Genomic DNA, 120,345 nt, shown 5'->3' on the forward strand with positions numbered 1-120,345 from the left:
GCTGCTTTGATATCTATCCAGGAGTCATTTCAGCAAATAAGCCGAGTAATCACAGATAAAACAGAACAGAGAAGGCGCATTAATTACACTAGGTCTCAAAGCTTGTCTGTTCTATCCCTTGTAGCCTACGTCGCTTTGGCCAAAGGCGTCTGCTAAATGACTAAATGTAAATGTACACGAACACTGCAAATGTAAGTGAATGAATAAATAAATAAGCACCCAATCGCGTTAAAATAGCCATAGTGGAATAGAATGGACACATATACATCCTGCAGTAGGTACCTCCACGTCTGCACCGTTAAGTTCAATTTCACACACTTTTGCGTCACCGTCTGCATGCAGATTTCCACCCAAAGACTCTCGTCTAAACGCAAAATAAAAAGTGGGAACGCAACGCCACTTTTGCGGTTTGCGTTCAGATCGTTGTCGTGTAAAGCTAGCCTGATACGGCGTATTCAGACACTGAAAACGGAGATTTTCGAATACGCTCCCTCCCCTGGCCGGAGACATCTGAAAACACCGCGTTCATGTAGTAGTGGGGACGGGATCCACGGAGCTTTTCAGATACGATGACGTTCGGTTGCCATGGCACTAGGGGTAGCTTGTAGCCTGGATACCAGCCCAAACCCCGCCCACAACATTTTTGGTCAGGGAGATTTGGTCTGGCTCTGGGCTAATTGGGAGAGAGTTTCATCGGTCGGATAAAACCGGACCAATCAAATTGTCAGGGCGGGCTTTATACGTTGATGGACAGATACCAACGCTTGAGTTGAATTAACCGGTAGATTCGAACTCCGACCAAGATGGCCGCGTCTCGGGTGCTTAGTGGGGAATATTTTATGTGAATTAAGCTATCTATACGACTTTTTAATGTCTACATTGACTCGGTTAGTTGTGCATGTGCAACACGAATGTTGCAGAGTATTGTTTGTCTTAACTAAAGCTCTCTAGACCATTATTGTTAGATCATTGCTAACGCGTACACAAAAAACCCATTGAAACAAAGTGTAGCTTGTAGCCTTAATGCTAATTAATTAACGTGAGCAGGCATATCTCAACAGACATTGACTGCGCATTCATTTTGAAAGAGGAACAGAGAAACGCGATCAAGGCATTTGTCGATTGAAAAGATGTTTTTGCCGTCCTTCCTACGGGATCAGGTAAAAGTTGAATCTATCAGATGGTAATACTACGTTGCTCTGATTGGTTCTAGGTATCCAATTCAGCGAATAGGCATTTTCTTTCCTGGTTTGTTGAAACACGCCCCATAATCACAGCCCAAAGGTTCGGTATCAGACTCATATTCTGACTAGAATCATGAGTATGACATCGTCAGGCTAGGTAGCTTGCGCTTGAGAGGCTAGAACTTTAAAATAAACATTGGAGGTGAATTGATTATGCTGCTGTCACTACAATTTCCTTAGTGTAGTTAGTGAATGTTGTTATGGATACCCATATGTAGTGGCAATGAAACGTTTAAGGCTGGTGAAATTACTCTTTTTATTTTCTTCCTTTTCTAACAGTATCTATCTATAAATCCAGAAATCTCTGTGTGTGTGTCAGTGTGTCTGTCTAGGGCGTATCTCCCTGACGGTAGTTACGTTAGTTATGAGATTTCGCATGTAGCTTACGCATGTCATGAACCTGTGCATCCTTGATTTTGAAGATTTCTGAATTCATTGTAATGTTTATGATTTATAACATGTGGTGTTATGTTAGGTTATAGGTTTTCCACATGTCAATGTTTCATTCAATCCAGAAGGGGGCGCTTTCAGTATTGGTTCGTAACGTTAATATTAGAGAAGAAGCAAGGGATTCAGAAAGCAAATGGAGTACATGAACGGAACATGTAAATGATTGCAACAAGTTTATAAAGAGTCCAAAATTACTTTATTGTGTCAGACATTCATTCAAGAACTTTACACTGGCGACGAGGATTTAACTGTATTTCCCCCCCCCCCCCTCTTCGAACATGGCAACTGATGCACTACCGTCTTTCCCGGCTTTTGATGTCGGTGAGGATCAAAACTCATCCATCCGCTGGAAGAAGTGGTTAAAGCGCTTTGAAAATGTCATAGTTGGTCTGGATATAAAGGATGAAACAAGGCAACGGGCAATGCTTTTGCATTATGCTGGGGATGGTGTACAAGACTAGCCTGGCCATTACCAGCCTGTGACTCCATTTCATTCCGTCTTTCAGTCTGGGCCAACCTAATGCATTTTGGTTTCCGAGATGGGCGGGTGCTTATCTTGAGGTTTAAAATCATTGGAGTTCCCTTAACCAATCAGCAACGTTTAGTAAGCATTCGGTAGATTAAACTCTTCCCAAAGCCAGTTGGGAGAAGAGCTACGACGTCCTTTCCAATCATAAAACTTACAAGGAAATACTCTTGTTCTCCTTTTAATTTTCTGATGTTCTCGAGAGTTGAGACAACTTTTCTGATAGCTTTTCGTGTCTTTTCCTCCAAGGCGAGTTTTGCGTCACAGCTCTGAACTGTTCGCTGATTGGTCCTACAAAATTTTGAGTCCTGGAGACGATTGTCAACGGGGTTAGGCCAGACTGAGTATGAGCTTGAAATCAATTCAGGCGGAAATACGTAGGCTGGTGTCACCAGGCTAGTACAAGACATCTTTGACACACTTACTGACACCGGAGAAGCAAAGGATTATAAACGTGCAAAGGACAAACTAAGTGAGTACTTGAGTACAATATCGCCTATGAGACTTTCAAATTCAGACAAGCTAACCAACTAGCCGGGGAAACACTTGACTCCTATCACTAAGACTACGGCACTTAGCAGCTACTTGTGATTTTCCAGATGTTGAAAGAGAGATTAAAACCATGATCATCCAAACATGCAAGTGCAATAAATTGCGGCGTCAAGCACTACAGAAACCGGAGTTAACGTTGACGGAACTCCTGTCACTCGGTAGAGCCATAGCACTCGCTGAGATTCAAGCGTCAGGAACAGAACGAACACAACAACGTCCAGCACAAGAACATTCGCGTGAAGACGTTATGGCTGTAGAGATGGCAAGAGGGGAGGGAAAGAAAAAATGCTACAACTGCTCTGGTACTTTTCCCCACCGTGAGGGAATGGTATGTCCAGCACGAGAGAAAACATGCAACGCATGTGGAAAACAAGGACATTTTGCTAAATGTTGTCGCTCCAAACGGCCACAACACAGCATCAGAGGCAGACATGACGTTCACCATGTACACACTGGTGGAAGTAGCAGCACTACACCTCAAGCAGCAGGTACTGTAGACACAGAGTCTTCTGAGGAATATGTGTACACAGTTACCCAACGAAATGCAAATCTCCCACATGCAAAAATAAAGGTCAGTGACTGTAATATACAAGTGATGCTTGATTCTGGGTCAACTGTGAACATCATTGATGAAGCAACCTATCAGAGACTGAGACATAGGCCCTGTACAGTTCCCATTTTTCCATATGGTTCAAACACCCCACTGCCCACCCTGGGAAAATTCACCTCACTGGTGGAATCCAAATCACGATTCACAAATGCAACTTTCCAAGTGCTTCAAGGCAGTAACGGCAGTTTACTTGGCTATGACACTGCCAGTCAATTAGGACTAATCAAAGTTGCTAATACACTCCACACAGCTCTGGAGCAGCCAGTGCAGCATACAACCTCAAACCAGACGGAGATTAATGCAATAGGTGATCTCCTCACTGAGTATGCTGACCTTTTTCATGGGATGGGAAAATTAAAAGACCTTCAAGTCAAGCTGCACATAAGAAAAGACGTTTCTCCAGTCACGCAACCTCACAGAAGAGTACCGTTTCACATCAGGAAGCGAATTGAAGCTGAATTACAACGTTTAGAGACACTTGACATCATTGAGAAGGTGGATTGGCCCACTCCATGGGTTTCTCCAATTGTCCCTGTTCCAAAGCCAAAAGACCCAGAAGCAGTGCGCATTTGTGTAGATATGAGGGTACCAAACCAAGCTATTGAACGAGAAAGACACCTCACACCTACAGTAGATGACGTAATACAAGCGCTCAATGGAGCCAGATTCTTCTCAAAACTAGATTTAAACAGTGGGTATCATCAGCTGGAACTGGAGCCATCATCACGATACATCACAACATTCTCCACTCATGTTGGACTGCGACGCTACAAAAGACTGAGTTTTGGAGTTTCCTCGGCAGCAGAGGTATTTCAAAACGCCATTCAGCAAGCCCTGGATGGTATCCCAGGAGTCATCAACCTGAGTGATGACATTCTTGTGTTTGGCAAAACGAAAGCTGGCCATGATCAAGCTCTAAGGGCAACATTTCAGCGACTCAAAGAGAAAAACCTGACTCTTAATAAGGCTAAATGCTCCTACGCACAAACCACTCTGGATTTCTTCGGCTACACATTTTCAGATGGTGGTTTCTCTCCTGATCCCAAGAAGGTCCAAGCGCTACATGATTCTGCTGCCCCAACCAATTCTAGCGAAGTCCGCAGTCTTCTCGGCATGGCAAATTACAGTGCCCGCTTTATCAAAGATTTTGCCACTATAACCCAACCTTTGAGAGAACTTACAAAAAAAATGTATATCACTAGCACACGAAGGCCATCAGGGGCTGGTCAAAACAAAGAAATTGATCAGGGAGAAAGTCTGGTTCCCTGGCATTGATAGACAGGTAGAATCCATGATAGCTGGCTGCATCCCATGTCAGGCTGTTGTGCCCAATCACACACAAGAACCTCTCTGCATGTCTGAGCTGCCGTCATCACCTTGGGAAAAGGTTGGCGTAGATTTCTGTGGCCCATTCCCCTCGGGTGACTACCTTTTAGTGGTGATGGATGAATACTCAAGATATCCAGAGGTAGAGATTCTCCAATCTACATCAGCCAGAGCCACCATTCCGAAACTTGACAATATATTCTCAACACTGGGAATTCCGCTGGTGGTAAAAACAGATAATGGCCCACCATTCCAAAGCTCAGAGTTTGCAAACTTCGCAACATATCTGGGTTTCAAACATAGAAAGATTACTCCACTCTGGCCTCAGGCCAATGCAGAGGCTGAACGTTTTATGCGTACCCTTGAAAAGGCTATACGTGCTGCACATGTGGAAGGCCTCCCATGGAAACAGACACTGTACGCGTTCCTCCGCAATTACCGTGCCACGCCTCACTGCTCGACTGGAATGGCTCCTGCTGATGTGCTGTTTGGGAGGCCGCTTCGAATCAAACTACCTGGATCTCCTCTTTCCTTCCAGTCTCCGACTGATGCTCCACTGCGACTGGCAGATGCCCTAGCAAAGACCAAGATGAAACAACATGCTGACCGGATGCATCGGGTTGCTCCTTTGGCTCTGAGAGTGGGCGACATGGTCCTGTGTCGTCAAAAGAAGGAAGGGAAGCTATGTCCTCCCTACAACCCCCACCCATACAAGGTTATCGCTGTCAAAGGTTCCATGATAACAGCCAAATGCAACAACCATGTCATCACCAGAAACTCATCCCTCTTCAAGATTCTACCAGCATATGCAAATCACCCTTCTCAGTCATGTGGTTTGAAAGTCATGAGTGGTGGACAAGATGTCATGGACTGGACTAAAACTCTTCCTGAACAAACCCCAGAACCCCTAGCCCCTGACCCCCTTGGGCCACAGTCGCCTGTTCGCAGATACCCAGTCAGGATGAATAGAGGACCCCCATCACACCTCACTGACTTTGAATAGACAGTTATTAAAAGAAAAAAAAGTCTAAGGAAAGGAGGGTTGTAATGTTTATGATTTATAACATGTGGTGTTATGTTAGGTTATAGGTTTTCCACATGTCAATGTTTCATTCAATCCAGAAGGGGGCGCTTTCAGTATTGGTTCGTAACGTTAATATTAGAGAAGAAGCAAGGGATTCAGAAAGCAAATGGAGTACATGAACGGAACATGTAAATGATTGCAACAAGTTTATAGAGAGTCCAAAATTACTTTATTGTGTCAGACATTCATTCAAGAACTTTACAATAGTTCGCGAGATATTTGTATTTTACCGTTTGCCGTACAGTGCAAACCCATGTCACCGTTATGAGCCACGGATTTCTAAAACCAATGCATTTCAATGGGAGCCAATCCATTGTGACGTAGACCAGCGATTTGGGCGTAAAATTGCCTATAGTGTATAGGCTATTCATGAGGAACACACACTTCGATGAACACACACTTCGACATCTGGAGTAGGCCTGCTCATCTGTAAGTAAATTTAACCTGTTTACGTTAATTGCTGTGAAATTAGCTAGCCTATTGACGTGCATCAAACTGATTAATTTTGAAAGTTGCATAGGGACGTATTCTTTGAAAGTTAGGGACCTATGTTTTATGGGATGGAATGACCCCCATTCACCCCTCCCCCCTAAAACCCCTCCCCCCTAAAAATGTGCGATACCCTTATCCTTATCAAAGAAAAAGTCCAATGTATCTATAAGAAAGAATCCTCTATAATTCCTTAAATAATGAATGATAATTTAGGCACGTTTTAAATTAGGCACAAAACTAACCTAAATAATAATCCTTCTTTGGGGTTACTTACAATGTACTTAGGTAAGCGCGAACTTCGCAAGCCAGGAGAAGAGGCCGCGAAAGAACAGACAGTTCACGTAAGACAAACAGAGTAAATGATAACCAGTTTCTTTATTTGACAATACTTTTAAACATAATCAGAGTCATCATTATTTTAGGGAATGAATGTGGTGTGGACGTGGTTGATGCATAAAACATATTAGCAAGATAAAATAAATTCACCTCCAATGTTTATTTTAAAGTTCTAGCCTCTCCAGCGCAAGCTACCGCTAGTGCCATAGCAACCGAACGTCATCGTATCTGAAAAGCTCCGTGGACCCCGTCCCCACTACTACTCGAACGCGGCGTTTTCAGATGTCTCCGGCCAGGGGAGCGTATTCGAAAACCTCCGTTTTCAGTCTCCGAATACGCCGTATTAGTGTGGACGGTCAATGCAAACGCAGACATATTTATGCGTTTCTACATTTACCCGGGCTAGTGTGGACGCACTCTAAGACACCTTCCATACTCTACTTTTTTCTCTCTCCATCTTTCTCTCTATCCCTCTCACTCTACTTTCTCTCACACTCCATCTCTCTGCTTCACTCCATTTTCTCTCCTTCTTAAAGTAGTTTTCCCTCTTCACTCTCTCTTTACTGTCTTTATCCAGAGCCATTCTTGTTCACTCTTCTTTCCTTCTTCCACTCTTCTTTCCTTTCTTCACTCTTCTTTATTTTCTTCTTTCCTTCTTCCACTCTTCTTTCCTTTCTTCACTCTTCTTTATTTTCTTTTTTCCTTCTTCCACTATTCTTTCCTTCTTCCACTCTTCTTTCCTTTCTTCTTTCTTTTCTTCTTTCCTTCTTTCACTCTTCTTTCTTTTCTTCTTCCTTTCTTTTGCAACTTTTGCATTTCATGCACTGGTATTCCCTTCAGGAAATGCATTTTCTAGTTTCACTTTGTTATTGAAACAACTCAATGATATTGACATCCATAATCTTAAAATGTTCCATCTTCCTGTTGGAAACATATGGTGAGATATTAAATGCTAATGAAAGAGTAAATGATTAAGAAAATAAATTGGATTGGTTATTGTAAGACGAATCTACATGTTAGAGACAGCCATTTGGCTTTCGTGACTGTCAAAAGATATGCAATAAGATTCTGAGACAGAAATACAGTTTGTAACTAAGGGGAGCAGGCTATATTAACAATCCTGTTGTTATTGCTTCACTTCACGCTGAAGTTTTTCATTCAACCCAGTTAATTAAAAAAAAAAAATCAATACCGCTAATAACAATGGGCCTCATTCTCGACAGCAGTCGAGAAAACTGAGAAGGACTTTCTTCTGATCTCCACTTCGGTGGATTTAGGAATACATTTGCCATTCTCCATAGTTTTCTCATCTGGGATTTCTTCTGAACTTCAGAAGACTTTCAGAATGCGAAATAGCAGTCGTAACTCTGCCGGAATCTTCTCAAATGCGATTTCTCAAATAACCACAAGATGGCCGACGTGGCCTTGTGGTTATTTGAGGAATCGCATTTTTAAAAACTGGGTTAATGGCTGAATTTGTGAGAAACCGTTGATGATTGCGTTCACGTCAACTACAGACATCCTTAAAAATAATTATAATAATAATAAATACGAGAATATTTGTATCATTAACAATTACGTTTCACATTTATAGTCATGATTCTACCGAAGCATCGTGATGTCATTAAATAGCCTAAATAAAAGGACTACACCAGAATGCTAATCCAGACTATTCTCATTTGTAGATCCACGTTGGTGGAATGAACTGCGTCGTTTTTCTATTTCTTATGTAAAGTAGCCTAGTATTTATTGTTACACTAGGTCTCTATTGCTCGTAGCTTGACTGTTCTCTCCCTTGTACGTCACTTTGGACAAAGGCGTCTGCTAAATGACTGAATGTGAATGTAAATGTACACGAACACTGCAGATGTAAGTGAATAAATAAATAGGCCTACACACTAAACCCAATCGCGTTTAAATAGCCATAGTGGAATAGAATGGACACATCCTGCAGTACCTCCATGTCTGCACCGGTGTAAGATTCTCTCTATATTAGGCTACTACACTTAATCACAAAAGGTGGTCTAGTTGGTTGTAGAATGGAGTCTCAATCAAGGAGGCTTGAAGCAGTTCGGATCAGAGCCAGATATTTATTGCAAGAGCCACAGAATATCACTAGAGTACGTTTCTGAGTCTAAGTATTCTAAGCGTCTCAATGGAACAGTCTTTCGGGCGCACGCAGCCGCATGGATGGGTCCCGAGATGGTCTTCAGAGAGGAGATGATGCTTCCTGGCTCCGCGGGTTGCTCTGATCACAGAAGTGCGGGTTGCACTCCAATTTAACCGGTGGCATTACCTAAACCAAATACAATGCATAACATCTCTGTAGTTAACACACACACACATATATGACCATGACAGTTCATCAATGTCCTTCAGCTTGAGAACCAGGCGCCAGGAGGTATGCTGCACAGCACACACACATCCTAGAGAGGAGCCTAAGCAGGCAGAGTGGAGATGTCTCCCAGTGGATCGGCATATGTCACGAATACATTGAAATTAACCTGTTAACCTTACTGGATTTTGGGCCTACAGGTTCCCTAGGGAAAGGCCTGGTAGCGATGGAGGGACATACACAAGAGATCTGTACATGAGGAATACACCGGAATCTAACACCGGTTAAGTTAAATCTGCGCTTTGTGCTCACCTTCCCCGCTTAGACATGACAACATTTACAGTTCACAATTGGGTACATGGAAATCAACAGAGAGCAATGAGTGCAAAACCATGTCTGACCAGACAGCCATGTAGACTTTAAAAAAGGACTACCAATTACAGTCTTTCGGGCGCACGCAGCCGCATGGATGGGTCCCGAGATGGTCTTCAGAGAGGAGATGATGGTTTACGTTACCAGAACAAATTTCAGGTAGGCGCATACCTACGTGACAATAAATCTGTTTCTGATTCTGATTCTGATTCAATTGAAAGTAAAAGACAAAAAACAAAACACTAAATTACATTATTATTTATGTTCATTTACAAAATATCTCAAACAAATAAGAATCCTGTGTAAGTCAGAAAGGTTACACTGCACAACAAAACAGTACGAAAATAACAGTAGAATCCAACATTAATAATATCCTAGCACTAATATAAGCATAACTGCGGCATTCAACAGAGATTAGAGTACAAGCAAAGACTGAAAGAAGAAACTACCGGTATTTCGATTTTAGAAGCTGCCCTCTACTGGTGAACCCAGTTATATGAAAAATATTACTACTTCAGTTATTCAAAGCTCACATATGTATGCGATATGAACAGTAATCTTGATCCTAAAAGACAAGTACACACTATGTGTTTAGTACCCAGAGCATAACTGTACTCAATCAATGTATTGCTTATCATAACTAATATTATATGACGCATACAAACAGCTTAATTGCTCAGTATGATATCATAAGGATATGTTGCATTATTGTATTGTGCTATTACCAGTATCAAAGTTAGCAAGCTCATATATTTTCTAATAATGACACACACATTTCAACATACTCATTCTTTCTACAGTTGAATGAAGTGCTACATAATGGGCACCCCATAACCCCATGCAAATGCTTTAACATGTTGAAAACAAAAGACCAGTGGCAAAGCAGCACACCACTTTATGGTCTAAATATCAGAGCCGAACACCTCCGGCAAAAACCTCATTGTATCTATCACAGTATTACAGCTCAATTTTGGTGACAGCTCACAGACATGCTGAATGGGCTACTAAATATTGGTTATCAGAACATTAAAAGACGTCTTAATGCTCCTGTGCATTCTGTACTTTGTGTCTCAGTTTCAGGCACAGCATTGCATACGTTAACATTTTAAACCCCATCAAAAGTAAGATTATTTGAATAAGAATTAGATTATTAGAATATTACCAAACATAATCTTTTTACTGCTCTTTGGGAATAACATCTCACCTCATAAAAGTAATTCTAGGGCCATTTTCATTGTCTGAAAACAAAATTACATATTGCAACTTTAAATTTCTAGATGTTTTAGATTACAAGAGTACTGATTTCACAACGATAAAGAACAACAGGAACGGGACTCAAGATAAAATAGCCCCTATTTCAATTACTACAGAGCAACCTAAACATGATATTGACAAAACAACTTATAAACAACATTATAATTTGCACATTGTGATGAGATTTCTACTACAGGCTGCGCTATGGTCATGGATATTGGTTTCTTAGTATATTTTGTAGTAGTACATATAATGAATCTTGAGGCTCATGGCTGCATACAGACAATTGCAAACTGAAGTAATGTTGCACTTGTAGCAAACCAGGAGAAAGTAGGAGGGCATTGTCCTACACCTATTATTTTAATATGTTTACAAAATCAAACTGCTATATGCAAAGGTATCAGATGCCAAAACAAAACATTTTCACAGCACATTGTTTCACTGCGATAAATTACAGGAAATAAGCGAAATTTCTATGTTAAAAATATGAAACAAATCAAAATAGTTCCATCTTGAAAGTTGACACGATTGTTTTTAAAGTAGAATTACTATGATAATAAAATATTCAAGGGGAGGTACAAGACTTAGAACACTGCAGTCAGATTACCTGAAGTTGTGAACTAGTGTATCACATAAGATAAGTTTAGTGAAGTTCCAGAACTGTTTCAAAATGTCAGCCCATTCTATATAAGTAAGTCAAGAAGTAGCAGGACCCAGGTGAAACTCAAGGCTCTCAATTTTAGTGCCGAGTAGAGCAGCGTGTAGGGACTACTTGACTATTCTAACTTTTACCTAAATTATGATAATGATATACTAATGAAGGTTTAAGACAAATTTTTTATTTTATAAATGATATTTTTTGTATTTATTTTTTTGTATTGGATTTAGACTGTCATAAGCAGGTACACAGCACATTTTTATTTGGTTGACTGATCTACCACAACATGACATTATACTATGAACATTTATGATTTCACTTTTTTAGATTAACTAAGATTAATACATCTTAATTTCACACCAAGTTTGCCTCACACAAATTCACAATATAATATCTGGTGCACCAATATACCTCAGATCCTACTCCTGGGACCAGCCAAACTCTTGACTAGCTACTCATACAAAACAATCTAGGGCGATTCAGGCTTAAATGAGGAATAGATATAAGGATTGCAGAGCAGGGGTTGCTGCCCGAAAGCAGGAGTGAGAACTATTAATCGATCACAACACAATCACAGCTATTCTAATAACTTCATATCATCATTGAAGACATGACCTCAAGGCTATATGCCCATTTTGGAAACATGGACTTTTAGGCCTTTTCTTGGTGTTTTGTTCACATCATTCTGGCTAAATCAACTCCACCATATCACAATGTAAGCAGGAAGTCCTTGTCAAGGTATCTACGCCATAGTGCAATTATAAGACATGCTCCATAGATGGCAGTGAAAGATCAAAGTCAAATCCTTTTGTTGTTGTTAAAACTAAGGCTATGTAGACTAGTAAAACTGTAAATGCAGGGTTCCCTATATTCCTGTGGGTGTTAAACTTCTTCATGTTTGTTACAGGGCCTATGTTACATGCTAAAAGATCAGTTAACATACATTTGTAAGCATGCTTAAAAACACAAGTACACTTTTTCGTAGGTCCTTAATATCTGTAATAAAACCTGATAGCCAGAGAGTGATAATAAAATAAGCATGCATTTTTGGCTCACAACTCAGGAACCTTAAGGGGCCTTATTAAATTTGACGGCCAATAAACAAAGTCTGTCAGGCAAAAACTAAATAGATCATGTGGCGTGTGGGAGTATTGCGCTGATCCACCCATGTTTGCGCCTAGGATCTTCCTCATGGTATTAAATCAGCTTTAGTTTATGTATGGCCAACTTTGCTCATTGCCAGTTGCCCGTCATGGAATTTGGAAAATTTCAATTTCTGAGTTTATAAAATCTTCAACATGCTTGCATCACTCACAAGCACACATAAAGAAGAATGCAAACCCCCAACAAACACACGTTTATGTACAGTATTCACTGTGCCAAATTGTGAAAAAGTATTTAGCAGCTCATTTTATTCGATAAATATTGAAAACAAAAGGGATAACAGGCATGTACACAGATGCAAGGGCTTTGTCTACATTACATTCTATCCAGAAACTCCCAAATTGGGTGCTATTCCACATTTTACAGTGACGTGTAATGATAAGAATTGATTCTAACTACAGCATTCTCTTTGACAGAAATCAAAGGGCCAACCTATGGCATGGCAACCATTTCACTAAGGAAGTAGTTTTTTAATTTGGTGTACTCTTTTCTTGTTATATTGTAAAATGTAATTTTGTCAAACCAACACATATATTCATCTAAAGCTAAAATACATTTTAAAGAACATTAATGATGTCTTGCCTCGGTTCCCCACCCCCTCAAGTCTCCATTGTATATTGGCTACATACAACTTTCTACAGGGTCTCCAAACAGTTTCACCTCATCCTACTCGTCCTCAAGTCCAACAAAGTTTGGTGTGCTACGCATCGACAAATCAGCGACAAATCTCTTACACCAAAATTATGATGTTTCATGAAATGATTTCTATTAAAAAGGTACCACATTGAAATTCTTCACATTTCTAAGCCGACTGACCAACAGCTCCAGTGCACTGCTTGATTCACATTAAATGATTTTCCTAAATTAGGTTTTTGAGCCAAGTAACAAACTGCCTGAAAAGAATCAAGTTAAGTAACACTTGTACAAACACGTGGCAACCTCAAACAATCCACACTACACCTGTAATGAAACTTTAACTGTACTAAAAATAAAATGTGAAAAATCAACCCCATCTTACTAAAACATTAACCACATCTTTAAAATGCTGATGGAACTCTCTATTTTTTTATTACAAAGATATTATTTTCTCCTAACCAGGAATAGTTCTGGCAGGCAACCCCTTCCAACACAGCAGAAATGCTGACCATTCTCCAGCTTTAAACAAAGTTAACCTGCAGTGCCTCTTTAACACTTCTGACATGGTGGAACCATATGACCATGCTCTAGTGCTCCAGTGCTCAGAAAGAGTTAATATATTAATATAAGAGACTTAATATTTGGGAAATGACCAATGTTCTTCTGATAGGATATATGAAGATATATGAAGGTCAGGCTTTCCAAAACTTCAAACCTGAGCCACAGCTTAAAAAAGAGAAAAAACGGGAATGCGTAAGGGGCCGAGACGAAGAACTCATAGTCGGTAAACATATTCTCTTCCATTGTGCAAACTGCATTGTTTTGTACAAAACCATTACAGGGGCGTGTGCCTAGGAGTGAGAAGAGTTCATTTGGCAGCAGGTCTGTCTCGTCAGGCTGGCAGAAGGGAAGGACAGGAGACAGATGGGGAGGAATGGGGAGTACGAGTGTTTTAATTCTGGAGCAAGACTGGGTCCTCCAGCTCATGAAGTGGGGCACTGCTGCTCTGGCTGTCCCCAGAGTCTGAGTCGTATGGCATGTCTGGCAGCTCCGTAAAGCCAAGTGCTAACTGGTCGTCCTCCACGTCTGACCGGATTTCCACAACCCCTTCAAGCTCTTCCTGCTCTGGGCTATGGAAGTCCTGAGGGATGTAGAGCATCTCGGGGTAATTGCAACTCACCAGGTCACTGGTGGTCGTCAGAGACACCTTGCGGAAGGCCATGAGGTGCATGTGGGATGACTTGGCGTACTTGTAGCGGCAGAAGCCCAGTGATTCCACGGCGATACGCCAGCTGCGCATCATGGGGGCGTGGCGGTTCTGGTGGGAGGAGTCTGGTGTGATGATTAGTAGAAGGCCATTTAGGTTGAGCAGCTCATGGGCCTTCTTGCAGCAGATCCAGCGCTGGTATGGAGAGGGGAAGTAGGACAGGAGCAGAGAGAAGACCACCACCTGAAAGAGCTGAGCTGGCAGCGCCTCGATGGGGCCCTGGAGCTGCTGTAAAAAGGCCTCCACGGCGTCAGGGGCCAACTGCAGGGGCTGCTGCAGCTGCAGGTTCAGGAAGTCACACTTGTACACACTCTGAAAATCAAGGATGTGTTGGAGGTTGCAAAGGTTACAGCGAAAGTTGAAAAGGTTACGTTTAAAGAGAATAACGTAATGATAATAATGATGATAATAATTAAAATGATAGTAGTCCCTACTGGAAAAAGTGACCAGGGGAAATGTAGTCACTATGTCTTACATGTATGTAGTCTTACATTTTCATGAATAATGTAGAAACCAAGACAGAAGGTAAAATACACTCCACCACAGCTTCTCCAAAAAGCCTCAATTATGATCCACCTTACAGTTCAACTTTACAGATGGAATGTATTGATAGTGAGCACATTTTTAAGGGAAAGCACCAGTTATCACCGATAACTAAAGTGGTTTGTTAAGAGAGGTTTCCTCAACTGAAGGAATCAGTAGAACGTACCTCAACTGCAGGCACTATGTCGATACCAACTGTGAGAAATTCATCAAATTTCAGAAATGGGTTAAAACAGCTCCCCACATCTAACAGACGAATCTTCCCTGAATGGAGAGCTGACCTATAGTAAAAATAAGTGTATTAAGGTGTGTTAATGGCAGGTGTAAACAAGGCAGTTCTAGAATCAACAAACTCAAATTTGCAGTGTTAGATCAAGATTTGGGATTTAATTAAAACAAAAGACAATCCTCTTGAAATAGCACACATTGAAATGGGAATGTTAGATATTCCAACCTAAACATTTACAGTTTAGGTCATACAATCAATAATCAATGTGAGAGTAAGAATAAGACAGTACCTGGAAGAGCAGCAAGTCTGGGCATTTACAGCAGACCCACAAAAGGCATACTTTGTACTTTTCTCATCTTTCTCCAGCATTCTCTTCATTCCAGCATCAAGAAAATAGTCTTGACAAATACTAAACAGAAAACACACATAACTTCATAGGTGAGAAGTTGAACAATATCCAAATAGAATCTTAGTTCACTAAACATTTGTTGCCTTAAGGCCGAAATGTACTTCTACGACTCCGTGGTCACTCAGCTGCTTTGACAGACTTGTTTACATTTATGGTTCTCCAACGGTTGTGGGTGTTGCAAAGCAATACAAAACATTTAAAAAGATGGCGGACCAAACTCTGTAGATGGACGTATTTGTAGCAAAAAGTTGTTTGTCTGACTTTTTTTTGCTTTGATTTTAAATAATTACAGAGAAATAGACTGTACAATGTAAAAACACGTTATTGTCACTAAAAAATATGTCTGAGGTAGGGGTGGGCGATATGGGCAAAAAAGAACATCTCGATATTTTTTTTAACTTTTACGATAACGATAATTAGACGATATTTAAAAAAAATGTGATTGGAATTCTCAGAGTTATACCTTCTTGGAGATTACAATAATGGGCACAATGTTTAAGGAAAACACTTCTTTAATGTCTTTAAACAAAAATAACTTAAAAGGCACAATATGCAACAATTATGCTTCAGGATTAGGGTTAGGATAAGCGGTTTAACCTTAAAATAACAGCTTAAAAAAAATTGGGGCGCTACAATGACTTTTAATATGGAGAATTGCGTCCGTGCCAATGGCATAGCAGGGTCGATAGGCATATAACTGCCTTCTGTAGTTTTGCCTGCCGATGCCCGCCGACCTGACTTTGATTACCTTCTGCCGATCTAGTAAGTAGCTTATTTGCCGTCTTGCTTAGTCTTGTGTTGCACATGATTGATGTTTGACTGTGTAAGGACAGTCGTTGAGTAATTAGTTTGTCATAATGTCAAAGTCAGCACATTTCAAGAGATTTCGTTAGTTTTAGCTGCTAGCATACCTTTAGCGAATAGCTATTAATCCTTAATGCACCTTTAATTGAACTGCAATGCAGAAATATTGAACTCTTGTAATAAAGTGCTCCATGAATCCATGAGAATTATTGGACATCAACAGCAGTTCTTTTGGCCTTATTAAACTTAAAATTCTGTCCAGGATTGTACAAAAATACAAATACATGAGCATTAGAGCATGGATTGGGACGAATTTTCTGTCCGAGCCCGGCCCTGTCCGTCAGAATAGTAACCGAGCCCGGACAGAGTCCTACAGCCATTAAAATATTTCTCAACTGTTCAAAGTACTAATGCCACATTGACGCACGTTTTTTATGAATAGCCTGGCTTTATTAAACTGGGGCATCAACAGTTAAATGCTCTCTCACACAATCAAGCGCTGTTAAACGCACAAGCGTACAGAATAAGGCCAATAAGCATATTTAAATTAAATTATTCACATTGCAAGAACGTTTAGTTAAATGGTGCGGCTCCTTTAAGAGGAGCACGTACAGGGAGGGACAACGGTGACTCGTAGTTTGGATGTAGCAACAAACATTTATGTGCTGTGAAAGTGTTAACCAGTATGTGAGTAACGTGAGTTTTATTAAAGCATAGCGTGTGTAATGTGTAGCTATTTCATTCCGTTTGCTAACCTTTCCTGCTGTCTGTATTTACTAACCAGCAGCAGACGTAAAGGAAAGGATAAACCCCGAAGTTAAAAACATGCAATCTACTTCGGCCGGGGAGCATTTTACTCCTCTGCAATCTCCAACTACGTTCAGAGACAGACAGCAGGAAAGGTTAACAAACGGAATGAAATAGCTACACATTACACACGCTGGGCCCTATTTAGGAGATCAGAAACGCAAGTAGGACGGCGCCAAACGCAAGTAGCTGTGTGGGCGGCTCTATAGCGCATTTGCTATTATAACGGCGGAAAAAACACATTTGCCTCCGGCGCAAATGTCAAATGGGTTGGTCCAAAGGAGGTTACTCAGCCATAGGTGTGGTTTGGGCGTAATATGCAATAAACCAATCAGAGCGTCATCTCACATTCCCTTTAAGAGCGAGGAGCGCATATTCCATAGCGGCTTGTTATTGTAATGGCGGAATTACCGGGAGGAAGACAGGAAAGGTTCACAGCCGAGGAGACCGACGTGCTCGTCAGGGCCGTAAAAAGCTGGGAGAGAAATATATATGGGGATGCGAGAAACCCTCCAAAAGTGAGCCAAGTCAAGCAAGCATGGGAAGATATTGCCGTGATTGTTTCTGCTACGGGGCACCCGAAAACGGCTACACAATGCCGAAAACGGTATAATGACGTCCGGAAACGTGGGAAATCCAAGCTGGCAGGTAACACACGTTCTCGTGGCCTCACGGGAGGTGGATCTGCCTCGACCCAGGACCTGACGGCAGCAGAGGACATCGCCACGTCTACCCTCACGCCTGAGAGCGTGCAGGGATTTGGGGGCATGGAAATCGGCATGGGGGTACGTGAAGGTAGTCCAGGGGGGTACGTGAGATTTTTAAAAGATATATTTCAAATAAGCCTCCATTCAAAAATCATTTAAAAATAGTTATTATACTGCTCTTCAGAATGTTCCAAAATGTACGTTGATTTGTATGGGCCATATGTGGGTTAAATGCCTGCGTTCGCAGGTTTGTAATTCCTTGATATTCACTGCTTCGGAAAGTTTATCACCGCTGTCATTGGCAACGGGTTTTTTTGCTTCTAATTCACATCTTTCATATCATTCCGCAAGTAGTCCGGTTAGTTAACGTAACGGAAGGTCATTGAAACTTGAAGTCAGAAGGTGGATTGCTCAGCATTTGCGTGCAGAACAATTTTTTTCTTAGCGGAAATCACGAAATGGAAACAAACTCATTCAAAAGAGGGAGGAATGTCTTCTATCGTTTTGGCAAGTAACTAATAAGCGCAATTTTTTTCGCGAAAACATGGGAGCTGAACACAGAAGTGCGTTGGCTCTCTCGAGGGAAAATACTCAAACGGCTGTTGGATTTACGATCTGAAGTACAGACCTTTCTGATTGAGCACAGACCCCCAATGCCACACAGATTGGCTTGCAAATATGTGCTATCTGGCAGATATATATCAGCAAACTGAACGAACTGAATATGTCTGCAGGGAAAGGACACCAGCAATTTAAACCTGTATGACAAGGTGGGAGGTTTCCCGAAGAAAGCAGAGCTGTGGAGAAGAGCCTCTGCACAGGGGGATTTCACCTGCTTTCCTCAGATAGATGATTTTCTCTCTAGTGAGGATGTTGACAGAGCTCCAGTCCAGTTGGTCATCGTGGGACATTAGACCAATTTGATTCAACATTTTAATTTTCAATTTCCTACTTTCCTGACATGGAGGAGAAATCTACACAGCTGGATTGGGTGAAAAACCCATTTCTCTTGTCCGAAGGATGTGGAAGCTCTGTCACTAATCAGGAAACACTCATGGAAGTGTCATCTGACCGTGGGCTCCAGATGAAGTTTGCCACATCCACACTCACACAGTTTTGGATTTGTGTGAAGCAGGAGCACCCTGACCTGGGAGAGAAAGCTTTGGAGCAGTTACTATGCCTCGACATATTTATGTGAGGCCTCCTTCTCTGCAATGACTGTGATCAAAACAAAGCAGAGAAACAGACTGTGCCTGGAGAAGAGCTTGATCACAGCAAGCACAAGTTTCTTACTAAAATGTAATTGCAAACGCACTCAGTTCAATGCAACAATATTCAATGTTCAATCTTCAGTGCTTACAGTTTAACAAATCAGACAATGATGGCATAGCGCTGTGTATAACATATTTTTTTCAATCAAAAATGCTTTGCGCTGGTTAGGGGGTACTTGGCTGAAAAAATATTTCACAGGGGGTACAATACTGAAAAAAGGTTGAGAACCACTGCACTAGGTTATGTATGCATGGTAATAATATTGCAATTTGCTCAAGCAATACTGGAGATGGCAATGGTTTGCTTACCTCATTATAGAGGAAGTAGCGCTTTTGTCAGGTGAGCTCTCCTCTCTCGTGCTGCTGCTGGGGCATTTCGGTTTAATGGCATCGGCACATGCAGTTCAACCTCACGTCTTCTAAAGTCCTCTAATCTATCCTTATTTATGTCATTGACACATCCATTATTCATGGCAATGTTGTGTAAAACACAACATGCCACAAAGAATGCTGCGACTTTTTGAGGACTGTACTGTAAAGTCCCACCTGACCTGTCCAAACACCTGAAGCGCATTTTTATAATGCCAAATGTTCGCTCTATTATACTGCGTGTGTGTGTGTGTGTTTTCTGTTGAAATGAGTTTCGCGCACTGTTGCAGGGTTGATAAAAGGCCTCATTAGCCAGGTTTTTAAATGGATAGCCGTTGTCCCCCAACAGCCACCCATCCAATGGAGGATTCTCCTCGAAAAGGGCAGGAATTGATGAGTTTGCCACTTTGAACGAGTCGTGGCTTGAGCCAGGATAGTTGGCAAAAACGTGACAGACAGGTGAAGTGGCATCGCAAATGGTTTGGATGTTTATGGAATGTGTTCCCTTGCGGTTTACATAAATCAGTGCGTTTACTGGGGGGGCATGTATTTGAATATGGGTGCAGTCTATAGCGCCAAGGACGCCAGGGAACCCATACTTCTCCCAGAACGCCTGCTTAGCCCTCTCCTGGCTGTCGGGAAATTTTATGAATTCCCCAGCATGTCGGACTAGACCTGACGTAACTGCATGTATAGCCGAACTTATTGCAGACTGTGAAATGCCTCCAATAGAGCTGAGGGGGTGCTGGAACGACCCAGACGCATAAAAATGCAGTGCCGCTGTAACTTTCACCGCAACAGGGAGGGCATAGGGAGAGTGTGCGTCTGTCCCCAGCTCATCTGCCAGGAGATGGCAGACATCAGTCACAGCCTGACGGGTCAGGCGTAGCTTTCGCCTGCATTCCTCCTCACTCAAAGAAAGGTAGGTCTGCCTGGGCCGGTAGACCCTCTCCCTCCGGCGTCCGATCCTCTGCTAGGGTTGGGTACCGAGAACCGGTACCAATACGGCACCGGTTCCATACAACCGATACCTACCCGGACCGAAATGCAACGCAGATTTCGGTGCTTCCTTTCGGTGCCTGATCAGATTTTTTTTTTTTTTTTTTTTTTAATTTTTATAATTTAACAAAACTAGCGATAGCTAACGAGATGTAACGTTAGTGGCGTAGATCTTTCTGAGTACGATCTGTATACTTTTTTGTGTTGCTAACAGATTTCGTGGGGCACATATAAAACTGCTCCATCTCCCAATGTAGACTCTCGCCTGTGTCGCTCACGCTGCATTCCGTATGGGACTAGTGGAAACGAGATTTGTGTTGAGTAGTTGGCATGGTAATGGGTTGACTTGCGTGTGGTTTCGGTTTCAAGATAAGTGTGGTTGTTCTAAGCAGAAGTTGGATACGCTTTATTAAACGGAGAGCTACCGTCTCATCCAAAGATATTCCTTCTCAATGTGAGTTCTTAAGAGAGCACTCGGACGCTACAATAACATTGCAACAGTCTGACAGCGAAGAGCAGGCAGCCTTGCACAGAGCAAGCACAAACAGAGCTAGCCATCAATATAGAAAATGTCAAAAGGTAAACGATCAAAAGTGTGGCTGTATTTCGCACAAAAAGATTCAAACAACGCGACGTGCAGCATATGCAACAACAAAATTGCGTGTTTGGGGGAGAGAACTCAAGAGGCTCTGAAGCTAAACTCTTAAAGGGGCAGTACACATTCACGAAACCAGTGGGTTTAAATAAATGCAAACTAATTAATATTTTTTTTACTCTGAAGGCAAACATACTCATATTTCTGCAAAAGTATTACTGAAGTGTGAAGTGTGTGTACAGAGTGTGTTATGTATTTATTTATATTTATTTAAGTATACTGTAAACAGTTGTTATAAGTTAATATATTGTTCATAGTTGAAGTTAAAAGGTTTGAAGCCAAGTGTTTTGTATTTTTATTTATAGTATACCTTAAACAGTTAATATATTGTTAAATTTGAAGAAAACTATTTGCCTTGGCAATAAATAAGCCTAATGTCTTTAATTAAAAAAAAAAAAAAAGTATCGGTTCTGGCACCGTTTAGGCACCGGTATCGTTTTAAAAGTATCGGTTATGTACCGGTATCGGAAAAAACCCAAACGATACCCATCCCTATCCTCTGCCCCAAGACGTATTCCATTTCACTGAGCAATGGACAAAAATTACGATTAACCGCAACTTAACTGGTACGTCGGCGAGTAAGGTTCTTAATGGACTTACATGACGGTATGACAGTCTTCAGAATATCGGAATTGTTCTTCAGCTCTGTTTCCGGGCTCTTGACGGAGAACCCATTTAGACAGGTGTCTTTATATACCTATGTGTCATGCCGCTATTGGCCAACCAGTCTGGTTTGAACCGCCATTACAATTAACCTGAATCATTTGGGTCAATGTGTACGCTAGATGTATGCCTATTTTTTAAATATCTTGGATATGGATATCACAATGATTTCCTCATGTGGTAAATACTTTATTTTCCTTGTAATTATACAGCCGCGGAAAAAATTAAGAGACCACTTCAAAATTATCAGTTTCTCTGGTTTTACTATTTATTGGTATGTGTTAAAGTAAAAATGTACATTTTTGTTTTATTCTATAACCTACTGGCAACATTCCTACCAAATTTCAAATACAAATATTGTCATTTAGATCATTTATTTGCAGAAAAATGACAATTGGTCAAAATAGCAAAAAATATGCAGTGTCTTCAGATCTCGAATAATGCAAAGAAAACAACCTCATATTCATTTTTAAACTACACAATACTAATGCTTTAACTTAGGAAGAGTTCAGAAATCAATATTTGGTGGAATAACCTTGATTTAAAATCACAACTTTCATGTGTCTTGGCATGCTCTCCACCAGTCTTTCACATTGCCGTTGGGTGACTTTATGCTACTCCTGGCGCAAGAATTCAAGCAGCTCGGCTTCTTTTCATGGCTTGTGACCATCCATTTTCCTCTTGATCACATTTCAGAGTTTTTTTTATGGGATTCAGGTCTCGAAATTGGGCTGGCCATGACAGGGTCCTGATCTGGTGGTACTCCATCCACACCTTTACTGGCCTGGCTGTGTGGCATGGAGCATTGCCCTGCTGGAAAAAACACTTCTCAGAGTTGGGGAACATTGTCAGAGCAAAAGGAAGCAAGTTTTTCTTCCGGGACAACGTTGTACTTTGCCTGGCTGAGGTTTGTAAAAGACCATAAGGATTGAACCAAAGCGGACTGGAGGGTCTTCTAAGTTCGTCTTCTCTGATGAGTCCAATTTCACAGTAGGTGCAAGACTCTGTGGCTTGTAGGCCTCTCCAGGTCTCCGTCTAACCATCAGACGACCATGTGTTGGGCAAAGCTGAAAATTGGACTCAGAGAAGATGAACTTAGAAGATGACCTCCAGCACAGCGGGCATCCAGTCCGTGGCTCTTCATGTCCTGGAGAAGCTCCAACCCTGAGCAGTAGTTGTCCTTCAAAATGGACAGATTTGACCGACAGTAGGGTCTGACTAGATCCATGATGACATGGTGAGCTAGACCCTTCTCCTGTGTCCCCTCACACCCTGTGTACACTTGGACGTTTGTAACATAGCAAGTGGAGCTCTCTGCCATGACCCACACCTTGAAACCCCATTGTGTTGTTTTGAGGGGGAGGTACTGACGGAAGGCAAGTCTTCTTTTGAATTTCAACAAGCTCTCATCTATTGTCGGAAAGCCCTTCACCTCGTAGAGTGAATGAAAATGAAACTGTCTGAGCAGTCCATGTCTAGTGCTTGGTTATCTTGTAAGTGGAGATGCCTAAAATCCTTGTAGGTGTTCACACAGGTAAGTATGTAAGTTGCTTGAATGATACATATGACACATTTGTGCTATTATTATTACCACCAGATCATTGTGAATTTGTCCCATGACATGGCTTTGAGAAGAGTTGTCTGAGAAAGCCATTTATTTTATCGCCGATAGTCTGTCCTCGCTGGCAACTGAAGAATGCCCATGGTGACACACAGCCCAATCAATGAAATAGTAGCAGATGTTCACTTACTGCTGGGGTTTCGCTTCTGCTTTGGTCCACATAAGAATTTGTCTGCGTCACACATGGGCAGATACATTTGGACCTGTAGTGGTGTTGCATTGTCAGGCAGGTCAATCTTGACCCCTGGCTTGCGGTGATACTCGCTCTTATGGTGTGGGTGATAGAGACTGTTTAATTGGTTTCATAAGCTACAGACCTAGATCCAGGTGGCATGTGTTTCCTATGTGTGTAGTTGTAAGCTAATGTGTGACAGTAAAAGTTAGGATATTCGGTCATGGCTTCCAGGGAGGGACGATTGTTAAGTGAATCAGTCAAAAGTCTGTACCTTAATAAATACAGGTAACTGACCTAAAACATCTAAAACATGGTTTTAATGGAATTAAAATTCAACAAAGTGCTCAGCTCAGTGCAGTGGAGTGGAGTGCTTGACAGTAACCTGCTTAAATTCCACCAGCAAAATCCCCCCTCTCCCACAAACACCCTAAATCTAATGATGAATCTGCAAAGTAGGAAACATCTGAGTTTCGACAGCTAGAGGACCATGAGGAGCAATTCACTGTATCTGACAAAAGTGTATGAGATTAGAATCCTGGGCTGTACCTTAAAGCACAGAAAGACTTAAGTAAAGTTACAGTTATTTCTGGCAACCTTGCATACTACAAACTATAGGCCAATTAGAAGTCAATAAAAAATAGCTCCTCTTTTATGGAATCAGATCAATGCCATAAATATTTTGTAATCTGTAATATAGATTTTGTATCTGTAATATAGATGTAGTATCTGTGAAACCATCTACACTTTCAAAACCTACGTATCTACAGATACGGATTTCAAATACGAGATGTATCTTCACTTTCAAAATGTATTTACAGATACAGATTTCAAATACGAAATGTATCTGCACTTTCAAAAACTATCTTCACTTTCAAAATCTATCTGCAGATACGGATTTCAGTTACGCATTACGGATTTCTGTTACGAATTACAAAATCTTTTTGGCACTGTTTTTACAGCCTTTCAAAAGAGCCAATCAGCGCTTTTGGCAGATTTTCTAAAGCGCCAATCAACACATTGTATCCTGTACAGACTAGCCAATCAGCGCAAGCTTGCTGGCAACTGCTGGCCCGCGCATTATTCAACAGCTATAACCTAAATCTGCCACCGCTCTGCCTAGGGAGAGATCTGGGGTCTCCCCCTCACGGTTTGAATACAATTCGGTGTACGAACGCCGTGGGGGACGTTAAACAAGCATGCCTTATGTCTGGCCCGAAGGGCTGATGAACACCTGTACTATTAAGTTAATCTTAGGCTCTGGCGATTCAGAGATCGCTTGGCTGCAGAACGCATTGTGACTAAGACTCCAGCTTGCTGCCTCATATATCTCTTCCACTGAGACGCTAGAAAACTCGCTTCCACAAAAAATACACAATAAAGCGTTTTCAAGGACTTCAGAAAATGGTTACAAATAGCCTACCCCAAAGTGCCATGAAAAGAAACGAAAATGACATTGCAAAGTGGTTTTGAAATCAGGCTGGTCTTTATCCAGTTGTTGAGGATGCATATGCACTTAACGGTACACCCCCACCATTACTTTGCATGTGTCTGGAGAACAAGACAAAAGCAGTCTGTCTGCTAAATGTTGTCATCGTGATAATGGGTCATATGAATACTGTTCATGGTTAACTTAATTAAATGTGAATAGGAGATCGGTCACGAAAATGCTAACGTTAGCTTTGGACAGGTGGAACGAAGTGTGGAGTGAAAACCACTGACTATGATTGTGCGTTTTACAATGACTTTATTAACAACTCCAAATATAGGACTTCTTACTTGTGCCAGTTCTCGGTCTCTGATCCATGACTGCTGCATACCGTTTCACTCAACTTTCCCAGCAAGCTAGCGCTGATCAGTACAGGATACAATGTGTTGATTGGCGCTTTAGAAAATCTGCTAAAAGCGCTGATTGGCTCTTTAGAAAGGAAGTAAAGACAGTGCCAAAAAGATTTTGTAATTCGTAACAGAAATCCGTAACTCGTACTTGAAATCCGTATCCGTAATGCGTAATTGAAATCCGTAACTGAAATCCATATCTGCAGATAGATTTTGAAAGTGAAGATAGTTTTTGAAAGTGTATTTCGTATTTGAAATCCGTATCTGTAGATAGGTTTTGAAAGTGTAGATGGTTTCACAGATACAAAATCTATATTACAGATACAAAATCTATATTACAGATTACAAAATATTTATGGCATTGATCTGATTCCATACTCTTTTGCTCTGAATATGAAATGTCACTTTGGGGCTACAACCATTGTATCTGAGACTTATTGGGGAATGATCACACAAAGACTGCAGCTGTGATCAATGTGGCCTTCTCACCTACCAACATTCCACACATGTCTTATGCATGCCTCAATCATGTGCTCATTTTCTTTTCCATGTCAAGTCTATTCTATTACATTACATTCGCTATAGGGATATGACACAGCCAAGAATGGTTCACAACAGTCGTATATTTAGAGAGGAAAGAATTCAGTCCATCTATTGAAAGAGAAAGTGAAATAGTGTCTTACCTGCGACACCATTCAATGCGAACTTCTCCTTCACAATTTTTAGTCCAGCAGTTATCAGCAAGGTTCTTCATGGCCACAGCGTACTCACTGAGTGTTAGCTCATCTTCACAGTGCTCGCGCCAAATCTTCTCAAAGTCTCCCACTGCAAAGCATTACATAGGGAAAAACCTTGGTAATCTTGACCAGACGTGCAGCAATTCATTTTGTAAATGCTGTTATAGTCAATTAGTGGGCCAAATCATTAAGCACGTTGTTGCACGCATTAACAGGCTGAGACATAGAAAACAAATTAGTTTCTAGGTCTATGGATTGTCACTTAGTTGTAACAAGTGAAAAAAATCTGTCAACACCAGAACAACCAAAAACATTAAAAAAAAATATGAGCAACTAAGAGGGTCATCAACTGCAGCTAACCTCGCCTAGCAGGGAGCACATCAGCTACACGTCTACACAGGATTGGGCTCTGTGGGAGGAGAGTTCATTTGAGTTCAAAACCAGATTGAGTAGCCTATGATTCGCATTTGCAACAACACGAGCCGCCTGCATGACATTCTAAAATAAAGAAATGTAACTAACTAAATTAAGAGACTGTTTAATTGGTTTCATAAGCTACAGACCTAGATCCAGGTGGCATGTGATTCCTATGTGTGTAGTTGTAAGCTAATGTGTGATAAAAGTTAGGATATTCTGTCATGGCTTCCAGGGAGGGACGATTGTTAAGTGAATCAGTCAAAAGTCTGTACCTTAATAAATACAGGTAACTGACCTAAAACATCTAAAACATGGTTTTAATGGAATTAAAATTCAACAAAGTGCTCAGCTCAGTGCAGTGGAGTGCTTGACAGTAACCTGCTTAAATTCCACCAGCAAAATCCCCCCTCTCCCACAAACACCCTAAATCTAATGATGAATCTGCTAAGTAGGAAACATTGGACCCTCCCATGTACACGGTGAAGTAAAGGCCTCTTGTCGTGCACGTGTATAAGAGTACAAGATACATTGGAAAATAACATGTTTTTTCATCAAATTTACCGCTTTAAAAATGTAATTGAACCATAATGATATTACCCTGACTGAGCAATATAATGCCCGGCTGGAGATAGGCTTAACAGATCATGCCTTTCTGATTATCCAGGTATGAGGTCGAAGAATGGACCATGTGCATTCTCCTTCTCACACAGGAATCAACCCTTGCAACACCAGGAGAGGACACTCGTACTGAACCACTACTTTCTTTGCACGTCTCTATACTAAATATAATACACTAAAAGTCCAACATATAATAATGTGGCATTACAGATTTTGAAATGCATCGATTCATGCTTTTCAGACAGCCTCCAACGAATAGGCTAACGCAATTTGGCCCAGATAGGGCTGGTTCCTCTACTAGGTATGTGGTAGACAAAACAACATGTTAGCACACGTTATTCTAACGCAATATCAGACCTTACATTTCTAAATTTAAGTTTTTAGCTCTCAGTATCTAGTCTAGTATTGGATGGGTCAAAAAAAAAACCTGACCAGACATTGCTGGAACTACCTTTTTTGCAATTATGGCACGGTGTAACGTTAACGTAGCTTCGCCGGTGACTAAGGTTACATTAAGACATGGAAAGAAGTGCAGTTTGACTGCCAAACACTCAGTTCACAATGAAGTAGACGGCAAAAAGAAGGAAAGCTCTATCCATCTTTGAAAGATTTAATCTGGTTGACAAATGTAGCCATTTAAATTAGCGTTAGCTGTGTAAACGCCGGCCCCAATTGACTAACGTTAGCTAGCCATGTCCCTACCGGATTATTGCATAAAAGAGCTGTGTTGAAACTAGAAAACTACTCTTAATAAACAATAACATCTTGCTATGGCATGTAGGCGACGTTAAGCGACACCTGTCATACATTATCTATAACCACATCGTCAGTCCAACAGACAGAGCTAACTTACAAGTAATGTTAGCTAAGTTCCGTTGTAGCTATGGCGTAGCAATAAGCATTACCTTCAACATATTTCCTCCGAAGTTTTCGGTGGACATTCTTCACTACACCGGATAATTTCTCCTGTTCTATTTTCTCAGTCCTAATAGATTTAGTGTTAGAATAGGGAATACGGTGAAACTGTTCCAGGTCCATTCCACTGTCGACGTTGTTGAAAAAAGCCATTATTACATTAGCTCGATGGACATCCAGTGCTCTACCGGCACGCTGCCATACCCCACTTGACTAAAGTTCGGTGCTCCGTTCCAATGAGTCTTCAACTGATCAATCATGACAGCGTCTAAAAATTAAGGATTCAAGAGCAGTGAATACAGCAGGGCAGATATTTAACAGCAGCCCACATGTGACTGACTGCCCGATCCAGCCGAATTGATGACTTTGGCTAATAGTCTGTCTGTCGCAACGATATCTGGTCTGTTTTAGCTTAATAACAATTGATTTCAGGAAGTTGCCGTCAAGAAGTGCACCTGGCACTGCAGGCTACATAGGTAAGGTCTTCGCAAACCCACAACACATTTATTGCAGGCTGTGAAGTTTGCACGTTAGGGAACAACACGCAGCGGCAGATCTGAATCATAAACCCTGCAAATCGCCATGACTAGTATGGAGTTAAAGTAGTATGAAGTGACTAGTATGAAGGAAATATATGAGCTACAATATATAGCATGGAAATCTAAAATAAAAAGTAAAAGTTAGTGAAAAAAAAAATATTCATGACAAAATGTGTGACAGCTGCACAGCACAGACTCAGAGCACTGGAACTTTATTAAATGCATTGTTTTAATAATAATAATAATTCATTTTATTTTTTACGCACTAGCAATAAAGCGTTGTACAAGTAGATAGTGTCGCAGAGCTCAGATACAACCTTCATCCCTCTGAAATGTGTAGACAAAGCCCCCCAGGCTTTTCTGTTCCTGTGAATTGTTGCATTGTAGACTTCTTTAAGGCTGTGTGTATTTCGTCATTTCACAGGCTGCAGCTTGAATGAGTTGGCATTGCTCCAGTGGCACAAGCAGTCACAAACCCACAAACACAATTAATAGTATATAATTTACTGTCATGCTTACCCCTCATACAGATATGATTTTCATACCAAATATAGCCTTTGCATGCTTGGTCCCCAACACAGGGCGCGGACAACAGAATGGCATGGTTGTCATGGAGATGTCAAACCCAGTTTCCATTAACACTAGTTAACTAGCATAATGTAGCATAGCATAACTTGCATGTTGAAAGTAAGATTGCATCAATGCAAATGGAGCTCACCAGAGAGAGCTGTTGTTGCAGTAATGTCTTCATGTGAGTTATCATTGGCTTACTCTATGAAATATGTTGTTAAGACCGCTGAAGACAATTACACATAGGTCTAGTAGTCTATGTTGTCACAGACAGCATAGTTTTAGCTACTGCGAGCGGAAGTTAGCGACAGCTTACTGACTATCCTTCGCAAGCTTATCATAGGATAGCAGGGATACATTAGAAACGTTATCAGGTTACTGGTGTAGTCGTAAAGAGATATTATACACTGTTACACACTGACATTTAAGCTGTAAATTAAATCATATGGTTGTGCCTTGATGAAACACATTAAGACTGGTGTTAACATTGACAACATTATATATATATATATGTATATATATATATATACAGCCGCGGAAAAAATTAAGAGACCACTTCAAAATTATCAGTTTCTCTGGTTTTACTATGTATTGGTATGTGTTAAAGTAAAATGTACATTTTTGTTTTATTCTATAACCTACTGGCAACATTCCTACCAAATTTCAAATAAAAATATTGTCATTTAGATCATTTATTTGCAGAAAAATGACAATTGGTCAAAATAGCAAAAAATGCAGTGTCTTCAGATCTCGAATAATGCAAAGAAAACAAGCTCATATTCATTTTTAAACTACACAATACTAATGCTTTAACTTAGGAAGAGTTCAGAAATCAATATTTGGTGGAATAACCTTGATTTAAAATCACAACTTTCAGGTGTCTTGGCATGCTCTCCACCAGTCTTTCACATTGCCGTTGGGTGACTTTATGCTACTCCTGGCGCAAGAATTCAAGCAGCTCGGCTTCTTTTCATGGCTTGTGACCATCTATCTTCCTCTTGATCACATTTCAGAGTTTTTTTTATGGGATTCAGGTCTCGAAATTGGGCTGGCCATGACAGGGTCCTGATCTGGTGATACTCCATCCACACCTTTACTGGCCTGGCTGTGTGGCATGGAGCATTGCCCTGCTGGAAAAAACACTTCTCAGAGTTGGGGAACATTGTCAGAGCAAAAGGAAGCAAGTTTTTCTTCCGGGACAACGTTGTACTTTGCCTGGCTGAGGTTTGTAAAAGACCATAAAGATTGAACCAAAGCGGACTGGAGGGTCTCCTAGTTCATCTTCTCTGATGAGTCCAATTTCACAGTAGGTGCAAGACTCTGTGGCTTGTAGGCCTCTCCAGGTCTCCGTCTAACCATCAGACGACCATGTGTTGGGCAAAGCTGAAAATTGGACTCATCAGAGAAGACGAACTAGGAGACCCTCCAGTCCGCTTTGGTTCAATCCTTATGGTCTTTTACAAACCTCAGCCAGGCAAAGTACAACGTTGTCCCGGAAGAAAAACTTGCTTCCTTTTGCTCTGACAATGTTCCCCAACTCTGAGAAGTGTTTTTTCCAGCAGGGCAATGCTCCATGCCACACAGCCAGGCCAGTAAAGGTGTGGATGGAGTATCACCAGATCAGGACCCTGTCATGGCCAGCCCAATTTCGAGACCTGAATCCCATAAAAAACCTCTGAAATGTGATCAAGAGGAAGATGGATGGTCACAAGCCATGAAAAGAAGCCGAGCTGCTTGAATTCTTGCGCCAGGAGTAGCATAAAGTCACCCAACGGCAATGTGAAAGACTGGTGGAGAGCATGCCAAGACACCTGAAAGTTGTGATTTTAAATCAAGGTTATTCCACCAAATATTGATTTCTGAACTCTTCCTAAGTTAAAGCATTAGTATTGTGTAGTTTTAAAATGAATATGAGCTTGTTTTCTTTGCATTATTCGAGATCTGAAGACACTGCATCTTTTTTGCTATTTTGACCAATTGTCATTTTTCTGCAAATAAATGATCTAAATGACAATATTTTTATTTGAAATTTGGTAGGAATGTTGCCAGTAGGTTATAGAATAAAACAAAAATGTACATTTTACTTTAACACATACCAATAAATAGTAAAACCAGAGAAACTGATAATTTTGAAGTGGTCTCTTAATTTTTTCCGCGGCTGTATATATATATGGTAGAGAGAGAGAGAGCGAGAGAGAGAAAATCTGCATTGTATGGGTTGAAAATGGCTAAACACGCCATCTACAGTTTAAAATCATCCTGAAGGCTGATATAAGTCAACTGTCACCTTTGATGCTGTAACATTCCCATATGCCTGGGTTTTAATCCAACCTTACTCAGCTACAGTAACGTCTGGTAATTCTTAGAGACTGAGGAGGATTCACATGAAAAATGCACTTTCTACATGCACTTTTCAGGCAGAGCAAAAGATGAAGACAAGATGAAGTGTGAAAATGATGTCAATTGCCACAGTTCTGTTAGTTCCTCAACATCGGAAGAGGAGGATGAGTTTGAGGACGAAGATGAGGCAATTCAAGAACAGGCAGAAGAATACAAAGAGCCAGGGGATGTGAACAAGTATGAAGGTAATGCCCTGTACACCCTTATATGGGAGGATATCTTCATGGAAAATAAATATCTTTCCTGAAGTCAAGCTAAACTACCACTGCCATCCCAGATAAAAGGAAGACTGTGTCAGACGTTTGCTCTAAAATAACATCAGGGGGCAGATCTGTCCAATATCCATCCATAGTTCAAATATGGTATGGAGCCGCAAAACTCAACTCTTGGTCCTGTTCAGCAATTTAATACTTTTTTGATTACATTTTTTAGTGACAATGACCAAACTATTATTATTATGTTTTTTTAAACTTTTTGTATACAGTTGTGCTATTTTGTTGGCCTTTTAAAGAGTAGAATAAATTATGCTGATGACAACAATGTGTAAACCGATTTTGTAACACTTGATTGTTTTTTCTGGCCCTAGTGCAGGATATTCACCCATAACTCACTCATGTCTCACACGCACATTCCATTTTTAGCTCTTACACTTGAATCCTGCTGCTTCAACAATAATGTTGAATTTCAGGGTGTTTGATCATATAAAAAAAGATCAAGATACACCATGAATATGATAGTCACACTTTATGAATTAACTAGATGTGCCTACGACCTAGGAAATTAAAACCAGGGGCGGACTGGCCATCGGGAATACCGGGGAAATACCTGGTGGGCCGATGGCCCAAAACACCGGCCCACCATCATCATCAACTGGCACACCACCATCAGGCCCACTACCAGCGTATAATGGTGCAAACTACTTTTCGCCTTTGAAGACAACACAAATCCACTTTTCTCTGGGAATCGTAATTTTACAGAAGCACTGACTGAACTTTATACTCCTACCTGCCATTTGTCTTCACACTTATGGTGACTATTTTTCGATTTTTTTTTTTGCAAGTAACTTCTAAAATGTGTTTTACGGACTTCGGAAGTTCAACGTCAGAAAATATCTCCACGTTATTAATGGACACCTGAAAATTGGTTCTTACACAGCCGAAGTATTCTCAGCGCTGCCGATTGAGGTAGAGGATTCATACATTTGGATTTGCATACATACACGCAACACACCCCGCTAGGGCACGCAACCGTAGTGACGTGTGCAGTCAGCCCTTCTAACAGGGATGAGGCACAGCTCGCCGCTGCCTCTGTCAATCTCTTCCGTCAGTCTAATTTTTGTTTTAGGTGTTATTAAATGTCAATTACTCTAGCCTACATTTTATTTGGAAAACCACCAAATGGTGACAGTGATAAGGTAAGATGTGGCGTTGACCTTGCCAAATGTAAGCTTGCTATTCACAGATGAGGTAACGTTCCCTACACCTAGCCTAGCTAACGGTATGTCTTATATTGAGACCGTCTGGTAAAATAAGCAAGCTGGTGCTGTTGTCAACATCGAGATTATCTATTTTAACATGTTAGCCGTAGTCACTTGCTTACAATCAATGAGCAAGCTATCCATGGTGGTAGTTGTAAATAGGGCAATTTTATAATTTCTATTAACTAGTGTCAAATAAGTTAACCAGCTAGTTTGTTATGCTAAAATCACTGTGTTACACACAACACTTACATTATAAACAATGTTAATATGTTATCTAGATTGTTAATATGTTATCTAGAGGTGTTGACTTGGCCAAGTAGCCTATAGCTTGCGTTTCACAACACTTACATTATAAACAATGTTAATATGTTATCTAGATTGATGATTTTGCTGCTGGAATAAAAAATGGATAACAAATAAATGAAGGGACATTTATAATAAACAAAAAATTGCGATTAATTGTGTTTAAATATCTATTGTTTGACAGCACTAATTTCAAGTATATTTATCTAATACGCTTTGAGTGTTCTAACCAGAAGGCTTTGTAGTTAAACGTATAACCATCTGATCTGATAACCATCTGATCTGATCTGATACTATTCATCTAGCAAACTATACCTACCTTGGAGTGTTACAATAGCCAGTATCATTTTATTCCATGTGTCCATCCAGGCAAATTGGTGGATCCAAATGTTATTAAAAAACAAGCATATATGATGTAATTTCTTTGTAATCATCCAAAATAAGGTTAAGTGGGTATTTTTCCCAGGAGGCCACTGACTGGTCGATACGTGTGATCCATTGAGTGGGCAATGCGGCGTGTACTGAGTGGGCAGCGCGCCGTGTACTTAGTGGGCCGTGCACCGTGTATTGAGTGGGCCGGTCTGACAGGAACTCCCGGGCCACTTTTTCCCCCCAGTCCGCCCCTGATTAAAACCATATGGAAAAAAATATTTAAAAATGTGTATTTATATAGGTCTTATTTAATCCTGTTAAGGCACAGCAAATGTTTTTAAGTGTTTATTGAACCTTTTAAAAAAAACAAAGAGACTATTGCTACGGAATCCTTTAATTTGTCACCCAGCTGTACATGACACAGGAAAGCATAGACATTGAAGAAGTCCTCCTATGTCTGTCGCTGCCAAATGTGAGTCCCTGCCTGATGTGAGTCCGCATGCGCAAACACAAACGGTTCACGGATAATGTGGGTTTATTTACTGGTATATTTAATTGTGTTGTAAACGGTGACCAGCTCACCAGCTCACCAGCTCACCAAGGCTCACCATCAACATATGGGGCTGGTTTTAACTCATAATACCGTTACATTTAATGTTATATTTAATTGTGTTGTAAACGGTTAACAGCATAAGGCGCAACGTCAACATATGGGGCTATGTTGTATTACTGTTACTAGTAATGAATGCACTGCTTAACTAATAATTCAATAAACTTGAAGCGTAACATCATAAACCTTGGTGGATTTCAAACGTAAACAAATGCGCTTGTCACCGTTAACAACACAATGAAATATACCAGTAAATAAACCCACATTATGCGTGAACCGTTTGTGTTTGCGCATGCGGACTCACATCAGGCAGGGACTCACATTTGGCAGCGACAATGTCTATGCAGGACAGAGACAAACCCTTGTCACTGGTCACTTATGGGCAATCCTGGCTTGGGGTTACCAGGGTACAGAACTTAAATAAATAGCTACACCAGTGTTTCTCAACTTTTGGGTCTCGGGATCATTCTGAATAGGGTGTTGGATACTGGAGCTTCACTGGAGGTCCAATTCAATTCATTTCAGTTCAATTTTAAAAATATAGCGGCAAAACAGTCAAATTGTCTCTAGGCGCAGTTTACAGAGCCAAGGGCCTGAACCTAAACACATATAAATTTGAGTGACATTTATCATCTGTTACAGATGCCACTGGTGCCGCACAGTTGCCAAAAACCACACAGGTCGTTTTTGAGATCCAATCTGGGCGGCCTGTGCCTCGTCTCTGTGAGCCACGTCACCTCTATGGTGTCTCTGGACACGTGTCGCAGACCCACTCTCGCTGGCCAAAGGAATGTGTGGTCATACAAGAAGAAATTCATCATATTGGTGAGAGAACTCAAATGTCTCATAATGTCAGATATCTATAAATATATAAATGTCTTCCTTTTACTTACAGATAGAAGACATGCAGTGTTCTGTTTAAGTCATAATAAGAATATACAAACAAAATGTGGACCCATAAAAAGGTTTTATTTCACAGAATGGACACCTCCTTCTCCTGAGCCTTTTTGTATCCCAAAACCTGATGAATATCCCCTGTACCAGAATGTGGAGGGGGGCACTCTTGTTTATGATGCACAAGCAGGTCATTGCATAATTTACATTATAAAGTCTTTTATAGCTTATGAAAAATATAATTTTATTATATAGTAATACATTCTTAAGTAACCACTAGGGCTGCACAATAAAGCTGTGTTCAGCAGTTTTCATGCAGAAAATGTTTGCCTATATTCCTATAGATGTTTTTATGTATGATCCTTTACAGGTAAGGAGTACTACTTTTCAGGCTCTCGTGCAGGGGGAAACCGTTCACCTCTTTCACAAGCCTGTATATCGCTCCCTGGACCTGATGACACCACACTTCTTTTTGAGGGACGCTTTGAAAGTGGCAACTTGATGTCTGCACACAGAATGTGAGTTGGTTTTTAATCTGAATGAAAATATAGCAATTGATCGTTTTTTTTTTTTTATTCTGTTAAGGTGAACATTGTTCTGATTCAAGAAACATTTGCTGATTAAAGCGAAACATGCTTGCAGATGTTTTTGGTTGTATAGTTAATGGCAACCAACAAGTTTGGAAGAGGTGGGCCTCAAAATAATTCTTGAAAATACCAAGGCTTTTGCTAGAACAAACAGAATTGGGTACTGCCATCAAGATACCATTGATTGTGCTCTCTTGCTTCTGGGAGAGGGCAGACATCTGTAAGAAACTGAATTAAATTGAATTAAATGAAGTAGGTGGCGATCCTGTGGCTGCCCTGTAGGCAAGAGTGAAAGATTGAAAAGCATTTCTAGGAGGGTAGTCAGCAGAGGGGTGATGAATCTGATCAGAGACCTTACGTACTGCTGCATTCTAGATCATCCCCACTCAAAGACCCAGGCCTGCTAGGAGGAGATTTGGAATAGTCTTGTCTAGAAATGATCAGGGCCTGCACAAGGACTTGTGTAGCATATTGGGTGAGATAGGCTCTGATCTTTCAAAAATTATAGAGTAAGGCCACAAGACCTTTAGACAGAAGAAAAGCATGCTCAGAGAAACTAAGTTTCCATTTTAGTGGGTCCAATTTATCCAGCACTAACAGTTTATTATTATAATTTGCAAATACACTTTTTATGAAGGAGGTAAATTGCTTCTGTTTGGTCTACATTGGGTTGTCACTGTATGCCTCAAAATCAGTTATCCTTGGAGAATACTCTTATACCAAAAGAATATTGTATACGAACATGGCCCTCAAATGTAAAAAGCCTATTCTGGTGATAAATGTAGTGTGTCTAGTAGTCTAGTATAAATTATAATATGGTACCCCAGAAAATATTCTACACAACCATGAACAGTTTGCATGGATGATTAATCATTGTGTTCCCTTTTCATTTCAGTGGGCAGTTTGACTATGAGCTCATGCTCAGGACTGACCTCTACACCAAAAAGCACACCCAGTGGTTTTACTTCAGAGTGAGGAACATGCGGGCAGGCATACCTTACCGCTTCACCATCACCAACCTGCTGAAGTCCACCAGTCTTTATGAGAAGGGTCAGAAACCCCTGCTGTACTCGGAGGAGAAAGCCAGAGCTTCTGGTGTGGGTTGGCACCGTGTGGGTCATGATGTGTCCTACTATCGTAACGGGCGCTTCCACTTAGACCTGCCCTGTTTCTCCCTCTCTTGGAGCTTCTGCTTCCCCTATGACCAAGACACCTGCTACCTGGCACACTGCTACCCCTACACTTACACCAAACTGTGGGAACACCTCTCAGAGATAGAGCGCAACCCCAGGCTCTCCTCTTTCTGCAAAATCCGGACACTCTGTCGTTCACTGGCAGGTAACTTGGTGCCAGTGCTGACAGTGACCAGTCCCTCACGCAAGCGTGGTGAATGGGAGGAAGCACATAAGCCAGCCATAGTGGTAACGGGACGCGTCCATCCTGGTGAGACCAACAGCTCCTGGGTCATGAAAGGTATCATGGACTTCCTATTGAGTGACACACCTGATGCAAAACTGCTCCGAGACGCTTTCATCTTCAAGCTGGTCCCTATGCTGAACCCGGATGGTGTGATCGTAGGAAACTACCGCTGCTCTCTTAGTGGCCGTGACCTTAACCGCAGCTACCGCTCCGATCTGAAGACTTCTTTTCCCACTGTACATGCGATGCGGACTATGGTCCATAGGTAAACATGTTGAGACTGTTCCTTTCTGTATACACACTGGTCTGTCATAATACATGTTCTTTTGGAAGGCCAGCATTAACATGTTTAGGAGTATTCAATGTGAACATATAAGTGACTATTAAAACAAAGCTTGGTGCTTGAGCACCCCATTGTACCAGAGAAATGCCAAAGTATTTGTTAACACTCATGACATCATCAAACTACATGCCTGAGATCTCTCTTAGGTTGTGTGAGGAGCGTGAGGTGCGGCTGTACTGTGATCTCCATGGACACAGCCGTAAACAGAATGTCTTCACCTATGGCTGTGCAAGGGCAGCTGACCAACAGCTGCATGAGCGAGTCTTTCCCTTTATGCTGAGTAAGAATTGTCCTGACATGGTAAGCAGTTACAATGAACCATATGAGCCATTTACTACTGAATGATGTCCATTTAAGATAATGAAGGAACTCCTATATTTATTTGCATGCATTAATGGAGAGTACTTATAATTATCTCAGCATGATTATTCTTTTGTGACAGCTAAATTACCTATATTTCATACAAGTATATAGTTCTTAAAGCATATGGTTCTTGTTTACACAATCTGTTCAAAAAGCAATCGAGCTGTGATGTAAAAAAGTATCTGAGCATTCAAGTCGTTGAATCATACAAAACTTGGGATCATACAAAACCCCCACCCTGTCAAGCCAAACTGCTTGTTTTCTTGGAAATATCCTGACTTGTTAAAACAGCTGTGCTGTACTATAACTTCCATAGCAGATAACAGGGCTCAGGAGAGCAAGCTTTTAACTTGTTAATTCAGAAGGGTATTTTGGACAATTTCCGCCTATATTGCACTGTTTCATTTAAAACTTGAATATCTATGGTTCTACACATTGCAGAATAACCATTTATGGCTTAAATTAAAGAACACACTTGGCCCATCAACTTCAAACAGTTAAAGTGTTTTATTATGTAATTTTAGTTTACATGTCAGAGCAACCAAACTAAAATATTTGTCAGAAAAACATAAAAACGCCTACTGTTTTTTATATGTTACAGTGTAGAAATGGGTTTGGAATGTCATGGGAAACAAATATTTACATTTCCTGATGCAACAACATGTTGACAGTGTGTGAAAAAAAATTGAAGCAGATAGACAAAAGTTAACAAATGTTACACATCAGTTTCCATATGGTGTCTTTAGACGTCTCCAAGTGTCTCTCAACCTCTCCAACATCACCAAATATACCAAATACAAAAGCAAGTACTTTTCAATGAATATCAAGCAGTCATACTGTTTTCTTGCATTGTGTACTACAACAAACCATTCTGATCTCATTTCAGTGTAATATTTTGTAATTTATTGTGAAAACACATATGGTGGTCTCCAAAACATACCCAAAAACCTATCCAAAGTGTGTGGAGATGGTTTTGGGGGGTGAAGGTGGTGTGTGGACGTGGTTTGGGGGGTGTGTAGATGCTGTGGAGGGGGTGTAGAGGTGGTTTGGGGGGTGTGGAGATGGTGTAGATGCTGTGGAGGGGGTGGAGATGGTGTAGAGGGTTGTGGAGATGTGTAGGTGATGTGTGTAGGTGGTTATGGGGGTGGTGGAGAGGTTGGAGATGGTGTAGAGGGTTGTGGAGGTTGTTTTGGGAGGTGTGGAGATGGTGTTGATGCTGTGGAGGGGGTTGGAGATGGTGTAGAGGGTTGTGGAGATGGTTTGGGGGGTGGTGGAGATGGTGTAGATGCTGTGGAGGGGGTGGAGATGGGTAGGTGGTGTGTGGAGGTGGATTGGGGGGTGGTGGAGAGGTTGTAGATGGTGTAGAGGGGAGATGGAGATGGTGTAGATGCTGTGGAGGGGGTGGAGATGGTTTGGGGGGTGATGGAGATGCTGTGGAGGGGGTGGAGATGGGTAGGTGGTGTGTGGAGTCGGTTTGGGGGGTGGTGGAGAGGTTGGAGATGGTGTAGAGGGTTGTGGAGATGGTTTGGGGGGTGGTGGAGATGGTGAAAATGGCCCTTGTCTTCCTTGGTGCTGAAGGAGGGCTTGAAGGACCTGGCAGGTCAGAAGAGCTGAGGGGTGCTGGCGGAGGGGAGCTGACAGATTTATTTCCCGCAGGGTCATCTCTGGAAAAAATAAACCAATTGGCAAATGTTACACAAACAACCGTGCAAACAAAAATACTGAGCAAGCATAACTGTAAAATATAATTGTAAAATAACAAATCACAATATGCAACTCAAAATAAGAAACATGCAGACATAGAGAGTTTCCAACAGGAGAATAACAATATTCAGTTATATTAGTATATCAGCATTTATATTCTCACACAAGAAATACTATGTAAACAGCAAACAGATTAGTACAGGAAAACATCTACGTGTGAGGAAGACTGCATCCTGGCTGGATAGCCAGCTAGCATGCTTGCTAAAATTCTTGCTAGCTTATTAGACAGACTATGAATATATAATAACTTCTCAAATATCATGATTGATAATCAAACTCAAACAGCATATGGTACATATTAAAATATAGATAGCTGGATACTTTATTAATCCCGAGGGAAATTTAGGAAAAATACAGTTTGACCAAGTGAAAAAACATTGCATCGTAGAAGCATCCACATGGCTGGTTAGCCAGCTTGCTAAAATTCTTCCTAGCTTATTCGGCAGACTATGAATATATAACAACTTATCAAATATCATGATTGATAATCGAACTCAAACAGCATATGGTACATATTAAAATAAAGATAGCTGGATACTTTATTAATTCTGAGGGAAATTTAGGAAAAATACTGTTTGACCAAGTGAAAAGGCACTGCATCGTGGCTGCATCCACATTGCTGTTTACCTAGCTAGCATGCATGCTAAAATTCTTGCTAGCCAGAATATGAATATAAACTCTTATCAAATATCATGATTGATATTCGACCTCAAACATCATATGGTACATATTAAAATATAAAATATAGATAGCTGGATACTTCATTAATCCCGAGGGAAATTTAGGAAATATGTACATCTTGACCAAGTGAAAAAGCACTGGTGCTGAACAGTATGCATAGCCTAAACCTACACGTATCTGACGTTAGCAGATTAGCAGGAGGCTTGGTTGCATTCTTGCTTTTTAGCAAGATAATACTTGGTAATAATATTGGGGAAACATACCGAAATACATGCTAATAGTATAAGTATAATACACAGCCATAAATGCAGAAATGTACTTACATGTCAAGGACAGGATCCAGTCTTTCATCCAAATTTATCTCCTCCTCAGAATCCAAGCTTGCACCATCTGAGCATTCATCCAAATCAAGGTATAAATCCTCGTCATCGCTGTTAAAAAACATCTCTAAGACTTGTTGCCGTGTATATCTCTCCATTTTTACAGATGGATTTAATAGTATAACAAACGAAAGACTCAAAACTCGTGCGTTATCAGATGGGACTGAAAAGCGCTGAGTTGCGCGCGTGACGCACGCTGAGATATATTGAGAGGTGGCAGTTACGCTCAATCCAATCAGGCCTCTGCATTATTCAAACACAGACAATATGCACATCGTTTTAAACCTGACAATGAGTACTATTGGTTGAAATAGGTGTCAATCAGTTTCCAACGAGTTGATACGAATAACAACCATTTTCGTGAAACCGGAAGTCGTGCATTAGCTCACCGATGATCGGTAGTAAACATGAAAATGAACGTAGAACAAGGAATAAAACTTTACTCTGGCCCAAAAAAACGACACAGTTTTGTAAAAGAGATATATGGCTTTGATTATAAAGGTATATTTAGGTAAAAAAAGACGTATCATAGCCTCAAGGAGTTCGAGAAGATTGAGATCATATTATATTGAAAATGACAATGCGTTTTGTGCTGTGATGTGAGTACATAAATAAACTACAATAATATCCTCAGTTAAACTATTCAGTGTCATAATTTAGTTGTTTGGATAGATAACGATTGTTTCATGGCAGAAAATACGACATTTTGGCAAAGATAGTATGTTTTAATGGACAATTAGTTTGACAAGACGTCAGGAGGGGGGGAAACTGCAGGGGGCACATCACGTTTTTCTGATTTTTTTTTTTCAATGAACTGTCGGACACAGGCATTTGATATTACGTGTGCTTGTGGCAGTATTAGTGCTTTCTCAGAAAAGACATCTGTTTATAGTGAAATGTTTTTTATTTTTGTGGCTACATACACTAATTAAATTGTTATCAGCTCCGGGGCGCCGCCGCTTCCACCAGGGGGCGCTTTTGTAATTGAAAACAAATATCATTCTCTTATTGCTGAACACAAAATGAATACATTTGTCAAATAAAAAGAGAACTTTCCCAGGTTGGTTTCTGCTAATTCAGAGGGTTTTTATTAAATTGTTTGGTGCAGGTCAACAGAAGGGAACCCATTTCAGCATGAAGGACCTTGAGAATTTGGGAGCTCACTTCTGTGATACACTGCTTGACTACTGCGATCCTGACAGGACCAAGGTATGTATGCCTGTATCTGTGTGTCTAACGAAACATGAGCATATACAGTTGTAACCTGTTCTTGTTGTTGCTATGCCTGCTTTAGCAGGGGAGCATGGCTTGTGCACAGACCGATGTCAATCATTTGTCATTCAGTCATATTGTGGAAGTAGATAAGAACATTATTTAACCCACTCTCTATCGCCAGATGCAATCAAATCAAAGCCTACAGGTGTGGGTGATGAATCTATTTTGAGCATGTCTCTCCCTGCCTCTGTGTAAACTCCTGCTCTATCCCCTGTGAGATGCTTCGGGATCCTGTCCACAAAACATTGAAAAGATGCTTTTTAGTTAGACTTAACCCTTCATAAATTATGATTAGAATCAATTACTATGGTTTTAACCAAAATTCCTGAAAAGAAAATGAAGAAAAGGTTGCAAAAATGCAAAGAAAAGCAATCAGGCTTTGTTCTAATGTTCATGAAGTGTAGACTGATGCCATATGTATTTGTAATAACTTAAGATGTTTTGTGTTTAAGCCTACTATTCTTCCTGTTGCAATTTAGAGCAAAGTGCTCTGAAATGTCTATTTATTAATGAATGAAGAAGTGTCAAATTTCTCCGATATCCTTCTGTTGCTTGCATTGTTTTGCCAGACAAGTCATTTCAGAGGTCTGGCTAAAAATAGGAGTTAATCCAAATGAATTTCTCATTACAAAATTGTGTGCGAATTTCATGCATTTACGAGTATTATCTGCACAATAGAAAACTGCATGGCCAAGTATCATTGGTTTTTATTGCAGGAGTATCTCCGATATTTGGTGCACACACATGCACAAATAATAGACACAGTTTGAATTTCTAAAATGAAAGCTGTTGACTGAGCAGCAGGCTGAAGCGTAGGTATTGTAACATCTTGTTAGGCAGGCCTGTGCCATGTTGTGATGTGAGTTGAATTGATCTGTCTTGTGTTGTTTGTGAGATTTAAGGAAACAGATCTTTGTGAAATTCTTTTTTAGTACAATATGTGTATAAGAGAGTTGCAGGATGCCCTCAGACAAGAAACCATCCTCACTCTTGCCTCTTCTCAAGCAGAAGCACCACACAGTGAAGACGGCAGGTGTGTTTTGCCATCTCTAAACGCCAATTTGTAGTCCAGACGACTATGTGTGTCGCTCAACAAAAATTGACGTCAGACACAACATTTGTGTCTGCTAGGGTGTCGCAGAGCTTGTCTTGTACATCAAAAAATTTGAATGAGTGCGGTCCTTGTCACACACTCTGATTGGATAACGACTCAAAGTTCTACGTTGTGGTGTGTTGCCGTGGTCATGGTGTGTGGCTGTGTTTTGCAATTAAATGTAACGTAAGAAGATTAAAACCATTTTGTCTTTGAGAAGGACTATAAAAGCCTACAGCGTCTGTTGACCATTTGTCGAGAGACACTTGTCGCCTGGACTATGAATTGCCCCTAAGGTTCTCCAAACGAATTAGCCTGTACAAATAATACCTGAATGCATTTGCTTTCCACATTGTGTTTTCTTGTGTTTCTATTATATTTAAGGGAAAAGACTTCTATAAAGATTCTATGTTTGTGCTTTTGTTTCAGCACCAGTGGATCTAACAGCTCTGACTCTGACGGGCCTCCAGCCCACCTGGAAGCATTACAGGTGCACCTCTCCACATTTACCACTCATTGCAAACATAGCCTAGGCACCTTCTGTAAAGATCCTTCTTTTTTATCTTCACTTTGACCTTTGCCTAGATGATGAATCGTAAAAGGTCAATCAGGTCCAAGAAGCTGAGAGACTCTTCTTGTCTAGTGAGGCAAAGAGAGGAAACCCCTGAAGAGAACAAGGTGATGACTTTAATGATATGATGATACACAGAACCTAGTTTGGATTAACCAAAACAGCACTTTCATTGAATTTTCAAAACCATAGGTCTTGTAGTGGGACATAATATGAACAAAGGTTTTGTAGTGGGACATAATATGAACAAAGGTTTTGTAGTGGGACATAATATGAACATAGGTCTTGTAGTGGGACATAATATGAACATAGGTTTTGTAGTGGGACATCATATGAACATAGGTTTTGTAGTGGGACATAATATGAACAAAGGTTTTGTAGTGGGACATCATATGAACATAGGTCTTGTAGTGGGACATAATATGAACATAGGTTTTGTAGTGGGACATAATATGAACAAAGGTTTTGTAGTGGGACATCATATGAACATAGGTTTTGTAGTGGGACATAATATGAACATAGGTTTTGTAGTGGGACATAATATGAACATAGGTTTTGTAGTGGGACATAATTGAAGAACAGCTACGTGGCGTCTGGGATACCCCATGACACCCTGATGAAAAGTCCAGCATATCTGAATTTTTTTTTATTTCCCTGCCTAGTTTGACAACTCCCATGTGTTCCTTTGTGTTGACCAATAGGATAGCAGAGTGCTCTCTGACATCCATATGTAAATTAGTGAAGACAAAGAGGGAACAGAGGAAAGATTTGTTAGGTTCTCTTTGAAGGAAAGTCATCCCAAACTGTCATCTGCGTGACACCCAGGAACGGGTCCACAATCTTTTTATCTTCATTTTCTTTCTCTTTTTTGGAACACACAAGACCGGCAGCATCACACATAGCACTTCTGTAGCCATGATTGACAATTTCTTGACCCTCCTCCCTAACGACACACAAAAACATGAATGATAATTGGTCGTGGTCAAACTTGTAGTGTTGCCAGTCCCCCGACCAAGGCACAGTAAGAATGTATGGCACTATGATAATCCGACATAGTGACCATCATGAAATACAAGAATATCATGTAGTCTGATCCCGGCATGAGGGGGCATTTTTGTTAGCTAGCATGCCAATTTTCAGATTTGTCTTAACAGCTCATCATTATTCCAACAGGATGGTGTTGTCAAAGAATCTCAAGGGGAGGGCGAATATACCTTAAAGCCTGTGAGTTATTCCTCATAACAGCATACTTCATACAGGTCACAATTCAGAATCGCTACAGTTAGCATTATAACATGCTCCTCTTCTTTTGTGAAGATGGAAAGCTTGTCAAAAAAATAGGTGCCGGAAAACTGATGGGAGGTGATTAACGTGTCATTTTTGTGTTTGTGTGTGTGTGCATGTGCATGACAGCTACGAGTTCCTCGGCATATGCTCCGGAGAGGAAAACAGGATGCTCCACGGGAGCCCACTGATGCCAACACAAAGGTGTCGACCAGCTTACGTACTTGACCACAGCTGCAAAAAAGTGACAGTATGACCACAAAACCATTGTAGTAATTCCTTTAGTTATAAACAGGAAAATAAGCAAAGTACCATCACTTCGTAAGCATTTCACTGTGGAGGTCAAGTGGGCACCTTCCTTCACCAGTGTTTTGTTGAATTAGGCCAACAACACCTCCAGGAGGCTCAACAATGGTGTCTGACGTCCCAGACCCACCCCCTCCATACACACATACACCTCATGATACACCCCAAGCATTACTGAGAGACTTCCCCACAACAACCATGACCGAATGCAAGTCCAACCGAGTTCCTCAGCTATACTTAGGCCAATTTGCTGATGGCTGTAAGTGTGCTATATTCAGCCATACCTGTGCTCTTTAGCTTAAGGTGGCTCTAGGAATATCATCAGCTATATGCCTCGCTGATGTAGGCTCTAGATATGCCAAAACCCAGAAGATCTGGCTAAGTACTGTATGTCAAAGAATGCCAGCATGCAAGCTTCCAAAACATCTTGCAACAACAGGCTTACTCACATAAAGCTCTTTTGAGTGACTGTCCTCGAAAAACCAAAATCCAACAAAAGTGATGTGGTTCATTTAGCTACAAAGTTGGTCTGGTGTGTGCTTGCCAACCCCGTTCCTGCAAGCAGTTCTGTATACTTTAACTTCTTCCTTTGAAAGGCTTCCTCAATCATATCTTCAAAGAGAATCGTTAACTTCAGAAAGTAAACAAGGTGCTTAAACTCTGAATACAACACCATGTCTGGTCTCATAGCAGTCACAGCAATACATTGCGAAACTTGAAGTTGTCGTCTGACATCAGCCAACTATCACAGATTCCACGCTTTGCCCAATTTGCCAGTACTGCTTGTACGTGGTGTCAGCTTTTCTGCCCCTCTCACACAAAAGAAATTCTATTGTCCTTGTTATGAAGCGGCCAACACCTGTACATAACTACATTTCCATCGTCCTCCACCTACTGACAGGTTCTGCTGAGTTAGGATGACATCATCAGTGAAACCAGAAATTAGTATGATGTGGTTAACATCCCTAACCCACAACGCTCACCCAGTTGATCTTCCTCTTCTCAGCATCATGCCAGTTCATCCACTGCCCCTACTGTTCTTGAGAAGCCGCTGCTCCTCCAGTTTCCTCCTCTTGCTCGTCAACAAAGCTGGTTACCATTTGCCTTCTCTCTGGCAATGTAGCCTTACCCCATGCTTTCAAACTGTCACATAACCCAAACCCTGCTCTTCCACTCTGTCAAGTCGTACCCCTATGCTGTAATGCACCGTGTACATGTTGAACCGATTCCTCTTCTTCCCTGTGTTCACCATTGGAGCAGTGACTGCAGGAAATAAAGTAATCTACTGGCTTGTCTTAGCACCTCCTCAACCAAGCTGGTTATTGGGAACTCCAAAGTTCCTTTCCCATACAGTGCTACAGTGTTTAGACAGTGTGGCACCCCAAGCCATGTCCTTACTGCCTTATTCATGACTCTCTCAGGTTTCTCCACCTCTAAGGTGGCAAGATGCTCTTATCAATGGTATTGATAGCCTTAAACTATTCATTCTCTAAGCTCTGCAGTTTGTTCAATGTGAATTCTGTATTTGCCAAGGTAGACTGTTTTCACTCTTTTCTGAGGTATGTATTAATTTTTTGCACTTTCTAGAGTGTCTGGCATGTAGTGCCGTGAAGATTGTGAATATATTCATGCCATTCATGTGAGTCTGTTGTGTCTTCTCTCCTCAGATGTCTGTACTATATATGGTCTTTGATAAAGATAAGGGGTCACTGAAATCAAAGGTATTAAAAGCCTTGCACCTGAACTTCAATCTTTCATTTCACCCCAAATGTTTTCACCCCATTTAGTCAAACCAAACATAATGTTTGATGTTTTTGTCTGTATGCCTTTCAGTCAGACTACTTGCATCATCTGATGGCAGGCTACATTAGAAGCAGGATACAGCTGGGGCTGGAAAACAGTCTGAGTGGTGATTACTTTAACGCAAAATAACATTAAGCTTGTTTGTTTGTTTTGCAGCCTGTCCTTCCTTTTGTTCATTCATTTTTGTGTGTGTGTTTGCATGTGTGTGTGTCCGATGTGCGTGTGTGTGTGTGAGTATGAGTGTGTGTGTGTGTGTGTGCATGCGCATGTGTGTGTGGGTGTGTGGGTGTGTGTGCGCGTGTGTGTGTTTGCGTCCGCATGTGTGCGCGTGTGTGTGTGTGTGTGTGTGTGTGTGTGTGCGTGTTTGCGTCCCCGTGTGTTTGTGTGTGCGTGTGCATGTGTGTGTCTGTGTGTGTATGTGTGTGTGCGTGCGTGCGTGCGCACGTGTGTGTGTGTGTGTGTGTGTGTGTGTGTGTGTGTGTGTGCCAACATGTGTTTGTGACAGGTTTGGATTTAGGTCCGGTTCAAGTGTATGTCCAGCAGAAACGGAGTCAAACAAACCATTTGTCTGGCCTTGCCCACCTGGTAGGTGGAGACAAACGCAGTGGCCGGCTGTCACCAGTCCAGTGTGAGCATATCTTGTATTTATTTGAATATTGAATAGAATATTTGAGTATATAAACATCATGAATATTTGATATGAACACAGCAAGAATTGTAAAGGTGTAGCTATATTATTGAAAATTGACATGACTTGAACCCTGCATTATTGAGCCCAAGTGATAAGAGACACTCGACAAAAAAGAAATGGGTCTGGTGAGGGTGCATCACCTGTGGGCTTTTATTCCAAATCGCCGATGACACACTGGCTCAGAATAGAATGTGTGATTTTTATGGCAACTCAGCTATCTTGCTAGTTTACATTAGACTAGTTTCTGTCATATTGGCCAAAGAAGACGGGCAGAACAATCCTGGACGACACAGTTTTTTTCTTTAAAATTTTAATCCTAGCAATAAATGTAAATTATATCTCGATTTAAGTCAACATTGAATCAAATATGAAATTTACAGTTGGAAGTTACCGAGGATGCTACTACCCAGGTAGCCATATCTATGTAATCATAGCAAAACATTGAATCTCTTGTCATCCAATCAGAGTGGGCGACAATCTGTGGTGCGCACCCTTTCCAAAGATTTTTGTTCAAGCGACACTTCTCGACTGGACTATAAATTGGTTGTATGACTAACATCTCAATCAAACATTTAATGTCATAACCTGCTAGAAGAAGTTACAAGAGTCAGAGTCCTGTGATTGGGACAGTCTACAGTGTCCCACAGATCTGGTATATACCGTACCTGTAGAGGTAGCCAGTGGAAAGGGCTGAGGGGTGCAGGGTATTCATCATTGCTACTTCTAAGTGCTGGTCGCCGTTACGTTCGGGGGGGTGGGGGGAGAAGGCTGGAAAACCAGACATTTAGAAAGTATTCAGATCTCGTCACTTAATAAAATTTTGTTATGTTGCAGCCTTTTGCTTAAACCATTGAAATTCATCAATCTACATTCAATATCCCATAATGACAAAGTGGAAACAGAATTTTAGATTTTTTTGTATATTTATTATCAAGGAAAAAAATAAATATCACCTTGACATAATTCATGTGTTGTTATGTGTGCAGAATCAAATCAAATCAAATCAAACTTTATTTGTACGGCACATTTCATACACAAAGGTCACACAATGCGCCTCACAGTAGGAAAGAAAAAAAAAAGGGGGGGGGGGGGCTACAAATACCTGTAAAGAGACATAGATAGATAAATAAGTAAACGTTCCATACATGTAAAATAGATACATTTTACATGATAACAGGGCATCACATGACAACAGGGCATCACATAACGCATGGCAACAGGGCATCACATGACAACAGGGTATCACATTACGCATGTCAACAGGGCATCACATAACTCATGACAACAGGGTATCACATAACGCATGACAACAGGGCATCACATAACGCATGGCAACAGGGCATCACATGACAACAGGGTATCACATTACGCATGTCAACAGGGCAACACATAACTCATGACAACAGGGCATCACATAACGCATGACAACAAGGCACTACATGACAAAAAGGGCACCACAAGACAGCAGGGCACCACATGACAACAGGGCACCACATGACAGATGACAGCAGGGCAAGACATGACAACAGGGCGACACATGACCGATGACAACAGGGAGTCACAAGAAAGCAGGGCACCACATGACAGCAGGGCACCACGTGACAGCAATGCAGCACATGACAACATGACCCTAGGGAATCACATAACGCATGACAACATAAGTGTTAAAGAATTACATTTTACAGGTTACAAAACACTTTTAAAGAGACACAGATTTTGCCAGAGATAAATCATCAGCAAATGATGTACTAACAGCAAATGATGTACTAACAGCACTGGCACCTTAAAGGACTGCTCAGCACGGTTATACTCATACTAAAAGACAGCTGCTTGGGCTGGGGGTTACAAACACTTGTAAAGAGACACGGATTAGTAAATAAATAAATAAATGTTTCATGTTATGTTAAATTAATACATTTTACAGTGAGTGATAAGCCAGATCAAAGAGGTATGTCTTGAGTGTATGTTAAAATGTATCAACCGTTTCAGCCAAAGGCTGGGGCATAGAAGCTAAAAGCTGCTCTCCCATGTCTCTTAGTCCTGGCTTTTGGTACTATTATGAGATCTGTGCCGGAGGACCTCAGGGTTCTACTGGGTGTGTACCTTGAGAGCATGTCTGTTATATAGAATACACTCTTTAGTCTTGTAGCTACCAAAGCAGCATATGTGCTGCTTTATTTCATAGAATTCAAAGCCACTACTAAAGTCAGAGAACAATATCACACAATAGAGATAAAAGGAGTTGCTTTACCTTGCCCGTGCTTAGAATATCCACCATATTTGCACCTTCTAACGTAATATAATATGTCTCCATCCCTCTGTCGATTGTCAATAGACCCTTGTCATGATAGCAGGATTAACAGGTACAGCAGGGGTAGTGAGAGGGGAGATTGCCAACTAGTTAATCTGTCAAGGTTGGCATCTTTATGTTGGAAAGATATAAAATAGAAGATAAAATGGGTCACCAAATATACAACTGTTAACATGCCTGTGCGGCTCACCCAAGTAAAGTCTATTTGTGGAAACCCTGTGCAATAGGAACAGGTTAACCTGTGAACTGAGATGAGACTAATTGCTTTCTATATTTCCCCCTGTTTTATGTTCTCTGCACAGGGAGGGGGTCCAAGTCACACGCCGCACCCTCCACTCTACCTGTAATGACCAGCAGGTAGGATCATCACCTGTCATGCTGTTAGCTCTGTTGTGAAAAGATCTTCTGAACTATACAGAAAGTGTCTTGGTAAACACAGGAAATGTTTGACATATTGTTCATTGGCTTTGCAAGAAATGTATGGAGGCTTGCAGGTTAATAAGGACATTTGAGGCTATTGGAAATTACTTGACTTTTGCTCGCTCAGTTAATGAACAACACCCATTTCCAAGAAACTGTTCTCTACATTTGAACAACTAATCAGCTTTATATTTCTGCTAGATATTGCCAGCTGTATATTTATAAGATTAAGCTAACCTGTAGGCAGTTTGTGTTGGCTGCCATCTTTATTTCATAGAATTGTTTTTACCCAAGCGATGTCATATGTAAGGACATGCTTTGTAGTCCCTAATCAGTACTGCAGTGATTGTCATTGGTTTTCTGTGCATATACTACAGACAGGGGGAGTGCACAGCCCAGTGTAAGTGTGAACTGTGGCATGCTGTGGTTAAGGACCAGGGGTCAGCATCAGACAGGAAGTCAACACATATGACTGGAAGACCATAACATAAACCACCAGCCAATAACAACTAAAATGTCTAAATGTCTCTATCTATCTATTGAATACATCAATTACTTCCTTGACACTGTATGACTTGTAGCCTGGCAAATAGTGGCCTGTTTAAGATATAATAAAGTTTGTATGGTAAGCTTACCTTAAACATAGTTTGTACCATGTCTTCACACGATAGGGAACTTACTGCATTACAGTATTTCAAATTGATTAAGTCTGGAGATCTAGCCTCAGTTGGCGTGTTGGCTAACCACACTATACTATGAACAAAGTCCATGGGCAAAGGAATACGTTGACTCTTTGACCACCAAGTTTTTTGTTTTTATTAAGCAAAACTAACTACAAGCAGCACATACAGTGTCTATTGAGTGATTAGTTTCACTGGATATGTCATGCTGTTAACCTTACCCTCCACCCTATTACACAGGGTGTGTAACAATATTAACAGAGCATGCATATATAGTAAATCATAAAGATACCTTTGCAGTGACAGTACAGTAAGAAGACAGCTAAATCTTAAATCAGTTATTTGTTTGAATGCATTGATGGCTGTAAAAGTGTAATTGGATCGGAATTTCATATGATGTAAGATACCGTGTTATTTTAGTAAAAGTTATCTTGACAGCATATCCCTGATATAGAAGTCTGGAGGTCATCAGTCAATTATCAATTGGCTCATGTGAACTGGAATGATTTGCTTACTATAATCAGACTGTCACAGTTGATACCAAGGTGTTAAACCGTATGAAAGCTGCTTGGCAGTTGACTGAGCTGATATCTATCAGCACTTGTATGTATCATATATCCTTTTTCAGTACTCGTAATTAATCTTTCTCACAATCCCAGAAGCACACATGTGTGCTCTTGTTTCTGTGAAAATCACAAAAGTGCTGTCAATATGACTGTAGGTAAAATCCACTGCAAAAAAAACAATGTCATAGACGGTCCATGGCACATTGGCATCACTGTAGTTGTACTAACATGAAGTAGCCAGTTTAAGAAAGTAGATGGAACTGGCATGTAAACTGTGGTAAGTTTTTTTTTTAAACAAACTAGAATTGGCTCACCACAGACATCTATGGTATGGCACACCAGACTCTTTGACATGGCTCAACACAGACGTCTATTATATGGCTCACCACAGATGTCTATGATATGGCTCACCAGACGTCTATGGTATGGCACTTTAATATGTGTTATGCCCCTGTTGCTTTGTGAGTACAATTATCTGTATATTTCTCATATCTGTGATTACAATTTCTTTTCATCATGAATGGTAAATGAAAGTTACTATTTTTATAAATCAGCAATCAGCAGCAGCTCTGAGCTTAAACTCAAATGTAGCTGTAAGTAGCACCTCAAGGTACTAGCCGTGGAGTTTGGAATATTTGATGTGGTTTTTTTACCAAAGAAATGTTATGCCATACCCAGACTGTCATACATATGGAACACAAATATATTGCAGATATTGAATGTTGATTACATTGATTATTTCTTTGAAATTTTAAATCCATCAGCTTTGTACAATGGATGCATGGGTAGGACCGCATTCATAAAATGAAATACACTTCAGCACTTTTTACATTTACTTGAGTGAATGAGTGCATGTTTCTATGCTTGGAATCCACAGATTTTAAAATAGACATTCCCATCCTAAGCATAACATCCTTTAATTAAAGCTGTCAGTCACACTTATAACATGAGGATGGACCCTGTTCTTGTTGCAGTTGAGTAGCCACACTGCCCTCCCATGGCGGTAGCGCTTAGACAGCAGCACGTACAGCACTGGGTTAACACACGGGTGCAGATACTGTAGCACAGTGCAGGTGAAGTAGAACATCTCCCAAGACTGTCCGTGGCGGTACAGGCCCAGGTAAACACAAAGCTCCAGTATGTAGCCTGGCAACCAGCACACTGAGAATGTCCCTGCAGCCAGGAAGACCATGAGCGAGGCCCGCCGAGTGTTCCGAGCACTAGCCACTGACATCACAGGGCTCTTGTGTAGAAATAGTGTCAGACGTACATAATTGACTGCAATGACTAGCATTGGCACAAAGTAGTAGAGGACAAATTGACTGAGCACCACCTGGTAATGATGCTCATGGATGGTGGGTAAGCAAAAGCTCACATTGTTCATACTTGGACCGAGGCTTACCTTGGTGGCAAAGAGTCGTAGTGGTAGGCTGATGAAGAAGCTCAGAGCCCAGACCAGGATGAACATTAGGGATACCAAGTCCATGGTGGGTGGCTGGTACGGGTTAGTGATGATCATGGCTCTGGCCATAGACACGGCACACAGCGAGTAAGTGCTGGCAGCGAGCAGGAACGCCAGCAGGAACTGATAGACTTTGCAGGAGGTGTCCCCCAGTGGCCAGGAGAAGCTCATGGCAGAGTGCAGGGTGAAGGGAATGAGCAGCAGGGTGAGGAAGTCAGCGAGGGCCATACTGAGCAGCAGGATGTCCAGACGGTTCTTTCTCAGTGTGTTGTACTTGGCAAAGAGGGAGAAAACCAGTAGGTTGGCAAAGAAACCAATCCCTAATATCACACCACAGGTGCAGGCAAAGATCAGGGAATATGTATTGAGTGCCTGTAGTCAGTAGCAGAGGGAATAGAACAAAAACATGGAAGGGCAAGAAAGGCTTTAATAAAATGATTCATACAATTGCTAATGTTAAATGTTATGACTTACATTTAATTAAAACCATTATTCTACACATTTTTTGTTTTGTAATTTCCTGTCAAAGCTAAAAAGCAAACATGTACTTACCGCCATTTTTATGAAATGATATCTTTAAGTTACCCAAAGTATATATTTGGAGGCCATTGGTGGAATCAAATAATACTCTCTTGACATTATAAATACTGCAAAATCTGACAATTGTAACAAAGCCTTTCCAGGAGCTTCTCTGTTTTAGGTTTAGTAGCTCTGATATCTTGACATCAGTGGGATGGCAAACACCAGTTGAGTCTGAATTCATTCTGGTTGACTGAACTTCACTTAAAGTGAAAGAGAGCCTTCCACGTTGTCAATGCTTAAAGTTTTGCTTTATCAGCTACCAGTAATAATTGCATAAAACTGATTCCTGTATATGTTGTCACATTGGATTTTCAGTGACTTATGAATAAGCATTAGTATTTGATTTCATATTTACATAGACTGAAAGATAGTTAGGATGTGTGGATTGCTAATGCATTACATTATTTTATATGGAAGTACTGTGCCACACACCATTGGTTTTGGTTTTCACTTAAATTCATTATATGAAAACACTGTCAAATACAATGTGGAATAAGTCAAATAGGATTTGATATGTTTGATATTTACATTCAGGATAATCCTGAAGCTCTGTAGGTTTTGTTTTTAGCTGATTTTAGTTCTACTTAAGTCTTAATGCTTGTTCTCTTACATTCTAGAAACCATTCTTGTGGCTACTTTTCTTATATAAGTTTGCCCAGGTTGATCCTGTGTCACTGGTTATTATTCTAAGGTTAGTATGTGTTAGCTGGTGTAAAGAGTGAGGTCCTTATCAGCAGTGTTTATGATAATGTTCCCTCTAATGGGTCATAAAGATGCTCTTAAAGTAGGAAGTTTCACATTGATGTGTTTGCTTTGCCTCCATTAGGTCCAGACTATTCTACCTAAGTACATGAAAGCACAACCAGCCTCATTAAAACACATTTGAGATAAAATTATCAAAGCTATAAATGCGTTGTTGTGCTTTCCTAAACAAATAATGATTTATTAGTTAAAACTATAATTTATAGTCTACATCAATTTTACATCATTCCTCTGTGACACACCTATTTTTTTTTTCATAATTACTCCTCCACTTTGACGAGCTGAACGATCACTTAGGAACCTGTACTTGTCTGCAGCCAGAGTTGGGAACATAAAGCATGGAACAAAAAGGGTTATGTTTTTAAGTATGTATGTTTAATAACACTAAATGATATACTTTGTCAGTGCAAGGGTGTTACATTTCTTACCAGTAAGGACAATATTAGCATCATACTGACCATACAAAACATGTTTGTTGACCAGACAGTTAGAGAAAAACAAATTAAGATTACAGTAATACTCAGAGATCCACAAAACTTAAGGTTACAAGAATAGAACATGATCATCCCCACCCACAAAAAGGGACAAAATAAATAAGTCAGCAGTACACAAATACATTCATAAAATAAATATTTCTCAAAATAAATAAAAGTTAATCTTATAATCTTTCCAACGAGAAAGTCAAATTCAAGACTACTACTAATGAATGTTGTGATATCGACAATTAATACTGTGCAATGTTGTTCTGTAAACACACTGAACATTTTACATTTTACATTTTACATTCTAAAGTGTTATTTCAAACCACTTTGTGGATGTGATTAATCACTGTATGTAGCAAAAGGCATTTTATACATATACGGTGTGTTACAAAATCATTACAAGTTAATCATCAGAACTATTGATTACACACATTGCCACTGTTTGACAAACCTTTGTTATAATGTAGGTAGATAACCAATGTGGGATGTTAATCATTGGCTGGATTGCCTTTCATCAACTTTCTTGTTAGTGTTGACTTCCCTGCATCTGCACTGAATGCGTCTGATGTCTCTTCTTCTCTTTCTGACTCCATTTATCAAACCACGTCCTCTTCCTCCTCTGGCCTGCCGCCTTCATTGACTGGCCTCTGAAGCGGAGAGCCTTTTCAGTCTCCTGTGGTAAGCTGATGTGGGCTCCAGCTCCAGCTCCAGCTCCAGCTTCAGCTCCCTCCAAGTGAAATGCTAGAGGATGTATCTTTGACACACTTGCAGGTTTTGCGTGTTGGCTTGTCCTTCTTGTCATGGGGTGACCAAGTAGTCCTGATCTCAGTGAGTCCTGAAAGACAGCAGTGTGGACCTCCTGAAGGAGCTCCTGCAGCCACAGGCGACGCTTCAAATCTTGCAGTGCCTGGCCTTTGTCATGCATCAGCTGGGCATGTGTCACTGACCTTTTTCTGTCAAAATCAAAAGAGTAGCAGTTTCATTTGATTCTGCTGTGCGTATATTACCGTGCCCTTGTAACATTGTATTTTTTACCATTAAGTATAGTATAACACTAATATGTCATAGTTAGATCTAATTCGATCCAGATTCCAACCCTAACCTTAGTATGTGTAAGTACTGGGTTAGTGTTCACTTTGTTACTCATTGTGTCATATGTTGCACTATATTCCATTGTACTTAGTTGTGTAGTTATAATATTAGACGGCGAACAGTAATGACCTAGATTATACTCCACAGTATCTCACCACTCACTCACGATCAACTACACAATCATAGTTAGTTGCAATATCCTGTTTGGTCAGTAGATAGCAGCATAAACAATTAGATATGTGGTAATAAAGGAATTGGTGCCAGTATACGCTTGAAGCAATATTTTGTTGAGATGTAGGGCCTAGTGATGAAAACCAGCAGATTTGTGAGAATAAGGTTATCCTGATGAATACCGAGAAATATTCAGAAACATGAAACATCTCAAGAGGATAACAATTCCAATTCATTTTTGTTCAGTAATGTTTCTTGTAGTCGACGAATATTTCCTATTATATTTCCATACACACACGGGCAACGTTCAGACTGCAAGCAAAAGTGGCCCAAATCTAGTTTTTGCTTAGATGTGACTTGTGTGTGTTTTTGTGTGAAATGTTTTTTTTTAATAACAGTGTGAGCATGGAATGGAATCTGATCTTTTCAAATCCGATTTGGGTCACTTCCATATGGGCCATGTATGCGACTTCTACGTCTCTCTCGACATTCATCACAATTCTGCCCTGGCAGGATTCACTTGGTGAATACAAACAAGGAAGACACTTGCGATGCAGCTAGTCAGTTGAGGTACAGTAAGGTGTTAGACTTCATCCATTTGTGTCTTTCTCCTCATTCCCTGCTAATGCTTCAATCACAAAAGGAAAGGGAGCTATTGGAAAGAGGGCCTTTTCCCAATTTGCTCCAACATCCTCTCCCTATCCACTTCCACTCCGTTTGCGCGTTCACGTGGAGGGTCCGCCACACGTGCCATCCCAAACCGGGGAGTGGACGCGGGTTATAAAAGCCTTCAACAGCGAGTATGCGTCTATGCAGACTTCGCTAACCTGTGAAACATTTTTTTCGTGTCTGTGCAGCACCTTTACTCTTACCTGTCCGTTATTTTTGTTCTGATCGCATGGCCGTATTTGTTATAAAGATTAATTTTCAACATATCAGTCACTAATATTAGCAGCAAACGCAGATCGAAAAGAAAGATACCTACATTGAATAGGCTACAACGTATGTGGATCTACCGCGTATGGAAAAGAAGATGTAAAAGGAGTAAAGAAGAGAGAAATACTATATTTTCTAGGGTCTCCTAAACGTATAGGACTATTTTATGGTGTTAATCATATTTATTATGTTCGTTAACTACATAAAAACTACTCTGACGTCAATTTACTTTTCCTGTCGAAAGCATCCAAAAGTTTACCGCTGTTTTACAGTAGGCTACTTCTTCATTAAGAGGTCCCTCCGCCGCCGCGAGACTAGAGCGTTTACTCGATGACGGAGTAGGAGTAGTGAAGGTCCGGCTTGGGAAAGTCCTGCGTGAGCGGCAGATGCGAAGTCTAGGCTACTGTAGGCTACGAGTCCGAATCATTGGAGTCAGGGGCGGCCCTAGCACATTTGGCGCTCTAGGCGAGCTTCACTCCTAGCGCCCCCCCCCCCCCCCCCCCCCCCACGAAAACGGAAAACTTTCAAACGCTATTTTGCCTTGTAAGACTGCAATTATTTCACATAAACACAACAACGATCGCAGCAAATAGACTGTGTTACCGTCACGCACCTGTATAAACTACATGCAATAAGAACAGTAAGGAACAGGTACATCGTTAGTTCATCATCACACATAGAAAATGATGCGCCCGCCGCAAGGCATTATGGGGCGACTATGCCGGCACGTTACAGTATGTATTCTCATTATTTGTTAAATTTAGCTTTGTGGCGAAATTTACTTTTTCGCTTCAATGTCGTTAAAAGAATAAGTTAATTTGCGCTTAAGCCTACGTGACATTGTTGGAGGAAGTTTGTTTTGTAATTAGTTGCAGCAGACGAGGCGCTGTTGAGCGGCTGTTCCCATAAATCCATGTTAATGTTCGTCATTCACAATAATGTTTGATAACCCCCTGAAGAAGTTGTATTATTTTTTTCCCACGTGTTGTCTATCTGCTCATTATACACTGTTTCTCCAAAATGAGTTTGATCTCTGAAATACTGTGTTCATTAGTGTTTTCATGATAACATATTGTAGCAACCCTTAATGTGTATTGTACATCATAAGTACATATGCCTGCACCTCGCGAGGTAACATCATTCATTTCACCTGTCTTTACAACGGGAGAGAGAGCAATTTGGTGTGTTCTGTAATCCGGCCCGTTTAATCATGCACGCCGTTCTGTCAATACCAATGAAGAACATACCCCTCCGTTTTTGATTGTTGGCTCATATACCCTACTGTTAGATTTAGTTCTTAATGTCAAAATATTGATTGGAGATATAGAAGGGGCGCCAATGTATGCGTCCGGGGGAAAAAAAGAAAATTATTATTGTTTTTTTTTCTTCTTTCGGGCGCATTATTTGGCGCTCCCCCTCTAGATGGCGCTCTAGGCGGCTGCCTAACCCGCCTGTAGGAAAGGCCGCCCCTGATTGGAGTGGTGCTGTAACGTGAGCAGGGAGAGCTTCAACTTAGGCTACTAGTTGTTTATATGTCACAGGTGGAAAGTTTAATGTTTGTGTTCATAATTCTGTCAGAAAAGGAAAACGTTTAGCTAATTACTGTAGTTATATATGCTGGTAACGTACACTATTTTCTTGTCATTTGCGGTTAGCTGATGATTAGCTGTTGTATGTAGTTTTGTGTTCGGCAAAGAAGTCAACATGTATTTTTGAATAATGGGCTAATTTGGTCAAAAGGTGAAGAAAATAGTCCCAGATAATAAAACAATTCAATTAAAATCTGTTTGATGTCAGACAGGCAAATCTGCTATGAAGGCAGTAATAAAAGTAGCTAAACTATGCTTATATTTATTTTTTATTTTATGGTTTGAATTCTATAACATTTTGGTCACAACTTAATGACCATGGGGAAGTGTGGGTTCCAAGGTCAGACCAGTTGTGAAACACATGTAGGAGGTGTAACTATGTAGGAGGTACATGTTTTTCACAACTGAAAAAAACTAAAATGTTGATTATAGCTGTTGATATTGCACATGATGGAAATGGATACCCAAACACCTGTTAACAAACCAAAACTTACACTCTGTTACTAAGTCCAGTGATTGGCCCCCCATGAAGAGTTACAGGAAAGCACAGAAGTAATACTGCAAAACTCCACTGCCTCAACATCCTGCATCCTGTAACATTCAAAGAGTATTTTGGAACGACAGAAAATTGTACATCTATTCATATGGCCTTAAGGGAATATGGACTTGAATGCTTTTTTGAAATCATCCTTATTAACAAACAGCTGAATTGAAAAAACTGAAAGGACTTACTGCACATGACCATCCCAAAAGGTGTCCTCCAAAAAAATCAATAATGAATGAAAAATAAAAAATATATTAAACTGATTTTCAAATCTGTTGGTGATCCTACCGAACTGGACAGCAGATTTTGACTGACATTAAGGTTCTGTTGATGAGCATTCCTCAGCATGGAAAAAAAAATCCCAAATATATCCAAAAAAGGTTCATCTTCTCATATCCTCCATGCACTAAAAAAAGACAATACAGGCTAAAACGAATTAAGGCATTTTATTATATTTAGACTAAGGTGCATCCACCTTGCCTGTGCTGTAGTCCCCCTAATAGCTGAGTAAAGGTACTGTTAGGGTCTTACTTGGCTGCCTGAAGCTGCTGTGAACTAAAGAGGTGAGAGTGTAGCACGCTGCCCAACCTGTGTGTGGTGAGGGTGTGAATGAGCGAGAGAAACAGAGAGGGCTGGGGGTGTGTGTGTGTGGGGGGGGTGTTCTCTCTATTTTTTTATGTGGAAAATAGGCAAGCAGGCATGCAGGTACAACTCCACAAAGATCCGTCTTTCTTTGAAAGTCTTTTATTATCCCACTGAATGCTGCATGTAAAAAAATGAATGAGTGCTTCAGAGTTCATGATGAATTGTAGTAGTGGCCTGATGTGCTCCATCTGTCTTGGAGGCAGAACAGAAGGAAGAGAGGTTCTTATCTTGAGCTTTCTCTAGTGGACCTGTACCTGCAGATTGTGAAATACAATCAAATGTGCTTTAGGTATTAACACGATATTGTTTCTGATAGATACCTTTCACCAGGTGTCAATTTAATAAACATTGTCCGGGCTCAAAGGAGAAAGGGCCCATCACCCTGAGGTTCCCCTCTACCTGCTCACCACACCCACCATACCTCTAAAGCAAACAGCTCATGGCTGACCACTCTCCCCAGAGTACACAACCATAACCTCAGCAAACTCAAACAGATGGAGAGGTATTAACCTCTTCACGGAGCCCCACTGCCACATGATGGTCATTGTGGTCTCTTTAAAATCAAGTGTTGGGAAAAGCAGGTTGTCTGGCACAAAATGGGCTCAATGCATACGCTTTTTTTTCTTCTTTTTTTTCATGAAAGATATTGCATGAAATGATAATTAACACAGAACACATCAAGGAAAAGCACCATGGGGGCTTTGGATGCTAACTTATATTTGGTCCCATGTAATAGGCATGATTGCAGAGCATGCATGTGCATGAGTTAAGACATCTTAAGAGTCTCAGTTTTTCCTACTGACAGCCTTCGTGTGTGTGTACTGATATAAATATAGATAGAGAGAAAGAAATATATATACATAAAGATATATCACATGAATGTTGATTAATGCAACTTATGATAATGACCTAGTACTTAACAAGTTTTTGTCTAAAACTATCAAGTTAAGTTGCTAACAACCAACAGAAATGCTACACTATTGATACTGATAAAAGTGAGCTTGCTCGCTACCTGATGTATTTTAGCAATATATTTGGCCATATGCTGTAAAAACTGTTCTTAAAACTGTCCAGGATTCTATGGGTTCAAAAGGAACTGTTACTCAAATTGATTTTAATGTCACATAGAAGTACATACTATGCTGTTTTTGGTCTGTTAGTTCAAGCTTTTTGATGGTCAGCTAGTTCGTTTTTTATAATTCAATCGTGCACAGCACTCTGATGTGTGCATCAAAAGTAAATCGAAGACATGAATATTTTGTATGTTGATAGCCTATCCATATGGAGGACATTGACATTAAAATGCCATGTCTTGCATGATAACAAATAAAACACACATACAGTATATTAGTTTCTTCTTGGTATCGAAAAGGGAAAGGGAGAGCAAATAAAGAGATTTGTGGCTTTTCTAGGCTTTTCGGAGAGATGACCCCATCGGAAACCTCTTCAGCCTATGGCCAAGCCTTAATCACTGGTAGCGGAATAGTAACCTACATCTAATCCTACATTTTGTAAATACAATCACTGGCAAAAATGGTTAAGTACCGAAACAGTAGGCAATACAATAATGACGGTTCAGGATTGAACACAGTAGGCTATACAATAATGACTGGTAAGTATTGAACACAGTAGGCAATTCAATAATGATTGTTAAGTAGTGAACACAGTAGGCAATACAATAATGATGGTTAAGTATTGAACAGAGCAGAATTCAGGGCACTGAAAGTACCCGGATGGTGGGTAAAATAAAATGTTTTTGAAGCTATTAAGATAATGCAAAACATTTGTCCATCAATTTTTATATTGTCCATCAATTTTTATATTTAAATGACAAATTTAATATGAAGCTGTTGTATAAAATAGGAATTGCATCTTCAAGAGAACCCCAAGTGACACCAAGTCCATGGCTGAGTGACGAGGTTTGTAGATCCCTCTCAGATTTGAATGAGATGTTCTTATTTATACTCTTAAGCTGGTACACTTTCCATGTTAGGTGGTACAACCAATAGTAAACCATAAACATTATATTCATTATGAAACTATTTATTGTTTTTTAAATTGTTTGTAAGAAATTGATATCAAGGACACAAGTTAGTGTAGGTGTAGTGTAGATGCCTAATAAGTTTGAAATTAGTTCCAAATGTCAGGTGGCATAACTGCAAATCATTTCTGTAATTGGAATAAACCATACCTTGGCTCATCAATTTCAGACACTGCACCTGACGCCATGCTTATTTTGGGGCATGAGGCCAGTGTCAATGGGATTTCATGGCAGTCATTTCTCTACCATTCTCTCTCAAGTTCGTCGTCAGGAGGCAGACTGCCTTCAGTGGCTTAATCTAAAGTTAAAGTTGCATTCCACAAGTGGCTGATGCCAATGTTTTGAGAGTCACAATATCATATCCAGGTTATTACACACTGTATGTGAATATCATATCCAGGTTATTACAGGGCTTGATCGCAAAGCCATTCATTCCTGTCCAGCTTTGCAGAATGGCTCATCATAGCAATGTGGGGTGACTAGTGCCAAAGACTCCTGGTTTTGGCTTTATCCGTGCCATCTGGATCCTAACCTCCATGTATCCAGCTGAACTACAAAATTTGACACTCTTTAAACAGCAGGACCCTTTAGCCTGACAACCACCACTTTGTTTTATATTTCGGCATATTTTGAATGCATGAAAGTTTATAGTCAGCAACCCTAAATATTATTTGTATCCACCTTTATCCTTCCTTTACCCCTGTGCTTTTTGTTCTCTGTGGGATTTAACATACACATGGTGGTAGCCTGCAAAAATTACCCACAACAATATAGCGTAAGGGTTCCATTCATCATTCAGTCTGTTTGAGAGGCCTTGAAGTCATCAGGTACAGGGAGTTGTACATTATGTATGGGCCATTTACCGAATTCGTGTAATATGCAGTCCCTCAACAATAAAAACTATTTACAAAACAATTAGGTATTTAGGCATAGATATTTACTAAGAAAATGTTATGGTCTATAAACCCAATGCATTAAATGAGATAGTGATAAGCTAAATATATACAAAATCACCATTTATAGGGTACTTTCTATTGGGAAGTAGCTGTCCCCAACCCTGACATCTAAATTTCAATGCCTTTAAATAACACTTTTCAATTTTTTTAGATTTTTTTCAATGATCTTTATGATTGGGTTGAAACAGAACTTGGAATATTTAGATTTATTGTGGGTGAAACACAAGAGTTTTAGTCCATTGGCTGAGCCTGTGTTTTAGCCACGACACTGTATATTTGACCATGCAGTGACACTGCATCCCTGTCCCTCATGGTTGAATGGTAAGTAGCTAAATCCCATAGTTTTTATATAAATGTGTTCCAAAGTCTGAAAATCGACGTGTAACCTTAAGAATTGTCACTACCGAAACCCATGTTTTCTTCAATTAAGTAAACCTTTTGCGGTTTCATGCAAAATCTTATGTTTGTATGTGTGTACACCTCTTCAAAGATTTGTTTGCAAGCCGTGTGCTTTCTAGAATTCTTTATTTATGCTTAAAGTTAGCTAGAATTGTCACTACCGAAACAGTCACTACCGAAACATATGGTAGTGACCAGATGATTTCGGTAGTGACAAAATGAAATGGTAATTTTTAAATAAATGTGTTGTGTGGACTAAAGGGCGGGCCAGAGCACCTTTTGGAAGATTTTGGGAGAGAAATGAACATCCATCCAACAGCGCAGTCACTACCAAAACAGATAAATTGAACTTGAAAATTTGGTAAAAATTTCATTTTTATGGATTTCATTGTGAAAACCTTCAAGAAATATTTGTAAAAATACTCTTCAGAGAAGGGATGGAAACACAATCTGAACAGGTCAATAATAATACTTTTTTACTATAGTAAATGTGATGTTTCGGTAGTGACAATTTTTGGAAGAGGAAAACATTCCAACACATTCTGAAAATACAATATAAAAATTGACTGTTCTTTTACTAGATATGTGTACTTTAGATATGGTACAATATACATACGGACAAAGTTTTGGGAATAAAACATAAAAAAAAATCAAAATATTTCCGACGTGACTTTGCACCAATTCGGTAGAATGGCCCGTATACGTTTGGGCACATGCCAACAATTGGGCAACTCTGAGCACATGCCAACAATGGTTTCCATCTTTTCCTATGTTCATGGCATGAAGATATATTTTATTACTATTTGAAGAGTGTTTTTTTTCCATGCTTGTTGCAAGGGTTGTATTTATTCCTTGTCACTTAAACATCCAAATAACAAAATGTCATGATGTAATTTGCCCAGGGCTACCCAAACCCTTCTATATAACTGTATGTATGAATCATGAAAAACACCTTAATGGTGATTATTAACGGAAAATCAATGGTGCAATTATTTTGTCAAAGGTCTGATTCAAACCAACAGCTCTCTTTATTCAGAACCCATTCCAATAATTTCATATACTATTTCAATGACTACTTCCAATTTGTGTACAGTGCAGACTAGTACACATGGTAATTTCACAGTGCAGACTGGTACACATGAGGTCATTTTTGCCATATTTGGAAGAAGGCTAAACCATGAAATTGACTGCAATTATTGGAAAGCATTCATCTTATTTACAGCTATTTCCACAACTTGCTTCATATGGACATCATTAGTTGAAATGTCTGTTTCAGATATTTCCTTCCAGGGTAAGCAACTTTAGCATATTAGAGATTCGGAAATATAACTTAACTTAACAGACAAAAATATATATTCAGTGGTAACATATCACTTATCAACCAGGTGGCTGCTGCAACAATCCAAGTGGGATTTTATTTCAGCTTGTCTCAAATACCTCGCTAGGTTGGGCCAAAATAACCAGTTTTAGTTCAAATGCCTTTGAGCTTGCCTTAAAATTTTAAAAGATAGGATGAAATAGCTCTTGATCAAGTGTAAATTCATTTTAGGTAATAATGTGACTGCTATCAAATAGATAAGTAGTAATAATGAGCAATAATACATTGAAATTTAGCAATTATTGAAAACACAAAAACATCCCTGCAGCATATCTGCACCACTCTAGAGTGTGCTTCTACCAGAGATGCTAAGTCACTGATAACACAGAACATGCTCCCTGTTATTACAGGCTTCTTGATAGAGACCATGGTCTGTTGGAATCAGAAGAGGAAACACTGTGTGACAACAGTTTGTGCAATGCCCAATGCTCTGAGTGCTTAATACTCTGCCATCGTCCTCCTCTGAACCTCTTTTTCAAAGGAAACTAAAACAACTTCTTAAGAATGAGGAGGGTTTTTAATTTGTTGCTAAATATAGAGCCTGTCCAGTGGGAGGCAGTGGGCTGCTGGGCCATTTTCAACAAAGATGAGCCCCAGGCCAAGGCCCTGCCCTGCCCAGGGCCCAACGGGTGGTGGCTGCCGGTGGTCTGTCCTTCTCTTTTGCACCGGCTCTTAAGTAAACATTGCAATTCTGTGGTCACCCAAGCGGCATGGCAGTGAGCAAAAGACTTCACTGTACTGCAGCACACAGCTCTGGTGTGCCGTCCGCCCTCCTTCATTTACTTGCCCCCATCACAGGCCCGGCAGACTGGGTTCCAGGGCCAGGAGGACCCTTGATATATGATCCTGTAAAGCAGCTGAGAGCTCCTGCCAAGGCTGGGTTTGGATATCAACATGTCTACCCCCCATATCGACAGCCTTCACGTCTGGGTCACTCTCCCTCAGTGTTGTCCAAACCGTCTGCTACAAACAATAGAGATGAGAAGCATGCTCAAACATATTGAAATACCCAGTAAACATTATGTAGCATCCAAATAAATATCCAGCTTACTGGAAGATGTGTTTTTTCTCCAGACGATTACATAAATTCAAAAAATGTTTGTATAAAGGTTTGCTTATATTGGTAATCCTGGTTTCCTCAGCGGTTTCTACTAGCTTGGGTGATTACACTTTGTTTAAGTTTGGGTCTTGGGTCCAAATATTTTTAGAAATAGCAATTCAAGCTTGTTTGATATGTATTTGACAGTGTTGTGGTATGTGTAATTGGAAAGTATCATATTACCATGCTTGTTTCTCAATGCCTGCGATTTGAGATTTGCCAAACGATCTTTTTCGATGAATGGCAAGAGTTTCTACTAATGTTTATCAATCAATAAACTAAATACTCACTAACTTAGTAAGTTTATGGTTTAATAAAGCAAGTGTTAAAACGGTATTAATTAGAAAGATTGATTTACTTTGAATTACATGACATTCATCCATAATATTTTGAATACCATTAAATGGGTCAGGCTACCAAAAGCCATTTAGCTTTCTTGTAATGAAATGGACAATTAGTGCCAAGGTTGCTCCATCTCTTTTCAAACTCTCTTCCTAATGTTTCAACCACAACTTCTGTATACCATAGCAGTCATGAACCCGGTTCACGTAATGCAATAAAAATAGAATGTCTGTTTACCTAAAAATGCTAACTAAAAATCATCGCCATATACTATCATTGCAATAAAAGCAAACACTTGCACACCATAGCCGTCTCAGATGTTATCTGTATAAAGGAATTGGGGTTTGGGTGCAGTCCTGCGGCTTCTCTAAGCTTCTTAGCCTTGCACACCGAAGGTTTTACTGTAACTCAGACAAGCATTCTCAGCTTATGCTAGGAGCAGGCTCTTGGCAAGGCTCTGTTGTTCCTGGCCTAGTCCCCAACCCACGGACTTAGGTCCAAAAGTACCTACAGAAATCTGTAGGGTATTTAGATGAAAAGTTGCCAACATTTAGTGGTAGAACAAAACATACTGGCGTTGCTGGGAACATCATTTTTAATAAACTCACAGCAAGATATTTTTCTGGGTGGTTTGACTAAACCTTACACCATTTATCCATGGAAAAATGGTCATTGTAGGCATACACGTGTTCCTACTTTAAAGTGGTGTTCTCCATAGTCAAGAAATGAGAAAAGCATTTTTTTGTAATCATATTACTGACAATAAAATACACAGTAGCATTCCGTAGCTCTATTCATAGGCACATTTTTAGTTGATCACTGCCAAATAGAGAGAAGGCCAAAGACCCAAGGCAGCAGACTACTGTAAGCTATTCCAACCAACACAAAAAAATACAACCATTTATGGGGTATTGACTTGTGGGTTCAGTTGATATTAGATGAAGCAGTGCTACACCAGCAAATGTGAGAAAAAAACATCTTTTTATGGAAAAACATTTCCTATTAACTTCAGTGTAGACAGAAACATATGTATCTACAGAGGTTATAGCCATTGTTATGCCATTCATGACAGTAAAACCCCACTTATTAACACTATTACCTCACACCTAAACATGATCACCTCCAACTAAATTTGTATTTTATTTTAGCTTAGCTTCCAGTCAATTTACGCCCCTCCCTTCCATGATACTAAGCAATGGGTTGATTGACTGGCATGTTTCCCATTTACAGAAAAATGACACAAATACCGGAGTATTGAGTGCACACATAGCTAGCGGATTGTGAGGAGAAGTTTGCTGAATTTGACAAAAATGTCTATTGTAGTATTGTAATGCTGACCCAACCTTTATGTGGACACTTTAACATTTGTCAACTGTGTAAAACAGCACCACCCTCAGATTATTGCAAGAACTACAATGACACGGATGTACTTCAATAATAGAACTGAATGGATTAACTTTAGACATTCCACATTGTATGCCTGTTACCTCCATTCACCTTAATATCTCTATGTTGGTGGGTAGTCAATGAGCAGATATGGCCATCCCTGGAAAGAAAGAAGGAAATGAAACATTGCAATATGTGCAGTTAATGTAAAAACAATTGTATGTTTAAAATAATTTAAATGTAGTGTATGGAAATATCCAGCACATACGCACACACACATATAGAGAGTTGTTCCAGTTTACACAAACTTAAGCACACTTTCATTTGAGTTTAGCTAAAGGCATTTGATAGGTAGGTCATGGCTTGCATTGAGCCTTCCCAATAAACACCACATCCTGTTCTGAAGCCAGGTCTCTTGGAAAGACAGGTAGGATATGTTGTCCTCTGTGCACATAGAACTGGTTTACTTTGTCTGGTAGGAAGGGAATCCTTATTAGCGCAGAAGAGACAGCTTGACGCTTGACAATCTCATGGCTTGTGGACCACACACCATGATGCCAAACTGCATTGGGAGTTCAATGCTCTGAGGTACAGTGGATGAAAGTTTTGTGAGTTGTGAAGTTGGAAAATGAAGTGCTTTACAACAGGTAAAATAACCATAAATGGAGTGGTTCTCCAAACTGTATTGAGAATTAATTCCGCTTTATTTGTATAGTAACATTGTGATTAACAATGCACATATTGAAATGATACATTATCTACATTTTTAATTAGCAATTATGCCTGTAAACCTGTACATGGTAGGATTGCATGCGCTGCAGCTAATCTGTTTTTCATCAATGTATCAACTGATACATTTAAGATAAATGTATATCTTTCATCCATCTTCATGTGCAGAAATATTTTGTTCCCATGCAATTGAAATCTACCAACGCTGTACAATTATGGATGTCTAGATCAATCATTATGAAGTGAGAATTAACAGCTTCTTACTTTTAATTGAAATATTCTCTTTGAAGACACGATAGATGTTTGAGCTACACTGGACGGTTTGGTTCTATGGTATTAACTGACTTCATTGTGAGGGTATTTACTTATGATGGTGGCTGTTGTAAGCTTGTCTCTGTGGTCATGTCTGCATTTAGGGACACAGGATTTCTGCATAAGCAGTGTGGGCAACTGCTTTGCATAGCTTGTTGGCACAAAGTGTGCTTAGCTCTGCACATGATCTCAGATCCCTGTGCTGACATGTATAGGTCGTTGAGAGTCAATGTGCCCCTCCTGAGGTGCCTTCATCCATGTATCAGGTGACAGGAAAAAGTCTGACTTTCTTGCAGTAGGTGGGCCATTTTTTCTAACTTTCCCAAAGTAGGTAGACTGACAAAGTTCACATAGCACTTGAATGGAACCCAGCACCGCCATGAAGTGAGCTTTCTGTCCTTGAATGCCAAACCAAACAACCAAAGCTCAAGTAATAATTATACAAACACATGGAGTCGCTGGTTGACACTGTACCCTTTTAAGGATGGCAACTGCCAAAAGAGAATCAACACATGCCAAAGAGGGAGTCTCGATTTACCTGCAGGGGGAGATGTTGACATCAAGGTGTGTGTCCTATAAGTGCAGACTGGATTGTCAACAGAGGAAAGTATACTCTGTGAGCACTGTTGGAAGAGTGTTTCCATGCCAGGACACACAAATCTCTGCTTTTTTTGTGAAATATGGAGCACCTTCCTTTCACTGCAGGTCACCACAAGGGACGTGATCCCAATCAACTGGGCAGATATTTGTGGAGGGTGTGAATTTCTTGTTTGTGGTTTGTCGTGGAATGAAGCAAAAAAATGTAAGCTGTATCACAATGGTGGAATTACAGTAGCACAATTTAACTCAAACTGTGGTCATACTTGGGTGGCCTTGGCTAGGATATTGGGTGCCAATATTCCCAGAAGACACCAAGGAACCTTGGCATAGTTCAGTCTTAGAGGAAGACATGCTGGAGGAACCATGGCATAGTTCAGTCTTAGAGGAACAAAGGCTGGAGGAACCATGGCATAGTTCAGTCTTGGAGGAACACATGCTGGAGGAACCATGGCAAAGTTCAATCTTAGAGGAAGACATGCTGGAGGAACTGATGATGAACCCTAGAGCATAGTATGAGCAAATGATTATAAAAATGCATGTCTGAAATCTCTTGTGTGATCCAACCTTTTAATGAAATATACTCAATTTGCATTACGGTGTTTTGTCTAAAACAAGAAAACACAAATAACAGCACAGCGGCCACTAATGAAGGCTAGCTAGCTTGGTAACTGATGTACTCTGGTAACATACTCTGTGACTTTGGGCTGTAAATGCCGTTTTTTAATTTTTACAGTTTTCGGACCCGGGGCACAATCCTGACTACATCTTCCATATGAAGTGAATTCATTTGAGTTCAATGGAATGGAAAGTAGGTATTCTAAAAGGATTTGCATTGACTGGATCCACTTGAAGGTTGTTAACCAAGGTTATTGTGCTCTATCTTCACTTCATTTGTCTCCAAATACAGAAATTATGGGTAATGGGTCAAGAGTGTCAATATTTCTACAGGACAAAGGGCTTTTAAGACAAATGTCACAATAGTAGTGGCAGTCTTTCCTTCCATCCATCCCTTTTAAATTTCAATTTTGTCACTGGTTCAGGATAGCCCTCTAGTGGTGTACACACTGTGCTCTCCTTTAAATGGATAGTTACCGTTAATAACCCTACATAAATGGTCATGGATTGAACTTAAGGACTCTGTTGGGCCATATGTTGCACAATGAAATACACACAGCTTTAAAATGACTTAATTATTTAATGTCAATTAACTTTTAGAACTCCCCTGGAGATACACACCCCTAAGGGAGCCAGAAAGCATGCTGAACTGTATGACATGGGAAATTAAAAATAAAATAAAAATAAAAAAAAGATCTTAATGATAGTATCAACAGGCCAGGCATTCTTTAAATGATGAACAAGGAGTGCAAATGCAGAGCTTGAGGGGATGAAGTATCACTGTGCAGGTGTCCTTGACTCAAAACACAAGCACAGTGATGATACATAGTTTGATACAGTTACAATGATACATATTTTTCCTAAGCTGTAGGCTAATTCACAAAAAGGTTAATGCAACAAATACAATGAATCCTATGTGTTAGTTTCTGAAACAATTGTCATGATTTAGAGGTCCTTATGACGTAGGGTCAATGTAAACCGTTTTATCAAACAACTATCCAAGGTGACTTACAGTATAGTACAGATAGTGCATGTGCTCTGTGAAAATCAAACCCATGACCTTGGGGTTGTTTTCACCTTGCTCTACTAGTTGAGCTACACAAACTAGTAATGTGTGATTACGCAGTTGAGGTTAGAAGACAGGTATTTAATTCAAGAAGAGGACGCTATGGTAGACATATGAGTGTAAAGATTAAAACATGGGGCAAGGTTTTTACACAAGTTAAATCAATCCAAACGTTTGATAAGGTAACCGAATACAGAGGAGCTCTGGCTATTAATAGGAGAACAATTAGAAACGCAATAAGAGATTAATGAAAATTTGTACAGTGGCTCAGGCGTGCAGAGCTTACTATCTTTGTATTGTGTTTTATTGTCGTTGACTTATAAGTACTTTTATCCACAAGGTCTACATAGATCTCAGTAGATGGCGGTATTGCACTGATCTAGCTTGCCTTCCGCCATTAAAACCACCAGAAGACTTTGTTGGATCCCTTCAACTGCGTTGAACAAGCTTTTTGTATCTACTGGTACTTCAATTATGTTTTTGCAAGACACTGAGTCTCCCCCTTTTCTATTAAACTTTGATAATTCCTGTCTTGACCACTGCCATGAAAATATTTGCTCTATATGGTTGTAACATAATTGGCATTGCTCATTAACACCAATGGGAATAGAGCTTCTTTATTTTGCGGTCCAATCACAGTCGACTTTATTAAAATGTAAACATTTGAGGCGCGCAATGATCGGATCGGATTGCGATATAGTTTATAGCTTCTTATGAAGACAAATAACCTCAGTGCATACAAATAGTATTTGTATCACAAATAGCATCAGCCCCGAGACATATGTGCAGCTCTTAGGTGAGTGCATTTAGGAAAAAGTTAGCTACAGTCGAGATTTTAGCGTACCAGTTTGCTTTTTTGCTAATCGTATTCGCACATTGTTGTTAGCTGTCTGCTCGCTAGCTAACATTAACTAGCTAGCTAGCGACAATAATGTTAAATAACTAAGTCTTCGTTTCCAGGTTGATTGGGTTCCTCGAGCAATTTTAAATAGTACATCGTCATTTGAGTCACTTAACTAGCTAGCTATCTAGTTGGCTAACGTTCGGAAATTCTATAGGTGATAGATACGGTGGCACGGGAAGTTAAGAGTTTAACGTTAAGCTACCGGGTATGGCGAAATTCCTTGAAGACCCATCAGTTCTCACTAAAGAGAAACTCAAAGGTGAGTTGCTAGCCAACGATGTACCGCTCCCAAGTGGAGACCAGAAGAAGGAGGTGTACGTTCAATTATATTTGAAGAAACTGACTGTGTTAAATAACGTGACTTATCAAGACACCTTTTCGAGTGATGATGAACTGCCGACTCCCGTGGTCTCCAATCGGACTCGGTCCTCAGGAAGGGTAAGTCCTTGTAGCTTGTTAACTAGCGGTGTTAGCCACTTTCTTTTAATGACACGTAGATAGCAGGCTAATTTTTCACGTTGCAGAACTTTTGGAACTGTAAATACCGTAGTAATCGTAGTAAATACCACGGTCATGTAGAGCAAGCATTCGCTCATAGTTCGCGCAAATGCCTCACGTTATAACCGAGGGAACTCATCTGGTATTATTTGAGCCCTTGTTTTACCTTCTATCTTGAGTGCATTTAGCTAATCTAGCTAAGATACATCTGCGAGATGCGAGCAGAATGTTGGAGAAATTGAAGTACATCGATGTGCAATGTAAAATAGCACACTAAAGTCTGCGATCACGTTATTGTTTCATGAATAAAATCGCAGGTGCGCCTAAGTAGGAGAACAACAAAGATGAACTCACTTGAGTAGAACTCGAGTCGCCTTTGAGTAGCGGAGAGCACTGGTAATGACAAAATATTACCACGTTGTCCGTTGAGTCCCAGATCCAGATGCGTTTTGTAGCCTAGTGGTTGTTTTTTCTTCCTTCTGAATGTCCGGATTCGCTAATCCAAAGCGCACAAAAATGGACTGCGCACAAAAACAAAAGACTAGACAAGATATCACTCAGTGCAAACATTTAAATCAGAATTAGACTTACTGTGTTATCAGGATTGCTCATTTGTGTTTTTAAAGCTGTAACATTATATCCCCCCCCCCCCAGAAAGCTTCACGGAAGACGGATAAACCTCGATCAGATGAGGTTGACATGACAGGCCTCTCCGATGAAGATCTGAAGGACCAGTTGCTTAAACATGGAATTGATGCTGGTCCTATCGTAGGTGAGGGTCACCCACATTCATCCACCTCCACACATAAAATGTTCAGTTGAGTATTGCTTACAATGATGAGTTTAAAGTAGTAACAAACTGTGAGTATTAGTTGTAGTAGTAGCAGCAGTAGTTGTAGTAGTGCTTCACTTTTTGTTTAAAGAAAATATAGTTGAGGAAAATTCTATTATCTAGGAGTGTCATGGCTAACAGCAGAAGAAGAATTACTTACTCATAAAAAATAAAAATAAAAGACAAGAGTCCCTTGAGTAGTTACGTGTCCTTGCGTGCGTCTCCCAATTTTTTTAACTATCCAACAAAGCTGCGCAAGCCACAAGGCTGAGATTGGTATAAACCCATCGCTGTTTACCTTGTGTGAGGTAACATGCTTACATTTGAAAGCTGGCTCAGACACCTCATGAATCCCCTCTATGTCTATTTGTCTGTTACTATTATAGGTATAAAAAGCCCTTAAGGCTTTTGCAAATTATTTTCCTCAGCAAAAAAAAAACTTTAGACATCCTTGACCACCATGGTTGACAGTATTTACACCTTCACACATTCTCCGCCCGGTAACAACCGCAAGTCTTATAAAAGCTGAATTTTAATTATTAATAAGTACTCCACTCACGCTCGTTCCCTCTAATATATCGATTGCAATTTTTCCACTCCAGCCTCAACACGCAGACTCTATGAGAAGCAGCTAGTGAAGGTTCTAGATGGAGCTGCCACCATCATATCAAGTCCTCCAGAGCCTACCACCTTGAAGGCGGATGGCGGTCAGAATGGAAACACAAACTCTGTGCAAGATCACTACAGTGATAAGGAAGATGGTGAGAAGTTACATTGCCTTTTTCTTTGTGAGACCTCAGGAATTTCAGTACTGGTAGTGCATTTTGCTCTTGTCATTGTATTTTCTGAGACTGATTTTCCCTGTATAGAATCGCATAACTCAGATCTATTTGTTGAATCTGTCACCCACCCTTCCTTTCTCCTGGGATTGAGGCTTCTGGCTTCTGCATCTCATCATCTTGAGTAGAATAGAGAATAGTTCATTGAATGAATTTAATTGAATAGAATAGCCTGTGGCAAGCCACATTTCAGTGTGACCACTGAGTTTGGTAGTGTTAAGTCATCTTTGGGTATGAGGACAAGAAGGAAATGTAGAGTACCATGGTCTTTGTAAAGGATGTGGTACTGTCATCTCATTTTTTGTGATTTTTATTATTATTATTATTGTAATTAAATATTTGCTGCGCTTTGCTTTCCAGAGGAATCAGCCCCAGCAGTGCCAGTTCTGGAGCCAGAGCCAGAGCCAGCCCCTGCCCCTGTTGTCAGCAAGCCAGTCAGGAGCCGGAGCAAGACTCCAGTTACACTCCGCACCAGCAGTAGACGCCAAAATAAGGCAAGTCCCCTGTTCCCAAATCTAACATTGTGGGATTCTATAATAGACCGCAATTCAGGATGTGCCCTTAATAATGATAAGAAGTGACCAGATATGTGGGTACAGTGAAGTCATATTTTATAGTATCCTGTGCACTTAGACCTTAATAATGGAGGTCACAGACAGAGGCAAGTGGAATTAAGAATGACAAGCATTTGCCATATTTTCCATCATAGACATTTTATTTACCAGATTAGATTTGAAAATATGCAACATACTATGTTATATCATCCGGCATCCATACATTACAACTAAACATTTTGTATTAATCTTCCAGGTGGAGGAAAAGGTATCAGCTGCATATGAGACTGCAGTGACTGAGGAGGAGGATGTTTTGAAGGAGATGTTTCCCAATCAGACAGCCACTCCCACAGGAATCAGGTAAAAAGACTAGTGGGCCGTGTTTTCCATTAAACTCCGGTCTTCAGTTCTCTCGCAAGTAGCTGATCCTTACTAACGCATCCACTGAATTTTGTTTGTTATCGCCCACGTCAGTGCCACATGTCGAAAGCCTATTCACGGGGCAGCTGGCCGTCCTGTGAAGCCCTTGAACCTCTGGAGAGAAGAAACCCTCCAGCATCAGAGTATCTACACAGAGACCAGCTCCATCCTACAGGGCCACTCCCCCTTAGCAGCTCCCCCCTCTCAGGGCTCCCGTGTGGGCCGCTGCCTCCCACTGCTCTTGAGGCTGATGGTTCTCCTCACTGTGATTGCAGCTGTCTTCTACACCTACCAGAATGTGGACAGTGAGCACATCACTTACATCCGAGGCCTGGTGGAGAGCACCGGCATCCCCGCCCTGATCACTGGAGGTGAAAGCACAGCAGACAAGAGCAGCGAATGAGCAAGAGACACTGCTGCCCATACCTCATCCAGCCATCGCCTGTGTAGCTCCACCTCAAACTGCCCCTCATGATATGAATAATGGGTTATCCCTCTTCAGCAGTCTGCTGTCCCCAGCTCACCTGGATGGTAACAGTCTCAGTGAAGTCTAGAAAAAGTAGTTTTTAAACCATCATGGGGCAGGCTTTCATTTAGCTTGGTTTGAATTGTTTTCTTAGCTTTCCTAGCTTCTTTTTTAATATAGGTAGTTTTGCATGGTTGGTCTGTGTATTTGTGACTGTCAGTCATGTCTGTAGCACTTCAGAGTGATCTTCAAAACAAAGCTATTGAAGATGACCTGTTTTGCATGAATTTTAAGTAAGTAAGGGCTTAAACATAAACTGGCTTTTAAGTATTGTGCTTTCAGTGTAGTATTTTTAAGTGTTAATAATTGATCAATTTGACCCAACATGCACAGGTTTGTTTAAGATAATCTGACGCGTCTGACATGATTACACTTACTTCAGGTTTTTCAGTCACAGCCAAATCCATTGTCAACAACTGAACATGATAATTATGACATCTGACAACATTAGATTGATTCCTCTGGAGGTTACAGTCTATTATTTTATACATCAGTTTCATTTGTAGACCTGTGCTTTGATGAGGGTATGAAAATTAAAAAAACTTCCAATAAAGGCAGAATCTCCATTAACAGCCAACTATTCAGTTTGTTCACACCTTTCTCCATTAACAGGAATGACGGGGGAAACAAATAATTTTTTTATTAAAGTTGTAAGATTTTCCACACCGTTGTCATGACTGTTTACGGAGTAGCTACATCACCATGGTAATGACATTGGAATTGTTACTACCAAAAACATTTTGGCTGTCCCTACATTAGAAAAATATATGTATTGACGTTTCTCGAATAGTACCAGATGTGTTCAGTCATTTAAGCCAATACTGCACTGACTGTTATTGTACGTTTTTAAAGTACTGTCTACTTTTTCCGCGTAGTCTGAAACTGAACAAGTCTAATTTTTTGAAAGTTATGTCCGTATTGAAATTACATGACCCCTTGACCAAATGGCTGTTCAAAAATCTTACTTTACTTACTGATAGCACATCTAATATTTTACTTTCACAATTGTATTGAATGCACCAACTCGATAGTGCAATCATTCACAACTGTCTTTCACAATAGCACATTTCTGTGACGGTGCATCAGTAAAGCACATTTGAGGAGTGTGCTAGCTGGCAATGTTTCTTCTAGAATGCTTTGAATGAGCTGTACCATATCAGATACTGTTCAGTGGAGGTGTGGTTCTTGGTCGTGCTTTCATACGTTCAGACATCTATAACCTGTTAACCTTGGCGTTAAATTTAGATTCTACTAGTGAGGCAGGCCAAAGCGTGACCGTCTTACCACATTGCCCTGTTTGGATCCCTTTCTGCTGATTAAAAAAAATGTCTGCCTAGGAGAATGTATTGTAAAGAGTTTTTTTTTTTTTTTTTTTTTATGTGAAGTAAATTTATGTTAGAATGAACTGTAAACTTGAAGCTTAAGGGAGTTGCATAAGATTTATTTTTAGATAATCCCCCCTTCAGGCTGAAGCTTGAAAATGTAAATTAGGAATAAGTTGTTCTGCTGTGTTGGGTCAAATGTATTTATTTACCTGATTGAGAAAGGCTTTTTCTTTAGCCCCATGTATCTTGAGAGATCTCTTCATACCATAGAATAGCATAGCATTTCTGTAGTTTCCTCAATATTCCAATACAGTCAATCAAGTGCCAGTTAAGAACACAGTCCATCAGGATCATGTTAGCCACCTAGACATTTGACAAGCAGACAAAGATCATATGTAAGCATATTTGTAGGTAACTCATTATGGGTTTGGGCAGTAACAGGGATGGTGGTCATACAGTTGTTAGGCGACAGACTGCACTGATCATGTCTTGTGTGAGTGTTTTACTGTTTGTGATGTAGCATTTCTATTTGTGTGAACCAAACTAGACTACTGTAAATACATTTACCTGTAGACCAGTTGACCGCTCTGGCCAAATCATTTCTCTTCTTGCTTTTTCTACTGACCATCTGATCATGGACTTAACCCCCTGAATCCAAATCACAAGGACTTAACCAGAAGAATCTAGTTTAATACAGACGGCATGCTTGTACTGTTTCAGTAGCTGTGAATCATCTTTGGTTTTATATTTTTGTAAGGGGCTTGAGCAAAACTACTGACTTTTTAAAACAAATGTATCCATTATTGTGAAATTATACAAGCAGTGTCTGAATGGAGTCTTCATAGTTTACATTTTTGGAATTTACTGTTTGAGGTTTTTATTTTTTTAATTCTGTGCGTGTGTGTGTGCACATGTAAATGGCTCTGCCTAATAAAAACTAAACTCTCTAGTGTCCTCACACATTTTTGTCCCCCCCCCCCCCACACTGACCAGACTGGATGCTCATCGTAATATGCAGCTAAAATGTCTAATTTAATTCAGGTTGAATACTCACCTCATCCACATGCAGAGACACCACCGATGTCCCCTTCGTATAGAGGTTTGACCAGGGTAAACCCCACGTTAAGGGGCTCCCACCAAGGAGCCATTTAATGGAACTTGACTGACTTCCTTAACAATTGCAGTCATCATCTGGACCATAATTGTATTACCATGCATTTTGACCTACCCACATAGTTCAAGGTGTAAGTATACCGGAAAGCACTTTAAATTACAGCCTTCAGGTTATTTCCAACTATTAAAATCATCACACATAACCTTTGCTGTTTTAATGACTTACTACACTTAAACTGAGCATTATCAATGAATAAACATAAAAGAATCTCAAATATTTTTACACTGTTAAACATTTCTAGAGATCATGGCACAAGCTATGTTTTCTCAACCCAATTTGTTTTCCTGTGTTTTGCTGATAAGTCTTCACTCCTATACTTAAGATACATGAATCATATGTGAAACATTTTAAACTCTTGGTGCACTATTATTTGCAGTATTATATTACTGCTTCACCTAATGCTTAGGCTGTGCTGAGCATGGCATGCACCTTGCATGTTGTTTGTAATGCCTTCATGTACATTTTTTACCTCCATTCTTGTTCCAGATTCAGATGGAGGGTATATAGGTTTAGTTTTGACCTATCTGGATATTTTATAAAGTGGATCCAAATGCAGCATCTTGCATAACATTGACAGTGGCCATATTGATGTTGCCTTTCAAATGAAAATGCACCCCTTTGTTGTCATCTAAGCCACCCTCCCCCGCTCCACTTCACTGATTAGTAGCCAAGTGAAACAAACTTTAGACCCTTTAGATTGCTCATTCTTTGACAATATAATCCAAGCAAAATCTGATTTAATAATCACTACAGATTTGCATTGTTACCCCCACCCAAGTCAAACATCTTCACCTGCAACTCTTACTCTACCATTGATGGAAGATGGAGGAAAACAGAGTCTGGCCACCAAAGACGGATGATTTAAAACTATGACAGAAACTGTGTTAAATGTGTGGACCTACACAAAATGGCCTTCATGTCATTTCACCACATTGTAGCTTTTTTCACTAGCCCTTATAAACCTCTGGTTTACATTTATTTACCATGTCATGGAGCAGCAAAAACTATTTCCCAATAGGAGGGCGAGGTTGTCTGGGAATTCCCCGCCCCTTCACTGCATTTCATTTGCTCAGTTGGTCTGGCAAACTACTCAACAGCGGTCCACTTCAGTCACGTAATTGGACACGCCTTTAACCAATCAGACCAACGATACTATACAACGATACAACGATCGGTAATAAAGCAAACACATATTTTTCCTGTATGAATTGTTCCAGGGCAAGTTTCTGTTCTGTTTCCAAAGAAAACTTGCCTTATCGAAGTTTTGCGGTGCTTCGGCGGCCACCATGTCCAATGTTTAAAAACTCTCCGTGCAGTAGATTTTGTTACGTAGCCGTGGTTAGTTTAAATCCGCCAATGGCGAGCCAGTTAGCCAAAAGCCAGTTTGTGATTGGCTCAAAGGATCCTGGAAATCTTGAAATTAACTGCTATTCAAAGTTTGCCAGACCCACTTCAGAGGCAAAATCAAATTGGCCGGAAAAAGAGGGGCGGGACTTCCCAGACTAAGGGTGAGGTAGACTCATCTTTTGAATCTGTGGTCCTATTATGCACCCTTAATATAATTTAATGTAATGGCGTGCTGTGTCATATAAAGTGTAAAACTGTGATCCAACTCTTTATTTTTTGCTTTGTCATATATTCAAACAACTGCTTTGAAGATCAGCAAGGTCCAGGCCATGGTCAATAGGGAAATCCAGCTATGTGGAACAGCAACCTAGGCTGCACTTTCGTGATGTAAATATAAAGGAGTAAAGGTCCATATAATTTTTTATTGACACCACACATTACAATACATTGACATAAATTACAACCATCAAGACAGGACTCAAGGGAGCCCAAGGAGCCTCCATTCAAAATGACAATGAAAAAGAACGGTTCAGAGACAAGCATGTTTATATTTTTATTTTGTATAGAAAGAAAGAGATTTTTTTTTTGCTATTTTTGAAGCTTTCACCATGACCTTACTACCTGCCCTTTTCTCTTCAATTGCATATGGCCAATACTATAGACTACCTGTAGCAACAAAGGAATGCAAGTAGGCCCTCTCATGCTCTTTTTGTTAAGCCTTAACCCTAAATAATATGCGCGGCCAACATTTAATGCGACATCTTACCGTGTATTGCAGTGTTCTTCTGTTATTGCACAGCATGCATGAAGCAGAAGACAAATTCGTTCCTTGGCTAAATGAATCAATAACCTACCCTTCGTTGCATATTGCTACTAGAAGTCAAACCTGCCACTGTAGAAGGTCTAGCTCCCATATTTGCCTAGGCCTCAGAGATGATTGCGTAACCACCAACAAGCTTTACTGTGAGTGGCCAGAATGTGCTCTGACGTGAACATTTCCTTTACGAGACATCTCGTCCACGCAGACTGCGACAGGATTCGTTCTCTACGAGCCGGCGGTTGGGAAGGTCGGATACACCAATTTTCAAGCAACTCTCCTAAGGTGAGGAACAAAACTAAACTTTGTGAATGTTCATGTTTGTGTGTTTCTTTACAGTGAACGATGTATGCGAGGTCATCGGGGTCGTTTATAAATGTTCATTAATGTAGTCTATGGAACAGTAACCTAAATATTCACACATGTATGTGTAATTGAAATGTAGCTATGCTAACAGCTAGCTAAGTTACTTAGCATTAGCAAACTAGCTGGTGTGAAATTACTGGGAAGTTAACTGTAGATGGTCAGCAAATCACCAGGTTTAAGGTGAAAAGTTAGCTACTCTGTTTGTATAGGAACGGTGTGATTTTATTGTTCGGTTGCGTGCTAATTCGTAATCGTGGTGAAATAACGTTTACTTTAACGAGGGTACCTAACCATTTCAAACTCTCAATATCATTCTCCTTCAACACAGCAGCCTGACCACGATGTACCCGACCACCTTGACACAATTGGCCCGGGCGAATCCCTTCAGTGCCCCGCTGTTCTCACTGCAGAAAACTGAGGAGCCCAAACAGACAACCAATGTCAATGGACAAAACCGAAGGTTTGCGGCCGCAGCAGTGGCGGACGGTAAGAATTGTATGCTATGTGCTAACGACCCTTTTGAAGGGGAGCTGTTCGAAGAAGCCAAATGTGTCAATACACTGTTAACATTACTCGTGTTAGTTAATTAGCAGGCCAAAATATATTGAGAAGATGGCGTTTAAGCTGGTTAGGTAACATTAATGGTAGAGGCTGTTAACTAAAAGAAAGAGCTGTTTGCTGTAACTTAGTGTCACGTTACCGGTGACTTTAACTTAACGTTATATCTAACTCATCTGCGTTGGGTGGTTATCTTAGCTTGGTGAATTAACTTGAATAGAAACTTACAGAGTTAAGTTGGTCACCTGGTTGGTATCATGTTTTATACTTTGATTTATTAGCTGATTAAAATAGCAGACGTTTTGGGGTCAGGGGCTTATGTTTGAAGCAGAGCCTAAGTTCGCCACTATAGCTAGCAAACGATAGGTAGTCATTTAGCTAGCTAGCAAAATAGCTACCCTGAGCTAACTTCTTGCTAACGGTATCTTCTTGCTAGCATTTAGCGCTGTTGCTTTACATTTTAAACATCTGTCAATTATGAAATGCTGGTGTTAATGCGATCTATTCGAATGTCTGTCCAAATTGCGATCAGGTTCAGACGAAGCCTCAAGGCCTAGCCGGGCTGTCAATGGAAATGGAGGGCAGTGAAGGACAAAGTTGATTCTGCAGGAACAGTTTAGGATAAGATGAAGGGAAGTCTCAAGACTTTGTTATACCACATCAGTGGATTCATGCTACAATTTACATTAAGGTTATCTCGTGTGAAGTAATATCTGGCTATCGGGAATGCAATATATTTCAATGCGTCCTCAACACATGACCGCTGGTTGCATTGAGGTACGTGCTAACAAGGTCGATTGTCATTGGCTCAGGCAAAGACCATGTTGTACAGTTGTGCTATATCAGTGGTTTAGTTGTATTGCAAATGCACATGCGTTTTATTTGCATGCTATTTCAAGGTGTTGTCTTGTAGGTTTGTTTATACATAAATATATATATATATTTTTCATAATGACTAGACCCTTTTTTTTGTAACTTTCAGGGTCACTGCAAAACAAACCAACTACTTACTGGAAGTGATTTCTCTGCACTATAAGCCTAAAAAATAAATGACCAGATTAGTTGAGGCAGTGCAGAAGATCAGCCAAGGTGCCCTTCAGGCATGTTTGTCACACCACTATGTTTCGCCTCATATGATTGCGCATTCTCTCCTCAGAGGGAGACAGCTGTGAGTTTGGCTCACAGAAGTATTTCCTCCTATGTGGCTTTGGCGGAATTGTGAGCTGTGGAATCACACACACAGCTGTGGTTCCTCTTGATTTGATCAAGTGTCGACTCCAGGTCTGTCTCCAGTCGGTGTGGGATAACCGCATGAGCATGTATGTACTGTGGATTTGGAGCATGAGCATGTCTGTGTTGTGGTGTTTCGTATTGTTCTACAGACGCGGAAGTGAGCTGCGAGTTTGGCTCCTCAAAGTACTATGCTCTGTGTGGATTTGGGGGTATCCTGAGCTGTGGCATCACTCACACAGCAGTTGTGCCCCTTGATCTGGTCAAGTGCCGCCTACAGGTCGGTATTTAAGCACTCTCCTCCAAATAAGAGCTGCTAGAGAAACACACTGGTATGGGTTAAGCTGTTGATGTTTGTCATTGTTCCTTTTGTATTTACCCACCTCACCTTTTAAAAGGTCATGCATGTTGATGTTGTGCTGTGCTAGTGTACCTGGTCTTCCAGACTAACATGTGAAATTAATCCTTCATGGTATACAGAATAACTATTGATGTTTTTGCTTTTTAATACATTATAAATTCTGTCAACAATTATTACAAATTGTAATATGATATTACAATGACATGTCACTCCAACCTAGGTGGATCCAGAGAAGTACAAATCCATATTCAAAGGCTTTTCAGTCACAATGAAGGAGGATGGTATGAGGGGTCTTGGTAAAGGCTGGGCACCTACCTTCATTGGCTACTCCATGCAGGGGCTCTGCAAGTTTGGTTTCTATGAGGTGTTCAAGATCTTCTACAGCGATCTGCTTGGTGAGGTGAGTGCAAGGTTTAAATGCTGATTAGCTCTGGGTCCGTTCAATTGAGATGTTGGATTGTTTGAAGTAATAGCGTTTCAATCTGGAGAAAAATGTCACTTGTCTGATACTCATTCCCATCACCTTGTTCCTTCCCAATCAGGAAAATACTTACTTGTGGAGGACATCCCTCTACCTGGCAGCTTCTGCTAGTGCAGAGTTCTTCGCCGACATTGCTCTGGCTCCCATGGAGGCATGCAAAGTGCGTATCCAGACTAAGCCAGGCTACGCCAACACCCTGAGAGAGTGTCTCCCCAAGATGTATGCCGAGGAGGGCATGTGGGTGTAAGTACATGCCAAGCTGAGACTCATGGGTGTACATTGATGCTGGTCAGATTGTAAATAGATGATCAAGGGGCAGACAAAAATCCTCATGTTGAGTCTAGTCCATGGTTGTGGATCAACAGCTTTGTGCATAACCAGCGGATTCCAGGATCTGCCATTACTTGTCAGTTACATTGTTTTACAATGGCATTGTGTTAACACGTTCCTTAGATCCACCTCTGGGAAGCTCTCCTCCTCAGGGCTGCTTACTCTGTGTGGGTACTGCAGTGTCTGCGGGGAGACTTCCAGCAGCTTTTCGGCTGTACAGTTGGAGGTGCTTGAGTCATTGGCGTGTGAGCAGTCTACCTACACCTCTGTTCTAAGAGCTGCACTGACCCCTTGTTGGAATCCATCAGTGCAGCAAGACTGGAGGGCGGACAACTCTTCAACAAAGGCAATGGCCATGTTGATATAGTTGTATTGGTCTAAGGTTTTGTGTTTCCTGAACTCTTGCAGGTTTTATAAGGGAGTGGTGCCTCTGTGGATGAGACAGATTCCATACACCATGATGAAGTTCGCCTGTTTTGAGCGCACCGTGGAGCTGCTCTACAAGTACGCCGTGCCCAAGCCCCGCAGCGAGTGCACCAAGGGCGAGCAGCTGATCGTCACCTTTGTTGCTGGATACATTGGTGAGTTTGAGCTATTGTGTGGTCAGATAACATATGACCTATACAAGCAGCTGTTCAATTTAGTTTCTGGTATTTTCTGACCGTTTCATCTTAAGCACTCAATCAGCTTTGAATACTTAAAACACATGTATGTGAACACTTGAGTTGTTGTTAACTAACTGTCTTGCCTTGTACAGCTGGTGTGTTCTGCGCTATTGTGTCCCATCCTGCTGACTCTGTGGTCTCCGTGCTGAACAAGGAGAGCGGCAGCACCGCTGTGGGGGTTCTGAAAAAACTTGGGCCAAAAGGTGAGTATCTTGGCCCTTTTATTCCCTCAGTCTTTTCAGTTTCTTAGTAGTATTTTGATAAATGTATGCTCACAACTGCAGAAATCCTGTTGGACAGAAATGGTAAATCATACACATTGGTAACCAAGTAATTTAAGTAACAACTAGGGTACTAAAGTGACTCATGTGCTATGGGCATGTGTTAAACACGTTCCTTAGATCCACCTCTGGGAAGCTCTCCTCCTCAGGGCTGCTTACTCTGTGTGGGTACTGCAGTGTCTGCGGGGAGACTTCCAGCAGCTTTTCGGCTGTACAGTTGGAGGTGCTTGAGTCATTGGCGTGTGAGAGCAGTCTACCTGCACCTCTAGTCTAAGAGCTGCACTGACCCCTTGTTGGAATCCATCAGTGCAGCAAGACTGGATGGCGGACAACCATTTTGTTATTTTGAAGTATAAACTGCGCATAGTTTGCATTTGTGTGACTACTTTCTTGCTGGTTTGTCCTTTTCTACCAGGCGTGTGGAACGGTCTTGGGCCCCGTATCATCATGATCGGTACCCTGACTGCTCTGCAGTGGTTCATCTATGACTCCGTGAAGGTCTACTTCCGTCTGCCCCGCCCCCCTCCCCCCGAGATGCCCGAGTCCCTGAAGAAGAAGCTGGGCCTCACTGAGTAGAGCACCAGACACACTTCCCCAACACCCCATGTGCTTATGGCTTTCTTTTCTATATTTAAAACCCCAACTCTCACCGCTCCCCACCTCTACGGCTGCTGTACACACAAACCAAGACCAGGCGACAAAGAATGAACATATTTGTTTAAGAAACAAAGGAAAAAGCAAAGTCAATGCAGTCATTTCGGGCCCAAACCCAATGTTTTGTCAATTTAAGATTAAAGTGTACCTGGACGAAATGTTTGTTTACTTCCATTGTTTGAATGCCATGTTTTTTTTTCTGAACAAAGTAGGGTCAGAATTGACCGACTAGTCCAGTATGCCAGCCAGAAATTGTGTGAACACTGCACGTGCTAAATCTAGACTTGAACTATTTCTGCATCATTTATTCTGTAAGGGCAATTACACAGTTCATGTTCAGTGATGAGGTATTCAAAGATATCTTTGCTAGAAATGACTTTTTTGAGGGCTTGCACCTTGGATATTTCAGTTTGCAAATTTTACTTTTGAGAATTCTGTTTAACTGTTCCCAAACTGGAAATTGCCCTTGTTGTCTACGTAACACTAATTAATCAGACATTTTGGCCAACTTTTTACCAAACATAGTGGAGGAAAAGTGAGCGACTACTTGCAGACAGCTTTTGAGCAGCATATACTCTTAGCGTAATTGTTTTGGTTCATCTATTAAGGTTCTTGGCCTAAAGGCTTGTTCGCTTGGTTCCTGAAGCTACGATTTCGTAATTGAGGACAACATTTATAGTGAGACCACACCAAGAAGAAAGGAGTCATGCTCAACACCGCCATTCCCATGGCTTACAGCAGTGGGGCAGCCTAGTCACTTTAACGACCATTTCTGCTCTACCTAATAAGATTATTACAAATCTCACTGTGGTGGCCGGCTATTTCTGGTCTAGTCACCGCCCTACTCATTTTGACACGAAAGATAACATGGATTTAACCCCGGTTGAAGCGAGATACCTGGCCTAAATGAGACGTCCGCAGTTTTTGACAGGGACATTTGGGTGCACTTTTGAGAACCCAGAATAACCAGAGTAATAATAAACTTTATTTAGCCTTAATAAAAAACCTTTCATGCAAAAGAATGCAGCTCAAAGTGCTCAAAGTATTGGGAAGCTCGGATCTGCCGACACGACTCCCTCACAATTAGGCATATCGTTATATAACGTATTGCTATCTCCAGGCGCAGGGAAATCCACATTTCATTCACCCAGCCCACCCTCCAAAGCTGGTTATAAAGTTTTCACAGAAAGATGCATTGATTTGAATAGTGACGCTATGTTAAAGTAGCCTGAACAACGCATGGATTCATTATGCCGTGTTTTTAATTTCAAGTTGCTTTCAGCGTTCAAACCTCATCATCGATAGGCTCAATGGTTCATAAACAGCCAGTTAAGGCGATTTAGTTATTCACTTACTCACATGTATGCTGCTTGAACTTCAGCTTTGTTTTTCTATGTTTGACATTATAGTGCCCCCTGCAGCAATAACTGTCTCCCAAACACTGGAGGTTATGTTCTGGTAAATCTGAGAGAATAATACTTGCTGTAGTGAACTGATGGCAGGACACTCGCAATATCCATCTATAACTTCCGACCTGAAATAATAATCAAATGCAAGCTAAATGAATATAGCATTCCATCACAAACAAATTCATGAAAACACCTTACCTTTCTGCAACAGACGGGATTTTGGATGAGCGAAACTGCACTTTTGAAATCTAGTCTTCTGAACAAGCAATAGAGCTGCACCACTGAAGCCTCTGCATGTTCCAAATCCTAATTAACAACTACAGTAAGATGTCAATGTCATCTAGGGATCTAAAGACGATTACACAGTAGAATTAATCTGCTTTGTCGTAAAACTCCAGGGCCAGATATAATTAGACTGTTTGAGTTGGTACATGTTGTATATGAGCATGGTGAATACCATACATCCTTATCAACCAAAGGTTGACTCTTTCATAATTAAAATTAACATTGGTTTTTACTTTGGTCTTAAAGGGGTATAACAACAAAATCTGATATACTCATTCATGCTACTCATTAATACACTATTGTGCGTAACAAAAAGGAGCCTTGCTTACTGGCTTTTATAGTAAAGCTTTACTTTCCCTGCCCTTGACACATGCCCTACCTTTTGGGTATTAAAAAGGGGAATAGCTCCAAAATTAGATTACCTTGAGATCATCACTGGATTTAAGTGCAGTCTATGCTTGTTTTTCTCTATGCAGAGTGGTAACAGTTATGTTGTTCACTCTCAGTCCAAGACACATAAGTATAAAATAACTGTAACATCTGATCCACTGGAGTTATTAACACTTGTGTGATTTCTGTGAAGGCCACTTTTCAACAATAAACACATAGGCATAGCAGAGACATTAAAATGTCCTGTTTCATGCTTTTTTATATAATTATATTTAAAGAGCATACTTAACATGGTTAAATTTCCTTAACTCTGTATTAAGTTTCCATACATTTTTTAGTCAATGTCATTTTTCTTTGTAACCCGCGTCTAACACACTCTGACACGTCACTCTAGTAGTTTTTAACACCTTGGTCAGGATATGCCCCTGCTACATCCTTATACGGTATTAAGCTTTCTCCAACACAGGACAAACATGATTTAGTCATTTGGATGCAGGTGTAGCAGATTGAAGTTGTCAAGGGATTACATTAACCCAATTACCTGTCTGCAGACAGACACTGGCAGTGGGATAAATAATTGTAGAGGTGGAGGGGGTGAGATGGAGGAGGAAAGAGATAGTGTAGTGTATTTCAGGACAAACCCCCCCATGTGGTGTCTGCAGCAGCCGGAACCAGGTGCACTGTTCCCTGATTGGGATGGGTAGGGGTGACCCTCTTGGGCACTGAAGTTTAGTTCCTTTCTGAACTACATTGAACGCTGCAGGGGAACTGCATGTCTGCTTCTCTCTCGGTCTCTGACATGCCATGTTGATTTCTTGGTGGTTTCTATACCTGGCAGCCCGGAACATCATCGATCAAAGTAAGTATTTGAGCAAGTACTCAGTCACTTGTTTTTACTTAACTCTATTCTGACCATTAGGTTTTGTGTGGGACACAGTCAGTGCATGTTTGTGTGGCGGGCGTGTGTGTATGAAGGCTTCTAGAATGTAAACTTTCAAGATGAGGCCTACACTTCATGAAAACCTATTGCAAAAGTAAAGAGTGAGTGTCTGCTATTTATCTAGTTTTCTTCTTAAAATCTGTAAAGCGCATTATTGATTCTTTCACATGAATAGCCTTTAATTCTCTCAACACAAATATGAGTAAAGGTTTTGCTTATGAGTAAAGGTTTCGCTACATATCTGGACAAAATGTAATGCATCAAAGTGTTTGCATATGCTTGTTTGTACATAGTTGGCAAAGGGACATCGGTCTTAATGCATTTGATCTCTGAGCCAGTTGGAGACTACTTAGCAAAATCTGTTTTGGTGCAGCTCTGGACATGGCCTCAGTCCTGCAGAAGCTCATCATGCCCATGTTCAGAGGGCCAGCAGAGCCACCCAGGAACAAGGTGACGGTGGTCGGGGTGGGCCAAGTAGGAATGGCCTGTGCCATCAGCATCCTGCTACGGGCAAGTTTTTATTAAATCATCCTGTTGGTTTATCACCAAAAACACTCTCATCTTGCATTGATGACTTCACTATGACAAACTGTGCCATATCATCAAAGGTCATGTATTTACCGCATTATGTATTTACCGCGTTATTTCTATTTCATAATTTAGATTCTTCAGGAGATATTTCATAGTTCGTAGGTAAGCATTTAAGAAAAGTTGTCATGTTAAAAATCTTCCTGTCCGCTTTCTGTCGATAGGAGTTTTGTGATGAGTTGGCTCTGGTGGATGTGATGGAGGATAAACTCAAAGGAGAGATGATGGACCTCCAGCATGGCAGCCTCTTCTTAAAGACACCCAAGATTGTGGCCGGCAAAGGTGAGGATGTTTTTTGCAACTGGATCACAATACTATTTATCAGGAGTGTTCTAATTTTTTTTTTTTATTCACTGTTTTTATTTATGAAACGAAGCAAAACAGAATTATAAAAAAACAGCAATACATCACAATACTCCCGTCGTCCCACCCCACCCACCCATCCCAGCCTCAGACACGAATCACACTTCTCATGGACCCAAAAATGACAGAAAGACCTATATAGAGGAATAACAAAACAAAATAAATAAATTACAGACATGATAGTAAAACATGTGAAGTGACCTCAAATATGATTACCCATCCATTCAGTGACCATCCTGGCACACCTCTCCCAAATGTGTGTTCTTGTAGCCTTAGCGTTATGAATTCTAGCTGAAGAAAGTTCCATCACTGTAACAACATGAAAGTTTTTTTTGCAGCTGTTAAGCCTGCAAGCCAAACCTCACGCTATTTCTCAGGGAAATTCATTTGGGAGTCATCATAAACTACACTTACATCATTAACAGTCTTGGGTGTAAAGGAATGTCAACTTCCAATAACTCAGACAAAATTAAAGTTACCTCTTAACAAAAAAGATTGGGCTTCTTTGCAGTCCCAAAGCATGTGTCTAAAAGTGCCAGGAATGTCTTCATCACACAGGTCACAATTTAAGCTAGCTGTTTGCTTGGCGTGAAACCTATCAATTGGTGTATAGTATGCTCTATGACAGAATTTAAATTATATTAGTTGATGATTTGAGTTTTTTGATGCATTGAAAACATTATCCCATATTCCTTCCCAATCTAGCAAGTCTATAGCTAAATCCCTCTCCAACAATATGTTGCCTTTGATAGCCACTGATATAGAAAGGTCACAGGAGTGTTCTACATTTAAAATGTGTTCTGGATTCTTAGAATGGCTTTATTTTGTTTCTCCAAACATTAGATTACTCTGTGACTGCTCACTCCCGGATCGTCGTGGTCACGGCGGGCGTCCGCCAGCAAGAGGGGGAAAGCAGGTTGAATCTGGTGCAGAGGAATGTCAACATTTTTAAACACATCATCCCTCAGGTCGTCAGATACAGCCCCAACTGCATCCTGATTGTGGTTTCCAACCCAGGTTCACATCACCATCTGTACCATACATACTACACATGCTCATGCCTAGACAATAGCATTGACCAGAAGTGGACATGTTGAAGTTTAGAAAGTATAAGTCATGCCACGTTCAATTATTGTGCCAACTAATACCCGGTTGACATAATCATCAGTCACCTTGGGACAATTTTATTATTTTGGCGCTTTATAAATACAATTGAATTGATTAATAATAATAATAATTCATTTTTATATAGCGCTTTTCTAAGTACGCAAAGACGCTTTACTTGTGCGAAGACAATCAAAACAATACAACGGTAAAAATATAAAAGAGAGAGGATAAAACAAACACACAGAAAATTTTATGGAGCCTCCTCTACACTCAGAATTTGGAGAAACTAACTCCCCACAATTTTACCACATACAGATCATTTCTTAACACAGTTCTCTGTCTGATCATAGTGGATGTCTTAACCTATGTCACCTGGAAGCTGAGTGGTCTGCCCAAACACCGGGTCATTGGTAGTGGCACCAACTTGGACTCTGCCCGCTTCCGCTACCTGATGGCAGAGAGGCTGGGGATCCACCCAAGCAGCTTCAACGGGTGGATCTTAGGAGAGCATGGAGACTCCAGTGGTGAGCAAAGGCACACACAGAAAGAATGAAACTAAATATATTGTTATCAAGATCACTTAACCTCTCCCAAAACATTTCTTTAGGTTAGGCTTTTTTCTTTTTCATTATCAGACTAAAAGGGCACTCATAGAGTGCAGACTTGTGCCAAGGTCAAATGCCCAAGTGAAAAATAATACATAAATAATAATGAAAAAATGTATCCTTGCCACAATTGGGATCCGCTCCCAAATGTAATGGTATCTTGCTTGGCCCATGCTACATGCCCATGGTGGTTGACAAACAGACAGACAAAACAAACAAACGGCACGGAAAACATAACCTCCTTGGCGGAGGTAATAATGTGATATAATGAAGTGAAATCTGAGACTCTTTAACCCATTATGTGAGCGCGTGATTAAGTGACCTGATCCCGGAGTGAAGGAGTTTTGCTACTCCAAGTTCCATTTGAACATTGACTTTTAAACATTAAATAAGGAAATCAGGCCTTTTAGTTCACAGATAATCCATTGCTAGGGAAGCCCTCATATGTATATTACTAACCCAAATCGTGCATATTTTTGAATCATAAATCCATTAAACACTGTTGTAGGTGGTATTGATATCCTTCACGTATAAACGTACTAACTGGAACATGCTCCTTGTGTTATATAGTGCCTGTATGGAGTGGTGCTAATGTGGCTGGGGTGAATCTTCAGAAACTCAACCCAGACATCGGGACAGACGCTGACCAGGAGAACTGGACGGAAACACATAGGAAGGTTGTAGACAGGTATGTCATATACAGTTAGTGTACACAGAGGAGGGTTGTAGACAGGTATGTCATATACAGTTAGTGTACACAGAGGAGGGTTGTAGACAGGTATGAGCCATATACAGTTAGTGTACACAGAGGAGGGTTGTAGACAGGTGTGTCATATACAGTTAGTGTACACAGAGGAGGGTTGTAGACAGGTATGTCATATACAGTTAGTGTACACAGAGGAGGGTTGTAGACAGGTGTGTCATATACAGTTAGTGTATATAGAGGAGGGTTGTAGACAGGTGTGTCATATACAGTTAGTGTACACAGAGGAGGGTTGTAGACAGGTATGTCATATACAGTTAGTGTACACAGAGGAGGGTTGTAGACAGGTATGCCATATACAGTTAGTGTACACAGAGGAGGGTTGTAGACAGGTATGAGCCATATACAGTTAGTGTACACAGAGGAGGGTTGTAGACAGGTATGTCATATACAGTTAGTGTACACAGAGGAGGGTTGTAGACAGGTGTGAGCCATATACAGTTAGTGTACACAGAGGAGGGTTGTAGACAGGTGTGAGCCATATACAGTTAGTGTACACAGAGGAGGGTTGTAGACAGGTGTGAGCCATTTACAGTTAGTGTACACAGAGGAGGGTTGTAGACAGGTATGTCATATACAGTTAGTGTACACAGAGGAGGGTTGTAGACAGGTGTGAGCCATATACAGTTAGTGTACACAGAGGAGGGTTGTAGACAGGTATGAGCCATATACAGTTAGTGTACACAGAGGAGGGTTGTAGACAGGTGTGAGCCATATACAGTTAGTGTACACAGAGGAGGGTTGTAGACAGGTATGCCATATACAGTTAGTGTACACAGAGGAGGGTTGTAGACAGGTATGTCATATACAGTTAGTGTACACAGAGGAGGGTTGTAGACAGGTGTGAGCCATATACAGTTAGTGTACACAGAGGAGGGTTGTAGACAGGTATGAGCCATATACAGTTAGTGTACACAGAGGAGGGTTGTAGACAGGTATGTCATTTACAGTTAGTGTACACAGAGGAGGGTTGTAGACAGGTGTGAGCCATATACAGTTAGTGTACACAGAGGAGGGTTGTAGACAGGTATGTCATATACAGTTAGTGTACACAGAGGAGGGTTGTAGACAGGTATGTCATATACAGTTAGTGTACACAGAGGAGGGTTGTAGACAGGTATGTCATATACAGTTAGTGTACACAGAGGAGGGTTGTAGACAGGTATGTCATATACAGTTAGTGTACACAGAGGAGGGTTGTAGACAGGTGTGAGCCATATACAGTTAGTGTACACAGAGGAGGGTTGTAGACAGGTGTGAGCCATATACAGTTAGTGTACACAGAGGAGGGTTGTAGACAGGTGTGAGCCATATACAGTTAGTGTACACAGAGGAGGGTTGTAGACAGGTGTGAGCCATATACAGTTAGTGTACACAGAGGAGGGTTGTAGACAGGTGTGAGCCATATACAGTTAGTGTACACAGAGGAGGGTTGTAGACAGGTATGTCATATACAGTTAGTGTACACAGAGGAGGGTTGTAGACAGGTATGTCATATACAGTTAGTGTACACAGAGGAGGGTTGTAGACAGGTATGTCATATACAGTTAGTGTACACAGAGGAGGGTTGTAGACAGGTATGTCATATACAGTTAGTGTACACAGAGGAGGGTTGTAGACAGGTATGTCATATACAGTTAGTGTACACAGAGGAGGGTTGTAGACAGGTGTGAGTCATATACAGTTAGTGTACACAGAGGAGGGTTGTAGACAGGTGTGAGCCATATACAGTTAGTGTACACAGAGGAGGGTTGTAGACAGGTGTGAGCCATATACAGTTAGTGTACACAGAGGAGGGTTGTAGACAGGTATGTCATATACAGTTAGTGTACACAGAGGAGGGTTGTAGACAGGTATGCCATATACAGTTAGTGTACACAGAGGAGGGTTGTAGACAGGTATGTCATATACAGTTAGTGTACACAGAGGAGGGTTGTAGACAGGTATGTCATATACAGTTAGTGTACACAGAGGAGGGTTGTAGACAGGTATGAGCCATATACAGTTAGTGTACACAGAGGAGGGTTGTAGACAGGTATGTCATATACAGTTAGTGTACACAGAGGAGGGTTGTAGACAGGTATGAGCCATATACAGTTAGTGTACACAGAGGAGGGTTGTAGACAGGTGTGAGTCATATACAGTTAGTGTACACAGAGGAGGGTTGTAGACAGGTGTGAGTCATATACAGTTAGTGTACACAGAGGAGGGTTGTAGACAGGTATGTCATATACAGTTAGTGTACACAGAGGAGGGTTGTAGACAGGTGTGAGCCATATACAGTTAGTGTACACAGAGGAGGGTTGTAGACAGGTATGTCATATACAGTTAGTGTACACAGAGGAGGGTTGTAGACAGGTATGAGCCATATACAGTTAGTGTACACAGAGGAGGGTTGTAGACAGGTATGAGCCATATACAGTTAGTGTACACAGAGGAGGGTTGTAGACAGGTATGTCATATACAGTTAGTGTACACAGAGGAGGGTTGTAGACAGGTGTGAGCCATATACAGTTAGTGTACACAGAGGAGGGTTGTAGACAGGTATGTCATATACAGTTAGTGTACACAGAGGAGGGTTGTAGACAGGTATGTCATATACAGTTAGTGTACACAGAGGAGGGTTGTAGACAGGTATGTCATATACAGTTAGTGTACACAGAGGAGGGTTGTAGACAGGTATGTCATATACAGTTAGTGTACACAGAGGAGGGTTGTAGACAGGTATGCCATATACAGTTAGTGTACACAGAGGAGGGTTGTAGACAGGTATGAGCCATATACAGTTAGTGTACACAGAGGAGGGTTGTAGACAGGTATGTCATATACAGTTAGTGTACACAGAGGAGGGTTGTAGACAGGTGTGAGCCATATACAGTTAGTGTACACAGAGGAGGGTTGTAGACAGGTGTGAGCCATATACAGTTAGTGTACACAGAGGAGGGTTGTAGACAGGTGTGAGCCATATACAGTTAGTGTACACAGAGGAGGGTTGTAGACAGGTGTGAGCCATATACAGTTAGTGTACACAGAGGAGGGTTGTAGACAGGTATGTCATATACAGTTAGTGTACACAGAGGAGGGTTGTAGACAGGTATGTCATTTACAGTTAGTGTACACAGAGGAGGGTTGTAGACAGGTATGAGCCATATACAGTTAGTGTACACAGAGGAGGGTTGTAGACAGGTATGTCATATACAGTTAGTGTACACAGAGGAGGGTTGTAGACAGGTATGTCATATACAGTTAGTGTACACAGAGGAGGGTTGTAGACAGGTATGTCATATACAGTTAGTGTACACAGAGGAGGATTGTAGACAGGTATGTCATATACAGTTAGTGTACACAGAGGAGGGTTGTAGACAGGTATGTCATATACAGTTAGTGTACACAGAGGAGGGTTGTAGACAGGTGTGAGCCATATACAGTTAGTGTACACAGAGGAGGGTTGTAGACAGGTATGTCATATACAGTTAGTGTACACAGAGGAGGGTTGTAGACAGGTATGTCATATACAGTTAGTGTACACAGAGGAGGGTTGTAGACAGGTGTGAGTCATATACAGTTAGTGTACACAGAGGAGGGTTGTAGACAGGTATGTCATATACAGTTAGTGTACACAGAGGAGGGTTGTAGACAGGTATGTCATATACAGTTAGTGTACACAGAGGAGGGTTGTAGACAGGTGTGTCATATACAGTTAGTGTACACAGAGGAGGGTTGTAGACAGGTGTGAGCCATATACAGTTAGTGTACACAGAGGAGGGTTGTAGACAGGTATGTCATATACAGTTAGTGTACACAGAGGAGGGTTGTAGACAGGTGTGAGTCATATACAGTTAGTGTACACAGAGGAGGGTTGTAGACAGGTGTGAGCCATATACAGTTAGTGTACACAGAGGAGGGTTGTAGACAGGTGTGAGCCATATACAGTTAGTGTACACAGAGGAGGGTTGTAGACAGGTGTGAGCCATATACAGTTAGTGTACACAGAGGAGGGTTGTAGACAGGTATGTCATATACAGTTAGTGTACACAGAGGAGGGTTGTAGACAGGTGTGAGTCATATACAGTTAGTGTACACAGAGGAGGGTTGTAGACAGGTGTGAGCCATATACAGTTAGTGTACACAGAGGAGGGTTGTAGACAGGTGTGAGCCATATACAGTTAGTGTACACAGAGGAGGGTTGTAGACAGGTGTGAGCCATATACAGTTAGTGTACACAGAGGAGGGTTGTAGACAGGTATGTCATATACAGTTAGTGTACACAGAGGAGGGTTGTAGACAGGTATGTCATATACAGTTAGTGTACACAGAGGAGGGTTGTAGACAGGTGTGAGCCATATACAGTTAGTGTACACAGAGGAGGGTTGTAGACAGGTATGTCATATACAGTTAGTGTACACAGAGGAGGGTTGTAGACAGGTGTGAGCCATATACAGTTAGTGTACACAGAGGAGGGTTGTAGACAGGTATGAGCCATATACAGTTAGTGTACACAGAGGAGGGTTGTAGACAGGTGTGAGCCATATACAGTTAGTGTACACAGAGGAGGGTTGTAGACAGGTATGTCATATACAGTTAGTGTACACAGAGGAGGGTTGTAGACAGGTATGAGCCATATACAGTAAGTGTACACAGAGGAGGGTTGTAGACAGGTATGAGCCATATACAGTTAGTGTACACAGAGGAGGGTTGTAGACAGGTATGTCATATACAGTTAGTGTACACAGAGGAGGGTTGTAGACAGGTATGTCATATACAGTTAGTGTACACAGAGGAGGGTTGTAGACAGGTGTGAGCCATATACAGTTAGTGTACACAGAGGAGGGTTGTAGACAGGTATGTCATATACAGTTAGTGTACACAGAGGAGGGTTGTAGACAGGTATGTCATATACAGTTAGTGTACACAGAGGAGGGTTGTAGACAGGTATGTCATATACAGTTAGTGTACACAGAGGAGGGTTGTAGACAGGTATGTCATATACAGTTAGTGTACACAGAGGAGGGTTGTAGACAGGTATGCCATATACAGTTAGTGTACACAGAGGAGGGTTGTAGACAGGTATGAGCCATATACAGTTAGTGTACACAGAGGAGGGTTGTAGACAGGTATGTCATATACAGTTAGTGTACACAGAGGAGGGTTGTAGACAGGTGTGAGCCATATACAGTTAGTGTACACAGAGGAGGGTTGTAGACAGGTGTGAGCCATATACAGTTAGTGTACACAGAGGAGGGTTGTAGACAGGTGTGAGCCATATACAGTTAGTGTACACAGAGGAGGGTTGTAGACAGGTATGTCATATACAGTTAGTGTACACAGAGGAGGGTTGTAGACAGGTATGTCATTTACAGTTAGTGTACACAGAGGAGGGTTGTAGACAGGTATGAGCCATATACAGTTAGTGTACACAGAGGAGGGTTGTAGACAGGTATGCCATATACAGTTAGTGTACACAGAGGAGGGTTGTAGACAGGTATGTCATATACAGTTAGTGTACACAGAGGAGGATTGTAGACAGGTATGTCATATACAGTTAGTGTACACAGAGGAGGGTTGTAGACAGGTGTGAGCCATATACAGTTAGTGTACACAGAGGAGGGTTGTAGACAGGTATGTCATATACAGTTAGTGTACACAGAGGAGGGTTGTAGACAGGTATGTCATATACAGTTAGTGTACACAGAGGAGGGTTGTAGACAGGTGTGAGCCATATACAGTTAGTGTACACAGAGGAGGGTTGTAGACAGGTATGAGTCATATACAGTTAGTGTACACAGAGGAGGGTTGTAGACAGGTGTGAGCCATATACAGTTAGTGTACACAGAGGAGGGTTGTAGACAGGTATGTCATATACAGTTAGTGTACACAGAGGAGGGTTGTAGACAGGTATGAGCCATATACAGTTAGTGTACACAGAGGAGGGTTGTAGACAGGTGTGAGCCATATACAGTTAGTGTACACAGAGGAGGGTTGTAGACAGGTATGTCATATACAGTTAGTGTACACAGAGGAGGGTTGTAGACAGGTATGTCATATACAGTTAGTGTACACAGAGGAGGGTTGTAGACAGGTATGTCATATACAGTTAGTGTACACAGAGGAGGGTTGTAGACAGGTATGAGCCATATACAGTTAGTGTACACAGAGGAGGGTTGTAGACAGGTGTGTCATATACAGTTAGTGTACACAGAGGAGGGTTGTAGACAGGTGTGTCATATACAGTTAGTGTACACAGAGGAGGGTTGTAGACAGGTATGTCATATACAGTTAGTGTACACAGAGGAGGGTTGTAGACAGGTATGTCATATACAGTTAGTGTACACAGAGGAGGGTTGTAGACAGGTATGTCATATACAGTTAGTGTACACAGAGGAGGGTTGTAGACAGGTATGTCATATACAGTTAGTGTACACAGAGGAGGGTTGTAGACAGGTATGTCATATACAGTTAGTGTACACAGAGGAGGGTTGTAGACAGGTATGTCATATACAGTTAGTGTACACAGAGGAGGGTTGTAGACAGGTGTGAGCCATATACAGTTAGTGTACACAGAGGAGGGTTGTAGACAGGTGTGAGCCATATACAGTTAGTGTACACAGAGGAGGGTTGTAGACAGGTATGTCATTTACAGTTAGTGTACACAGAGGAGGGTTGTAGACAGGTATGAGCCATATACAGTTAGTGTACACAGAGGAGGGTTGTAGACAGGTATGTCATATACAGTTAGTGTACACAGAGGAGGGTTGTAGACAGGTGTGAGCCATATACAGTTAGTGTACACAGAGGAGGGTTGTAGACAGGTATGTCATATACAGTTAGTGTACACAGAGGAGGGTTGTAGACAGGTGTGAGCCATATACAGTTAGTGTACACAGAGGAGGGTTGTAGACAGGTGTGAGCCATATACAGTTAGTGTACACAGAGGAGGGTTGTAGACAGGTGTGAGCCATATACAGTTAGTGTACACAGAGGAGGGTTGTAGACAGGTATGTCATATACAGTTAGTGTACACAGAGGAGGGTTGTAGACAGGTGTGAGCCATATACAGTTAGTGTACACAGAGGAGGGTTGTAGACAGGTATGTCATATACAGTTAGTGTACACAGAGGAGGGTTGTAGACAGGTATGAGCCATATACAGTTAGTGTACACAGAGGAGGGTTGTAGACAGGTATGAGCCATATACAGTTAGTGTACACAGAGGAGGGTTGTAGACAGGTGTGAGCCATATACAGTTAGTGTACACAGAGGAGGGTTGTAGACAGGTATGAGCCATATACAGTTAGTGTACACAGAGGAGGGTTGTAGACAGGTATGTCATATACAGTTAGTGTACACAGAGGAGGGTTGTAGACAGGTATGAGCCATATACAGTTAGTGTACACAGAGGAGGGTTGTAGACAGGTATGAGCCATATACAGTTAGTGTACACAGAGGAGGGTTGTAGACAGGTATGAGCCATATACAGTTAGTGTACACAGAGGAGGGTTGTAGACAGGTGTGAGCCATATACAGTTAGTGTACACAGAGGAGGGTTGTAGACAGGTATGTCATATACAGTTAGTGTACACAGAGGAGGGTTGTAGACAGGTGTGAGCCATATACAGTTAGTGTACACAGAGGAGGGTTGTAGACAGGTGTGAGCCATATACAGTTAGTGTACACAGAGGAGGGTTGTAGACAGGTGTGAGCCATATACAGTTAGTGTACACAGAGGAGGGTTGTAGACAGGTGTGAGCCATATACAGTTAGTGTACACAGAGGAGGGTTGTAGACAGGTGTGAGCCATATACAGTTAGTGTACACAGAGGAGGGTTGTAGACAGGTGTGAGCCATATACAGTTAGTGTACACAGAGGCTGACATAAAGCCACATAACTGTTGACTTCTCATTGCCTACTTTCACTGCAGTGCCTACGAGGTCATTAAACTGAAGGGCTACACTAACTGGGCCATTGGTCTAAGTGTGGCTGATCTGATTGAAAGCCTCATGAAAAATCTGAACAGGATCCATCCAGTATCAACTATGGTAAAGGTCAGTACAATCCTCTTGTACAGGAGTACACACTGAGCCACTTGATAGACGCATACTAACATTAATCTATATGTACTAGTGGATGTATGGATTGGTGACTGTAACCTGTGTGCTTTTGATATGCAGGGCATGTTTGGCATAGGTGATGAGGTCTACTTGAGCCTGCCCTGTGTGCTGAACAGCAATGGGGTGAGCAGTGTGGTCAACATGACTCTGACTGAGGATGAGAGGGCCCAGCTGAAGAGGAGCGCTGATACACTGTGGAACATCCAGAGGGACCTGAAGGACTTGTAGTGGAATAGATGGGACCAATTCATTCAGTCATTACAAACAAATAAGCTGAAAGTTCAAAACACGGCATAATTAAAACTCTTACGTACGGTCTCAGTCATTTCGATGAAACTGATTTCTATATATCTTTGAATAAACCTCAAAAACCTAAGACCTGAGAAAATCTCAATATAGCTATAGTTTGTAGGTTGGGCAAATAGCAACACTATGGAACAATTTGCAAGTTTCTGAGTTCCACAATGTAGTTTTGTTGTTTGGGTCGGAACACCCCATGAAAACATATGAAAAGTCTTCATGCCAGGACATCGCTAACAACATAGTTTTTCACCAAAACTCTATCATGCTGCTTTAAGGACGAGGCTACTAGTACACAAGAGATTCCTTTCATGGAAAAGGAAAATGAGCACCAGTTATATTTCAGCTATAAGTGACCACTCATTAGACTTCTGCATGATGCACTCAATGCTCTTTGCCAGTCATGTATCCTTCGTCCTTTTAGTGCTTCTGTCAGTCAACTGATAAATTAAACAATATCAGTCTAGAGGGTTAGTTTACCCGGTAGCATATATATACTAATAAAATACTGTCATAATAACATTCACAATAATTGGCACTTCTGGTTAGGATAGTAAGAAATGTGTAACTTCCTTAGGGATTTTTTTTCTCAGAATAAACCTCAATTAATGGGTGCCTTTTCCATTTCATTTTCAGTAAAGATAACTCACCAAAAGATTACTTTTAAACAGGCCTTTTTACTCATCTTACCTAGGGGTGCCAGAATTTGTGGAGGGAATGTCACTTACCCATGCTGCAAGGAACATTGCCAAGCCTATTTAGACAGGATGCTATGTATGCATGTCTAGGCAGCAGTGTGCTAATTGAATACATTTGTGCTGACTCATTTTAAGATCCCTTTTTAATCTAATTAGCATTTTTGGAGGTCTAAGTTGGACAAATGACCGAAGGGAAGTCGGGAACAACGAAAACAACGCTTAATTTGTCTGTCACACTTAACCTATTCTTTTGCCATCATTTCGGGACATAGTCCTAGCAACATGGTGCACATAACGACCCGCATGAAATGACGTATTAATTAAGGGAAACTGCAGTCACTGACAGCCCTTAATGACAGTGGCTGGTTTCAACTGGCTAAAGCTCTGGGGCCGTATTCACAAAGCATTTTATCTTACCACTAAGAGTGCTCCTAACTCGCGCTAAAACATTTTACGTAGGAGTAATTTCTTAAAAGTGATTCACAACGCCTCTGAGACCTACTCATACTAAGGATAATACAAACTCCTAAGCTTAAGATAAAAGCACCGTTGCTATGGATGACGTCGATTCTCATGCACGAGTTTAGAAGGGGTGAGGACGGTGATTGGTTGTTGACAGGCTCTCTCATTAAAAACTCATTTGTGACGTCCCTCTAACAATCCCACTATATCAACTGAAAATAAGAGAATAAGCTAGGCTTCAAATTAAGTCATATTAAATAGTTATGGACAGTGCAGTTAGCAGAATGCACACGCATAATGACAAGTTTGTGCATCCAACTGGAATGACACTTTGCACGTTAAGAGAAAAAGAAAGCGATCAATATAAAATATGGCAATTGCATGTAATCAAGGCAGTAATAATTAAAGCACCCAGCAAACTGTTAGGCTATTATATTTCCAGCCCTTGACCACTTCAAATATCAGCACATACGGCCCTTCAAGCGAAACGAACGTGAAACGTAGCCTAAGTGAAAGCCTACTGGTCCCAGGACCAATAGCCACTGTCACCCCGGCGGCATCCAGCTGGTAAGTTCTCAAAAACCTGCTGCAGACCGCTCTCCGTTGAAATGCACGAGTCATCGGTACATCCAGGCCACGGTGGGCGAAAACGTCCTCATCTTTTGATGGGGCAATTATTGTAATGTGTGTCCCGTCACTTGACATTCCTGCGATCGCCATGGAATTTACTTTGATCTTGTGTAATTGGCGATTGTCCAAAGGCAACTGGATAAACTGTTGGATGATGTGGGGTCTACAGTGCGTTGATAGTTTGATGAATTAAACGGCTGATGGATGATTCCCAGTGTCGTCATTTGCGTTTTCCGCGAAGCCAAATAGGCTATCTTTATGTTTCCAAACATTTCACTTCGGGACACATCGTTGTTTAAAGGCGTCATTGCATCCCGCGCTAATTCTACGACAATATTAATACCTTCACTGTTTAAGCAATGTCTTTTATCAATTCCAAGTCGGCTGCAGCCATCTTACGATTTTTTGTGAATAAGTCTTAGTGACTTAGGAGTCCTCATGAGGAGTTTTAAGCTGTCTTAGACTTAGGTGCTACTTTTAGGGATAAAATACTTTGTGAATTGCTCTTAGTAAAAAAAAATAGGAGTCCTAAATTTAAGACTGACACGCCCATTATTTTTAGGAGTTTCTCCTAAATTCGCCACTTACGAGCTACTTTTAGCCCTAAGATTCTTTGTGAATAAGGCCCCAGATTTTTTTCAGTAAGAGGAATGCATACTCATTTTTGTTACTTTGAAGGTTTAAATGCACAAGATATGCATGTCATAATAATTTTTGCAGAATTATATTTAAAAAACTGATGTTGTAACCACAGGATTATACCGTGACAACTGTTAGCATTGCTAACTGTTGTTGGCAAAACACTCAAGGGTAGTTTAGTACATACATTTCACTTTTCATTCTTGTAAAAAGTAGATGTTTCAGGTTTGTGATTTAAAATCAGAGATCTTGTAAACTGGTCCATCATTTAACTGAAGCCTACTGTACATCCCCCAAGTAATTATCAATCTCATGAGTTGAACATTAAATGAGTGGTTCCCATCAGCATTATGTATTTCACTCAAAGGCAGTTTCCATTGTTTCCAACATGTATAATTTACAAATATTAACAGAAAGTCAGTTTCACACAATATCATTCTTCAGTCAGAACACTGTCAGATTAAACAAAAGCCGCAATGAAAATAACCCCAGTTGCATGTAGATGTCATACATATTATGGCATTGGTACAATAGACAAGGTAATACAAGACGATTGAACAGAATGATCAGTAACGTCGTCTGTCTAACTACCTGAGGAATTTGGGAAAACTCACAGCCTCAGTGAAAAAAAACAGGGTAAGAGGCAAGAAGCACCCCTGGTGCTGCTGTGATCATAGCAACGCATAAATTCACCCGCAACTCATGCCTGTGATCACAACCATGATGTTATGGACAATATCACACTCCCCGTCACGGTGTATGACTAGGTGGCCTTGTGCCATTTGTCCATAACCCATACGTATGAGTGGTGAGACAACATGCCCTTACTGGTCTTGCTTGTGTTGGCATTTTATTTTCATAAATAAATAAGCTGGGCCGTTTCTTCCCCCCCCCCCCACCAGAATGTTTCCACAACACTTCCTGTGCTTTTAATTTGAGGATATGTATAAGTTACATTTTTGATACCGGGAATTTGGTTAAAGAATTTCCTTTCACAAGTTGTCAGTATTCTGGTTTCGGTGGACAGAGTACTTGCATTGACGGTTGACAAACTTCACTGGTCATCCCCAGACACAGTGGAACATACAGAACCATCAACAGTTAAAAACAACCTTACAAAACTCAGTAACCTTTTTTTATACGCACAAGACTCCCATCATGTCAGCACAGCACTGTAAAGAATGGCCTGCTCGTTCACTCACTTGATTGACCAGAGTTTGGGCATTGCACATCAACATTAAAAACACACACACACACACACAAGAGGGAGTTACAGATCCAACAGTGCTGATTCAGGGTGTGCAACGTTTGTAGTCCTGGTTCACCACCAGGTGGAGGCATGTGACACCATGAATCACAGAATGTCTCTCGGTTGGGCTGGAACTAGTCCCCAAATCTTCTAGGTCTTTTCTTTCATGGCAACAGACTTAATGCAACACAATATCTCCCGTCAAAACAAAACTTCAGTAACTTCAGTAGCCAGATGAAAGTTCATGGAGGAAAAAAATGTTTTCCTTCAGATGAGAAGAGGTCTGAATTGACTGCCCAAATCCACCTCAAGGAGTGTTGGCAGTAAAGTAACATTTAAAATGTAAAACTCTGAAATATAAATATTGTTAGGGAATGATCAAGCAAATGTCCATTGTGACCATCAGTTACCGTTATACCATGGTGTTGCTCTCGCCAACTTTATCAACCAACTGGAAAAGAATATCAAATGTAAAAATGAATTGTTAATGCATAATGAAGAACTTCATTAATATATAAATATTGCTATTATTAATATACTTAAATTATATACATACACTACCGTTCAAAAGTTTGGGGTCACTTAGAAATGTCCTTATTTATCAAAGAAAAGCACTGGAAATATCTGTTTTTTTAATGAAATATCTACATAGGTGTATAGAGGCCCATTTCCAGCAACTATCACTTCGGTGTTCTAATGGTACATTGTGTTTGCTAATCGCCTTAGAAGACTCATGGATGACTAGAAAACCATTGAAAACCCTTGTGCAATTATGATAGCACAGCTGAAATCTGTTTTGCTGGTGAGAGAAGCTATAAAACTGGCCTTCATTTGAGCTAGTTGAGTATCTGGAGCATCACATTTGTGGGTTCGGTTATACTCTCAAAATGGCTTGAAAAAGATAACTTTCATGTGAAACTCGCCAGTCTATTCTTGTATTTAGGAATGAAGGCTATTCCATGCGAGAAATTGCGAAGAAACTGAACTTTTCCTACAACGGTGTGTACTACTCCCTTCAGAGAACAGCAGAAAAATATCAAAAGACATCACAGCTGTGTGCCAAAGATGTAATAAGGCCGAAGGGACGTTCATGCATATGTTTTGGGACTGTAGCCTTTTGAAAAACTACTGGTGCTCAATCCATTCATTCATTGAAGTAGTCTTGGATAGACAGTTTGAACCCACCAATAGTCTAGACTTACTTAATGATACAAAGGCCTTAGTCCTGGATCAGTCTAAAAGAAGAATATTCATTTTGTTTACGTATTTTGCAAGGAAATGTATACTTTTATTTTGGAAAAATGAATTACCCCCATCTTTTAAGAATTTTGTGGACCAATTATCTTCTTTCTTGCCTTTAGAGAAAATGACTTTGGAGAAATTTAACAAAGGCTATCTTTTTCATGATCTCTGGCGCCCTAAAATTTCAGGTTTGATCAATTTGAACAGGTAGAGTTTAAACCTTGACATGACGTTGGTATTCCACATTATCTTTTTCTTATTGGTTGTTAAATATATGTACAGACTGAGATTGAAAGCAAAGCCCTCCATTACCATTTTTTCCCCCTTTTTTTTTCATGAACTAGCCCTATTCTTTGTATGTATGTGTGTGTGTATGTATGTACAGGCACATGAACACGCACACACGCATTTATATATGTGTGTGTGTGTGTGTGTGTGTGTGTGTGTGTAGGCGTATGTATAGATGTATGTATATGAATATATTTTCTGTTCTACATAATTTCCCTTTTTTATTTTTAGTATTATTCTTTAATTTATCATATGTATAGGATTATCCCTGTGGGGGAGGGGGGAGGGGGGGTGAGTGGTTGGAGGTATGTGGGGAAAAAAAATCTACGAAAAGGACTACACGAACAAAAGAAACAAATATATATATGTTTGCATGTTTGAATGTCCTTTTTGAAATAAAAAGATTTAACAAAAAAAGAGAACAGCAGAAATGGGCTCTTACCAGAGAAAAAAGAGAAGTGGGAGGCCCCGGTGCACAACTCAGCAAGAAGACAAGTGTATTAGAGCAGGGGTCTTCAACGTTTTTCAGGCCAGGGACCCCCAAACTGATGGCAAGATGAGCAGGGACCCCCTACTATATAAATTGCATAAAATTTTGTTTATAGTATACTGGGCCTAGTGCCAAATAAACATAGCTACCCTGTTATTGTGTCGATGGCACACATCCTCCCACATTAGTGAGATGTATCTTCTTTTCAATAACTCCTGACTGACACGATCCAACGGATGACGGAGGAGGAGTCTGGCGCATGGAGTTGTGTTGACAACATAGATGTTATAGTGAGATTGACAGGTCAACAAACCAATCACACCGCTAGCAAGTTGTTAAGATTGTAGGTAGTAGCATGCTTACATTAGCTAGGAGGCTCACACACCTCGCAAATCCTCACTTATTTTTCAGTTACAATTTATGTTTTTTGACCTTGTACAGTGTCTATTTCTCTTTATTTTTTATTTTTTTTTAAATCTAAGCAAAAAAATGTCAAACTAACAATTTATAGGTACAAACAAGACAAGCTATGGAGTTTGGTCCGCCATCTTTTATCTTTGATTTTCGCGCTCTTTAGACTTGGGCAGAAACGCGATCTGATTGGCTAGTGCCTGTGCATGAAAGGTGCTGTGAGTGAACCGGTGCCCAGCTTGAGAGAGCTCCTGTGGGTAGCTGAATGTGTCGATTGGACTGAAAGATAACGTCTTCTTGATCAATTTATGTGTTCGCTACAATATGTTGGATTTATGTTAATGTAAATGTAAAGGGAATAAATACAATTCTGATAAGGAAGACATTTAAATTTGCGGAAAAAAAAAAATTGTTGAATTTTTTTTTTTTTTTTTTTTTTAGAAATATTAAAAAATTATCTTATCAACCAAAGATTTCGCGACCCCCCTGCAGTACCTCCGCGGACCCCCTGGGGGTCGCGGACCCCCTGTTGAAGACCCCTGTATTAGAGTGTCTAGTTTAAGAAATAGACGCCTCACAGGTCCTCAACTGGCAGCTTTTTAAATGGTACCCACAAAACACCAGTGTCACCTTCTACAGTGAAGAGGCGACTGGGATGCTGGCCACATAGGCAGAGTGTCAAAGAAAAAGCTATATCTGAGACTGGCCAAGCAAAAGAAAAGATTGATATGGGCAAAAGAACACAGACATTGGACAGAGGAAGATTGGAAAAAAGTGTTCTGGACGAATTTAAAGTTTGAGGTGTTTGGATCATACAGAAGAACATTTATGAGACGCAGAACAGGTGAAAAGATGCCGGAAGAGTGCCTGAAGCCATCTGTCAAGCATAGTGGAGGTAATGTGATGGTCTGGGGCTGCTTTGATGCTGGTAAAGTGAGAGATTTGTGGTAGGTAAAAGGGATTTTAAATAGGGAAGGCTGTCACTCCATTTTGCAACACCATGCCATACCATGTGTAGAGCGCTTGATTGGAGCCAATTTCCTCCTACAACCGGACAATGACCCAAAGCGCATCTCCAAATTATGCAAGAACTATATAGGGAAGAAGCAGGCAGCTCGTATGCTGTCTGTAATGGAGTGGCCAGCGCAGTCACCAGATCTCAACCCCATTGAGCTGTTGTGGGAGCAGCTTGGCCGTATGGTACGCAACAAGTGCCCATCAAGCCATTCTAACTTGTGGGAGGTGCTTCAGGAAGCGTGGGGTGAAATTTCTACAGATTACCTCAACAAATTAATAACTAGAATGCCAAAGGTCTCCAACGCTGTAATTGCTGCAAATGGAGCCTTTTTTGACGAAAGAAAAGTTTGAAGAACACAATTAATATTTCAAATAAAAATCATTATTTCCAACCTTGTCAATGTCTTGACTATATTTTCTATTCATTTTGCAACTCATTGGATAAATACAAGTGTGAGTTTTCATGGAAAACATGAAATTGTCTTGGTGACCCCAAACTTTTGAACGGTAATGTATATAGAAATATAAAATATGTATATAATATATAACATGTATACTCAGGCAGAGGAACTTACCCCACTGATACCTGGGAGATTTAGCAGAGACCCCAGAACGGGTATCCTCCTAATGAAACCAACAGCCACTGGAAAGAACCCTCTATTGAAGAGAAACAGAACGTTTTTCAAACATTAAAAGAGAAGTTACACAAAACCAGTAGTCCAATTGTCCTGTGACCAAGTCAACACATAATGCCATATCAAATGTTCTCTTGCTTCCCTCGTATTGAATTCAGTATTACTTTTTAAAAGAGGTCAAATGTGAAAGTGGTATGCTCAGAAACCCTAGTAAGGCTAGATGAGGTGCACACGTATGCCACCATTACAGACAGAGAAGGACAGAGACTGGATGCATTTCTCCTCTTGTACGTAGTGTTCAAGGACCACACTTTACCTGACTATTCTGATATGTACAGTATCTCTTGTGCCTTCATGTCAGTGGTAAACTTACACAAAGTTGTATGATGTAACACTCTGTGGAGCCTATTTAAATGGATGCATTTGCTCTGGGTTTGGGGTGACTTCACTGATTTGGAAAGGTCAAATGTCATTGGAAAGTGAGGTGTGCCTCTGCCATCTCAAAGGTATAGATATGTAGGATGAATGATACAATCCATAGATACAGGGACACACCTAAACTTGCAAATAGTAGACTGCCCCATCCAACTCTATGACCCCCTGGGTACACTAAAAATAATGCCACCCAGATAAAGACAAACTGGGCACAGAAAGCACATCACTTTCCACTGATGCCAAAGATTATCTACAGTAACGAACCCATTCAGATTCTGGTTCATATCATCATAATTCTTCACAGTTTTTTTTTTAATAATATCCACAGTCATATTCCGCCATGCTTGCTTTTGACTAAAGTAACTCCACTCTGTCAATAATACCCATGCAATAGGTGCACACTGCCACTTCAGTGTCATTTATACAAATCTGATGTGAGGGCATTTAAATGGCTGTCGTTTCAGGTTGCTAACAAAGTTTAGTGAGTTTGACAAAACCCTACTGGGTGAGAATAGTAGACTCCACTTTTTACAATACTGTGTATTTTATATATATATTTATATAAAAAAATATATATAAATGCATATGGAGATGGAAGGTTGGAACAAAACACTGATGTCTGTGAAATCGTTGACTGTGAGCCTATGACTGGCTGTGGGATCACTGTGGTTGTTATGAAAGTTACAAACATATCAGACACTACGAAGCTCAAGTGGACAAGAAAACCACTGTCTAAATTGTTTAATGTTTTCGTGATTTAGACATGTTCAATATCTTTGGAACATTAAGGCATCCCAAACTTACCTGAATAACAAAAAGAAGCCATAAGTCTCGAGGACCACACCAACAATGGGCCAACCGATCAATACAATAAACACACCCCCCAGGAAGAAACTGGTGGCTTTTGCTTTATGCCTTTGGAAGAAGAATCTGAAGGTGCGTTCCAAGCCGATGACAAATGATAACCCTGTAACAAATAATATCTACACACCCATACACACAATTAAGTCACAAAACAGTTAATCATATATCTCTGGCTTTCAAATGATCAGGGATTCACTGTAACTTCAAACAAGCGCTGGTATCACTAAGCATCATTTTGCAGGTGCAACTTTATGGTTAATAGACTTACATTTCCTATGGCAAGGAGGGCTTTATCGAAGAACAGGATCATTCCAAAGAAGAGGAAAAACACGCCGAATCCTGTTAGACCCATTCCAATCTCTGAGGTGAAAAGGGAAATGGCATTATGACTTGAATGAAAAGTTTGGGTAAAGCTTTGGTACCGTTACTAGCAGTCAGATGCAGCAGAAGGATGTACACTAACGTTAAACTGTTAACCTTATTACTATTGGCATCACCTCAAGTGTTTTGTCACAGGGAATTGTGACCCTTTGAAACACAAATAATGACAGATTTCTCATCCTTAACTGTGAATGGCACTGTAAACTAGCGGAGGGCAACAGTGCCGAATTCAGGCCTGTCTTTCATTCAGTGAGCTAGCTAGGTAGCTAATGTTACTTTTTCTGACCATCCATTGCCATGGATTCCTATTTAATCTAAGCGATAGTGGAACACCACACTGAAAACGATGATAAGACCTCAAATATAAATTTGGCTTACTCTGAGAATCCGTCAGCGAAATCATTTTTACGATTGACCTGGTCTTCGCAACAAACGTTGTGCTTGTGCTTTGCAACTATAACCGCCACGTCTTCTGGGAAAGGAGTGATATCCACAGCGCCTGCGTGGATGCAGTATGTTCAGAAGCGTCAGGTAATGTCTCCAATGCAGTGCAGTAGCAGGCTAGTTAAATAGGGACAGTGAAATGAGTACACTGTATTTGTAATTAATGCCAGTGCCGAAATATTTGTAGTAATTTATACCAATAGAGACTAAATCGTCTCATTTTGTTTAGTGAAAGAAACATCCCTAAGAAAGACGTTTAAATGATTGTAGATCAATAGTCTACATGACCACGAAAACTGATATAATTTCTTAGCAACAGCACACATTGTGTGCAAGCCTATGGTTTAGTTTTTATTTTACATGGACTACTCCCTCTGAGAGTAGTGTATACTCCGTCGATATGGGAGATGTGTTTTATATCCTAAATAATCACCCTAGATTGTGAGAGAAATAACCAAGAGTAAACTACTTTTCCCACAATGCACAACTATCGACCCGGAAGAAAGAGATCGCTCGACGTAGCATACACTTCTACTCTGTCAAACAGTCCATGAGCGGTACTTATGTTGAATTCGGTGCCTCGCTAGTTTGATGATACACTCATATGGTTGTGCGTAAATTGTAAACATGAATCCAGCATTTGCAATCATTTTGGTTTTCGCTGGGTGCTGCAGTAACGTCGTATTTTTGGAACTTTTAGTAAGGTCAGTGGTTTGCAACTTTGCGACTCGAGTTTGAAAGCATAGGCTGCTCTGACCGGGCTAAAGATAACATTACCTTAAAATGAATAGCCTGTGTAAGTTTAGAACATGCATGCTCCCGCTTAGGTGGTTACGGAAAATGTTGTTTGCCAAAGGGATAGCTTTCCCTCTATTGTTGTTGTATTGCGGTATTGTAGCCTAATATAAAATGTATCTGTTGAAATACATACAGAGACTTCCCAGGATGTGGAAACATTGTGACTTTCGCTCAGTTTGCATTCATTGCCTTAGAAGGGTTCATCTTTGAAACGAATTTTGGAAGAAAGAAACCTGCAATCCCTATCAGGTTGGTCATAGGTTGTTCCTTATCTAGCCTATATGATGATATGAATCAATTTACGCCTGTTGTATAGTCACAACACACACAAATAACAATCATTCCTTTTCCTCACTCCAGAAATTATGTTATTATGGTGACCATGTTCTTCACCGTCAGTGTCATTAACAATTACGCTCTCAACTTCAACATTGCCATGCCTCTTCACATGATTTTCAGATCTGTAAGTATGCATTTGCTTTTATTGCGTCGGTAAAGGTAATGGTGTGCTTGAAACTGTATTTTACATGACCGTAAACCTTGTATCTGCTTTATCAGGGTTCTTTGATAGCCAACATGATTCTTGGTATCATAATTCTGAAAAAAAGGTAAGCTAATAACTCGTTCAGGTTTTGCTTATGAAGCTATATAAACTCAAATTGGTATCTTAACTATTACTTTATCTCTTGTAGATATACATCAAGTAAATATATTTCAATTGCTTTGGTGTCTGTGGGAATCTTCATCTGTACCATCATGTCTGCTAAACAAGTGGTAAGCTCTTAACAACTTTTGTTGGTTTTCTTGGTTATTATGGACTGATTATGAATTCTCAGAAACCATTACTAACTGAAAACCACCCATTGTATCTTCAGAATATAGCGACGGGCACTACAGAGGATGAAAGCACGTATGCTTTTATGCGCTGGCTTTTGGGTAGGTCTACAATCAGTTAAACCTCTAAATGGTAATCAGGGCTGGGTTGTATTTGCTTTGCTGTGTCACAAACTAATAGTTTAACTGTTAATTAATAAGAGGCACATCCAAGTTGTCAGGTAAAAAATCACCCTAGTTACGTCCGGACTTTGGAGCTGCATACAAGTATATTTATTAGACAAACAACAACAACTATTGCAATCGGGCTCACTCCCAGCACTCCCAACTTTAAGACAGAAGTTTAGCGTTCATTAGGGATAACCACGTGGTGTATCTCTGACGTCCAAGGCTCCTTGTCTTGCAAGGATGGCAGTTTTGCACTAGGTCGGAAGAAGCACAGTTCCCTTCTTATCACCTCTGGTCTAAACATGCTCTTGTTCATATGCAGACTAAGTGGCACCTAATAATTCTAAGTTACACACACGCAGAAACACAGAAAAGCCATGTTACTGCTTACATAAGTAGCCTACATGATTCATATATGGTAATTAATAATACAAGGCACTTGATTATTATATTCTTAAGTCATTTACAGTGTTTGGAAATTATCTCCATCACAAGTGTAAATCTTAAAATAGTCATGTTTTTGATTCCTTCTTTAGGCATTGCTATGTTGACCTTTGCCTTGGTCATGTCCGCTCGGATGGGGATTTTCCAGGAGACACTGTACAAGGAGTATGGAAAGCACTCCAAAGAGGCCCTTTTCTATAATGTTAGTGCTGCATTTGCGCAGTGTTGGCATGTCACAGTGCTTAACCTCTAACAATATTTAGTAGTTCATACATAACTCAGTGGTTACATTGACCTAAGTACTGACCCTATGTTAAGTGTCACAGTAAAGTTTTTACATTCATGTATCCGTGGTCAGGTCCCACTTTTGAATGCTGGTATATTGTTCTCTTTCAGCATTGCCTTCCATTACCAGGATTCTTGCTCTTATCTACAGACATCTACAACCACTGTCTACTCTTCAATCAAAGTGGTGGGTTGTTTAAAATCTAGCATTTTAAAATGATCACAAATTACAGATCTTTTGGATCTCATATTTAATACAAATCTTTTGCAACACTTTATGTTTAGCCGTTGTTCCATTTTAGTTGGTTACTCATATACCCTTTATTCTAACGGATAACATACTAACAGCAGTTTCCTTCCAGCTCCTGTGGAAGTGCCGGTGATTGAGCAAGCTGTTCCAGTGATGTGGTTGTATCTGCTGATGAATGTCATAACTCAGTATCCTTCATCACAGCATTTTACTCCAATATTGCTTTTTACACATTGAATGTAGCATCAGTGTGGGCAGTGTGTAGCTTTTAGTGGCATCTATTTGTAGAAATTGAATGTTTTCATTAGTGTAACTACAAATTGTTATGTTTTCGTTAGCTTAGAATGAGCCCTTCGTATCTGAATACGGAGCGGATCCTCTTTCACGGAGTCCACCATATGGCGCTCCCATGTTTCTATAACAGCTCAGAACAGACAAACCAAAACACTGGCTCGAAATAGGGCTTTTTGTGTTTTTTATGACTGTCAGTGTGGGTACTCGCACACGCTGGTAAGGGAAGGATATTCAGCTGGTTGCTAAAAACCACACACTGTACCTTTTAAAAGTGCCACTTGGATAAGAAAAACTGTAAATACAGAGAGCTGCAACATGTACCTAGAAAAGCCATTATGTCGAAGTAGTTCATGTTCACGGCCTGAATTGAAAGCACTTGAGATTTGTACCCTTTGTTTGCCTTTAACCTGCTGTATCAGATATGTGTGCATTCGGGGAGTGTTCATCCTGACCACAGAGTGTGCCTCACTCACAGTCACGCTGGTGGTAACGCTTCGGAAGTTCCTCAGTCTCATCATCTCCATCTTGTACTTCCAGAACCCCTTCACTGCCTGGCACTGGGTGGGCACAGCAGTGGTATTTCTGGGTACACTTATCTACACAGAGGTCTGGACAAGTGTCCGGACTGCCCTCAGAAGCGATAAACCACCAAAGAAGGCAGACTAACTGATAAATGAGCACTCCTCCTCTGAAAATAGTTTTGTGTCTCCTCCCCTGGATCGTCTGGATGGATGTCACTGCCTGAATGTTCAGGCATTGCCCTCATTGGCATAAACCGTTGACATTTTTCTGCCATGGAAATCTTTGGACTGTGGATAAAAGGATAATGGCGATGGCCTGTTTCATTTGATGTAATGACAATACAAACATACTTTCTTCTACTCAGTTACAATGCTAAAAAGAGAAATGTGGTAGGGGAATAATTCACCAAAGAACATAGAATTTGATCTAAAATTGAAATCTGCTGATGGCGTACATGACAGCATGATTCAACTAAGTAAAGATGTTCATTGGATAGCTATGGCATTTCCAAAAGGTTTCACTTCTGTGCTGCTGTTTGGTTTTCTGAGACTCGTCTTGAAAACCTCAAACTCTGGGACTGTTCTTCATTTTTGTTCAAAGTCATTTTAATGTCTGTTCACTCTGTATCTCTGTGCTTAACAACCTCTTAGGAAAATTACTTTTTGAGAAGATGATAGCATAGCTCAGACACCATTACGAAGAGGTGTGCAACTTTACTGTAGCATTTATGAAGGTACATATTTGTGGAAGAGGTTTTTCCTGTATGACACACTGGTAACCATGTAAACGACGTAATACGAGCTAGCTAAGTGAGTTTACAAATTGGTTTTAAGATATTGTCTGTGCACAGTCATGATGTAGCACTCCATTACTTAAATACGAATAACTGTATAGAATAGATGCAGTAAAGACTATAATGTTTCATTTTTTAATTCATTTTTATTTTATGTCCAGCACTTTTTCTAAACGCATCCATAAGCAATTCTATAAATAAATAATATGTTATGTGCATATAAGATCATCACTAGCCGAAAAAGAATCAAGGCATATGTGTCTGCAATATATCTGAATAAGACCATGTGTTTTACATTGTGAAATCAGAGTTCTAGACATCTAATTAAAAATGTGTGCTATTTCATATATCCAAAACTTCAACAGCTACACTCTGACAGAATACGATATACAGTTGTGGTCGGAGGTTTGCATAAACTCATCATGGACATGAATGTCATAGAAATATTGGGCTTTCAGTGGTTTCTTTAAACGGTTCTTTTTCTGAAGCAGAATTATTGTACAACATACAGTTAAGTAATGTACTTGGTAAGAGACATTTAACCCAAGTATTAGGTGTGATGTATATGGGCCATTCTACCGAATTGGTGCAAAGTTACGTCGGAAATATTTAGATTTTATTTTTTACAAATATTTTTGGAAGGTTTTCACAATGAAATCCATAAAAATGAAATTTTTACCAAATTTTCAAGTTCAATTTATCTGTTTCGGTAGTGACTGCACTGTTTCGGTAGTGACTGCACTGTTGGATGGATGTTCATTTCTCTCCCAAAATCTTCCAAAAGGTGCTCTGGGCCGCCCTTTAGTCCACACAACACATTTATTTAAAAATGATGGTATTGAACTACTTACCATTTCATTTTTTCACTACCGAAATCATCTGGTCACTACCATAATATGTTTCGGTAGTGACTGTTTTGGTAGTGACAATTCTAGCTAACTTTAAGTATAAATAAAGAATTCTAGCAAGCACACGGCTTGCAAACAAATCTTTGAAGAGGTGTACACACATACAAACATAAGATTTAGCATGAAACCCCAAAAGGTTTACTTAATTGAAGAAAACATGGGTTTTGGTAGTGACAATTCTTAAGGTTACACGTCGATTTTCAGACTTTGGAACACATTTATATAAAAACTGTGCTAAATTTAGCTACTTACCATTCAACCATGAGGGACAGGGATGCAGTGTCACTGCATGGTCAAAAATGCAGGGTCGTGGCTAAAACACAGGCTCAGCCAATGGACTAAAACTCTTCTGTTTCAGTAGTGACATGAAAACTAGGGACATGATTTTTTGAGTATAGTTAATTGATTTAAAAATTAAACCCACAATAAATCTAAATATTCCAAGTTCTGTTTCAACCCAATCATAAAGATCTTTGAAATTAAATCATTGAAAAAAAAAAAAAAAAAAATTGAAAAGTGTTATTTAAAGGCATTGAAATTTAGATGTCAGGGTTGGGGACAGCTACTTCCCAATATAAAGTACCCTATAAATGATGATTTTGTATATATTTAGCTCATCACTATCTCATTTAATGCATTGGGTTTATAAAGACCAAAACATTTTCTTAGTTCAAGTTCAATTTATCTGTTTCGGTAGTGACTGCACTGTTTCGGTAGTGACTCATCACTATTTCATTTAATGCATTGGGTTTATAAAGACCAAAACATTTTCTTAGTAAATATCTATGCCTAAATACCTAATTGTTTTGTTAATAGTTTTTATTGTTGAGGGACTGCATATTACACGAATTCGGTAGAATGGCTCATATAATCTTCACTTTGAGTTGATTTCAGAACACCCCAAATACATTAAAACAACTGTGAAAACAAGTTATTAAAGATGTGTATTGAAAAAGAATTCTACCCCACAAAAAGAACAGTTTGAAAAGCCCTGTATTGCCATGACATTAATGTTCGTGACTATTAAATGTAAAACCTCCAACCATGTATGTATGGGAGATTCAAAGATTTTAAATGATAACATTTACTGTGATTCATCTGTGTTTATTTGGGAATATGGGATGCTGACAAAATAAATCAGTAAATACACTACTAATTCACCTTCAGACTTTGGCAAGAACATTTGATTCCTGTTTTAAATATTGTAATTGGTGGGGGTGATGTTCTGGCCGTCCTTAGCAAAATGCAACGAATTAAAGGCATCCAGGGCAACTTTCGAGGCTTAAAAATAAACATTCAATTTCTAGTCTTTTTTACACGTAGTTAGTTTCAATAACTCCATACCATTACATACCGACATTAAAGGAGCAAAGATGAGACGTCGTGTGGTGAGAACTGATAGAAAATCGTAAACGACAACAATCGCCGCCATTTTTCCCCCAAATCTTTATTTATTGGTACCACCAATAAATAGAGCAGGATTCCAGTCAATGGAAAATGGCCTCTCCCCACCGGCGATTGTTGTTGTTTACGATTTTCTATCAGTTCTCACCACAGAAACGACATCTTTGCTCCTTGAAGACCATGTGCACTTGTGCACCAAGAAGCACTTGTAAAGTTTTAACTTTTAAAGCCATTTTCCCCGCCAAGATTTTCCTCACAGACAAGTAATGTATAGTTGTTTTGGAAAGCTCAAATGATGTGTTCTCAATTAATGTTCTCCACGTGTACAGGTATAGAGTGTGTTATTCGACTGAGAATACACAAATTAGCGTGAAAGTTAAAGTAAGCTAACGTTAGCCTCCAGATGCAGCAACTAGGCTATGTCATTTCAAAGGAGCTAATTTTAGCCTCCTGATTTGCGTTCAATCTTGCTTGGCTTTCAATACTTTTTTATTTGGTGCATGTGCATGTGCCTTGGATAAACAATGCCATATTAAATCTGTAAAACTTAAAGTTGTCTTTGCTTATTGTTTACAAGTGCTTCTTGGGCATCAACCCAGAGCAAGGCTCGAAGAAGAGGCGTCGAGGGATAAATGCAAATGTCGGCACACTCCAGAGAGAGCTTGTCGACTTTGAGTGGTTATTGTAAATTTGTAATTGTTTTTTTTTTTTTTTTTTGTAATTGCGTTTCATTTTTGTTTATATTGTATATGGTCCGAAGTTTTGTTTATATTTTATATGGTCTGAAGACAGAGAGTTATTTAGGAGAGTCTACGTTCTGGAGTGTTGTGTGTAATTTGACGTATTTTAAACTTTTTTCATTGTTATGTATTAGGATATTGATTAATGAATTTGACGTGTTTTTAACTTTTACTAATTGTATTTGGGTTTTGAGTTCTAGGGTTAGGGTATCGAGAATTTGACATGTTTCAAACCTTCCTTGGGTATTGATTTTGGCGTGTTTTTAAACCTTTTTTATTGTTATGTTTTTAGGTATTGAATAATAAATATGACGTGTTTTAAACCTTCATGAATTTGTATGTATTTGGGTATTGAGTAATGACTTTAAAAAGTTAAAATTAGTATTGTCTTTGTTCTTGCTTTGACTTTTAATTTAGCAAATCCAAAGCACGTTTGTGTGGTAAAATCACAGTAAACAAGTCAAATGTGCAGTACTTAAATTGTAAATGTACAGTATAATGTACAGTATAATTCTGGCTAGTTGCATTGCTTTTACAGTAAAAATACTCTAAATTATACAGCAAGACGATGTAATTCCACAGCTACATACTGCCAAATCACAGTAATCCAATGGCATGACAACTGTGAAATTACAATATACCGCTGTAGTTGCATTGCATTTTACTGTGACATTTTTACAGTTCATTACTGTAAAACATGTGCAGTATATTACTGTGAAATATTTACAATAAATGACTGTAAAATTACCGTGAAATTAATGCAATTATTAGCCAGGAGTTTACCGTAAAATACGGTGAAATATTTTACAGTGTAGGCTTTTGAAGGTGCGCTCTGATATAGTCTTCATTGTTCGTGGTACATCGCGCATGTAGAATGAGGAGTTTCCATCTTGAATGAGAGCACATGGCTTGGAGAAGGAAGTTGTGCATTCTCAGCATCTTTGATCATGTGATTCATTCCTTTTGCTTTGTTGTTTTTTGCGAAAAAGCCATCGATTGTTGAAATGGAGTATGGCGTCAGAGTCAAGGGATAGGTCATTAGGTCAGAGATGCTTATTTGTGACTTCAGTTCTTGTGATTTGATGAAGATCTGAAAGATAAACCCACTTGTGGCCTTGTATGGATCACTTTCTGGTTTGATGCCACAAGCTTCCTTTTAGGTGTGGTCGATGACATTGTCTTGAATCTGTTCCTCTTGATGGGCTCAAAGAAAAGGACCTTTTTTGATTGAAGTCGATCACGGATGAACTTCTCTTTTTGAGTTTTGCCATTTTTCAGGGCTTTCAGCACAACATAGCGCACCTCTTTTGGCATAGCTGCTCCTGAACTCAAACTTGTCAAGGGCTGAGAAGTCTCAAGCTGAAATGGGTTGTTAAAACTCTGAAAAGCTTGCACTGTTTGCTGCACTTGCTCCTCAGACCGAGTGATTTCACGTGGTCTAAGATCTCTTTGTTGCTTCTCTGTATGTTCGCCTCGGCCACTTGTCATTTGCCACATGGCTTCTACAAACTCTCCTTTGGCATGGGCAGTCAGGATATGACGCTGGCTCGCTTCATAATTACTCGTTATTCCACAAATCCCAGCAGAATATGTCCCAGACCCTGAGTTTGACTTGAGCCATTTCATGGCTGTCTCCTCTATCGTTTTGTCTGTGTGGCAGCGGTTGCCTGGGATATGTGATCTGGAAACACTGATTGCTCCAGCGTGCAAAAGTTTCTCTGATCCTGGATGTGTTTCTTCAATGCGTTCAAGAAAATGTCCCAAGTGTGTGAGGAATCTTGCATAGTTCTGCTGGTCTGAACAAAAGAAGAGGTCTGGCATGTTGTTTAGAGCGACTTTGTATCCTTCATAGTCATTCATTTTGATTGCCTTATTCATTGACAACATGAGCCAGATGCAGTCAATGTATTCCATCCAAAACTGTCCAGTTTCTCCCAGCTCCCCATTTCTCACTGCTTCTTTGAATGCATGATATTCTGCCATGTGGTGAGATAGGCCTACATCATCTGATGATAGAACATCAGTGAGAGTAGATTCATTCAGAATGATCTTTTCAAGTAAAGCAGACTTCTTTGAAGCTATTTCAGATGCTGCAGCTGAAGTGTCAAGGTGGGGTGCTCGCTTTACCAAGTACTGCTGGCGACAGCATTCATGAAACTGTGCCTCCTTGGCAAAAAGGTCAACTCCTCTAATTTTGCACAGCAAGTCTTCATCATTGAGGTCCGTTGCTTTTTTCTCTATATTTTTGTATGCATTTGATTGGAATTTCAGTTTTCCAGAGATGGCTGAAGAGGAGGCTTCTGCTTTGAAGAACTCCGGACAGCTGTCCAGTCTTCATCATTTTGTTTTTTTGCCATCTTGACTGGTTTAGACATATTGTTGCATTACACCCATCTGAAAATCAGTTTATTCATTATAACAATGAAATCATGTGTAGTATTCAACGTGCAAATATACATTGAGATCCCATGTTTCATATTTCGTTGAAGTCTAGCCTCAAATACAGACTGATGATCTGATGACAATCATAAAAAATCTGTATATTTATAACAGTGACATATTCCACATGCACACACACACACTTCTCTCCCACTCCTCTCTAGCTAGTCTCTCACTCCTGCTACATTTGACTGGCTATGCTAGCTAACAATCTGACATGTTATAGCTAATGTTATCAATCAATCTAGAAGTAGAGTGGGCGCCTTACATGTAGAAAAGTATTTGGACACCAATCTCCCAAAAGAATCAATATCTTTCTATAACCGGAAAAATAGATCAACTTACCTCCAAATTGTCTTTGCTGAATTACTTCAGGATGTGACATGAAGGGTTAGTGTTGGTTGGATAGTGTGCTTGTGTAACCTGGTTACCATGGTTTTATCTTACACCCTGACCCCAGTCCACCTGGGGGCTTAATATTATTCACTTGTAAGGTAATTTACTTCATATAGTGTAGCAGTAGCCTACATACATCAAGTCTCAACTAGTTTTAAAAATATAGTTTATATGCAAAAAAAAATAATTTA

The 120,345-nt window shown here is 40.4% G+C and overlaps 8 protein-coding genes across 13 annotated transcripts; 5 read left to right on the forward strand and 3 right to left on the reverse strand.

Moving 5' to 3' along the window:
• Positions 1 to 12,660: 12,660 nt before the first annotated feature.
• Positions 12,661 to 28,241, reverse strand: samtor (S-adenosylmethionine sensor upstream of mTORC1). Of its 2 annotated transcripts, none has more exons than XM_080842283.1 (5): positions 28,072 to 28,241; positions 26,078 to 26,219; positions 15,368 to 15,487; positions 15,016 to 15,130; positions 12,661 to 14,585 (listed from the first exon to the last, which is right to left on the reverse strand). In XM_080842283.1, the coding sequence occupies exons 1-5, from the start codon at positions 28,232 to 28,234 to the stop codon at positions 13,992 to 13,994; spliced, it is 1,134 nt and encodes a 377-aa protein (XP_080698409.1). In that variant the 5' UTR covers positions 28,235 to 28,241; the 3' UTR covers positions 12,661 to 13,991. The 2 variants fall into 2 exon arrangements, with proteins under 2 accessions (XP_080698409.1, XP_080698408.1); XM_080842282.1 differs by having other exon boundaries at positions 12,661 to 14,618.
• A 3,353-nt stretch (positions 28,242 to 31,594) lies between these two features.
• Positions 31,595 to 50,467, forward strand: LOC308367813 (cytosolic carboxypeptidase 2-like; the record flags this gene model as incomplete). Its single annotated transcript, XM_080841802.1, has 17 exons — positions 31,595 to 31,775; positions 34,998 to 35,180; positions 35,335 to 35,439; positions 35,620 to 35,767; positions 36,732 to 37,520; positions 37,745 to 37,898; positions 39,540 to 39,561; positions 41,895 to 41,995; positions 42,994 to 43,094; positions 43,584 to 43,644; positions 43,740 to 43,832; positions 44,899 to 44,949; positions 45,139 to 45,213; positions 46,983 to 47,036; positions 47,149 to 47,224; positions 47,624 to 47,703; positions 50,423 to 50,467. 17 exons carry the CDS (start codon positions 31,595 to 31,597, stop codon positions 50,465 to 50,467), a joined length of 2,319 nt encoding a protein of 772 aa, XP_080697928.1.
• Positions 50,468 to 52,702: 2,235 nt separating this feature from the next.
• LOC308367814 (galanin receptor 2b) lies at positions 52,703 to 53,806 on the reverse strand (the record flags this gene model as incomplete). The annotated part of the gene is made up of 2 exons (XM_080841803.1): positions 52,703 to 53,620; positions 53,801 to 53,806. 2 exons carry the CDS (start codon positions 53,804 to 53,806, stop codon positions 52,703 to 52,705), a joined length of 924 nt encoding a protein of 307 aa, XP_080697929.1.
• A 17,848-nt stretch (positions 53,807 to 71,654) lies between these two features.
• tmpob (thymopoietin b) lies at positions 71,655 to 76,210 on the forward strand. Of its 2 annotated transcripts, XM_080841897.1 has the most exons (8): positions 71,655 to 71,770; positions 72,033 to 72,137; positions 72,249 to 72,316; positions 73,031 to 73,148; positions 73,811 to 73,969; positions 74,408 to 74,541; positions 74,858 to 74,961; positions 75,076 to 76,210. In XM_080841897.1, exons 2-8 carry the CDS (start codon positions 72,086 to 72,088, stop codon positions 75,422 to 75,424), a joined length of 984 nt encoding a protein of 327 aa, XP_080698023.1. In that variant the 5' UTR covers positions 71,655 to 71,770; positions 72,033 to 72,085; the 3' UTR covers positions 75,425 to 76,210. The 2 variants fall into 2 exon arrangements, with proteins under 2 accessions (XP_080698023.1, XP_080698022.1); XM_080841896.1 differs by having other exon boundaries at positions 72,033 to 72,316.
• A 4,194-nt stretch (positions 76,211 to 80,404) lies between these two features.
• On the forward strand, positions 80,405 to 85,294 carry slc25a3b (solute carrier family 25 member 3b). Of its 2 annotated transcripts, none has more exons than XM_080842907.1 (8): positions 80,405 to 80,495; positions 80,905 to 81,062; positions 82,291 to 82,415; positions 82,946 to 83,125; positions 83,268 to 83,449; positions 83,945 to 84,117; positions 84,294 to 84,404; positions 84,898 to 85,294. In XM_080842907.1, exons 2-8 carry the CDS (start codon positions 80,918 to 80,920, stop codon positions 85,056 to 85,058), a joined length of 1,077 nt encoding a protein of 358 aa, XP_080699033.1. In that variant the 5' UTR covers positions 80,405 to 80,495; positions 80,905 to 80,917; the 3' UTR covers positions 85,059 to 85,294. The 2 variants fall into 2 exon arrangements, with proteins under 2 accessions (XP_080699033.1, XP_080699034.1); XM_080842908.1 differs by having other exon boundaries at positions 80,436 to 80,495; positions 80,908 to 81,062.
• A 2,730-nt stretch (positions 85,295 to 88,024) lies between these two features.
• ldhbb (lactate dehydrogenase Bb) lies at positions 88,025 to 99,922 on the forward strand (the record flags this gene model as incomplete). Of its 2 annotated transcripts, XM_080842229.1 has the most annotated exons (8): positions 88,025 to 88,079; positions 88,534 to 88,670; positions 88,913 to 89,030; positions 89,955 to 90,128; positions 90,569 to 90,742; positions 91,394 to 91,511; positions 99,505 to 99,628; positions 99,755 to 99,922. In XM_080842229.1, 8 exons carry the CDS (start codon positions 88,025 to 88,027, stop codon positions 99,920 to 99,922), a joined length of 1,068 nt encoding a protein of 355 aa, XP_080698355.1. The 2 variants fall into 2 exon arrangements, with proteins under 2 accessions (XP_080698355.1, XP_080698356.1); XM_080842230.1 differs by lacking the exons at positions 88,025 to 88,079; positions 89,955 to 90,128 and having other exon boundaries at positions 88,611 to 88,670.
• A 2,979-nt stretch (positions 99,923 to 102,901) lies between these two features.
• On the reverse strand, positions 102,902 to 109,944 carry golt1bb (golgi transport 1Bb). Of its 2 annotated transcripts, none has more exons than XM_080842756.1 (5): positions 109,814 to 109,944; positions 109,323 to 109,414; positions 108,995 to 109,173; positions 107,696 to 107,777; positions 102,902 to 104,123 (listed from the first exon to the last, which is right to left on the reverse strand). In XM_080842756.1, the coding sequence occupies exons 1-5, from the start codon at positions 109,836 to 109,838 to the stop codon at positions 104,085 to 104,087; spliced, it is 417 nt and encodes a 138-aa protein (XP_080698882.1). In that variant the 5' UTR covers positions 109,839 to 109,944; the 3' UTR covers positions 102,902 to 104,084. The 2 variants fall into 2 exon arrangements, with proteins under 2 accessions (XP_080698882.1, XP_080698883.1); XM_080842757.1 differs by having other exon boundaries at positions 104,090 to 104,123; positions 107,707 to 107,777.
• A 491-nt stretch (positions 109,945 to 110,435) lies between these two features.
• On the forward strand, positions 110,436 to 114,808 carry slc35b4 (solute carrier family 35 member B4). The gene is made up of 10 exons (XM_080842847.1): positions 110,436 to 110,583; positions 110,813 to 110,926; positions 111,038 to 111,140; positions 111,236 to 111,285; positions 111,370 to 111,451; positions 111,553 to 111,613; positions 112,216 to 112,325; positions 112,520 to 112,595; positions 112,771 to 112,846; positions 113,372 to 114,808. Exons 1-10 carry the CDS (start codon positions 110,507 to 110,509, stop codon positions 113,616 to 113,618), a joined length of 996 nt encoding a protein of 331 aa, XP_080698973.1. The 5' UTR covers positions 110,436 to 110,506; the 3' UTR covers positions 113,619 to 114,808.
• Positions 114,809 to 120,345: the final 5,537 nt, after the last annotated feature.

Source organism: Sprattus sprattus, assembly GCF_963457725.1.
Source record: "Sprattus sprattus genome assembly, chromosome: 7".
Taxonomy (NCBI): domain Eukaryota; kingdom Metazoa; phylum Chordata; class Actinopteri; order Clupeiformes; family Clupeidae; genus Sprattus; species Sprattus sprattus.

Coding starts and splice junctions, on each gene's coding strand:
- samtor (XM_080842282.1), bottom strand. CDS start 28,234: ATGGCTTTTTTCAACAACGTCGACAGTGGAATGGACCTGGAACAGTTT. Junction 26,220..28,071: donor TCGGAGGAAATATGTTGAAG/GTAATGCTTATT, acceptor AATGCTTTGCAG/TGGGAGACTTTGAGAAGATT. Junction 14,619..15,015: donor ACATAGTGCCTGCAGTTGAG/GTACGTTCTACT, acceptor CTTGATTTTCAG/AGTGTGTACAAGTGTGACTT.
- tmpob (XM_080841896.1), top strand. CDS start 72,086: ATGGCGAAATTCCTTGAAGACCCATCAGTTCTCACTAAAGAGAAACTC. Junction 73,149..73,810: donor TGATGCTGGTCCTATCGTAG/GTGAGGGTCACC, acceptor TTTCCACTCCAG/CCTCAACACGCAGACTCTAT. Junction 73,970..74,407: donor CTACAGTGATAAGGAAGATG/GTGAGAAGTTAC, acceptor TTTGCTTTCCAG/AGGAATCAGCCCCAGCAGTG.
- slc25a3b (XM_080842907.1), top strand. CDS start 80,918: ATGTACCCGACCACCTTGACACAATTGGCCCGGGCGAATCCCTTCAGT. Junction 83,126..83,267: donor ACAGCGATCTGCTTGGTGAG/GTGAGTGCAAGG, acceptor CTTCCCAATCAG/GAAAATACTTACTTGTGGAG. Junction 83,450..83,944: donor GCCGAGGAGGGCATGTGGGT/GTAAGTACATGC, acceptor GAACTCTTGCAG/GTTTTATAAGGGAGTGGTGC.
- golt1bb (XM_080842756.1), bottom strand. CDS start 109,838: ATGATTTCGCTGACGGATTCTCAGA. Junction 109,415..109,813: donor TTCGCTGACGGATTCTCAGA/GTAAGCCAAATT, acceptor TTTTCACCTCAG/AGATTGGAATGGGTCTAACA. Junction 104,124..107,695: donor ATCTCCCAGGTATCAGTGGG/GTAAGTTCCTCT, acceptor ATTCTTTTCCAG/TTGGTTGATAAAGTTGGCGA.
- slc35b4 (XM_080842847.1), top strand. CDS start 110,507: ATGAATCCAGCATTTGCAATCATTTTGGTTTTCGCTGGGTGCTGCAGT. Junction 111,286..111,369: donor ATCATAATTCTGAAAAAAAG/GTAAGCTAATAA, acceptor TATCTCTTGTAG/ATATACATCAAGTAAATATA. Junction 112,326..112,519: donor AAGAGGCCCTTTTCTATAAT/GTTAGTGCTGCA, acceptor GTTCTCTTTCAG/CATTGCCTTCCATTACCAGG.